The following is a 144179-nucleotide window of genomic DNA, read 5'->3' as shown; positions in this document are numbered from 1 at the left end:
GGCGTCTGCTCCCCCACATACGTGCTTCACCACGGAAGTAAACACGCCGACTCGTCACGTCAAGCCGCGACAGCTCCGACACGGTCTGCATCCTCGTATGCAGACAAATGAAAACCATGGATATGCAAACGATGGAAATGCAACTGCTCAAAAAAAAAAAAAAAAAACAGCTGCTTCGCCGCGAATTGAACCCGCAGCGTTGACCGAGCGGGCGCGTCGCGCAAGACCACTGCGCCACCGCACAAATGCTGTCTTTTTTTCGAAATGGCCGGTGTACTAGATTGGAGGCCCATCCTTCGAGTCGTACGTCGGTGATTGCTAGCTAGTTTACAGAATTCGTGGCTGGTAAACTGAAATTTCTTAAATAGCGCTTGTGCAGCAAGTTTCCGCGAAGCCCCCGCAATAGCTTATCGCCATCAACTCTACTCCTTCGCGATAGCGTTCGCAAAAATAAGTGTGCCGGGCTGCGACTGCGATTTTGCACTGTAGGGATCAATAGTGCTTGCCGTACTTTGGATTTACGTTTTACGATAAAATTCTTGGTCGATATCGATCTCTTATTACCCAAATTATCCTGATTGATTGATTGTAGGGTTTAACGCGCCGACGCAACGCAGGTGATGAGGCGCGCCGTAGTGGAGGGCTCCGGATTAATTTTGACCACCTGGGGATCTTTATCGTGCGCCGAAATCTCGTACACACGGGCGTTTTTGCTTTTCGCCTCCATCAGAAAAGCGGCCGCCGCGGCCGGGACCAAATTATCCTACTTAACTCTTCTTCTGCACGAAACTCACCTTATATTTTCTACAGGCGAGCCGATCACACACGCATATGCAGTTTGCAGCTCCGGGGTAGCGGCGTCGGCGAAGAGCACGGCCGAAGCGTCGAACGCAAAAATACGGATCGCATTAGCGCTAGTGTTGCGTTGTATGGGCTTCATGGACCTTACTGAATTTATTACACTCCAGAAATTAATAAATTAGAGCCGCATTCATTACGGCACGAATGTTGTCTGGGCGCAGTTTTCGCTTCTCGGTCGATTCCCAACGACGTGTCGGGCGACCAGTCGGGCGACCGGTTTTGTTGGCGCCTTCGGTTGGCCAGTCAGTCACGCTACGGCGACTTTCCATCGGCCGACGTGTTTGTGTCGCCGTCGGCGTAGTGTGACAACGCGGTCTGGCATTTCGGTAGTTGGCCGTTGGTTTGGCGACTCGTCGGCGTCGCCGTCCTGTCGGCCTAGTGAGTCTGAAACGACCAAGCAACCAGACAAACTGTGGTAACTGGAGTTCACGTTGACGTCACTCGAGTCGCTAACGTGGTATGACGTTATGGTTAGTGGCGCTAGCGATGGGTCCCGATCTCCAGAAAAGCTTTTAGGTACTTTTTAGAAGCGAATTAAAGTATATATTAAGCGCTTGCGGTACCCAGCACTTCGTGTTGAGGGTCCTTGCACACAGAGAAAGCCTACATCAGGCTTTTTAGAGACTTAAAATTTGGTGGCACAACCCCTTTAAGCACTGTACTCTGAAGCAAATCAGTGCATAAATGATAAAGCGGAGAGTTATGAATTCACCGGCAAATAAAGAGCCCGAACCTGCAAAAAATAAAACGAAGTAGGTATGTAAGGAACTATAACCGACACATCTAAATTAATTTCGTGAGTAAATATACATTGTCATGAACACCCAAATACCTCTGTGCGCCGTAAGGGTGTTGTACCGAAAGACCCATCTGCAATAAATTGGTTTTCATCCCGCCCTGGGAAAGTACATGTCCAGAAAACCTGTTATAAACCACCACAAAAGGGGTTGGAAGAACGTACGAAATGTTTGTCGTCGTCTCGGCGGGCTTGTCGCTTGCGCTCGGCTATTGCGAAAAGCAAAAACGCCCGTGTGTACGAGATTTCGGCGCACGTTAACGATCCCCAGGTGGTCAAAATTAATCCGGAGCCCTCCACTACGGTGCGCCTCATCGCCTACGTTGCGTCGGCGCGTTAAACCCCACAATCAATCAATCAATCGGCTATTGCCATTAGATAAGGGTACGGAGTATGGGCACTTTTTTCCCCTGTTGTTCTATGCCTCCGCAGTGATCATTGGTCAGTTCGCATTACGTGACATTTGTTTATCCAGCTACGGTTCATGGCTGCCGCCATTTTGTTCTTTATGTGTTTTAGTCGGTCAACCCTGGTAGGTTTAGCTTGTGCTCCCTGCTCTGCGGCTGCGCGCGACTGACATCGTCCCGAATGCGGGTCAACAATAACGAGTGCAACATCATTTCAGCAGCAGAACTGTGTCCAAAGATGCCGTTTCGCTGTGCCTTAGGTAGCGTTGTTAGCAAACGACGCCGTCGAAGTTAACGGCGAGGCCGGTGCGGCAATCTCGCAACACTGATAAACGCAAAACGGCCGCCGTTCCTGCCCTGCTTGCCTATGTGGAGGTACTCTAATACCTTATCTAGTGACACTACGTTTGGCTTCTATGGCGGCAAATGCTGGGTCTTGCCTAGCCTGACGCATGCGCTGGGCGTCTTGGGCATGAACTGCTCTATTTAGTGACGCTATTTCTGCCTAGCCTTCAAAGATAACCTGCAAACATAATCTTAACCAGGAACACAGGGGGTGAGAGGGTCCCATTGTTCACAGGCGCCTTATCATTCATAATGTGGTTTTGATGCTTGTTTTGTGGTTTCCTTAAATAAATACTGAGGTCTATTGTGTATGCCTGATTAGCTTGGCGCATGCGCTCATCGTCTCAGGCCTTGGCACCATGGATTTTTTGCCCCCGGAGATGAAACCGTTGGGAGGTATAGGTATGCAGCTTTGCTGTAAAACGTCCGTGCTTAAAGCTGTCTGTAGACCGAAAGGTCCTCGTTCCGAACAATTCGTACTGAAACTCCCTGTGACCAAATGTCCCTTATTTCAAAAAGACCTCAGCCGCCACGCTGGAGAAGTAGGAGCGTTGGGGGTAGAGGGGGTTCCTTTCAACGAGGCACCCTCTTAATCCACGCGTGCGTAGGCTTAAAACATCCCTCGCAATTTCGTGGCAGGCATTGCTTGTGGTCCTCTTAATCCACGTGTGCGCAGGCTTAAAACAGCACTCGCCACTTCGTCACACGCCTTGCTTGTGGTCCTCTTAATCCACGTGTGCGTAGGCTTAAAACAGCCCTCGCCATTTCGTCGCATGCCTTGCTTGTGGTCCTCTTAATCCACGTGTGCGTAGGCTTAAAACAGCCCTCGCCACTTCGTCGCATGCCTTGCTTGTGGTCATCTTAATCCACGTGTGCGTAGGCTTAAAACAGCACTCGCCATTTCGTCGCATGCCTTGCTTGTGGTCCTCTTAATCCACGTGTGCGTAGGCTTAAAACAGCACTCGCCATTTCGTCGCATGCCTTGCTTGTGGTCCTCTTAATCCACGTGTGCGTAGGCTTAAAACAGCCCTCGCCATTTCGTCGCATGCCTTGCTTGTGGTCCTCTTAATCCACGTGTGCGCAGGCTTAAAACAGCACTCGCCACTTCGTCGCATGCCTTTCTTGTGGTCCTCTTAATCCACTTAAACACTGCACTTAAACATCCCGGGAATAAAAAAGAAAGCGGACCTTCCACCTAGCGGTCTTCAACAGCTATCCCTACTCTTTCTACATGAGGCATACAGAGACCGGGTCCATGTCTACACGGATGGGTCGGTCACCACGTCCAGTTCTGCCGGCGCTGTTATGATACCACAGAAGTCGACCGAAGTTCATTTTAAGCTTTCAAACTCGACGACGTCAACCGCTTCTGAATTGGCAGCTATTCGGGAGGCCCTTCTATTCATCCAGCGGGAATCGCCAGAAAAATGGGTTGTGCTATGCGACTCGAGGTCCGCTCTTCAGTGCATCCAATCTGCCCTCCGCCGCGGCCCATACGAACAACTTGTGGCTGAAATCCGATGCTTATATGACACATTAATCAGGCATAGACATGATATCGTTTTCCAGTGGCTCCCAAGCCACTGCGGCATTACTGGGAACGAACAGGCGGATAGAGCGGCTCATGGCGCCCACACAAGTGCAAGATTGACCCGCATTCCTCTATCACGCACTGATGCAGCAAGGTCGCTGCGGTCCATTGCCCGGGAAGTCACTCTCGCCAAGTGGAATACACCCGAGTTCTCCAACGCTCGTCTTTACTCGCTCGACCCAGATTTGCAGCGCCACCTACCTAATAATGTGCCACGCTCGGACGTCACCTTACTTTTTCGCCTGTGGCTAGGTGTTGCCTTCACCGGTGCTTACTCCTACACCATTGGAATGGCCAACAGCCCTGCTTGTGATGCGTGCGCCACCGACGAGACGATTGAACACCTTCTGTGCCATTGTGACCGCTTCATAACGCCGAGGCAACAGCTCTCCACCACACTTCGCCGACTCGACGACCTCCCCTTTACAGCGCAGACAATTTTGTGCCATAGGCGTTGTCCGACACAGGCCGAAAAGGCTATAAAAGCCCTACTGCTCTTTTTGAAGGACACGGGCCTGTCTCAACGATTGTAAGGACATTACTATAGTGCAGTGCCCTTAGTTCACCGATTTTATCAGTGGACCGTATTAGTTTTGTGCATTTTCTGGTTGTGTGCGTTGTTTGTACCGCCTTTATAGTTGCCTGGTCACGCCTTGTGTTTTTTCTACTTTTCTTTCTCTCATTTGCTCCTTTAATATGTACCGCTGTTCTTTCTTTCCCTTTCATTTCCCATATCCCCTCCCCCCTGAGTAGGGTAGCCAACCGGACAGTATTCTGGTTAACCTCCCTGCCTTTCCTATACTATTCCTTCCTTCCTTCCTTCATCTTAATCCACGTGTGCGTAGGCTTAAAACAGCCCTCGCCATTTCGTCGCATGCCTTGCTTGTGGTCCTCTTAATCCGCATGTGCGTAGGCTTACAACAGCCCTCGCCGTTTCGTCGCATGCCTTGCTTGTGGTCATTAGTGATCGCTGCATGAGGTCGCCTGAGTGCCCTGAACTCGTTAGGACTCACCCTCCGAGACATGTCGCTGTAGTCGACATTTATTGCTATAAGTCTTGTGTGCTATACACGCAGAGAACTTTACGGAGTCCAATCTTTACCACCGTTAATTTTGTAGTTTCAGTCTATATAAACTATCCAGTGCGCGATACAACTGCGCAGTGACCGAAGCAGAACTGCACACAGAAGAGAACTTTTAATGTTCTTTTTCTTTAACCGGGGTTGGGAAAGAGAGCGATCATATGCTCGTAAGTTTCTATGAAGCTGGGGTGTATCGCTGAAAGGGCCCTGAATGCGATGTAATGAATAAAAGAACTAAACAGTACCGAAGCCGTCTCTTAAGCACGAGAGAGGAAAAAAAGCGTGCGACGAAGGGTCTTCCGGGTCAAAATCTCTGGGTCTCCTAGGCATTTTATTCTGTTAATATAAGATGGCGTAAATATCTTTGAGAAGTTGAATGCAACAGATTTGATTTTAAAGTTCCCGCAACCATTAAACGCAATTACCATAGAAATACAAGCTTTAACAAAAAACAAAAGAAACGCTTGCATAAGACCATAATGTAGAGGTCATGCGAAGTTCAGGTGATATCTGACTTATTTTTTGTGGGTAATTCTTTTTCTGTCTCTATCTGTTATCCCTCTTGCAACATATCGAGGAATTCCTGTGGACAGGGACAACAAAGCACTCTGTAGGCCATCGGTAACAAACACACAGCACACGAAAAAGGAACACAGCAATCTAGTGGCTTCCGGAAACAAAGGCGGAGAAGAGTAAGAAGGGACACGGAACGAACACACTCTCCCTCACAGCCGAGAACGAAAAGGAAAAGGATAACCCGCTCTAGGAATAGAGCGCGTTAGGTGGACGCGTAGAACAACCACCCCAAAGTACAATAAACGAAAAGACGCTAACGCAAGCAGCTACCGCGATACTCAGGAAGGCGGTCACAGAGGAAGCGAAGACCAAGTCAAAGGTCAAGCATAACACAGGGAAAGCGAGAGCGAAGATGAAGAGTGAGCAGGGGGTGAGACGCGGTGACACCGATTGCGTCCGTTTTTGACCTCGCGGCTTCTTAAGGTACCGTCCTTCCAGGAAAGGCATCCGAAGGAGGGGGCCGCGGGACGCTCTGATGCGGCTGCTGCATCTCAGGAACGACCGGCCGTGGGCTTGGCTGCAGCGAGAGACATATGGGAATGTGTCGCGCGCGGACGGTCTACGACGGCGCGCGCCCCTGGTGCTGCTTCTACTAGCGGGGCTGTGGCATGCGGCGCCACTACTCTTCTTTTCCTTCCAAGTAGCGCAGATACACGGGGGTGCCGTTCCTGGAATTACGCCCATCCGCGCATCTGTACGGCACCAAGCTGCAGGCGGAGGAAGCGGGGTGGCAGCGTTATAACTACATCATTCCCAAGCGTCCCCTTCGTTGCCCAGCTGGGCTGCACCGGCTCGTGGATCGCCTGGGCGAGAAGGAAACGAACTCCACTCTGCGCGTGTTTGACTTGGCTTCGTTTTCCATGAGTTCTCTCTCATTGACAGGGAGGTCAACTTGCCGTTAACATTAACAGACGAACGGTACCGGCTGTAAAGTTTGTAACTGTTTCGGAACCTTTTCTTTGGTCCTCCTGACAGAGACAGAAGTCGAAGGTAACGAATCACTAAAACCAAGCTGATTGTCTTGTTTCGGCACAAAGACCGCACCCTTTTTTGCAGCTCTGTCAGCTTTAGGTGACTGAAACAGTTTTTCTTGCTTACAAGTAACCCAACAAACAGCATTTCTGACCCGCTCTTGTTTCCGGTACATTCTTGTTTTGTGAGGTACAGTATGATGTCACACGGCGCAGCTACGTACCTGCGAATATAAAAGCAATCTGCCAAAAGCATTTTCACGCTTTGGCAAGATCCAGTGCGAACATTCTTTACTGAAGGCACTTGGAACACTGCGAACATTCACCTTGAGGATTAGTTACAATACAAAGCGCCGACGGAGGGCGGAACGGTGGCAGCCCTGTTTACCGGTGCCTATTCTTCATTTTTTTTGCTGTTAAAGGAAATTTGACATTAATGGTGGCTGCGGCGTAGTTGTAAAACGGGCCCGGAAATTAAGCGATTCAAATTTTTTTTTCAATTTACTACCCCTTTATTATTGCTACACATTTTTGGAAAACTTACCTTCTATTCAAGTAAGATACTTTACACACTAGCCATCTCTCTTCATTCAATTCGCGATGCAGATATGGGCCTTACTTCGGATGCTCCCCCAGTGCCCACCAGCAAAACATGGAAACTTTGAAAATCAGCAAGGATCACCCGTAGCACGCACATATGTTGGTGCTATTTATTTTAATCATATGTCTGTTCCTTGGTACGAAGGAAATTAGCGCTCACAGAATATTTTTGTTTTCTTATAAATTGTCCCAAAGTAAATGCACCTGAAAATTTCAATGTTAATTTTTGCTCCTGTTTCCTTAGAATACAAGTAGTTCCCCTTGATTATACAGAAATCCCCGTACAAACTTGTCTTCGTATGCGACTCTTTCGTTTTGTATCTACTAATAGATGTATTCCCATGCTCACTGTAACGTCTGAACTGTTTCCCAAATTTTCTTGTCCCATACTTTTTCGTGCATTTTACTTTTAGGTTTTGCTTACGCCAGGACGATAACTAACTTGGAGAAGTTGATGGTCGTGCTTATATGCGCTTATCCCAGGCCCGGCCCGTAGCCAGAGGGGGGGCCCTAGGGGCCCGGCCCCCCCCCCCCCCCCCGAAATTTTTATGAGGAGAGGGGGGTGTTTTTCAGCAGCAGGGCTTTTGGCACCCCGCTGCGGCAAGAAATTTGTCTACAGCAGATGAGCATGTGCAAAACTGAGCATATATTTCCGTGCCCCTGTCCTACGCCGCGTAAACAACCCGGAGCATCAGAAAAGAGCACAGGAACCCGCACGCGACAGTCGGCGCCCGATAAACACAGTAGGGCGGCTGCGCTACTGACTTTGCCGCCACTGCGGCTCTTCCGCCCGGACCACCCACACCATCAATTTCACCCCCAAACATGCCCTGTCTGCGGCGCCCTCGACGAGCACTTCACTCTCTGTGCGAGGGTGCAGCAGACCCCTTTCCTCCCAACAACTGGCAACAGGCGCTGCATGACCGGGAGGTACGATGACCGGAGGCATCGTGATGTTGCGAAAGCCGTCTTCGCCGTCCTGGGGTCGACCACCCAAGCCTGCCGTCGACCGAGTGCCCCCTCCCCTCACTCCCCTCATCGACGAGGAACATCCCGTCATCTACACAATGACGCGTCGACGACCCGTGCCGCTGCTGCTGGACATAATCCGCTTTCGGCGGCACTCTCGGCCACCCAAGCGCCCCGAATGCCGCCTTAATGACCGGAAACGTTCCGAAGAGGTGGTGACAAAGGCGCCTCACTTTTGGCGGCAGGCTTGAGGTTCCTGTCTGCTTCTTTGGGGATGTGCCGCGCATCGTTCTCCTGCACTTTGCGGTGTGGCTGATGACTCTGGAAAGGCCGTTGTTCAACGAGCCGCCAACGCCAGAATACCAGAAGGGATCCCAGATGTCGTCCCGACGCTTCAACATCGGTGGTTCGAGGGGCTTCGACCTTAGGCAGATTGCCTCACCGGAGTCAACCCGACCTTCACGTGTGCGAGAGGGAAACGTGCCCTCTCTGTGTGAGAGTGTGGGCGAGAGTATGAGCGCCATAGATTTTTGTTGGGTGCGTTCTTGATAACAGCGGGAGAAAGTGGATGGAACTACGGCACTGCCTGTTCACGCTGGTCAAGAATGTAAATGCTTTTACATAAAGTTTTCTTTCTCCCTCAACTTGGTCCTCATGGGTGCTCCGGCACGACACCAACCGCGGTCCACTTCGTCCATGCTACCCCGGTTCTCAACATTGACCACCCAGGCCCTGGCAATCGTGGCGGCCTTCTGGCCCGCCCCTCCCCGTTCCCCTGATCCCTGAGCTTAAACAATGTTGTTCTCTCTCTCTCTCTCTCTCTCTCTCTCTCTCTCTCTCTCTCTCTCTCTCTCTCCGCTCCCCCGCCAAGCAAAATATGCGACACGGTGCGACACAGGGCGCCACCGGCTCAAATTCAGTGGCGAGGTCCTTTGCAGTGGAGGCCAAGACGCACCACCGTTCAGCCCGTGTTTGGGCCGTAATATATCGCGTGTTTGCCTTCTTGTGTGTGGTGTTCTCTGCGTTCGTCATTATGAGCACAAAAAAGAAGCGGCAAGGTTCAACACTGATGAACTACTTCAACAAGCTTCCGAAGGTAAGCTTTCTAGATTTGTGCAATTTCCCTTAAGTGCGAGAACGTAATAGAGCGCGTATACAATGCATCGGCATTTCTTATGCCGAGTTTACTGCCGGAATTAGCAGACAGTTTAGGTTTTAGACGTATAATTTGAGGAGGACTTGAGCAGCTTACTTGTTACTTACGAACGGTAATATTTTTTAGCATGCAGTGCCTGGGCGGTCGCACGAAGAGGACGAGATGGGTGCCAATCCGACAGCTGCGGTAGTCCACGACGAGAAAGTCGCTGAATCGTCGTCTTTAGAAAGACTTCCTGTGAAGCTGAATGAACCGCCTAAAGAAAATGATATTGGAATATACGTAGGCTGCTCGACCCTTCCCGAAGACACAAAAGAACGTGTCTACACGAGCACGTGGACACCTTGTTCTAAACACGATTTCGAGGTTTCCGTGTCAAAGGACGGGAAAAGACGAAAATTCCAGTTGAACTGGTTGCAACGTTTCCAGTGGCTCGCTTACTCAGACGTCCAAAAAGGCGCCTTCTGCAAGGTCTGCGTCCTATTTTCCATGAAATCCGGAACAGGAAAAGGTTCCCATGAAACTGCACGGAGCCTCGTGACTTCACCCTTCACGAAGTGGAAAAATGCCCTTGAAGTATTCGAAAACAGAGAAGAAGGACCTGGCCGCTTCTTCGCAGAGCCGGCCTCAAGACCGCCACACCTCAAAAAAGTGGACACCGGTCCCCGTTTTCCTCCACCTCAAACCACTTTATTTCTGCTGCAGTGGTTTTAACCTGTTATATTCAGAAATAAAAACGTAAAAAAATATTTCGCCTATTCGTCCTTTTATTTTTGGGCCTGAGTAACGTAGTTTTATTTTTATAAGCGGAATTTGTTGAGAGACATATTGTCCGTATAAAAATATTGTACTATTTGGAAGATTACTTTCAAACTAAAGATATAAAAGAGCCGAATAGCCCTTAAAAACTCAAATAATTTACATACTGCGTTTTTTACCAAAAATAATCACTGAAAATGGGTACTTTCTCCAAATAGTCAAGGTCTACAGCGAGTCGGCCCCCCCCCGAAAAAAATTCCTGGCTACGGGCCTGGCTTATCCCTACCCTTCGACTGACGCATAATTGCCTTGGCTAAGCTTTAGTGCGAAGAAAAGAGCAGTATAGCCGTCAAACGCACAGAAAAATGAAATTACCATTGTTTTACGCCCCACAGAGACCACGTTGGGGACTCTGTGGATGAACTCCGACTCCGTCACAGTTCATCTTCTACTCATCGCTTGCCACTCGCCACTCATCGTATCGTGACGCCTTCTCACGTATCCTTCGCTCTCCAATAACGGTATTCCCTAATTCTATTTTATTATTTGTAATTTTTTTCATCCCGCAGTGTTGAAATATCTGTACATTTAAATTGTGTATCTACCTTAATCACTGTTATTCCTTCCATGTGCTTGCAGATCGAAATGTGCCTTTTACTACGTTGAAAACCTTCCTACCTTGGATTCCAAATAGCCGCTCGCAGTCTTGAACAAAGTAAATGAACCAATACGTGTTCACGGTGTCCCTGTTTTAGTCGGTGGTCCCTTGACATGAAAAGGGGGATTCTCATTGCCGTGGCGCATCGACTTGCAAGCGGGCCCCGCAGCCATCCGCACTTCCTCCCATTCCCTCCGAAAGTGCTCCCAATTAATTAGGGCGTACACACGAACCGAGGAAGCGTAGTACATACTCCTCAGGCCTGCTTTTGCGCCGACAAGGGTAGATGGGAGAGTAGAACCGAGTAAGTCCCGCAGCTCCTTTTATGTGCTGCGTATCTGGCTCGTCTTCAGCCCACGGCCAAAGCCCCAAGGACAACCAAGGAGGGCGCCCAAACATTAGGACTCGAGCGCTTTGAAGCCCGCATGCTCCTGCCGCAAGCAAGTTGTAGGAGCAGAGGAGCCCGGATTCATCATGAACGCCACTAGGAGCTGCCTGGAATGAGCGGATTTTGGACTCCTCCGCCACTCTTTTTGCCCCTTTCCTTTTAATTCTCTCTCTCTCTCCCCCCCCTCTCTCTCTCTCTCTCTCTCTCTCTCTCTCTCTGTCTCTCTCTGCCTCTCTCTGGGACTGTAGCTCACAGGAGATGGGATGGCTGATACGGGAACCTTATAGTTCTCTCAAATTTTTCATTATTAGGCTGAGTCTACGCTCAGCTTAAGCCCACCCCTGTCAGCTAAAGCTCATGACGATCCGTGCCACAGGCGGTGGATAGAATTAAAAAATCACGGCTCAATAGAAGGAACTGTGGTGGGGGTGATACAATAGCCGTGCCTCAGTGGCCTGGATGACGACAACTGAGGGCAGAGGCGATCTCCTATTAAAAGATTCTGTTGAGTACGAGTTCTAGAGTGATGAGAGCACCCCGGCTTGCTATATGCGGGGCGACAAGAACGATTGGAAAGCGCAGAATAATAGGTGGCATTATTATTATTCATTACTAGTAGTAGTTGCGGATGTCTAATACCATCTTCCTTCACCGTTTTACAAGCCTTTTTTCCAAGCGAAATGCTTTTCTGCTACACGTACAGCAAGTTCATGCGTACGAAATATAAAAACAGGGTAAATTTTTCTCAACAACCCTGGATTTCAGTTTCGCCTCTGTTCGAAACAAAAGTCTGACCACTGCGCAAAAGTCTTCGTTGAACGTAATTCACAGATGCTAATTTGTGCTAAGTAAATAGTGTAGAGCTATTTGACAGCACCAGGTAATTCATTCTGGCTACCATCTACGCAAATTGAAAAAAAAAATGTTGGCTCGAAATTGCGGCAATCGTTCAGATATGCGCTCGCTACGTTTTCACCGGTGTGCTGTTTCCTCTACTGTCGCTACAAACATACTCGTATTTACGACAAATATAATCATCATCATCATCATCATCATCATCATCATCATCATCATCATCATCATCAACAGCAACAACAATAACAACAACATACTATTTGTGTTCTCTCTGATGGATAAATGACTCTCCGAAACCCTCCACATAGACTCTCATGACCATCAATCAAGACTATCACTGTAATCGGTTATATTTGCGTGAAACCACTATACTGGGAGCAAATGAGCGGTTTGAGACTATTGGCCTCCTGTTTACGGGACATATTCAGGAAAAAAAAAAAACACCTTAGAAGATGTAATTTTTCCTAGTGATTCACTAATTTTTTGGGAGGCTCAGTTCCATAGCTAGCATACACTCTAAGGCAATCCTATGATTCAGCTCCTCCTCTGCACACTCACTTAACAAATCGTCCAGACAACAATAAAACTTCGGTGAATGACGATGTCGAGAATGTGGTTTGATCAAAAGTTTGCTGTGCGCTCTGGCATCACACAATGCAAGCATGACTTTCTGTACTGCGTAGTGCCACAGCGATGATCTCATTTTCGAGTCAAATGGGATGTACGCTGCTGTCATTTGCCGTATTTGCTTTGTTTGCACATGGATTGGTCAATCGAGTGCATTGTGGGGAAGCAATGTAACACGACTGCCTTAGTGTGTAGGTAACAATGACAGGGAGTATCCTGGAAAGAAAATCTAATTTCTTTCATAGATACAATGATAACGAAGAAAACCGGGGCATAGTAAATACATTCCTTATCAGCTTCTTCTTTCCCTCCTCTTCATCTTGAGAGCTGCGCTGTAAAGTCACTAAGACGCGTGTGGATACGTTTACCTACAAACCATATACTTCATGCCCTTCTATACCCGGAGTGACAAAAAAAAAAATATTGCACCCTCCTCTCCTTCCAGGCCCATTATTTCTCCGCTACGAGTAGCACCAGTCCAGCGCAGTATGTTCGACCCAGCGCCCGGTGGCCGAGCGCGGCCCCGAGGAACACGCAAGTGCACTCGGCGCAATGCCAACACCGCCCAACAGCGCGAGCAGCGAAGCTATGTACGTTGGCGTGAAGGCGCGAGATGCTCACCTCAGCGCCCCTCCAGAGAGTGTCAGCGAATAAGCCCACACAGTCCGAGCTCCGAGTATCCTCGGCTTGAGGGTGTAGTTTGTCGTCTCTAATGCTTTTAATCTCCCTTGACAGGTTGTTAGGACAGTGAGCCGGCGGTTGTTTATGAGAAGCCTAGAATGGTAGGAAGATAAGGGCTAGCAGATAGCCGGATGCTATTCCTAATTCTTGAGCCTGACAGGCAGACACGGGGCCCGCCGTAGTAACGTGATAAGTTGTAGATATGAGAACTTTAGGCACAAAAACATCGTTTTAGGCGCCTGTAATAGGCACTGCAAAGTGCCGTTTAGGCAAATATAGGTACCAACTACTGCCTTTTAGGCACATATGGGCTCAATTCGTATTTACTTAAGCAGCGTAGTTTACGACAGATTTTTGACTTGCGGTAGAAACAGCGGACAAGTCTTGTGCTTTGTGAGAGCGATTTTTTTTTCTTCGGGAAAATAAGCACCACAAGTGTTTCTATTCTCACAGATTTACGTGAAATGCAGGGTGATTCAATAACAACAGAAAGGCTTAAAAGCTATGACAAACCAGACTAATCACAATGTTTTGCTGCTTGAACTTGTCTCCTTTCAGTCGATAATTCTGCGCAAAAAAAAAAAAAAAAAGCTCAAGGTCTACTGAATCTGGGGGAGTGTGCTTGTACTTCGGGACGTTATACATGACCGGATACCATCTGGAATTGCAGAATGTTGGCTGCTCAGAACCTTTGACAGTTCTTTTAGCACAGGGAAACCAGAAATTTAATGTCAGACATAATGACAGAACGTCAGACAGGCATGGCTTTATCAGCAACCGGTCCTTCGGGGATGGTGGCGGATCTGTCCTGGCCCTTCGAAATGAGCTCAGTGTTTTTAATCACAGTGGCACCCAATCTCTCAGCTGCGGAAATGCTTTTTGCTAAAAGGATGAAATAAGCACACAAATGTGCCATGTAACGTTAGTTTTCGAGCCGTGTAGAATAGTGTAGGCTGCGACGCTTTTGTCGACTGCAGAGCTGCTAATACCACCGGCGAGTGTTTCTGCAGTAGTTTTCCGCCATTAGCCGAGTTCTTTAACGCGTAACAAGGGGCTCTGGTAGAAGAGGCACAATCGGTCACGGCTGCATGAAGACAACCCTGCGCCTCAAAGAAAGGTCTTATTGCCGGTATTTATTCGTTGACAGAGCGCAACGACCTACTCAGCTGTTCGCACACCGATTAATCCCATGGACAGTACAGGGAAGTGCAATATTCCCATACAAATTCCTCAGCAATTCGGTTCTGCAGAAACAGATGACTAGGGAAGCGGCTGGAATAACACCATTCAGTAACTATGCACCACACACGGATTATTAATATTAGACAGCACGCTAGTTTCTCTGCATATAATTCCCTTATTGCTAGGTTTGTAAATACCCTTGGAGGTCACCCGGCACGGCAAATGAGGGCTGTCATGAATAGAGTAGTTGAAAAGTGACGAAATGCTCAGTCCTATGAGCTCCGTTTCTCGTTCCTTCTTCATTCTACACGTTTTTCATCTTGCCGGCCGGCGGTGTACCCTTGATCGGCGGATGAATGTGCATGTGTTCGTGGCGTCACCTAAAAATTTGTTGCCTCAAACTTGGACGTGGTTTTCCTTGACCGTGAGTGGAATGTCCGCGGATGTGTCGTGTTCAGTTTTTTCTTTGCTTGTTTTTTATTACATCGGCAAAAGTTCTCGTCGTTGGTCCGTGGACACAGGACCGCAGAGTGACGTAGATCAAAACAGCTCGTGTGTACAGGACGATGTCCGTGAGGTTTCCTGCGGTGTCACGGGCCTCTGGTGGCTCGGCCGAAGTGGCGTAGTCGAGGTGGCGACGTCAGAGTGGGGGCGGCTCGAGCACGGTTTGCGTTTCTCGGCGGGTTCGGCAGGGCTCACGGATTTTTCTCGCAAACGGCGTGCGAAAACGCCCAGTTGCGGGCTTGTGAAGCGAGAACAGTTGCTGCAGAACATGGACTCAAAAAACCAACGTAGGCATAGAGAGCACAAAAAGGCCTTTTTATTCGCTAAAAAGACCATATAGGCCCATATAACTCAAATAGGCGCTAAATAGCCATGTAGTCAAAATAGGCACTTTTAGGCGCAATAAACTGTAGCCTAAAATTTTCCCCTACCATTAGTTCATGCTTTTAAATTAAATAGGCTTGATACGGGCTTACTGGAAAAATGGGCATTTTACTTAAAGTCCCGGTCTCTAAGAATAACCATGTGTAAATGTAACGCAAAATTATGAGAAAAAAATCGCATTAAAATGTTCGCAATCCTCGTACATGCGACGAGGATGAATTACAGAGCATTTGGGGAAGTTGGCTGTTTTCTCCGGATGCGCCAGTTACTAAAGCAGTATCAGGCACAGTGGCTGATTAATACGTATTCAGTTCCTTTGTTCAAGCAATCTTGTAAAAGGGAGACAACTTTGATGTTCCGTAACAATTCAGGCGGCATACCCGGAAGCACTCAGATTGCGGTTTCTTGTTTCCTTAAACTCAACTGTACCCGTAAAACCGTAAGAGGGTTTGCTGAGAGATAGAGAGAACATCTTTTTAGTGACCATTAAGAGCGGGGAAGGTCCCCATCTGAGTATTTCTTTGTTCACTGGAGCTCATGTGCAGTCCGCGCCGCCCGCGCTCTGGCTCTTTACTGGCCGCCAAGCTTCGGCTGGGGGCCAGAGCGTCTGCCAAGGCAAAATTACGATGTCGTAGAACTGGGAAACTACTCCAACATGTCGCTTACGCTTTAACACCGGTGCGTATGCAACATTAGCTGACGTAAACGATATAGCGCGAAAGGGGCCCACACGTGAGAAAAGCAGCGTTTTAAGTGACCGTGCCCTAAACTTTCATCCACCCAAACTAGAGCAACGCCTACAAGCTCTCTATCCTTAAAGTTTAACCTGCAGCACTTACGATGGACTACTCAGAATGTTTTATGTGGCAAAGTCTATTGTCCCAGCAATCTCATCCCGCAAGAATTATGCAAATCCGTTCACTATCACCGAAACTAGGCGCGGTGAGTAATCGCACATAAATGTTCCCTGCCCACTCGATGGCGGGCAACGCTTCGAAAGCAGCGCGGTGTCTCCCGGGAAAGGGGCCGCCTCCCGGCGTTCTTTTCGGCGGCCTTTGATTATCACAGGCCAGGGAGTTTTCTCCTTTTCTCCGCAACGTGGAGGGGTCTATTTCCGGTCTGGTGCCACAAAAAAGCAGGCATGGCCGCCTGCTCGCAAGCGCGTGCTCAGGCTGGTAGGGCGTTTCTGAAGCAATACACGTTTGTTGTCAAGTGGTCTCGTTGAAAGGGCAGTATTGAGTTCGTCACTAAAACTTCGCGCGAACTCAAAACACCAAAGAAACGCCAAAACTGTGCTTCCAGGTTCGAGCATAGAAGAGGTTGGTACACAGCGCCGACGACTGAGGATCCTCACAGGATATGCGAGAATAATCCGCGAAGTTAACCGGCGACAGCCAAGACGACAGCCGTGCCCGCAATGACGTCATTTAGGCCATGCCAGGTGTGCATAATGAGGAAAATAGAAGAAAGCGCGGTTGGTTTTTCCGCGTCTTTCACAGCAATTTGCGCGCTCACCGTTTCACGTGCACGTGTAATATTTGGCTCAGGTATTCCTGGCAGTGTAATTTAAACGTCGTGCATGTTTACTTGCACTGCTCAAAGAGTGAAGAGTGTTCAGGGCTCTTTAACTGGGCCTCGATTCATGCGGAGGTCAGTCCCTTAAGCCTACTGACGAGATGGCAATCCTCGGCAAGGTCAACCACCTGAAGGCTTTGACGGCGACATCTAAAGTGGACTCACCGCCAGCGAAGGCAGCCCTGTGTATGTGTTGCCGTATATATCCGCATAATGCCTTACCTATCCGTCCACGCTCTGCACCTTCTCCAATCTCGCGCCGGGAAGGACTTGGTGACAAAGCATATTCCGTAGATGCGTACAGCATGCAAGTGCCCAAAATAGCTATGCGGATGCCTGAAACTGAACCATACAGTGTAATTCGTTCAGTGTCATTTATGCCCATTTGAGCAACTCGGAGACACCCGTCAGCATTCGCTACACTGAAAGCGATTTCAGATGATTTGACGATATAACTGTGTAGACCACAACAAAATCAACCTGTCTGGGTTTTCACGACCTCATTGAAGGCCATTCGGAACCTAGAATGCATCAAAAGATAGACTGTGCTTTTTATGATGTTCCCAATTTCACCATGTCGGGATGTTACAGTGGTTTGCAATAGGCCGAATAATGGAGTTAAAATTGCGTCATGTAACTATCATTCGGGACTGTAGTATTCTCTTTAGGGGAAGAACTCTTATCGCACCCGTTTTTTTACCGCGAACTTGGAAAAGCGCCAATTCCACATAGTGGCACCCGTCGTTTCTTCCCTGGAGCCGGATGACACACGCCAACACCCACGGACGCACGCACGCATACACGCACGCATGCACGCACGCATGCACGATCGAGAAGACTGCGTTTTGTGGCCTCCTAACCAAAGCCGATCCAACAAAATATTTGAGGGGAAAATATGCCGACACTTTTGCACTTAACCGCTGGCAAAACGTGGGCGCGGCACAATTGTTACTGAATTGTCGGCAGAAATACGTTGGAGTCGCTAGTTGCCGCCATTTAATTCTTTGCGGAAAAAGCCGCCGGACCTCACAGGTGAGGTAACGGTACAAAAGCCAATGCCACGAAGGAGAACTAGCAGAGCTCTGCTTCAGCTGTTGCATTTTTCTATCCTTGTCTTCGTTCCAGTTCTGGCTACGGCTAACGAGGTGTGGCCTCGGTCGGAGCGGTACCGCAGGGCCCGCGTTCGATGGAGCGTCTCCTGTAGATTTGCGCACTCCGCGCACCCCCAGCCACCGATAGAGCACCCCCTCCCAACTCCATTTTCCACCCAACCTTTAAGGGCTCTCTGGCCGTTTTGCACTTTGGTTGTGGTCGAATTCCGTTGCCTCGGCCTCGCCCCTTTGTTTCTCGACTTCCGACCAACTGAGTCAAAAGCATCGAGTCCGGAAGGAAGGTCGGTAATTCTGGCTGGAGTGCCACTCTGCAAAAATAGGTCAATCAGGCAGGAGCGCCTACGTTCCTTCTCTTGCGGAAAACACTTTTTTGGGCCAGGACTGTTAAAATGGTCGCGGAAATAGTAAATTCTCAAGAAATTCTGTGCCATTAGTCAAACGCTCGCAATTACTTTGCCGGACATTTTTCAATTTCGGAAAAATTAGCAAGATGTTCAGTGCTTGTCTGAGCTAACTGGGCTACTGTAATTCGATCCAAATTTGTCCAACCAAATCACGCACTCATCCGCAAGGGCCGCAAAGCGTCCTATCGCAATCCTGGTGTCCCACGGTAACGTGCGGCGCTTTGCCGTCACTTCTAACTCCTTCGCATAGAGTCAACATCCCGTTCCCTTGACAGAGCAGATAGCGGGCTCGCTTGATGAGCAAAAGGTCCATGTTTCATACCCTGCAAAGGGACGGGAATATTTTGTTCAATAATTCCAGATCGCCGTTGAACGGAGGAGTTAGCGTACGTCACCACATGTATCAACGCATACATCATAATTAGGTAAATATTTCGTTATAAATTAGCGACCAATCTATACACGAGGATCTACTCCGTCTCGTGCGTGGTGTTGGAGCTAGTTGGTAATCATGGAGGACCGAACTTCAGAAGACACGTAGGAGGAAGAAAAGTCAGGTACCTAATGTTCTTATCACCTTAAGGAAACTTTGTGTAGGCAATCTTCTGAGTCTATTGTGATAGCGTCAGATATGCTTTTTTTTCATAAGAGATTTGCTTTCAAAAGTGTCATTCCCTTTGCACCTCAGTCTCCGCCAATGTTGAGACGTCAGCTGTGACGACACGGTATACCGGATCCGCAGGGAGGATTTTCTATGGTTACGGGCACGTTTTCCCTGTGTAAATTGTGCTTGAACAAACCAGTCGTAGTGACATATTAAAAATTCTGAATTCCGAAGACCTGGACAAGGTCAAACCAGTTGGTAAACAAATGTCACTGCGGAGGTGGTATGGGAGGTGGCTGCGGTAAGCGGGCGGTATTCTTTATACTCCAGGGACTAATCATTAAAATAAAGCTCTTCACATTCATTAAACGGGAAAATGAAGGGTTTGGTCAGTTTAACAAGAGAGTGCAGCTACAAGGAGACTAGTCGACTTGTGTCTGTGTAACTATCTTCACATAAAATGCTGCAGGCACGAACGATACACCTAAATGACATCGTGAATGAATGTCCTATACCGCCCCTAAATACTGGCCGTGGATCCTTCATCTAACGCGGTATCGGAGCCCGCCCCTCACCCTTGAAGAGATTCTAAAACACTTCCGATAAACGCCTTCATCCTTGCCTGCGCGTCCGTAAGCATTGTGGAAGCTGTAGCTATATCGCCAGCACGGAGCGGCACTGCGTGAGTGAGTTAGTGAATAAACTTTTTTTTTCAACGATTATTGAAATGTAGAAAAAACATACGAGCTTCAGGCGCTGATGGTTGGGCGCCCGCCCGGTGGGGGAACTCCTCTAGTGCGGGAAGCCCTGGTCCGCGCTGGCTGCCCTGGCCCTCTTCACCAGGCTACGCTGGACTGAGAGGTCGGAGCTGGCCAGCTGGCCCGCCCACTGCTCGTGCGTTGGGCGAAGATTGCGGTAAGGGACAGGGTTTTCTGACACTCCCATACCATGTGGTGCAGGGTGACAGGTTGGGAACAGAAATTACACGTAGCGTAGTCGAGGGTGAGGGATCCGCCTTACGTTTGTGCTTGGCTGTTTTGACTTGCTTTTCAAAGTGGCTATTGAATGCGTTCATTGCTGCAACTGAAGGAAAGCCGGCCAATAGCCGCTACACCGCTGCAATGACGTCATTCGAGCCGTAAAAGAACGCCAATGCCAGGAAAGAGAGAAAAAATCTTCTGAGCAAGTTTCTAAGTTATCTGATGGACACAGAGCAGCAATTTTTGGCTGAGGTACTTTGCGACACCCTAACTTAAGTACTGTACGTGTTGGTTGACCCCGTTGTGCAAGCACTTAAAATTTTTAAAAAAGGTAAAGGAGTGGTGTAGGGTTCCTTGGAATCTTCACAGCACAAAGAACTTCGTTAACAGCACCCAAGAAATAGAAGTGTGGAAGACCTTGCCCTGTATACGTAGAATTCACACCTGTACTCTTCGTTCGTTTAAAAGCGGGAACACAACCTCCTGCAGAAGAATCGTTTTGCGATCATTTACGGCCACTACACGGCCCTCAAGGTGGTGCCAAACTTACATTGAAAGCACGCCAATGTGAGTGCACTGCTTTACATCTCACCAGCTTGTTAATCTGCGGTCCCTAGCTTAGCTGCCCTTAAATGTTCAGCTTGTTCCAGCCTGCGATTTAATTACCCGGTGCCCTGTAACTATTTTCAGGAATTCTAACCACCTAGACTAATTTACAATCTACGCTGAAAGGCCATCAATCGGGTCGTGTTGTTAGAGTTCGGGTGGTCACCTCACCGCTAAAAGATTTAGCCCGTTGCATCAGTTCACTACAGCAGTGACTCTTCCACTTGTATGGCAAATCACGGCGTCATATATGCTGCTGACATACTCGACCGGGTCAGGAGAAGACCAGTACAGATTGCTTGTGTAGCGAGGGAGTATCGCGTGTTGCATGAACATGGCTCAAACCACGGTCGTATACATCCCGTCATGCAGTTCGCGGTAGCCCCATGCTTTGTCAGAACTACCCACAGACCCCTCAGAAAAGCGCAGTGATCAGGCGTACGACACAAATGAATGCATAGGTGCTGTACAAAATTTGTATTCCGGGCATCGTCTATGCAATGTAGACAACGCGTGGCAAACAGCGCTCTGGACGGTAGAACGTCAAGCGCGTACCACGAGAAACACCGCGGAAAACGAGTTGAAGGAAGCAAGTAAATAAAAGAAAACATCCGCCTCGACAGCGAACAAACGCAAGCGATGAAAAACACCCGGCGCTAAGCAAACAGCGACAGTGAATGACTGCGTAATGGCGTGGTCACCCGTCTGACCTACTTGCCTCGGCGTCCTCTTGGGTAAGCAGGATGCGAGACATTTTCCGCCGTTTCTCAACGAGGCCTTGACAAATCCCGAAAGCAGCCACCATCAAAGGCAAGAGGAACGGAATGGCGGGAGGGGCGCCCGAAAAGGTCAGCGGAAACGCCGCCCGTCCAAAGCAGGCGCGGCAGTAAAGGACCGGTAGTGAACCCTAGTCCTTTAAAGCAAGCAGGAAAGAATAAACGAAGCTTAATCGGGACTCGGGGAAACGATCAGCGGTTATATGAGCCGTGTGCACTTCTTCGCAATTCGAAGACAAAAGGAATAGGCAAGAAGAAAAACGGAAAGGCGAGGGGGGGGGGGGCGGAGAGACAGGAAGGGCGTACAGAAGTAAATGTCCAGCTCATTTTTCATCATCATGCTCATCATTTTTCATCATCATGATCAGCACCATTATCAACAACAACAACAACTTTATTGAGAAAGAGACGGGAAAGGTTGGGGAGACAAACTAAAGAGGAGTCTCCTTTCAGAGTAACAAAAGCCATTTGAGAACAATGCGCCAGAATGCATCTATACGAGTAAATCAACTTCTCATTTTAATGCGCCTCCGCAGTGAAAGACGCGTTCATAGCGTGAATTCTTCGCCTCAGCCCGTTCCACATGAACACCGCTGCTTCTTACTCAGTTGAAATGAAATTTGATCTTAGCGCAGGAAGAGTGGACGGCGGAAAAGGTAGTGACAGCAGATCAAAGGTACAGTCACCAATAAAAGCAACATGCGGACAAGTTATTGTACAAGCGCGTTAGCTAATGTGTCAATCTTTCACCCCCCCCCCCCCCCCCCCTCCCACACACACACACCTATATTCTTCGCTGCTTCTTTTCCGGTACAAGAAAGAGAGCCACCCCGGCAAAGACAATGCGGCCGAGTAGTAGGGAGATAGAGGGAGAACGCCGCTCGAGTAGCACTGGAGCCACGGAGCTAAAAAGCCATCCAGGCACCAGCGACGCCGATGTCGACTAGGATAGGGCTCATTAACTTCAACCGGAGGAAACGAGGAAGAGGGCGCGGTCCCCCGGGGCAGACTCCCGAGAAGAGCGAGCGCCCGCCTTGCAACAGCAGCAGGAGCAGCGGCGGCTCGTGTGCCGAGACGTCGTCGCGAGGTGATTAGCCTAGAGAGCCGCCGTGTAGAAGCTGAGCCCTTTCCTAGTTCTCGCTGTCTTTTTTAAACATTTGATTCATTTATTTTCCCTTTGTTCTTTTCTAGATTTTCCGCGCCTTTCATTTGCTCCTCCACATCCACACATCCGATGCCGCTGAGCCCATTCGATTGTAAAGAGGTAATGGTCCGCTACGCTCTGGTTATAAAGCGTTGCAAACGTTGTAAGTTCTAACTTGTAACGCCATGGTATAAGGTCACGTTGGATGCAGGGGTATGCAGTTGCAGTGCAATACGGTGAGGAAGTGAAATCGCGTTTATTTCTTTTTGTTGTGCGCGGGGAGGGGGGGGGGGATGCTGCTATATATAAGCGTAGGGCTGGTAGAGGGGATTAGAAAAAAAAAAAAAGCGGGGAGGGATAATTTCGCATCCATTTTGATGATTTAGCAGCACGGAGACAGCAATGTGGTCGCTTGGAGTCGCAAGTCTCCTCTACATCGACGCATACCCAATTAGCGACGGCTCGCGGGGTTCTGGAGGAATAGCGGCAGGGCTCGCAACAAAATAGCAGCGTACCAAGGAGGCGCTTTGCGTTGTGGATAGGACCAGGACTGGAGATGTGGGCGCCAGACTTCTCGCTATTCCGATGACGGTCTGTAATGTCGGACAAGTCATTAAAGGGACACTGAAGGGTGTAAACAAGTTGGCCTGTATCGGTGGATTAAGGTGCCGAGAATCTAAATACACCATTCGCACAACTAGCAATTGTTTAATAAGTTAGAAAATGCCCGAAACGTGAAAACTGGCGACGACGCCCCGTACGCTTTTGGGTACTTCGGTTTGTGGCGTAACAAAAGTGGTGAATGGCGACACGTCATTAGAGAAGAACAGTTTGTAGGTGGCTGCGCACGTGAAGTAAGCGTAAATCAAAGCTTTCCATGAGCTCATCGTGTCTAAAAACTACAGACAGCAGCTTTTGAAGCGGGCTGCTTCCCTCACTTTCAGTCAGCCATTTTTGAAAACGCATTGGCCCGCAAATAGCGAAATTAATAACCTACGACGGTGAGCGCCCGAGCAAAAACATGCCCGGCAGGAAGCAGTTAAAGTTTCTTCATTATAATCGATAAAAGGAACAAAATGCAATGCAGGTGGTTAAGCGAGCCGCCCGAGCTTCTAATCTCCCGTTTTCCGCGCGCGGAGGTAGAGTATAGAGTAGGGGGAAGGAGTAACGCTTTATTTAAAATGTTGCTATCGGTAAAGCACGCCCGGTTCGAGCGCATTCGCCAGTGAAATGAACTTACTGCGAATGGTTTGCTGAACGACCCGCCCGTTCGCCTCGAGTCACCCTTGATAATCCGTAATGTGTGTTGTAAAGCGTTCGTCGCTCTGCCCTTGTTATGTTTGAGCCATGGGGAGCGCGGGGAACGATGACTGTCGATACGGCTGCAGTGAAGAGTTTACTTTGCACTAAGGTCGCGCCACGCGAGAGAAGAAAATATGAGATGGCTGTGATCGCCAGACTAGGTGAACTGAAAACGCCCTCCTGGACGGCACAAGCCGTGAGCCCGGGACGTGGCGCTTGATTTTGGAAACGGGCGCTTGGAACTTCAAAACCAGCTTCGCCGCAGACCTCCATGCTCACAGCCGGCTCGATTAGGTCTGAGACGCACGAAATGGCGGTAACAGCGGAAGCTCGAGCATCTAAACGCGTTTCTCATGCTGTCGGCGAAAAGTCATAAAATTCCAGTCCAGCCTCCCCGACCAGAGCAACGTTACCGTAGTCGGTCATGGCTTGGAGACATAAAAGCTGCATATTCCAGCGTTTGCGGCCTAGAACGCCCCGGGGCTCCGCTCCTATTTTGTGACGCAATGGCTACGTCACGAAAAAATGAGAAGCTAGTGAGGGAAACGCTGGCTTTATTTACTTATCTCTCGGCAAATAACGCATCCTTGCACGTCGATCAAAAGCCCATAGAGCTACGGAACGTATGTTCTTTTCATTAAAACAAAATTTCATTCAGCCTTTAGTGTCCTTTTAATGCCCGATATTATAATCGACAATTCCGCGAAAATCAACTAGCTTCCATTACGGCGTCGCTATGCCTCCTCCGCAGCCTGTCCTCCAGTGCTCTATAGCGAATCTTCTCTGTAGGCTCCATCGCGCCTGGAAAAATGGGCACGTAAGAAGACTTCAGAACGCCGGTCGCTGCACCCTGTACTGCGATTGCAGGAGACGCTGAATCACTGACTGCAGCCAGATGCGTTTGCGGGAAACCATGCGCTCCGGGCTGAGACTGCCCGAGCCACATACTGAACTTGCAGTGAAGCCTGTGCGCCGTGCTCAGAAATGCCATTGCTTCGAAGAGCGGCTAGTGTTAGGCTTATGCAATAAGCACGGCCGAACCACGTATACACTCTCAGATCGTGCAGAACAGAACGTATCTCACACCTTCTTGCTCCAGAAAGGGTTCTGCTATTGGCGATCCCGAGGGCGTAAGTTTAGCTGCGGCTCTTGGCGTAGTCTCGGTTTTCGCAGAGTGAAAGCTCTTGTAGGTCCCATGATCGAGCATGCTCATGTGCAGCTTTCCCGCTCATGGCAGTCCTTTCAACAGTGATTACTCTACAATTTTTTAGCGAAATGAAAAGTTCTTTTGCACAGCTAATACTTGGGGTGAATACTTGCTTTGTGCACAGTTTCAAGTTGCGCACGTTGCGCGACTGGGTTCCTGAGCCATGGGAACTATCGCATAGAAATGCATGGGGAGTTAAATTTGATAGCGAATTACACAAACAAATAGTCAGAAACCTGAAATGTTCTTTTAGCGTTTTAATCTTCGCGTGGGCTTATAGCTTTATGCCAAATATTATTTTCCTAAAGTAGTTTTTCTAGGTTGCCGAGAGGTTGTAAGTTTGAGCGAGAAAGCTGGGTATGCGCCCACTCTGGCCGCTTAGCGGCAGTACTGACACAATAATTAACGCCCCCTCGCAAAAGCTCGTTGCTTAATGCAGAAACAACACGCCGCCCGGAGCTATGGAACGCGAAAAGAGATACAACGTTTAAAAAGTGCTGCCTCTAAACCGGGAAAGGCCAAGAAAGTGAAACACTGAAGCAAAAGCACAATGCTGTCCTGAAACTCCTGACCCGACATGCGTGAGCCTACCTATACCTAGCTGACACGCAGATCATGAAATTTAGCGGGTCAAACACCTCATTCGGGAGCCTTTGTTGTAAGCTGCATCCTCGGGTTCATTGCATAAATGCAAGAGGGATCAGCGGTGCAGGTACTAGCGCAAGCGAGAGACACGCGACGAGGAACCGCGTCTTCCCCACCCCGCCAACGCAAACCCGGAGCTGTGCTAGAGCGAGCTGTCACGGAGCAGCCAAATCCGATTAGCGTCGCTTTGTTTACCCTACCGAGAACGAAGCAGCAACCCGTACCCTGCTGGAGCGCTAATCCCGGCTGCGACAAAGTGTTATAGCTGCGCAGGGCTGCCAAAATGGAGGTGACGACACCTGTACGCGACAGGAATTGCGCCCCATCAGAACCTTCGTCAAACCGGCACTTGCGCGCTTAAAAGACGCTAAGTCCGGGTTGAGATGGTTGCCGCAAGTGTCGTAATAACATTAAAGAATTACGTCATTTCACGTCTCAGCCAACCGAACTGCGTGACACACCGTTTTTTGAAGTCCACAGCTCATGATACGGCTGTTACGTCGGTAGTCTGAACATAGCCTAATGGGCGTTCACGCCATTCGTACGGACTCTTGACCAGTTCATTGCGCTGTAACGTAGCCAAATCTATTATTGCCATCACTGCTATAAAACCTGCTCACTTGAACAAGTCTGGACTGATAGGATAGTTACTGAAATAATAGAATAGTGAACCAGCTGGGTTCTTTGTGAGGGAGTGAGATAGTATGCATGAAAAGTGCGGGCATCATTATTAAGCGGAAAATGAAAATGGAGAGGAGTGTGTTGAGGCCGCTGGATGGTCAGTGCACTCTAAGAAAAAATAGTGTAATAGTTTCTCCCCTAAGAGTGACACAAGAATGTATGGGCCGTGAACAATATATTGCTCCCTAAGAGGTAGAAAGTTTCTCCCTTCAAAAGGGAGGAGAGCGTTTGTTCCCTAGGAGGGGAGGAAAATTTCCTCCTTTCGTGAGCTAATGGAGGAGCATTCCTCCCCTGGCGGCGCTACCTAAGAAGTCTTGTTGGCGAGAAAGGCCTAGCGAGCTGATCGGTTTGAGGATCGAGGAAGTAGAAATAGGCCTCCTGCGCTAGAGTTTTGGCGACATGCAGCGCCTTTAGTGGCCGACGCCTCTGGGTAGTACAAAAGCAGACGACCCTCGCCGCCCTCCATGCGTTTTCAATTACTAGGCAGACTGAAACTTGGTTGTACTTAGTTTAATCGCTTTGTGGCGCGTTTAAATGACTGCATACTGCATGAAATAGACCTTAGAGTAGTTGTAGAGGCTAAACAAAATAATATCCGCTCGAACAAGCCGATTTATCGGCTTCCTTTTCAGCGAGCTGTCGCGGTCGTCACGGACTGTATCGCCAGGTCGGGTGGTCTAACGTCCTGACGACGATTACCGTTCTTTCTTCTTGCGTGCGTTCGACAAAGGAAAGTTCACGAGTAGCATAAACACGGAGCGCTGCTCATCCTATAGCCTGAGGTAACTGCAAAACGTTGCTTCAGCGGGAGCGTGCAAGCGAACCTAAAAATTGCGCAGCCTACTCAGCTGACACTGCTGGCCTGGCACCGCCATGAAAACGAGTAAAAATTTTGTTTTGTATTTTCGCATACTAAATGATCCTTGCGTAGCGTTTTACGCCGCACGATTTACTAACGGCAGGGTACATGTATACTACCGAGTAGGTGAGGCAATTGGTCAAATAAACAAATTCAGCGCTATCAAAGGACACAGAACAATCACCAAATCGCACACCCGCTGCCTGCAGAAATGTGTACTTATATATTTGCATAACATAACTTAACGCAGCCCATGCACGGCGCGCGGCACCGAATATTTACATGCGATCATCACTGACTCTATTGGTTATCTTCGTCGCTAACAATGTGAACGCCAACTTGCTAGTTGTGTCCTCAAATGGAGTTAGACAGCGAGACAAGAACAGAAAATTGGTCGCTTTCACTTGAATTGTATCCCATCTTCACACTTCGCCAGAATATTGCCGAATATTATTGGCGATTCGCTTAATTTGCCTTCAAAGCCCCCCTCCTCCTCCCAACCGATTTGCATCCAGCCCTCCGCCATATCGGCTGCACAAAACTCGGCCCTACACTTCAAGACGTTGCTAATCCTCATTCTAGCCTATGAAGTGCGAACTGGGAATATATGATGCAAGAGCGTAATTAAGTAAAGTGAGAGCAAACAAGGAAAGTGAGCGGCCTCTCAGTTCGCCCGACCACTTTGTTTTACGGCCAGTAATTTCGGAATCGCAATACAGATTTCACGCTTCTGACGCTTGCTAAATTTTGTCACTGAGACACGCAACAAAACGGCAAGCTACCGCTGCACCATGTATTCGTAACGGCGACGCAAACGAGCCCTGTTTAATGAAACTGCACGCATAGTGCGCAGGGGTATCCCACTCACATACACACATATACTATAACACTACAGACTCTCCCGTAGGGCACTTCCTCCGCCAGACGCGCAACTCACCCGTGAGGGAGCCGCTGCATGGCGCCAGCTACAAACTAACACGTTTCCTAGCCTCTCGCTCCGGCACACAGTCTACCCTACCATGTACCCAAACAGATGCCCATCCTGCGGAGGACACCCGAACCTGTACCACTCCACATGGGAATGCCCCAAACCCCCGACCCAATTGCCTCCTCCGGATGGGAAGCCGCTCTTTCCAGCTCAGCCTTGGACGACCAGCGCGGACTGATCGACCGGGCAAGACGGATCGCAGCAGCAAATGGGGCCTTGGACTAAGGGCACCACCCTCTGAGAGCTCAATATACTGAATTTCTAATGAAGTTTTCTACTAGTACTACTACTACAGACGAGCCAGCGACCCTCTGAGAGCTCAATATACTGAATTTCTAATGAAGTTTTCTACTACTACTGCTACAGACGAGCCAGCGGTCCGCCGGACTCGCTGGCTTTTAAAGCGCCATCATCGCCGATTGCGTCACTCTTCTTTCTTGATCGGCTGTTTTTGAAAAGTCCTTGTCACCTAGAGTAGTAAGTAGTTTAGACTAGAAGTTTCACTTCAAATTTCACTTCATACGACCATCGATCGGTAAACCAGCGAGTGGCAGAGCGCCGTCACCGCCACGGCACTTTCGTCGGCGCTGTAAACGTATTTAGCGCTGCAAAGCTTTTTCCCCTAATGCCAAGTTGATCGCCAGAAGAGTTCGGACTCGTCGGGGATGGGCTGGTGACCATCTCGCAAAACAATCGGTAGCATCGAGCTCATTTTGCTTCCGTCAACATGGGATCCTATGGGACCCGCGCAGCTTTGTACTACCCGGAAGATCTGCCCGGAAGCCTCTTGAGCAGCGCCCCCTGGGCAGCGCAGGAGGCCTATAGGTGCTATAGGTAGGTTACTTTGGCTGCGTGCGCTTAATATGCCCTAAAATAAACACGATGTCATCTACCGAGCACCAGAAATGCGGATATCAAGGCATTGCGCCATCCGTATGCGCAACGTCTTCCATTCCTCCAGAAAAGAGCCCGGCCTTTTGTTTCAACGCCAACGCGTCCCCGTTCTTAGACCAAGTCACAACGATTGTATCCAGAGGGCCGCCTTTATTTCCCACAGGCTTGTAACCATGCCTTTCCTCAACGCACGAGATCGCAAGCATCTAATTCGGCCGTCTGAGAACAAATAGTTTTTGCTAGTACCTTCACCTTGATACAACCCATGCATCGACACGAAGCTGGTCTGCAATCGGGCATATCAGAGCATTGGCGGCTCAGGCAGCACGAAAAGCGAATCTGTCGCATCCGTCGGAGCGAAGACGCCGCAACACAAAAGAATGCGAAGGTGACACCGCTCGCCATCTGGTGAGCTCGAAGTAAACAAATAGTACGGGTATGAAAATGACCGATAGATGACGCCAAAAAAGTGTGTGTGTGTGTGTTGGGAGGGGGGAGGCGGGGCATCCCAGTCAGTGGGCGCTTACATGAAGGCGTTTTCTCTATGGCTAACATAGGTAACATCAAACAGGCCGCAGGTTAGTGGACACAGATCAGGAAGAAACATAGCACTACACCCCAGCAGACACATCATTGAAGGCATTGCCCACGCACAATAAACGCAAAAGACAACAGCGCAATCATAATACACGTATATACAAACTCATTTCACCACACATAGCACACTCTTCGCAGTTCTATAACATTCGCGCGATCAGAAAGCACAACTGAACTTAAAACAGCTGTAAACATCTATAACATTGATCGCAGTGCATGCAAGTAGGAACAATAAGCTTGTTTATTTTGATAACCCACCGCAATGCGTGAGCCTCACCTGAGTTTTGTCATTTTATCAGTGTAACCTGTGTAAGTCCTACATTTTATTGCTTTCAGGTTTTGTAAAATACACTAGAACAGTTCAAAGAACAATAGAAGGTGTAGAGAAACAATACGGCGCGTATGTTTGAGCAATAGCACTGATTACTTTGCCTTCACTATTTTAGCGAAGAGAACACTCCTCGTCAGGCAACCATTCAGGTACGCCAGCGGGAGTCCTACCGAATGGGGCCCTTTTTGTGGTTGTTAACTAATGCATGAATATGCTACGTTCTGTGCTAGTTGAAGAAGAAAGGGGCAGTTTAGTATCATCGCTGCCCTCTTCTACCCCTGGGCGTCAGTAGAAAGCGTCCAGAAACGCGGTGGTAACGTTGAACAGGTGCAGGCGAATCGAGTCGCACGCAGCAAGCATGCAGCGGCGCCCACAGAATGTGCGCCAAACACACGGCTGGCGAGCCATGAGTAGGCATGGCAAGCACAGGGTGGCGAAAAAAAAGACAGAGAGAGGGCAAGGAAGCAGCACACTTCAGGGGCGGTGTTGCACGAAGTCATCGTGCTTGCCCGATTGGCGGAAGCCACTGTGCAACCAAGAACGGTTTCGTTGTCCGCGCCGGCACATATGCAGGAGGCGATGGTCGGCAGCATCGCACATAAGGGAGAATGTGTACTCCCCGTTTCGCTGTTCGGTTGAGGCCGTACAGAGGGCACTACGTGTAATGAGCTAAAGGGAGAGACTCGCTGGGCTGGGGGAGAAAACCCTAGGTTTTCTGCCTTTTTCTACCATTTTCAACAGCGAGTTATTCCGAAATCGTAATATTTTGTGTCCGCAGTTAAAAATACCAAGAAATAGCCTAACGTGGCGACTGCTGGGCACTTAACAAAACCAAGAAAATTCTTTGCGCTCATTTGTGCGTGCCTCCCGACGACCGCCCAGCGTACCCTGCGCCCGTTTGTCAAGCCAAGCATACCCACCCAGGGGGACTGCCAAGACTGGCCAAAAAAAGGTCCAGTGTTACCGCAATCGTGGCAACACTTGCTCGGAACGATAAGGACACGTCGTAGAGGGCTCCCCTTTAAGGTGATGTTCAATGACTATCACTTCAAAAAAAAAAAAAAAAGAAGGAAGCTAACACTTATAGCAACAGTGATGAAGTAAACGTCGTTGCGGCAGCGAATAAGGAGCGCATCGGCTGCAATCGTGGACTTAAGACCTCGTGATGGTCGCGAAGGTTGCGCACAGCTTCACTACCTTCAAGACTTACGCTGTATTGCTAGCTTCCTTCATTTTTTTCTTAGAGTTTAGACACCGGGTTCATGGCGCCGCTTTGTTTGCATACTGCGATGACATCACATGTTCGAACGAAGTACACGGACGATTACTTCGCAGCGGAAACACATACCAACCAAGGCAGAGTTCCGATATCGTTGCGTGTAACATAATTTTGCACGGGACGTTAAACTGCAAGTAGTTAAAACTATATCCTCAGACAGGGCCGTACCCAGAAATTTTTTTCGGGGGGGGGTTATGAATTTTGGGAAGGGGGTAGTTTTGCTGAAAGCAAGAGTAAGTATTGTTTACGTGCTGCCTGGAAAAGATTTCGGGAGGGGTTTGAACCCCCAAACCCCCCCTCTGGGTACGGCCCTGATGAGGACAGTCAAGTTGGTGCTGGTAAAACTCAAACAAATCTTTAATCAAAAATGTAGTCAACACAACAGTCTATCATACTCGATATACGGGGCATGCCGGTAACTTCCACTGGCCCACCTACGTTGCGCCACGTGGTTAGCGTAGTACGATTGCGCAGAAGAACGTGGCCTAAGATGATTAGCCGCAGGGACCTAAATCGAGAAATACTAAGACCCCCTACTAAACTCGCGTACCGAAGGTGACTGCAAGGAATGCTAATCGCTCTTAATGCTAATGTCACATAATATTCCGTGGTTTGGGCAGCCAAACCGTCTGTCACCTTTTTTATCACTTGCCAAGTGCTGCTCATGAGTGCTGCAGCCGGAAGAGTAGACTGCGTGCTCGCGGGGAAGGAAGATAGACATAAAGCTTGCAAGGCTGCTCCGCGTGTCCAAATTGAGATTTTTTTATAACCAACACTCAAACAATTCGGATCCTAACCAGACGTTGGAATGGGGCTAGTTGGTTTTAACTTGAACAATTGCTTGCGCTAAGCGAAACATGGACGAAGAAATGTACAAGCGAGTGAAGCGCACACTACCAACTGTTTTTTTTTTAAATCACAACATAGCTTATACGGAAACATTCATATGACTTGGAGGGAAAGGTTAATCATTCTCGAAGAATAAAGCAAAGGATCCTCAGACAATGCATGAGTGTAGTCTAGATGTGTGGGCTTTCTGGATGCCCGTTCCCACGGAGTTACTAGAAAAAGCAGCAAGTACCTGATCATTGTCTTCTCCATGCAGTTATTCATCTCTGGCGAATACTCGGGGTTAATGGGGACGCGGTGTACGAAATATTTTTGTTTTTTAAAGGGGCAAAGAACACAAAACCGAAGTCTAGTTGATTAAAAGACTACCTTCTCTCGATAACAAGTATACTGATGTAATCGCAACCTTGTTGATGTTGAGGAAAACAGATGAAGCGGTGCGACAAGCCAGCCACTTCCCGGCGACGTCTCTATCATAACGTTTCATACAATAACCACTAGAGAGGAATCTCGCGTTGCGATCGTCCACCGCGATGGGCGTGATGGGTAGTTCAGGATTCGGATTGGCCCTCGATGGCTTGCTGAAGTTATTATTAAATTGGGCTGCCAGTTTCGTTTACCTTTTTTGACTTGCATATGTTAAAAGAAGCGTTCAAAAATACGTTTCTTCTTCAACTGAATGCCGCACGCGCACTGATGCCGCTCTGAGTGGAAATGTTTTATAACCATAGTTGCGAATCGGGCGCGTAATCAATTCACTGCCTATCAACTAGCATGAAAACACAAATGACGGCGCTGTATGCGGCGAAGTTGCGTGCGAATTAGGAGTTGCGGCGCTGCTCATTCGGGAGAGCAATGTATTTTCTAAGCTGACGACGGTTGCGAACTGCTTGGAACAGCCGCACTTTTTGTGCGAACGCCGGCTCCTATACGACGTAGACCAGCAGTACCTACGGCTGATAGGAACGCAGCTTGACGAATGCCACTAATTCAAGCTAGAATAACTTCTCCAAAGGTAATCAATTTCTCTTTTTTAGGAGCACAAAACTTTTTTTAAATATTGAAACCTAATGGCGCCGAAACTTTTAAGAATACTTTTTAAAGAAGTCCGCGTCCCGCTGTAGTTGGCGGCAAATGGCAAACCTATTCCGAAAACTTCCTCGACTCCGCGTCTGCTTTTTCTTTAAACGCGTCATTTAAATTCGTACAAAACCAGTCTTTGGTCAATAGCATTCTTGGTGGCCACGTAATTTGTAAACAGCGAACCGGGCAATAAGATTTTATTTGTCAAAAAACAGGATCTGCGCAGCCCTAGGCCCGTTTCGATCCTACGCGATCCGGTTCCAGAGCTGCCCATCATTCCCATCGAAGCGTAAGCGCCCCCACAGTGTTCGCGTTCACACTAGCGTTAGTTTCCCCTCTAGTTACTATTGTATGAAACTCTATGGTCTCTATGATGACACAGAATCTTATTTGTGCAATCAACTGCTGCCACCGCTAGCCTTTGGTGGTGATTGTAGTATAGGGCTCAATTCTGTTTGATCGTATCTCTAGAAGGCTTGCGTGCAGTTGACACATTAATAACAATATTCTTAGTGCTGACCTCTACTGAGCCACTCCTGCCTATAATACGCCTCGGTAGCGCAAAACATGAATGTCTTCCAATATGTCTAGCGTTTTTTAGTTTAAAAATGTCTTTAATTGCTGGAATAGCTCAGTGAATAACCCAAAGCTAGTTCTTTCTAAATGAAGAAAGTTTTATTTTGTCTTAATGGGCAGCTAATTTAAAGGTTACATAAATATGATGGTGTAAACTTGGACAAGGATAATTATTTATTTGGAAACGTACTTTCAAAGTGTCAATATGAAGGAAACGTTAGAATAATGGCGGTCAGCTTCATCCCAAAGCATGGAAACACGGGTGCTGCTGGCTCTGCAGCTGGTATTCCCGTTCTTTTTCCTCAGCGACCTAAAGATGCGTTCACAATCCTTTGATTGTGAACACATCACCAATCGGCAGCGAGCCAATTCACACCAATCACCAATTCACACCAATCGGCAGCGAGCCCCCAATAACTCGTCTACATATATACACCTCTAAATAACAGAAGAACAAGGAGAGAGAAAGAAGACAGGTTCAGCTGCTGCGATTGTTTTCCTCGATTACCCCGACTACGAACAATCTCACAGCACCACAAAGATAAAGCAAGCAGCTCAAACATAACATACCAGCCTGATCCTTAAAGACGCAGCCTAGGAACATCAAGAGGCGTTCACCGAGATAAGACAGTAGCACGACAGGAGCTTTCTTTGGCAGGATATGCAGAGGTCATAAATACTCAATATCTAGAGGTCCGCCCTGATCTTCCTTTCCTTTTTCTGCAGCCGTTTTCTTTTTAGTGTTGCAGTTTTGACATCGAACATTTTGAGGTCTACGATCGTCCGGCTTAAACGTTCGCGCAGCCCCGTCCACCCTCTTCCCGGCCGCTTCTGAAAGGGTGGACCAAAAAAGAAATGAAAGTGGGGATAGGTTGAGGTGGAGTTGGGGGGGAGGTACAGCCCAAAGAAACAAAAATTGTACCCCTTATCGGTTGCAAAATATGGGAAATTGAAGCTTGTCTTTTTTATGTTGCGGAAATTTCTAGGCGCTGGTCGGATAATTCTAGGTGCCTGCGCGTGGGTGTGCGAAACCGTCTCGTGAGGGTATTTCTCCCGATTATCCCCATCCTTCTCATTATATTCCTTTTGCTCTTAATTCTGCTCCTCCCCAACATGAGGAGCAAGATGACCAGCCTCCGTTTCCCCTGGGGTGCCGCATCGGGATTGCATTTGGTGATAAGGGATGCTCACGATGATGAGGATGACGACGATGCATTGTGGCGTACTTACTTATGCATGGAAATCCCCCCCCCCCTTCCCCTGAAGCCTGGCATACGAAGTATCATGTGGTAAAAAAAGGCTCGGTTCGTTCGTACCTGACTCTATGAAGAGCTGACAGTCAATAAAAAGTGAAAAATAAGCGTAGGCATGTGCCGGTAAAAATTAAATCTCTTTGCGGCCTCAGGGGCACAAAATATGTGGCAGTAAGGAACACGGCCTTCTTCGTTGAGGTGGCAACAACCCAAGGTTAATTTAAACACCTGCGGAATAATTACGAAGATGTTTTTAAATCATTTATTTATTGTTATAGTGATATTAATTTCGGACATCTTTATTGTTCATATTGTCGCATACATTTTTCTTTTTGGTTTATGAAATCTGTTGGAACAGTTGCGCACGTTCGTTGAGTAAAATCGTCGGCTCATTAATTTGCACACTCCCCTTGGCACAAGAGAATCGCACTGCAAAATACATACTTTCAATACAAGCTGAGTAGTGGCTTTCATTATGTCGGTTGATGAATGTGAAAGTATCAGCAAGAGAACGCAATCATAGTTATTGCAAGCTAGGGAAAGAGAAAAGGATCTGCAACGAGACTGCCGTTGTTAGCCGAGAAAAGACACCTTTGTTTCACCAGATGTAGACAAGATCAAGATGACACTTACCTTCAACAATACTAATGTATATGACGACGACAACAACGATCTTGAGGACGTACATGCATTTACAAAGTTTCTTAGTGAGTCTGGTTCAAGCCTGTGCTTCCTAGTACAATAGCAGAGATTTCGCCATTTGTAAGGCACGTCTAAGATGTAACCAAGACCCTAGTACGTCCCTCAGTGGTCTTCTTAGGTGAAGCCGAAAGCCCAAAGAAGCCGTGAAGAGGGAAAAAGCGCACATCTACAAGTAAATTTTCTTTGTGTGTACAATAAGGTTTTTGTGTACATCTCAAACTGCGAATGGTTGTGAGGGAGCTTGGCTTAGCTTGAAACGGAAGTTCCGACTGTAGGTAACTTTGATCTGTATATGATACAGCTGCGCCTAGTTATACAGCGTGTATCTAGGGGCCTCAGGGAGGATAGATACTGTGAAGGGGTGTGTAGTGATGCGACGTGACAACAAGGGTGTACAGCTGAATAATCTACGCCACACTAAATGCAAAACCTGAAGCATCTCTCTTGGCTAATGGAATTAGTACTCGTGTCACACGTAAGTGACGCGCCATCGATGGCGTAGTGCCCGCCTTGAAGTTACCAGTTCTTCCACCATGAGCAGGGAGCCAGTGAAATTCTTTGCAAAAGTCACTGACAGCCTCGTCATGAAGGAGGAAAGCGTTCCAAAGACAAAGGTCATGTTACACGACGATATTCCACGCGGAGCCACTCGCACTACCATCGTGCCTTATAAAAGAAACAACCCAATAACCGGAAAATATTCTTAAAAGTTTTAGTCAGCGAACTATATAGCGAACTATATGGGCAGAATTTTTTTTTGTAAATGCTTGTGTGGATATCCTTATTGAAAACTCGCAGCGATGCTACCATTTTCATGCAAGAGCTCTTGAAGGCAGCATGTGTATGAGTCTCCTACGTCCCTGTTTTTCACGTCTGCGATAAAAGAAAACGCCATGGGAATTTCTTCAATTCTCTTACATGCACTAACCATATCTAAGCATAGTGTCTGGAAGGGGAGTGCCCCAAAGAACAGCTTAGCGCCGATACGAGGAGATTGGGTCAGTGCACAAGTCGATGCGCACGCACGGACGCACACACAAATGGTGATATATAAACCAGTACACGCCGCTTTCATGAGAACTGAGACGGAAAAGAAACAAGAAGCTCCCTTTTTGCTGCAGTATAATATAATAATATACTCATTATTTCTCACAACGTCGTCGTAGTTTCTCTTTATCTTCTTTTGCTAAAAAAGGCATGGCCTTTTGGTAGCAATCTCAACAAGTTGCCTCTTCACGCACACACTTAAACGATGTGCGGAATGTGCCCGTGTCAGGAAACGGCATAAGATTGATTGATTGATTGATTGAAGTTTTAACGCGCCGACGCAACGCAGGCGATGAGGCGCGCCGTAGTGGAGGGCTCCGGGTTAATTTTGACCACCTGGGGATCTTTAACGTGCGCCGAAATCTCGTACACACGGGCGTTTTTGCTTTTCGCCTCCATCATAAAAGCGGCCGCCACGGCCGGGAATCGCACACGCGACCTCGTGCTCAGCAGCTCAACGCCTTAGCCACTGAGCCACCGCGGCGGGTGGACATGGCAAAAGAGGCGGCGGGAACAGGAAGGGGCGAAGAGCGGGAACCGTGGAAGCTAAGAGCGTAGTAATATATGGTGAATACAAAAGGAGGTTTTCATAAACCGGGTAATAAGGGAGGTAAAGTTGGAGACAGAAAAGCCTTTCGATTACCAGAACATGTGTTCCACCACCGAGCTGCGGCTTTCATGATGTCAAATATATATCCTCTGAGCAGCTGACACGCAGGTCACTCGTGGGTCAAAGGCAGGACAGCCGCGGCCGAAAAGCTGAGAACAAATTTCTAGAAACTACGCAGACACGCGATGGGCACAAAATTAAAGAAAAACAAGGTAGAAGAGAACGTCACGGAGTTGCACCGATGGGGCGCTACGCTTCTCTCTCTGCCGAAGAGGCCCAACTTTGGTGATGAAATAACAAGAGAACGAATTGCGGAGCAGCTTCTTTTCTGTGGTACACGTCCGACAGCTCTTGAGAGCGGCGCTTAATTGGCTAGCGGGGAACGACACGGCGGCCAGCACGCAATCTCGGGAGGAAGTTTTCTTGCGATGTCTTGTAGGATTGGCGAGTGCGGCCCCTGCTGCGCGCTTGACCCCGCTTCGCGCTCTGGGGCGTTGATACAAGGCTGAGGGGCCGAGTTCTCCGGATTGCAGGAATGCGCTCAGAACCCAGTTATTTTGTCCTGTCGCTTACGCCGCTAGGAACTGAATTGTCACAGATATCCCTAGTCAACAGAAATCCTACGAACTGAATTTTCCCAGTTATCCCTAGTCAACAGAAATAGAGGGAGCACATAAATGGCGGATAAAAAATTTATTAGTCGCCTGGGAGTTTGCCGCAGCGAGGCTCCAAAATGGGCAAAATCACGCGCACGCACACTTCACACTTCACACATACACACACACGCACACGCACTTTACATACATACATACATACATACATACATACATACATACATACATACATACATACATACATGTATGTATTTATTGTACTTAGGAAAAGGAAAATCCACCAACAGGCGTAAATTGTCTCGCCTAGGGGGCGGACACCGGAACGCCTGCTGGTGTAGGGGGGAAAGGGGAGGATAGGGAGAAAAGAATACATAGGAATAGGAGGATAGGGGAGAAGGTTGACATTACAATGTATGTAACACGCACAAGGGTGAATATAACACACAAAAGAGAAAAAAAGGAAAATGGGGAATAAGGGTTAATATAAAACACAAAAGAGAAAAAAAAGAAAAAGGGGTAGAAGAGAAAAAAAAAGGAGTTACACATTGAGAAAATTAACATTAAAGAGAAACACTACAGATATAGACAACACATGAATCTACAAAGGACAAAGCACACATGTAAAAGGGGTCACACACGCACACACACAAGTACAGAAGCTGCCTCAGCAGCAGCACTCCACCACAATCTGGGCAGCTAGGCAGAGTTGTAGTGGAGTGCGCTGTGCAGCCCCGAGGCCCGCAGGTATGTACCCAGGGCCTGGAGCACTTTGTCTCGCTCCCTAGCACTGCCCGGGGGCGAAAGCAGATCCTCAAGTGGCCGCGCTCCGTGAAGTACGACCAGCAGCTCTGCCCGCCCTGCCGCAAACTTGGGGCACTCGTATAGTACGTGCGGCAGGGACTGCACGGGCGCTCGGCAGTGGGTGCAGGCGGGGCTGGTCGCCCGCCCCAGACGGTGCTTCCTCTCCGCCGTCCACACGTCCCCCACGCGGAGGCGCAGGATGGCCGAGAGCAGTCGTCGAGGCAGGCGTGACGCCCGCACAGGCGGCAGGCCCCCTCCGACACGCAGCCGCGGGTCCGGATGCCTGGTCCGGATGTGTCGCTGGATGAGCAGGCGGGCGTCGTCCGCTACCGCCTGAGCCACCATGTCCGACGGAGGCAGCGCGTGTGCCCCGGCGGCCAGCTCGTCCGCCCGCTCGTTGCCATCCAGACCAATGTGGGCGGGGACCCACTGCAGGCACAGTTGAGTGCCCCGGTCCGCCAGCTGTGCCGCCTTCTCCCGGATGCCACGCACCAACAGGGAGTGCGAGTCTCCGTCCTGAAGACGCATCAGAGCCACTCGGGAGTCGCACAGCAGGGCGCAGCGCTCGGGCAAGGGCTCCATCTCCAGCAGCAGGTCCAGGCCCAGTCCGACCCCCACCAGCTGAGCCGTGGCCGAAGAAGAGGCATAGGACAGCCGCACCTGCCGGATGGCCTCTCCCAGCACGGCGAGGGCATGAAAAAGAACACGTACAAAGAAGACATGAATAGGCGATACATATATATCTGTGCTTGTGAACTGAGCACCATTCGACAGCTGTGTTAGACCACGGCCCAGTTTTTGGTTTGGTGGTTCATGCCCAACTAATGATTTTAGCTGGTCTGTTCTGAGCTATCATAAAAAAAAATTGATCGAAGATAACACTCTGGAGTGATGCCCTTTAGTTTAACACATTGTTTAGCGTGGTTAATGCCGGAGCGTGCAGTACGTGAACGTGCATTAAAACCCACCACTCGCGTGGCCCGGATGACACTTGCTATTGCTTTGCTGAAACATGGATTCTCCCGCAGTGAAGAGGGTGGTCGCTCGTTGGTGAGCTCAATCGAGCTTGACGGCTTGGCAGTTCCCGAGTTTTCACTTTTGGTGTGGTGGAATCAAAGAAGCAAGAAAAGGAGAGCGCATGACCAAACGTTTCTCGGCGACGTGTCGTTACCGTGCGTTCTGGTGGCGGCAACGGCCAGATACACCATTTGACACTGCTTCCCTTGCTTACAGTTGGTCGTGCATGCCCGCCGAACAAATCGGTTCTTGCGCTGCTGTTCTTCCCCCCTTCTGATCGTTAGGTGTCGCCCCCTGTCAGCACCACTTGGAATCGATGACTGCAGAGGGGCCTCTTTCGCCTGCATGGCATGAAACAGCGGTTCTTTTCGCAAAATCAGTGCAGCCCTGGCCAATTCTGAGTTCAGTGGGAAAGCATAGAATTTATTTTATACCTACCATTGACGTGCTGCAGCATATAAGCGAAATGAGAACTGCCAAAAAGGATGGGCGCGCCTTCCTGCATTAAAATGTTACTGCGACAACGGGCATGGATTTATTGTCTGTTCGATTGCGTAACCTTTATATTTTGCACGCTTCTTTCGCAACTTTTAAGGTTTGTCGATACGGTACGACGGGTTATGCAAAGAATGTCGGGGTTACTTCGATTTACACGACTTATCCGGCGCCAATAAGCCTCGGGGCATCACACCGCACGGGGCACCTTGAGTAATTTTGGTGACGGTGAGTGGCGACACCGCTACCGCGCACTTCCACACTTCTGCTACTGCCTACCCTGTTGAGAAGTTTAAAGGTGAAGGGTTAGAAGCCGCGATCGGTGGCCGTGGGAGTCTTGGTCAAGCTCCGGTGTACGGGCTCCCTGTCTGCTTATCAGGCAGGGGCTCCGGCCCCTTGCTGATCGTGAGGGTAGCCTCAGTGGACTGAATACCCCCTACCATCGTTTATACTGTGCTGTATGGTATTTTTCTAATGTCCCCTTTCAAGTGATCGGGCTCCGAAAAGGTCCCGCACAGAACCAATCTTCAAACCCCTCTGCAACCTTGCCTTCAAACCCCTTTCAAACCCTGTCTTCACCAACCCGGACAACTTCCCCCGTTTCGTAGTCATGCAGACCATCGACAAAGTAACCTCAGTAACTTCGGTATCTGTTTTCTAATCGCCAATTTCGTTGAAAATGTGGTCGGAAAAAACTATGACCCAAAGAAACTTGTATCTGGTAACATGCTTTGTGAAGTAAGAAGTAAAGAGCAGTCTACTAATCTTCTCAAGCAAACAAACAAGCATAGGGGACCTACAAATCACTAAAACACCTCACCCAACCCTAAACAGCTGCCAAGGTGACATCCGAGAAGCTGAACTAATAAATGAAACTGAAGCGGATATTCTTGAAGGCTTGAGCGAGCAAGGCGTGAATGCCGTAAGACGCATCACAAGAAGGCGGGACGGAAATGAAATCAAAACCGAACATATCATCTTGACTTTTGATCGTAGAACGCTCCCAGAAACAGTCAAAGCAGGCTTCCTGCATTGTCAGGTAACGCAGTGCATCCCAAACCTGCGACGTTGTTCCAAATGTCAAAGGTACGGGCATAGTTGCAACGACTGCCGAGGGAAGAAACCTGGGAGAAATCCTAAAAGCACGACTGTCAGACAGGTGAGTGCAACACCACGCAATTCAGGTTTTGCAACTGCTATCGGCCGCACCCTGCTTAGTCCCGTTCCTGTGAAAAATTAACCATGAGCACGAAATTATCAACATTAAAGTTCCGCAACACTTCTCATATCCGCGAACTCGGAAACAGCATACAGTGCCTCCCTCAAGAAGCTATGCTGACGTTGCTCGGAAGTGGGTGGGGCGGCGTCAGGTTTTTGTGGCGACCGAATGCAGCGACGGTCACCTAATCGCATACCCGCACCCCCCCCCCCCCCCCCCCCCCATCGGTTTGCTTCGGCTGCGCAGAACGTTGTCCCACAGCTGTGGACTCCACATCAGCTGAGATGGCAAAAAACGGCGTTGTTGGAGATGACTAGCCTTCTTCTCCGGCTGCACTGGTCCCCAGTAACAGTAAGCATGGGGCACTGGAACACAGTAACCATGGAAATGGAGGACTCTACGCCAACTGCCACACCAACACTGCCGTTGTAGTCGCCACTGTTGCCGTCAGACGAAGAGATAGCCCTAACGCCCACGTGTGCTCGGTCAGCTTTTCAGCCAATCGAACAGCGTGGCAACGCGGCCGTGGTAAGAAACCAGCTCTACGTTTCACTGGCCCTAGCAAAGTCTTAGTGACATAGATAAAACCACACATACACACGCGTGCGCGCGCATGCACGCATGCACGCACACAAACACACACAAACACACACGCACACACGCACACACACGCACACACACACACACACGCACGCACGCACACGCACGTGCACACACACAGACACACGTACGGGCTGTAGTTTACCTTTAAGCACCTATGGCAATACAAAGCATTACACAATGGAACTGGGGGGGGGGGGGGGGCCCAATGAAAAACCTATACACGAAATTCTCCATAAAACCCGACCAGCAATCTTCGGTCCCCAGGAAACACACTTGCATTCAGTAGAAACAAACAATCTCTACTATGTGTTTAGAAAATATAGAGATATCTGTTCTCACCCCTCTAGTGGTGCAGCAATAGTTGTACAGCAGTCTATTTCCTGCCAATTTTCTCCTTTGCAACAGCCCTTGAAGTGGTTGCTGTACGGGTAATAATCTCCAGCAGGTTAGTAAGAATAGGTGAAATGTATATTCCCCCCGATTTTCGCCTGTCGAGTTCTGAATTCCCATCATTAATTACCAGCTACCACATGCATTCATACTAATCGGCGAGTTTAACATCCACAGTAAAATTTGGAGCTCCGAACGCGAAGTGCGTGACTTTGAACCTTCACACCCTTGAGAAGGTCCTGATGATTCTTGTGTGTTCACGAGGAGCCCTGCTAGCCATCACACTCCGAGGTTCCAGTCGATGTCACGCCTCAACCACAATCCTCTTTTATTCGTCATTATGAGCATATTCCTGTTTTAGTCTACGGGCCATCTACATCCATATACACAGTTATATTTTTTAGTCAGTAGCATACTCATCTCATACGTATTTCATGCCTGAACCTGACATATAAAGACCACCTCAGAGTCTTGGCGCTCAGTGGTCGTAGATACCCTTGCGGCAAAGAACACGTACTCCTACTATACTCTGCGCACTTACGGGACCCTGCAACACTTTTTTCAACTTTTTCTGAAATCTGAAATGCTTGCGGAACGTAGTCACAAGCACATCCAGTACTTAGACTGGGGGTCGCAAAGTACATTAGCCGAAAATCGCTGCTCTATGCCCATCAGAGGACTCAGAAACTCGCTCGAAATATTGTTAATGAGTAACATTCTTTGCCCAGCACCCCCAAGCCAGGACCATGTAACGCCCTGCATTTCTAGAAAAATACAGATATAGCAAAAGTTCCACTTGTGATCGTTATAATAGCGCAAATTGGGATAATTGATCGAACAGAATTTATAAAAACCAAAAAATAAGAAAAACAAAAATAGCAAAAATTGGCGAACCGGGTAACCTCTGGTAACCTCCTGCATTTCCACAAAAATACAGATTTTTGTATTTTGGTGGAAGTTCCAACTCTCTAACAGCTATACAGTTAAACCTGGACATAACGAAGTTGACAAAAATTCGAATTTTTTTGTTACATCCGGGTTTTCTTCACATGCAGGTTTCAAGTGAAAGCCCGCGAAAATGAAGCACAAATAAAACCAATACGCTAGGCATCAGTGATGCTAAACTCACCCTTACTCAAGGATATATTTCACACTGAAAAACTGCGTGATTTGCGCTTGCTGCTACTGCACGGCCGCCGAATTCGCAAAAAGTAACTAAGTATCACTTTTGCTTTTTGATACTTTTCGGTGCCTTAACACGTTTAAAGAACCAAACTTAAGCCGAAAGGGCGCCTTTTTGCGAACTCCATGCTCTTTTCTACAGTCAAAATTGTTGAAGGGATGCTAGCTGGGGCACTGTACCGGGCGGTGACGTTCCTCTTTTTCGCCAATGGAGACTGCATTTAAAATTTCGAGCTTGTCCTTAAAAGACAAATCTTTTCCTATTCAGGCAGCAGAATTCATCCCCGAATCCATACCACTGATATCCGGGGACACACGCGACTACAGGCAGACAGGCAGGCCTAGCACCTAACCGCCACCGCAGAAACGCACGAGAGATTGCGGTGCGGGCGAAATTCGCTAAATTAGTGCATTTGGCCAGCCGATTTTCAGAAAAAGGGCAAGAAACCTTGACTCATCAGCGATGCGAGTTCGTTACATCGAAGTTAACCGTCGCAACACTCTTAATGCATGGGCTTCAATGAAGGTGGAAAGGGGGAATTAAAAAACTTCGTTAAATCCAGGGATTCGTTACATAGAGGTTCGTTACATCCATGTTTAACTCTAACAGCGTATATGGAGGTAATCGGTCGAACAGAATTTTTAAAAGCTAAAGAACAAGAAAAATAGAAAAATAGCGAGAAATGGCGAAAATTGTACGCCTTTCTTTTACCCAAAAATGCAGATTTGGCGGAAGTTCCAACTGTAATCGTTATAATAGCATAAAGGGAGATAATTGGTCGAACAGAATCTTGAAACACCAAAAGTAAGAAAAATAGAAAAAAATAACAAGCAGTGGCTTACCGTGTAGAGGTGTGCATCCCCACAAAAATCAGGATTTTGCGGAAGTTCCAACTCTTATCGTTATAATAGAGTAAATGGAGATAATTTGTAGAACAGAATTTTGAAAAGTCAAAAAATAAGAAGAAATAGAAAGAAATGGCGGAAAGGAGCGAACCGTAATGCCCAGCATGTCCACAGAAACGCAGATTTGGTGGAAGCGCCACCTGTAGTTCTTTTAATAGCATAAATGGAGGTAACTTGTCCAACAAATTTTGAAAAGCTGAAAAAAAAACTACGGGAAAGGACGAGTCGTGTAGCACTGTCTATTTCCACAAAAATGCATATATTGCGGAAGTTACCCCGGTAATTGTTATAATAGCGTAAATGATGATGATGATGGTTTGATGTTTATGGCGCAAGGCCAACTGGGGCAAAGAGCGCCAAAACAATAGTCGTATATGAGAGGTGATACCTTAAACACTAAGTAAAATCAGCAAAAACAAAAGTAAAATCACAAAACGACAATGAGCATGGCTGGTGTATAGGGCCAGATTTCATGATGCGTGATAGGAAATGAGGTTTAAAAACTTGACTTTTGACAAATACTCAAACACACGTTTCACGGAAACAATGGCTTCGTCACCTAGAAAAAACGATGGATGTAGGGGAATATGTTGTCTGTAGAGTTCTCTGAAGTGTTTGTGTCGTGTTGTGTGAAGTGCGTTGCATGTGATTAGTATGTGCACTACGGATAGGGCCTCTCCGCACCTGCTGCACTGGGGTCTAGAAGATCCCGTCAGCAGATACGAGTGCGTCGCATGCGTGTGCCCTATCCGCAGCCTACCCAAGGCGACTTCCGTGTGTCTGTTGTGTGAGTCAGATGTGTACCGTCCCAAGTGTGGCTTTATTACATGTAGTTTGTTGTCTGTCTGTTCGTCACAGTGTGTTTGCCATTTCCTACGAAGGTATTGTCGAATTTGTGGCTTAAGGTCACTCTGTGGTAGTATGGTTATATCTACGGTGTTCCTGAGTGCAGCAAATGCGGCCTTCTGATCCGCAACCTCATTGCCAGCAATTCCCGCATGGCCTGGAACCCAGCACAACACCAGAACAAGTTTTTGGGCATATATAGACATGATAGTGTTGAAAACCATATGAACAATTCTGTTTTTGCATGGCTTGTATGATGCCAATGCGCGCACAACGCTCAAGGAATCTGTGTATATGATGGACTTCGAGATTTTGTGTTCAAGAATGTGTTGTACAATGAGTAAGATGCCATATGCTTCAGCTGAGTAAATTGTGGTGTATGTGCTCATGGTTCTGCATGCATCAAAGTTTGGTCCATGAGCAGCGCAAGACACTATGGTTCCAGTTTTTGATGCGTCACTATAAAACTCTGCAAATTGATACTTGTACTGCAGGGAGAAGAAGTGCTGCAAAATTGCAGTTTGTGGTACCCTGGTTTTATCAATATTTATGAAAGACAAGTCACAACACACAGGTTGAAGCTGCCAGGGTGGTAAAACATCAGTAAAGGAAGATGTGTAAATGTCTGAAAAGGAGATGTTGAAATCCGAAGCTTCCTGTCTCACTCTAAGTGAGAATGGCACAGGAACGGACGGTCGATTTACAAACACTAGTGATGTGGATGCATCATTAAAAACAGGTTTAAAAGGATGGTTATTCATCGATGAAATTTTGAAAGCGTAGAGCAAGTCCATGTACGTTCGTTGGTCCTCAAGGCACCATTTGTTACATTCAACGTATAGACTCTTTGCCGGGCTAGTGCGAAACGCACCCGACGCAAGGCGGAGGCCCAAGTGGAGTACTGGGTCAAGCATTTTTAGTGCGGTTTTTGATGCCGACCCATACACGACGCTGCCGTAGTCTAACCGGGACCCGACTAAGGCGGTAAAGACCCGGAGAAGTAGCTCCTTGTCTGCACCATAGGATTGGTGGGAGAGCACCTTGAGAATGTTTAGTGTTTTTAGGCATTTATGTTTCAGTGCTTTGACGTGAGGTATGAACGTGAGCTTGTTATCAAATATGACACCTAAAAACTTGTGCTCCCTTTTAACAGGAATAGATGCACGGCCAAGAGCAATCTCAGGGTCCGCACTAAGCCCGCGCTTGCGGGAGAACAGAACACAAGTACTTTTGCCCGGGTTCAGTTTAAAACCGTTAAGGTCCGCCCATCCAGCAAGCTTCTTAACACCGAGCTGTACTTGACGTTCGCAAATTGACAGGTTACAGGATTTAAAAGATATTTGAACATCGTCTACATAGATGGAACAGGAAATGGTTGGTGGCAATGCCTTTCGGAGGGAGTTCATCTTAACTATAAACAATGTGCAGCTTAAAACTCCACCTTGCGGCACACCATTTTCCTGCACATGTATCCCGGACAGGGATGACCCAACCTTAACACGAAATGTCCTCGTGGACATGTAGCTAGAAATGGTATTTAACATGTTACCTGACACACCAAAGGACTTCAGGTCACTAAGGATGCCGTATCGCCAGGCTGTGTCGTAAGCCTTTTCAAGATCAAAGAATACTGTAAGGCAGAACTGCTTATGAGCAAATGCATCTTTTATGAAGGATTCCAACGCAACAAGATGATCGTTGGTGGATCGCCCCACCCTAAAGCCTGCCTGGCAGCTCTCGAGAAGACCGTTGTACTCAAGGAAGTACACGAGCCTGCGATTTATCATCTTCTCGAGCAGCTTGCACAGGCAGCTTGCCAGGGCGATGGGACGATAACTGGCGGGAGAGGAAGGGTCCTTCCCTTCCTTCAGGAACGCCACTACTATGGCCTCCCTCCAAGAGTGTGGAATCTGCCCCGAAAGCCATATTTTATTGAATAGGTGTAGGAGTGTTTCAAGAGTGTCTGGGTGTAGGTGTTGTATCATGGTGTACGTAATCTTATCTGCCCCTGGAGCTGAAGGTTTACATGTGCTCAGGGCAACCCTCAACTCATAGAGTATAAATTCAGAATTGTAACCAGATTTGGACCTGTTAGTTTCATGTAGGGACTTTTTTTCACACGCTGTTTTATGTTTCAGGAAAGTGTTTGTGTAGTGTGCAGAGCTGGAAACGTGTTGGAAGTGTTGTGCAAGTGTGTTAGCCTGGTCTTCTAGTGTCTCCCCTGTTGTACTGACCAGGGGCAGGCTGTGTGTCTGTTGTCCTTTAAGGTTACGTATTCGTGTCCAGACTTTGTAAGTGTCGGTGTATGAGTTGATGGAAGTGAGGAAGGTGCGCCAACTCTCCCTTTTCGCCTCACGACGCACACGCTTCCCAAGAGCCTTTGCCCGTTTAAAGGAAATGAGATTATCTGGCGTGGGGTACCGGCGAAGGACGCCCCACGCCTTGTTCTGGGCCTCTCGCGCCCGCCTACAGTCCTCGTTCCACCAGGGCCTCCTTGGGTTGCGGGACGCACTGGAGGCCTGGGGCATGGACTTTTCGGCGGCGTCGAGTATGTGTGCCGTGACGAGTTGGGCTGCTTCCTCCACGTGTAGGTGTTTTATGGTTGTGTGGTGTAGTTTAGATGTTTCTGTGAATGTACTCCAGTTTGCGTTTGATTCATTAAACCTGTTATGGGAAGATGGACTGCATGGGCCTTTACCTATGTAAGTTAGGGAAGTGGGGAAGTGGTCACTACCATATGGGTCCGTGCCCACGCCCCACTCAAGACATGGAAAGAGAATTGCGGAACCAATAGCCAAGTCAAGATGCGAGTATGTATTGTGTCCTAAGTTATGGTATGTAGGCTGTTTTTTGTTGAAAAGGCATGCTCCTGAAGATGTAAGGAATTGCGACTTCGGGCATCCGTTCTGGTGGAGCCCCAAAGAGAGTTGTGCGCATTCAGGTCGCCTGTTAGAATATATGGTTCGGGCAGCTGGTCGACCAGCGCCTCGAAATCAGAGCTCAGAAGTGCAAAATCAGGAGGAATGTAAATGGAGCATACCGTTACCAACCTATTAAATATTATTGTACGGATTGCTACAGCCTCGAGGATAGTGTTTAAAGTGACAGGATGGCAGGCTAATGATTTCCGGGCGACAATTGCCACACCTCCTGAAGAGTGTGTGCAGCCAACCCTGTCCTTTCTGAATACCATGTACCTATTTAAGAAATTTGTTTGTTTAGAATTGAGGTGGGTTTCCTGGAGACACATGGTACTTGGCTGACTGGCATGCAGAATCTCATATACATCGTCAAGATTTTTAAGGAGGCCTCTGCAGTTCCATTGGATGATGTTTTCTGTTCCCATTATTTAAGTTTAAGAATAACTGGAGTGTGTGTTTGTTCATGTGTCGTCTTTCGGGGCTGTTATTCTAGGATTTTTAGGCTTTTCTGTCGGCTTGGACATCGGAGGCCGCTCCTTGCGCTGCGTAGCAGGCAGGAACGGCGTGACATCCATCTCCTCGTCGGATGCCAGAAGGGTGCCCGGCGGACCAGGCCCCCCGGACTTGGCCCCCTTTCGGGAGCCCTTCGTTTGAGCTGCCACCGCCGAGGGCGTCCGGGGCACCAGAGGTGGCACGGGAGGGGCGGTGGCGGCAGGAGCCGATGCGGGGCCCCCGGTGTCCATCCGGTCGGCAACCTCCAACGCACTGGAGGACGGGGAGGCAGAGGCGGGAGCGGCACCGGTCCCCACAGAAGAAGTTGTCACCACAACCGCTGCTCCCTCAGCAAGCGGCGTGGCAACGGATTGGGATGCCTGAGGCACCCCAGGGGGGGGGGGGCAGGGGAGGGACCAGATCAGACTCGCTGAACTGGGTCCCTGTGGACACCAGACGCCGCTCCGCCCCCCGGCGAGCCGCGTCGGCGTACCTCCCCAGGGGGAAAGAGGCGAACCTCTTTCGCGCCTCTGGGAAGGTGATGTTTTCAGTGACTTTGATGTTGATGATTTTTTTTTCTAGTTGAAACTTTTCACATTTTCGAGAGTAGGCGGCATGGGGTCCCTGGCAGTTGGCGCAGGTGAGGGTTGATGATGGACAATTGTCCGATGGGTGATCGTGCTGGGAGCACTTTGCGCAGGTCAGACGGCCGCGGCAAGAGTTGGTGCTGTGCCCGAACCGCTGGCACTTAAAGCAGCGGCGGGGGTTAGGAATGTATGGCCGAACCGAACATCCAATGTATCCTGCGTTAATGAATTCTGGTAATGTTGATCGATCAAATGTTGAGATGTTTAGTAGGAATTTCTTTGTCTTCTCTGCGTATCGTTATGCGCCTCACTGCTGTTACGCCCTGACTTTTCAGGCCCTCCAGCAGATCGGTTTCAGTTTCAGTCATGAGGTCAGGATCTGAGATCACGCCCTGTGAGCTGTTAAGGCTTCGGTGGGGCGTGACCGTGATGTCAAGATCTGCAATGCGTGTCTGGCTCAGGAGATTTGTTGCCTGCTGCTGGTTATTGACTTCGACCGACAGTTCTCCCGTTCTCTGTTTCTTTGCTTTGTAGGATTTTCCAATTATACCTTCTATGAACTTTGTGACCAAGAAGACGGACAGAGAGGCAACAGGCTTTTCTTTTTCAATGGATTGAATGATCAGGAAGCGGGGATAGTTGGCTGGCTTTGGGGTTGAGATCGTTGGTAAGGACGGAAATGACACTTCGGTGCGGCCCCTTTTCAGGGACCGATCACGTTTGGAGGGGGGGGGGGGGTTTGATAATACCATACAGCATGTATAGAAGCAGGGGACGGGGGTACTTTCTTCCACAACCTTACCCTGATAGCTGAGGAGGTCCCGGAGCTCCCTGCCTGGTAAACAGACAGGGAGCCCATCCGCCGGAGCTTGACCTGGGCTCCGACGGCCACCGTTCGTGGTTTCTAACCCTCCACCTATAAACACATTGCCACGGTTGGATCCAGCGTATGTTTGGGGGCTCGGGGTCCGCGGTATCGCCAGTACCGTCACCAAGATTGCTCAAGGTGCCCCGTGCGGGGCATAATAGCGTAAATGGAGATAATTAGTCGAACAGAATTTTAGAACTGAAAAAGCATAAAAAATGCGGCAAATGTAGAATCGTGTAACGCCCTGCATTTTCCCAACAATGCAGAATTAGCGGAAGTTCCACTTGCAATCGTTGTAGTAGAGCAAATGTAGGTAATTAGGCTAACAGAATTTTGTAAAAAAAAAAACTAAGAAAACAATAAAATATAAGATTTACGGAATATGGGGAAAAGTGTAGCGCACTCCATTTACAAGACCTGCATATTTGGGGCAAGTAACACCTGTAATCGTTACAATAGCGTAAATCGAGATAATTGGTCGGACAGAATTAAAAAAAAACACGAAACGTGGCTGTAGAAAGCTCAGAGTCAAGACCAGCGGCATAAGAATGCTACGCATTAGTACACAATTTTCTGGATTTCTGCAGATTTTTAACTGCAGAGCTGTTGAAGCCGAGCGCTATCCGTACGAGGAAACCTCGCGAAGCGATGACAGCACCTTGCGTTGCCTTGCAACCGCTAGCGCAGCTGCGCGTAGCTGCGCGCTAGCTACGCTAGCCTATAGGCATGGCTCCGCCAAACCTCATCGACGCCCGTGAGGGTGTGAAGTCACTGCGCAATGGGTGGTATAAAGGCTTGTGTACAGCGCCGTCCTCCAGAGCTGGGCCACCAGCTCTGCTGTTTCTCCAGCCTTGCACCACTCGTGCCAGCTGCGCCATTTTTTTCTATTAGCTGTCGTACTGGGTGGCACGGCGGTCAAATAATTATTTCTCTGTGCCCTAGTCAAGTTTTTGAGATCTTATGATGATGTCAGAGCAGTTAACAAAGCTCGTTGCGTTTCGCTTGTGTCGTTTAGCACGACCAAGGTGTTCACAGAGCGGGTGGCTGAAAGTTTTAGTATCTTTGTATTTTCGGGTGATTCAGTTTGAAATGTATTGGAGGCACTAGCATCCATTGTCGCTGTTAGCAAAAAGGTGACCGTACGAATGTAGATCTTCCCGGTTCCTCAGTGCAACAACCATTGAGGCGCATTACCCTCAGAAGTTGAATGGTAGTGCTTCGCTCCTTTGCAAGCGCTGTGCTTATAGGAGAGCAGGTACATGCTTTATTATATGTATAGCACGCAACAAGAACGATAACATGAAAAGAAATACCTTTTTAGTTGCCAACCCAAAAAACTATACACAAAGTATACCGGGGTGTGCTGGCAGGGTGTCCATGGGTTCGATTACTAATTGACGTGGCAACATTAATCAAGGCAAAACAAAGACAAATGAGGATAAATTAGCGTGTAGCTCAGATCCCATCAAAGAGCTGAGGAGCGCCGGGCACAGTTGAGGCCCTTTATATTTAAGTCCTTGTAATAGCCCCCGTGTTCTACCTCAGCTCAAATTTAACATCATTATTGTGCACAGACTACTGCCATTCCGTGAAGGGCTATGTATGATGCGGAGGGCCATTTGAGCATCGAATGTCTATGTATTCAATCTCCTGATCAGATCGCTCACCGTCGCAGCTTCATAATACTGCACGGAATTACTAAAACCTAGAAGACCCGTTGGATTCACTGCCTCGCAGTCATGGGTCAGTCGGGCACTCGGTCGAGTCGTCAGCGACATCGCTATCATGCAACGTTATTCGATCGTTGCTGACCGGCCGGCTACCAGAGCTAGACGCCATTATGGTCGTTAGCTTTGGGCCATTAGTTAACCGTTCTTGGGCGTGCCCGAATCACGAAACTAGACAGAGGCATGTCTGCATTTGACTCCAGCCCTAAATTTACCATTCTGCGACGTATTTCTCGCATAAGAAAGACAAACCCTGAAATATATCGACGTGCCTTACTGAAGGTTGCTGGCCGCTCTGAAGAAAAAACGTCACGCTTCATGGTCGATGCAGGTTGTTTGGGATGTCTGTTAAGAGTTCTTCGGTTGCCTGTAAGTAGCCTGTCGAATCTATTTACCACAGCGAGCTGTCAGTGCAGTAATGAGAATCCAAAGCTGAACAATGCTGTCGAGAACGGTGTATTTCTGTACCAGTCTTTCGGGTATCATGGTTGTCCAATCACGCTGTGACACTCGCTAGCTTATCAACTCGCTTTTCGTGGTCTCAATAAAATATATTCCACTTTTTTCTTTCTATCCAGCACAATTTATGACACAATTGGCTTAATCGGAACATTCCATCCCCGATGATTCATATCGGTGATTCCCATTTTTCCTTATTCGTTGCCCTTGAGTGTGTGCCCCACTGTGGGCTAATTGACGTTAATAGCCTCTAGGACATAAGCAAGCCTGCAATGACTCCACACGTCGCATGTCAGCTGAAGATTTCATTTCACACGATGCATGTTTCATGAGGTAGCCTAAAAAAGCAACAAATCTGCTCAATACCATCGCTTACTAGTGTTTTATGGCAAAAGCCAAAAAATGAGCTCTCGTATTAATGAAAAAGTTTCCGCGCTCGTAATATCTAAGTTTGTTTCCTGATATATAACTTTTTTGTTTTATATTTAATCATTTATTTTTTTTGTTAATATTCTTACTTTATTTCTGGTAATTTTTTTGCTTTGGCTATATGTGGCCCACGCTAGAATAGGACGCGGACGTTGAGATAGGCGAAAACGATAATGACCTACACGCATTCCTATCGATGATCTTTTTGGTGGCCTCGAAGGTATATGCTCGAATCAGTTATTGGGAAGCTCATACTGCTGCTATTGACAAGTCACGCACATCTTTAGCGTTAAAATAAGGCCTCCAAAGACATATTACCTTCTCTAGCAGTGCATACAAGAAAGCTGTGCTGCTGCTAACAAACCAGTGATTGACCCAAAATAGCTACACGGCGTCAGTTCCATCTCGAGGCCTCAAAGCGGGGCCTCGGGATGCTCATGTCATGAGGCAGTCGAGTTGCTCAGCAAGCGCGCAACTCCTTCCAGTTACACTTTAAAAGATGGTGCAGCGTAAAGCAGCAGTGATTCTGCTCGAATCTCAGCTGTTGAGCGCGTTTCCACAGGATCGGGAATTATGCTTAAGCTTTCACAGGGCTGAAAATAATGTCTCCCTTTCGAAATTTAACCTTTGCTAAAAAACGCCCGTGCCGTGCACATTGGAGAAGACCCGCTAGTCTTAATTACTACCACGTCGGCTGCTGCGTTACGTTTGTCTTCTTTGCCACTCGTTGACAACGCCGCATAATCGTCCCACAAAGGTAATTTACGCGTGCCTTCTGAATGTCTTTAACAATGTCTGAAAGCTTGTTTGTTTAGGTCCGTGGTAAAAAGTTGTCTTCAGCGTCACTCTCCTGAAACAATGCGAAAAGACCTCAATTTTTGTCTCCCAGTGGCTCTACCGAGATGTATAGTCGTGCTCTGACATTAGTGCTGCTCTACAGCATTTCGATTCCGACTTTAATATATAAATACATATCTCGTAGTTACAGATGTAGCAGAGCTTTGAGAAGGTTAGGAGCCATCTCTGCAATGTGATATCGACCCTGATAATCAATTCAAATGCGCAGAGTCTCTTTTCGGAAAGTACTGCGATTCAAGAGGACGGCGAGAACCGCATGAATACGGCTAGTCTACATTTATTGGCTATCTGGCTGAAATACTTGAGCTCGCTTCCCGGACATATGCCCGCGCTTCTGGGTCTTTGGTCTTTGGCTTCACCTTCTTTTTCTACATCCTCCAGAACTATTGTACCATTCGACGCTTGATCCGTTTCTATGGCTAGCTTGAAAGCTAAACGGCAGCTTCATAAGCTGTGTGTGTGTGTGGCGGGGGGGGGGGGGGGCACCCCAGCAGAAGTAGAACGTTACACCGGCCATAGATAACGAACACGCTGTCCTGCAGCGACAAATCCCTTGCCAGCCAAAACTATGGTTGGGCTAGTCGGGATACGTTTATCTTGAACATCATGTTCCACCCTTTTTTATGCTGAGCAGTATGTTTGCGAGGTGTAGGAGAACTCGCTGTTTTTGACATGAAGGGTAGGTCGCCATTGCCTCTCCATTCGACTTAACACGAGTTTTCGTGCACTGATATAGGCCCGCGTTTTGTGGATTTTCCTCGGTGCATTTAAAAGCGCCTCTATTTTTAGTGAATCTTGATGCGTCACCATCACTGCTCGTCGCATGACGCAACTACTGTACAGAAGTGGTAGCCATGGGTTCCCCTTCTCCCTCCGCCTCGGGCGCACCCTGCTGCAATGGCCGTGACAGAACCCGACCAAATTGCTGTTCCTGCTGCCTCAGTTCTGCTAACCTCTCACTCATCGCTTTGGACAGACTGAACATAAAACCGGATGTGTATGCGTCACTGACTCTGATTGTAGGGTTCAAGAACACCGAGAGTATCAGGTACTGTATTTCCCTGGCGTGTGCATTTCATGAGGACAAGCTTGAGTACCTCATATTTGCGTACATACGGGACAGTTTGAGGATGGATGATGAAGCTTTGCTCGAGCTTATCCGTATCCCATAGAAATATGGGCACGCGCAAGGGTGCCAAAATAAACTCAAGAAAAATGCTGCAAACTTTTTTCTCTTCGACCATTCATGGGCTACATATCTGGGTCCGCTACTCCCTACTGATTTGGTGCCGATTATATTGTCATGCGGACAATATAACCTGCTGTCTACATTTGCTTAAACTAGCACGAAATAATGCCCCTGAAAAAAAGGGAGTGACATAAAAAACACGCCCATATTTCTGATATGGCAAGCAGTATTATAGAAATCGCTGACTTCGAACACAAATCACAGGTTCAGGAACAGCAGTTTTTTTTGGTCTTCTTAACTGAGTTAAACTGACACAACGGATGTCCCGAGCCTACCGCGTGAATGCGTCAACACGGGGAACAAGCGTTGGGCGCCCTTTCCTTCTGTATAGACTGCCGGCATGCAGCAATAATTGGAGCAACTAGAGCTGCAATGTGCCAGTCGAATATAGCTGGTATTCAACTGGCACCTCTATGCCCAGAGCAAAGTCGACCTCACTTTGCTTTCCAGCCGAATTTTGCTCCCTATTTCTTTTCTGAGCTGTGCTAGCACCTGACGACTAGCGGTTAACTGGAGGTCCAGCTTCTTTGGACGTCCAAAGTGTAGAGCGTGCGATCGTCCCATAGATCCCTGGAGTGAGGGACCATTCTCACAAAACAGCTTAATAAATGCTTCTACCACCGCTGCGCCCCCCCTCCCCCTCAGTTTGCAAACTAAATGTGTCTGTGGCCTCCTGCCCCTATTCAACTTTTTATTCCTCTTTCGCTAACTTAAAGGGACCCTGCAGTGATTTTTTTTCAACTTTTTTCTATGTCGGAAATAACACCAGACCTTTGTCAATACGCGCACCCAGTTGTTTGAACAGGGGGTCACCAAGTACCCCAACAAAAAATTACTGATGTACTACCATCAGAGAACTTAAAAACTGGTTCAATTTTTTTATCCTTCTCCCGATGCAGACATTGTTTGTGCGATCCAATTACGTCATTTGAGCGGCGTCCCGGCTATTGGCCGGCGTAATTACCGTTGTAGCCACAGAATCACATGATAACAACTTAAAAGGAAATCGCGACAAAAGAAAAGCAGAAGCTGGAAGTAGTATATTCTGCGACGAGTAGCCACTGCGGGGCATCTGTGACTCTGCAACACTGCAGATGAACGCTTTCTCTCTTTCATTCATGCCTGTAAGCACTGCGAAAGCGATAGTGGTACCAGAACAGAATGGCACTGCGGTATTGTCTTAGATTAGATCCGCCTTCCGTTTTAGGGGCGAAGCCATTTTGGGGATCGTGGTGTCGGCGTTTCATGTCGTCGTCATCTCATGTCATCGTCATCTCATGTCGTCGTAGCATCATGTAGTCACGGTACTAAAACATCGGGGCATTCATTTTCCAACGCCTCGCGTTACAACGTTTCATCTCCGTGGGAAAAACTCGTACTAAAACCACACGCTAGAACACTTCGGGCTTCAAAGACACGAGACTGACAGCAAAGATGCATACATATACCCCCCACCCCTTCATCATGGTTTCATCTCAGTCGGCAAAAAAATTCCCCCGCATTTCCCCGAGGGGGAGAATGTGAAAGTGCGAATGCACGGTTGTCGGCCCGCTTGCGGCGCTTGCGCTCGGCCCCCGCAGCCCACCGCCTCGCCGCCTTCTCTTCCATCTCTTCCGTCGGGTTTGTAGTATCACGTGTACACCACGCAGTTATCAAGCCGCTATAACGCCGCTGAGTCGCCAACGCACGCCGCTGACGACGTAGTTTGAATGCGTTAAGATATAAGGCGCGTCACTACCAGTGATATCAGCGTCGCCTCCGTGGCTTGGTCGGTAGAGCGTCGCGCTAAGGCCGCAAAGTCCTCGGATCGAAACCTGGCGCCGGATGCTGTTTCTTTTTTAAATATAGAGGAGCACTGCGGACGCCAACGCCGCCGCCGCCGCCGCCGGCGGTGGATGGTTTGGGGTCGCTTATAAAGTGCATTCGCACTTAAAACGCCACGGCGCCAAGAATACACTTACACACTGCATGCTTCACCCCTCCCCTGGTTTCACGTTAGTGGAGATAGCCTGGGATTTTTTACTGTGTGTCTTCTTACGGTTTTTTAGAGCGGTTTTTGAGTGCGTTCATTGCCGAAGATAAAAGGAAGCCAACCAATAGCCGCTACATCACTGTAATGACGTAATTCAAGCGCTCCACGAACGCCAAGACCAGGAAAGAGAGAAAAATATTTTGAGCAAGTTTCATCTGCTGGACATACAGCAGTAATTTTTATCTGAGGTTCTCTCTGACCGCCCCCCCCTCCCCCTTTCTACGTATTGAATGAGTTTGTTGGCTACGTTTTGAAAGCCTTAAAGGTATACAAAAAAGTTGTAAAAAGCATTGCAGGGTCCCTTCAACGAAACACTTTCAGAAAATATTCTATATTGCGTGAGCATTCTAGCTGCAGCCATCGCAATTACGTAGGGTCCTCCTGGGCCTTATTACGTGGCTCTTTACTGTTGTAAAATTTCACGTGAGTGTTCTTTTATATTCTGTTTTGATCCGCTTTTATCGCGCCTCTCGCTGACATCGCTTTTAATCCGCAGAATCTTTTTTTTTTAGATAAGCTTCAGTGCATTACATCAGGGCATTGCTAGAAAGTCAACTTTACGAACGCCAGGTGAATTCACCCTGGCCTTTACGAAGGCCAGGGTGAATTATTTCACGCCTCGACTCTGAAGTATTTAAAAGTGCTTTATTGATTCATTATGAGCAATAACGCGCCGACGCCACACAGACGATGAGGCGCGCTCTAGTGGAGAGCTGCGACTAAATTTTGACCACCTGAAGATTTTTAACGTGCGCCGAAATCTCGAACACATGGGAGTTTTCGCTTTTAGCCTCTATCGAAACAGCGGCCGCCGCTGCCGGGAATAAAACCCGCGTCGTTGGACTCAGCAGCACAACGCCTTAGCCACTGAGCTACCGGGGTGGGTCCCCTTTAAAACTATCTTCACTGCTATACGCATATGCCTTGCATGGAAGGTATACTTTTACACGAAGCGCAAATAGTGTTTCGTCAATATACGAATCCTTTAGGATCTTTTATGACTATAAGCACGGCGCGATATGTCACGGACGGACGCACGATTTACTGGGGCAAGCAGCCGTGCAATCGTTACACATTAGAGGAAAAACGAGACACAACCACGCGAATTCAAGTTCGGAACAGATGGACAAAGACGGCCATCCATGGCCGTCGGAGAGGCCTGAGAGAGTGGCCGCGCTACCTTGCAGGCTGCCCGAGGAGGCGTCCGTCATTTGTCACCACCGCCGTGATGCACGGCCGCCCCTAATGGAGCCAGGATCTGGAGCAGCACCTTGTGCACGTGCGTTTCTGTGTGTACGCGTTTGATGCTTGTGTGCGTGTACGGTGAAGAGTGATGACCACCGGGCGCGCTGCAGTATAGCCGTGATTCGTGGGAAAATTCCCCCAACTCTAAACGCCCGAGGCCCAGAAGCCGACTGCACGCTGCGAGGATTTTTTGGGCCCCTGGGGACGTCAGAGCTTAGCCAGAGCTTCTTTGGTCTGCGGAATTCTAGCCCCGCGAAAGTTTATCCAGCGGTTATCGCAGATTGTTCATGATGCGAGCAGCTCGTTGCTGAGCATATAAAGCTATGAGGAGCCAATAAAGCCGAACGCAGCATTGTCAACGCTAACGGGAGCGAAGACAGGCTCGACCGCATATTATTTTATATTATATTATTATTAACGCGTATTATTATATTATATTATCCAAGTGTTAGTAATTTCTTTTCGATGTTTTCAACTATTTTTTCTTTAATATGAACTAGTGCCATTTGAGTGCCCTTGTTTTTTTGGAAACCATATTGAGCGTTGTTTATAATTTGTTGCTTTTCGAAGAAGTTAGTGAGCCTGTCATTGATGACCCTTTCAAATATTTTAGAAAACATAGGTAGAACTGAGATAGGTCGATAGTTATTGATTTCTGTTTCACCACCTCCTTTGTAGACAGGGGTGATTCTAGCGATTTTAAGTTCGTCTCGGAAGTATCCTGTTTCGAACATCTTGTTTATTATGTGCGTTACTATTGAACTCATTATATGTGCAGTATACTTGAGAGGTAGGGCTTTCACTTCATCGTATCTTGCTGCCGCCTGGTTACATAAATCCTGGATTATTTTAAATATTTCACCCGGTGATGTAGGTGCAAACATTATGGATGGCGACAGGCTACACTGCAGGGTAGAAGAATCTACGCCGTCAGTTTCTTCTGGACTATTACCAATATTAACAAAGTGGCGGTTCATTTCGTTTGCAAGTTCCTGAGCAGTGACAAGGCGGTTGTTAATCAAAACTTCTTTTACATTGCTGTCTAAAGGTTTTCTGTTCATTGCATTTTAAGGTTGTACTCCAGAGCATATGACTCACGAGCTTGCGTACCAAATCTTTGTGGGGAGATGTTCACTATTCTTGGGCATCCTTCGCAGTTTTTCTAGAACGGAAATTATGTAACTAAAATGTTGTTCTACAGATGCGATACACTAAGCTGAAAAGAAGCGATCAACTGTTGAGAGAAATAAAAAAAAAGCGATGATGCGCAGCTGTTCTCAATTGTGATGCTGGTGGTGAACGTGGCTCGCCACTCCAGTGTTTGCGTGTGTTTATAGGCACGGCCTCCGCGATCAGCAGCAATGTAAGAGAAGAGGTGCAGCCGCCACGATGGCTTAGTAGCGAAGGCATTGTGCTTTCCGCCATGCTTGGCCGCGGCGGCCGTTTTTCTGATGGGCGCAGAAAGCAAAAACACCCGCGGGTCGAGGTTTAGGTGTACATTAAAGATCACCAGGTGGTGGAAATTAATGCGGAACTCCTTACCCGGCGCTCCTCATAGGTCTGGTGTAGTGTCGGTGCGTGAAAATCCTAAAATTTGAAGGAAGAGGCGCCGCGCCGATACAAAAAAAAAAAAAAGAAAAAAAAAGACTCCTTCCACTCTGTGAAGAAGAACGACCAGCAAAGCTGGGTGCAGTGGAAGGAGTGCACAAAGCAAAAATCGTTTGTCGATAATTTGCTATTGAGCACACTCCTGGGAGGACTCGAGGTTTATTCTAGCTGGGCAGACGTCTGTTTTCCTGCAGCGTCATAGGCATCTTACTATCTCTGTAACATACGAACCCAAACCGCTCGACCACGGATGATAGCAGCCAGTCGCAGTGGGCCGTGAGACACCCACGTTAACATCTTTCAGCAGCTCAACGAGCATTTCATCGGTGAGGGCATGAAGCCTATAGCTGCACGTGCACGGCCACCCCCTCCCGCCACACCCCACCCGTGCTCGTTTAAACCGACAACCGACGATGCGCACGTGGTTAGGCGGGAAAGACACCGGCAAAAATGTCCCTCCGAAAGGCCTTCAAGCTGAACAAGAATATTATACCCTTATGTCGGCGTTCCAATCAGGCAAGTTGTTCGTCACCCGGGAGGGATTGGGAGCTACTCGGCAAGGTGAAACTTCGGGCGGTAGCGGCGGCGGCTGCATGTTCTGCAGCAGTGCCTTTCGGCTGCCTCCGCGTCAACTCGTCCATCCGTGCGCGCCGACGCAACTTGAATTCCCTCTGAGCCAGCCGCCTTCACCGGAATTAAAACCCAGGAGAGGGGGGGGGGGTGTAGCCACATACAGCTTCGCTGTAAAAAGGGGGGTATGCGCAGAAAGCAAACAGTGGAGATGAAGAGTACGCCTACTCTTCATTTTGCACGTTTCGCACGGAAAATCAATTATCGCACGTTTAGTGACGCAAGAAACAAAATTAGGCGTGCTTGCGCGCTTAGAACGAATCTGCATCATATCTTCCTGCAATATTTAAGGGGGCCATGGCAGACACAACACAAGTTTGGTATGTACATTCGAAAGATCATTTCATTGGAATCATAGTCACACCAATTCTAACGTACACTTCGCTCAAATAAGCTATTGATTAGGAAAAAAGGGAATCGCCATGCAACCCACTACCTAATTTCCTGCACCTATGATGTCATATGCCGAGCTGGGCTACTGGCTGAGACCCGCTAAAGCAAACGCAAATTAGGCAGGGCTGATAAGCTTGACGAACGAGCTATTTGCGCTGAAATCTAATGCATATTCATTTTACAGCAGTTACATGGGGGGGGGGGGGGGGTAAACAATGAAAGTTATGGAAATACGCGTAAAACATAGAAGTACCGATGCGCACTGCTGTTGGTACTTGGCAGAATAAGCTTGTTTTAGCTGCACTCAAGTCCACCGCTTTGGATTTGTCTTTAAGACAACTCCGAAGCTCCGACACTGGCCGATTGGCGCAAGTTACGTTGTCTTATGTGACAGTGTTTGTCGAGAATACCCCATGTTTCACGAAACGAGTACTTTCTACCGTAACAAAAACAAGCCAGGTGCAAATACAGTCAAAAAACGGCGGAACGCCATCTTGGAGGACGGACGGTAAGCTAGGCTGCAGAGCCACGGCCAGGCTGGAGGAGCGGCGGGCGCGCAGCGCTCGCCGCTCCTCCAGTCCGGCCGTGGCGGAGCCTAATGACGCACTTGAAGTTCGTTTGAATACCCGTCCTCGTGTCTTCACGGAAGACATCATAAAAACAAACTATTTCGCGGGATAATCAAAATTTTAACCTAAATTGATTTATTTTTCAGTGAATACGCCATCCTTTGCTGCCGCACACGCGCTGGGGGCACTATAAATCCCAAAATATTTCGAATAAGACAAACTTGTATTTTGTATGCATGGCTGGTTTAAAGCAGTCTAAAGCCAAGGCTTCACTCAAGGCGGCTGCAGCTTTGCAGTTCTTTTTGTCTACTAATGCTTATAGCATATTTCATAATGACGGCCATAAACTGTACTCTTGAGACATTCATGTGAAGTACTTTTTGTCCTGTCACCTCGGTGAGTGTGTCGCTGCATTAAGTTAAACACATGGACGAGCACGTTAACTAGTCAGTTGAGCACCTGCTTCGGGCATAACTATAAGAAGGGTACGGCGTAAGTGCGAGTACTCCCTGCGGGTTACTTTGCATGGCGGGCGTGAGACAAAGTATATACTCCTCCTCTGGGGAGTAACACGTGATGGCTCTTCAAGTATGCTCGCCGTTTCCTTGCTTTTCTAGTCTGCGTCAAATTATTTAGTAGGGTTAAGGGGTTCAGTCGGTCTTGTGGACTTTGGCTGTGACCTTTTGTTGTAGTTTTCGTTTTTTTCCTCTTTCATCCAGATTAAAACATAAAAAAGAAATCTGCTGATGAGACTACGTTCTACTATTTTGTAGTTCTTATTCTTACATCAAAGCTGTTTGTGAAAAAAAAAAAAAAATGCGGCTCAACACGTTTCATCAACAGGAAACACGCGTTTGCTTTTCTACGCACTCCTCTTTTCGCAGTCGGGCCGCTTCGCCTAAGGAAAAGTTTGGAATGTCACCCTTGGCGGCAGCATTACGACCAGCCCCAAGGAGCATATATTTTCCATTTCTCCAACCACGCATAGATCGTAATCCGCGCCAGCTGCAGGCTGCCACCCACAGGTGCCGAGAAAGTGCTTAGAACAAAAAAAAAAGGCGTTGGTATCTACGCGGTTTGGTAGGAAACATTTGCGTAAAATACATAAAAAAATAAAGCGCTAGGGAAGTGGACGAGGCGGACTGTATACTACAGTGTCCTCCCTCGTCTGGCCAACAAGGACGAGTATAGCCCGCGCTGCGTACGTCATCCCATTCGAGATATACACAGCAAAAACACATACTTCATCTTTTCCCGCTTCTCCGGGGGTGACTTCGCTCTTCCAAGGTCTCGAGGCTTATAGCGCAGCGGAAGACTCTAGTGCAGATATGTGTAATCTGAGTTCACACGAAGAAAGAGACTGTATATATACAGAGCGTAAACAAACAGGGAATTACAGACACCAATACCAGATCATTACTAAAGAGGCTTTTTAGCTTCGTGCTACATGTGACATGATATTGTTACACGACAGGAATAATTCAGTATTGGGGCGGCGTTGTAGGCAATATGAGCTACTTGACAGGCAAATATTCCCCGCCAGCAGCCCGGACGACGAAGAGAAGAACGAAGCGCTTTTGACATATTTTAAGGAACAACAACAACCGCAGCAACAACAACCACAATACTGGAGGCTCGCATTTTACGCTCGCCGGTGAACCGCAGTCAAGGCTTGTGAATAAATCCTGCGTCGGCTCAGTCGCTTGACCATCACCGTAACCATATATGTCAAAAGGAAATGGTCGCTGCAGCTCGATTTTTTATTGTCCCACGAGAGAGGTTCGCCACAATAGGAAACACGCGCGTTCGGCATGTTTTATAGGCCGAACATGTTTTATAGGCCGAACATGCCGAGCATGTTTTATAGGCCGGCATGTTTTATTCAAATAAAAAATGAATTTACAAGATAGCAATTAAGCCACCAGGGAAAGTGCAACGTCTCCCACGTAATAGCAAAATGATTACTTATTTAACTCAGTGTGTCGTAAATCCGGAGTTTCTGGAACAAACAATGGGCGACGGCTCTAAAAGTAAAAAAAAACAGGCAAAAGAATGGTTCGGTTTAGCTAAATGTTCACTGAAGCTCCCGTAGACAAAGTAATTGCGTTAGAAATAGCTAAATTTGATTTCGGGTGGTATTCGAACGAAGGGCTTCGTAAGGCGAGACGAATATCCACTCCCGCCACACCACAGCTCGGTGACTCCACCAGGCTGGAAGTAGACCTAGTGAATGGTTTGTGACCTTCGACTTAGAAACGCGTGCTTCTAAGGCTGCATGAGTAATTCGAGCATGCCAATTACAGAAGTACGCGCTGCAGTGGCTAGTGGCTAAGACGTTCGGCTGCTGAGTTCAAGGACGCAGGATCGATCCCTGCCGCGGTGGCTTCTGTTCGGGTGGACGCGAAAAGCAAGAACTCCTGTTTGTCGAGCTTTCAGTGCACGTTAAAGATCCCCACGTGGTCAAAATTAATACGCAGCCCTCAACTAAGGCGCTCCTCAAAGCCCAGGAGTAGCTTCGACGCTTTAAACCCCACAATCTATCAACCAATTACAGAAGTACCCATCAGGCGAGTAGTAAAGCACGTTTGAGCTTGACGTCGTCCTGTGTGCTTGGAGATACGAACGGGTGTATGAACCGAGCCACAGTAACATATAGAAGAAGAAAATGCGCAAATAGAGAAGGCTGACGAGAATGGTGAGAAAACACGTTCGGCAATTGCACACTGAAGCTGTCGCAATCGCCATGCAATAAGAACTTCACGGTGACTTGTAGTCCTGTTCCTTTGCCAGCTATCTCGGTAACAGCTTATATTGATTTGCTGTAGGGATCCTCACCCCCCGCACCTAGTCACACATTCCTCCTACCTGGACCATGGGGACCCCTGTTTCCCATTAAAAGGGCTAGTACTACTACTTGTTCAACGCAGTGCAGCCAAATGAACATTCATTGGTTGCGGGACTACCCCGTATGGAGTACCTAGTATGAAGCAACCGGTATTTTATTTTGTCTTTTCACTCTCCCTTTGTTAGCAAGCTACTGGGTAAGCAATCAGAAGTCTGAAGATGACCCATCATCAAATAACGAACACCAGCTAATCTATTGGGTTTCATAAATGCGTAAGAATATATCCCGCCGAATTCTAATGGTGCCGGCGGCTGTCAAGTGTGGCTGCGCCGCAGTGGATCACACTTGCTTAGCAACTTCGATTTAAATGGTGTATCTGGCGTATGAAGGTGGCACCCCACCACCAGTTACCCAACGCCTGCACACTCTTTTTGCGCTCCCCAACAACCTCGTTGCATGTTGAACGTTCTACGTCCCCGTCACTTTTCCCGGTTATTTCACCATTACTCCTCCCCATACTAAGTTTGTTGGGGAATGGGCGTACATTTGGTTGCGGTGAAACCGATGCATCCGGATATATATCCCCGCCGAATCTGATGACTGTGTCATAACCAAATCGATGGACCGCTCGCCGAAGCCGTTATGTGCCATCTCCGTCGTTACTCGGCCGCAAGTCGCCAGCCGCGCGAGACGACAGGCAGCCTTATATCGTGGCCATCCAGGGTGCCGCAAAAGGTGGGCTTATATGCAGGAAAAACGGCTGATAAACTCGTATACATATGGTCTAGAATAGTGGCTCATAGAAAGTGAAGTAACAAGACTTCTTCTTCACGCCCAAACAGCGACGTTTTTGTAAGCACGTATAGGGGAAGAAAATGCGCGCCCATAACCTCGCCACCGTAAACTGGGCTTTCTCGGCCGTTCAGACCGCTGAAGTTCCGTAGAGACGACGCGCGACTTAGCAACATGAATGGCACAAAAACGGAAGAAGCAGCCTGCGAGCGAAGTACAAACCACGCGATAAAGAACGCTTCTTGGCCTGTCCTACTACTTGTAACCACTACTTCTTGGTATCCCTGCGAACTGGCAAACTAGCATTTATCTTTCTTGCAGGGTAGTACTCATGGCTTTGTGCATCCTGTGCTGCTCTCGCTACTTTACGAGAACGCTGTCCTCTGCCGTCTAAAGGCACAAAGGCCCTCCCATATGCTTACCCTGCTCCGCGGTAGATGCTGTGTGAAACTCTTTGTTGGGATGTCCTCGGGGCACAGGCGTCGACACGGCGTTACCATTCAGTTTTTTTTCCAAGAGAGAGAGAGAGAGAGAGAGAGAGAGAATTTCAGGATTGAAGTCCGCATATTTGTGGTCGGGGTCTTCAGTCCAAGACCCCGCTAATGCCGGGAGGCACCACCATGGCGTGAGTGCGCACGTGGTACGATCTTCAAGTGCGGATCGCTGATCGATAAGGAACGGTTAACGCCAGTTTGCCCCTTGCTGAAGGCAGCAAACTGTCGATGCCTGTTACTGGATCTGTGACATATACAGTGCAGTGTACTGACGTATCGCTCGTGGCTTGGTGCTGAAAAAAATTATAAGTGTTCATAAGGAATTCACTGACCGAGCGAGCGATCAATATCCACTCAAAACTGCCGTTCTAGGTACCTGCACTTTTGGAAGTGCATTCCTTACTTGGAGTAGGTGGTGAATTAAAACAAGGCAACATTTCCTTGTTGTCTTGTTTTAAGTGGATTTTCGCGAATTCCTGATAATCTCACATGCCCGTTAAGGCATCGAACATAACAGTGCGTCGTACGGACTGTTGGTACACGGGTCCGCCAGGGCAGTCTAAAGCAAATGTATTAATCCGCGCTTTTCGTCTACAAAACAAGGCTGCGACACAATGCGTTCAATGGCAGCCGTCTAAATGGTGCATGACAAACTCCCTGCTACCACAGCTTCTTGCACGATATTGCTGGATAGAAGCGTTTCTTTTTTAGACATAAAATGACTTTAGCAGTACAAATTCCATCATCCGATTCTCATCTGCATGCTCGAACAATTTTCTTTCGCGACTTTGACACTGGAACGTATTTTGACTTATTGGGTTCGGCTCCTGGGCTCCGGAAACGGAATCAAACCAACCCTTGGCGGAAAAGACGCCTGCGCGACATAAAATGGTACGCGCATGAAGTTACACCTCTACATTGCACTAGCCAAGATGTTCAACGCCCCCGTTGAAACTGACGCAGAAGTGAGTAATGTCACTTACGCCTCCGGGGTTATGCTTCCCTAGCTGTCGCCACAGTTTGGGTTACTACCCCTCCTGCTAGACAAGCGTCTTCCAGTATACTCAACGTCGTCTATCCATCTTGCGTCTTCGCGTCGGCCGAAGCAGGGGCACTAGGCCGGAACGCCGCTGCCCGCTTGTAGCTTTACTTAATCGACAGCTGCATTACGCAGCGGTCGTTTCGCAAAGCTATGGGAAGATGTGATCGAACGAGACAGGCACTGTCGGCCCAGGTCCTGTGAGTAAATCGCGTCGCGCCATGGAAATGTCATCTGACGCGGTGCTTAGAACGGTATTAAAGGAAGACAAGGTCGGCAGCGGTTACTGAGCACGCAGGGAAAAATACAGCGCTTAGGAAGCAGAGCAATATACATGGATATTGGCGTATTCATGGGAGGTATTCATGCTAGGGTTTCGACTCGGTCGAAACCCTAGCAGTCACTCAGACATTACGGAACCAGGGGGTAGATGAGCATTATGTAAGAATACTAGAGGATATCTACAACGGGTCTACAGCTACCATCATCCTCCATAGGGAGAGCAGTAAAATACCTATAAGGAAGGGTGTCAGACAAGGAGCCACAAACTCTCCAATGTTATTCACAGCATGCTTACAAGAAGTATTCAGAACGTTGGATTGGGAACAGGTGGGAGTAAGGGTTAATAGAGAATACCTCAGTAACCTCAGATTTGCTGATGACGTTGCCTTGCTAAGTAACTCGGGGGACGAATTGCAAAGCATGCTTTCCGCATTAGGCGAACAGAGTTTAACCGTGGGCCTGAAAATTAATATGCAGAAAACTAAAGTAATGATCAACAACCTCGGGACAGCACAGCAGTTTGAGATAGGTGGCGAGGCAGTGGAAGTGGTAAGCGAATATAACTACTTAGGCCAAGTTGTGACCCCAGATCCCAACCATGAGGCAGAGATAATTAGAAGGATCAGAATGGGGTGGTGTGCATATGGCAGACATTCTCAGATAATGAATAGCAGCCTACCATTGTCGCTGAAGAAGAAAGTGTATGACAGCTGCATCTTACCGGTACTCACCTACGGGGCAGAAACTTGGAGGCTCACTAAGAGGGTTCAACTTAAATTGAGAACGACTCAGCGGGCAATGGAGCGGAAGATGATAGGTGTAACATTAAGGGACAAGAAGAGAGCGGAGTGGGTCAGGGAGCAAACTGGTGTTAAAGACATATTAGTAGAAATTAAGAAGAAGAAATGGACGTGGGCAGGGCATGTAATGCGAAGGCAAGATAACCGCTGGTCATTAAGGGTAACAGAGTGGATCCCTAGAGAAGGCAAGCGCTGCAGGGGGCGGCAGAAAGTTAGATGGGCAGATGAGATCAAGAAGTTTGCGGGGATAAATTGGTCACAGTTGGCACAGGACCAAGGTAATTGGAGAATAATGGGAGAGGCCTTTGCCCTGCAGTGGGCGTAGATAGGCTGGTGATGATGTTGATGATGATGATACATGGATAATCGACGATAGGGGGGGGGGAGGGAATGGAACAGGACTATTGCGTCACTAATCGAAGTCACCGACATTGCCAGCCTATTTTCCGATTGATTGAATTGATTACAATGTTTAACGCACTGAAACTACAGAGGCTATGAGGCGCGCCGTATTGAAGGGTAGCGAATTATTTTGACCATCTGGGGATCTTTAACGTGCGCCGAAATGCCGAACACACGTGAGTTTTTGCTCTTGACCTACACCAGAAAAGCGGCAGCCGCTGCCGGGAATCGAACCCGCGTTCTTAGGCTGAGCAGCACAGCGCATTAGCCACGGAGCCACCGCGCCGGGTAGCCGCTTTTCTGAGTTCAAGCGTATGCTCGAATTATAACGCACAAAAAGCGAGTTCTGAGGCTGCTGTCGCGCTGGTGAATAGAAAGGTCAAAGTATTGCGACAGCAGCGTTATGCTATCACACAGAGAGGTAAGGGAGAATAGCGACAGCCAGTGCATGGCAGAACTGTATCCCTGGGACGGAATTCTGAATTATGTCAGTTTCACGCCCATTTTCACTGAGACGTTGCCCAACCTGCGAAACCTCTGAACAATTGCATGCGAAAAAACCGACACCCCGCCTTACTTGTGCTGCTTCACGTACAGGTCACGTGCCTCAGGCAATCAGAGCTTGTTCTAAAATGACACTTTGAAAGGAACACGAAGTGGACAAACTGAGAATTCTACCCCTGATACACGCAGTTCGATGTAATTCGGTGTTTCGGGAAATTATGATGAGGCTCAACAATGTGAATTTACAGTTACGCATTAATAGGGAGTGAGGCCACCTTTCCATCGCGTGTGCACTGGGAATAAGACGGGAGTGCTGGGATCGTCGTCATCCTGCTGGGAAGCAGAAGACGCGAAATATATAGGAGGTAAGCCTGTCAACTTTTGTTGAAGTTCCGGCCCCTATCGTTATTTATTGCTATCCAAAACGAAAAGTAATGGTATGGTAGGGATAAATAAAGCCTTAAGATTGTTTCTAAATGGCAATTCAAATGCGCGCACTCGTTTGTGTTAGCAACAGTAGTCAGATATTTAGACTAAATTAGCAAGAAATGAGCCCATTGTCAGATTTCATCCTTGTTATGAACTGTGCCTTGCATTTCAGATTCCGATTCCGTTCATGTGATGTACTCTATGTTTAAGGTATTTTATGCCAGTCAAAATGAAATCTGAGGATCAATCCACATTTTCTCGGACTGCACATGAGGCAGACAGAACTGGAGGTCCTGCTTATACACGGAGAGAAATGGAAGATGTCCTTGTTATAGATAAGACGAAGGAGAATCATTACTTAAAGGGCAGACTTGTGTGAAGTGCACCTTAGTTTAAAATAAGAAAGCAATACATACTGCTGCAAGGCACACGCACAGGATTAAACATGTGTACAAGACCCATGTAGTACCATTGCTGGTATATTATTAGAGGATAACAGCTGAGAGAGATAACCACGTCGAGGGAGGAACTAAGGCGTTTTGGGGTAAAGGTATGATTCGACTAATGCAGTATAAGAGAGCCGGAAAGTCGCGGTGGGATACCTTTGTCTAGCTGATAAACAATCTCATGATGGTGACGATGATAGTGAAAAGGTAATGTCCTAGAAAGTGCTTCGAATCCTTAACTCTTCGGTAGTTTTCCATTTGAAGTTACTATTGGCGCTGGTATCAAGACAAGTTTTTTTTCTTGCCGAGGTATTCGAGCAATTGATCACTATTCAAATACAAAATGTCCAACACTGCGAAAGTTAAGCTAATACCTTTACCAGGGAAGGACTTTCAACCTCCGTGTTCGGGGAACGCCGGGGAAGCAGGATTTAGAAGAACACAAAAGGAACAACAACAACAACGATGTATGAAGCGTCAATTTCGTCTTTTGTGTTGGTGCTGGCGTTTCAGCCAGATCAATGTTCCTTGTACTGACATTCATTTTTTGTTTGCTTATTCCAGTGGCCAGTACAGGCTTTCATGCGCAGACGAAACAGCGTCGAAATGTGGTTTTGTCGTTAACGCCTTAATGCAAATGACTAACGCAAAATTCCTGAATCACCCTGGTGCGAGGCTACTGGAATTCATGAAAAAAGAGCTCCCCTTTTTTACGACAGGCAAGGCGCACTCTACTTGGATACGTAATACATCGAGGAGCTAGTAGTGTCCGTGCAGTTCGCATGAGAGTCAATCGCCTGGCACGCGGTACTTGGCGCTCAGAGCGAAGTCCTACGTTAATTATGCAGCCTGTCGAGTACGGACAAGGCACAGCGAGAGATTTTTCTGGTATTGTTCACGTCCAGCCTGCTGCAGGAGCAATTTTTACATTTAAAGCATCACCAGGGCAGGGTGGCTAGCATGGCGTCGACTTCTCCTGCTCTGCCTGCATGCTGATCTCTCTTCTTCGGCGCGTTTACTGAAAGCTACAGCTGCACTGATATATGGAAGTCCACTCCACATCCTGTCTCACGGTCTCTTACCTTTTTGGCAAGCACAGTTTTTTTGCATGACCTTCCCGGTATTACCAGGGCCCACTTGCCCATACGCACGTTTTTGCGACAATTTACCGGGTAGTTTACGATAATTTACACTTTCCATGGTCACTAGGTATACGTTTGGAAAAATTCGTAACACAATATTCGTTTTTAAACAGCACATAACAATGTAAAATGCATATTTTTATTTGGAGGAAGAGGAGAGGGGGTACTCAGATACGCTATGACTTCTAAGAAGCTCCGGGCCTTCGCAGAAATGAACTATTGAATTTACTAGGATACATACCATTATCCGTCTAGTATTTGTCCATACAATTGTAAGGACAAATACTATTTGTCCTTATTATTCGGTTCTCGCTCTACACACGGCTGACGCACTTGTGAATGCTTTAGCTAGGAGGTGGTCCCTCGTTTGAATACGGATCAGGACAAATTTATTTTTAATTGGCGAAATTTCTGGGAAGCCAAGTTCTTTTGCATCTGCACTGCTGCATTTTATATTTATGACAGATATCGAATACTGCTTTGTCGGAACCTACTCTGTCGAGTTTGGGGGCTTGCCCTGAACTGGTCGTCTATGGTACTATTTCATATCAAATGTGTGTTTTACACATTCGGTAGCAAACAGTCGCAGTTTCGTGATTTAGTATTCCCAACAAATAAAGCCATCCAGCAAACCATCAGTTACCCTCACGAAATTCTTCGAGCTTAACTATTTTTCTATGATCCATATTAAAATGAGGTGAAGTTTTATTGGTTGATAGGTTCTCATCGCGAAGACAAGAGTACCTGCCTTCAAATAATCGTCAAGACAAAAGAAGTATTCTCACAGAAGTCTTGTGCCATGCGGAAATGCGTGTAGGACGCTGGAATTGGTTAAACGCCGCCGCAGTGGGAACCGCAATAGAGTTTTTTAAGTTCATATAGAAGGCATAAAGAGGCACGTGCTCTATACGCGAACTAGTCGCATTAAGGTGGGTTCACACTTGCGATTCGAGCGGCAAAAGTTACGCGATTTCTGTCGCACTAGTCGCCCGGCATCGTTCAAGTCACTCTTGTGGATTGGTCTCGACCATTTGTGCCGCCACGACAAGAGGACTTGAGTGATGCAGGGCGACTAAGCAACAGAAATCACGTCACTATCGTCGTTGCAGTAGCAAGTGCGAACGGGCCTTTACTCCGGCCCCTGTCATTTCTACCTACAGACTACCTCATTAAACTCATGCAAACTGGAGGAACAGAAAAATCGTAAAGTAACAGAGCAGCGAAATTCAAGAAACGGAGTTGTGTAGACGTGTGGGACAACAACAACAACATAAAAAAAAAAACACGACCAACGCAACCTCTGGTTGCAAAGCAATATATCCCAAGTAGAATAACAACAACATTGGAAACGCGGGGCGACACGTTTGAGGCCCAATCAGGGCTAGAAATGGCTTAAAGCACCCCTGTTCGGAGCAGGCCTAAATGCTATGTATGAGTAGCGCAACATGCAGGATCCGAAAAGAACGTCCGGTGGCGGCTATCATGCGATCTGGCGGTATCCGACAAGGAGCCACGCATCCGGTAGGGCTTCCGTTGTCAGGAAGGAAGGGGCCCAACGGTGCCGGCAGGGTGTACAAAAAACAAAGAACCGAATAAAGCGAGCAACACAGGGAAGCGCCAGTGAAGCGATCGGAGGACGTCGGAACAGGTAGACAATAGGGGCTGCGGAACAAACGCATTCTTCCACTTCGTTCCATCGATTATGTGGGAGAACCAGCGGAGGTCTGCACTACGTAAAAGGGGACAGTGGCAAAAGGCAAGCGCAAAGCAGGCCGAACGCTCGAAAGTCAACATCGTATGCATTTAGAAGTCATTTTGTTCTCATGGTGACGACAAATACGGTGAATAATCCTGTTGTCTTGCTCATTTCATTGCTTCCGTCATGCGCACGTGCCTTTTCTGAAGAAAGATAGATAGATAGAAACTTTATTATTTACGGGATCGTGTGGGAAAATCAGCCGCATCGGTCCAGGAAGCCGCTGAGGGCCCTGATGATGTGGGCTACCAGTTCCCGTTGTTCTTGGAGATTTACCGCAAAAGCCGGCCGCTGCCTGGTGTACCGTGTAAGTGGAAATATAGGTCCGCCTTTTTTACCAAAAAGTAGCCGAAAAGTCGTACCTGGACCTATATACCCGTCATTGGCTTAATATTAGCCGTCATCTGTTAACCAGGCAGTCCACCGGGCGCACCCAAACCTCAAAGGCACCATTGCCACCGACGTCAATCACATGCGTTGCCATCTATTTTTTGCGTCTTCTGTGGCTGTCAGTGTACGTGGTATTTTGTTCTTGCTCATGATAAGTTCAGGCTCTTCACCACAGCATTTAAAAGAATTATTACAAATTACGCCCAAGCCAGCGGAAGCATATCCAACTAGCACCACTTCGGTGTTGAGTGATTGTACGGTTTAACGCGCCGACACAACGCAGGCGATGAGGCGCGCCGTAGTGAAGGGCTCCGGATACCAGTTCAGTGTTACCGAAAACAGTGTACACTACTGGCGTATGCTGAAGGGTATGCAACGCTCGGTAGACCTCGTTTTGTGAGTGCAGCGCTACCCACCAGGAATTGAAGGACAAAGTGGAGACTCGTCCGCGATGATCGTGTAACGTCTCTACTAAGAGAGGGCCGGCGACAACAGCCCGACGCCTGCTGGCTGCATGTAAGACCGTCTCTTGCGACGGTCCGCCCACGGGTGACCCATGCTTTGCACTGGGTTCCTGATGGCCTGATTCTTTGAGCGTTTAGGAAGTGCTCTATAACCGATTTCCCGTACTGCAATGAGAGATAGTTGATGTGTAGGATACAAAACAAGTGCTTATAGCCTCAATAAAATGATTCTCTGTACCTAATGCTTTTTTCCATTTCTCGACCGCAAGTTAAAAGGTTCACCCATATTCCGACTCGACCTATGTTCCGACTTATGCTGTAATTGTATGGATGTGTAGGGTAGTGGGGGCACTCCCACAGAATGTGGTCCTGGGCAGGTGGAATAAGACACGGAGGGCAGAGTGCGACAGCGGTGTATGAAGTGCGTTGGAATAGATGGAGTCGAGTGGGTGTGTGCAGCGTATATGTTTGTGCCTGCCGCATGAGTACTTGCTCGCGACTGGTAAGCCCAGAGTGGAGAGGAAAGAAGATGTGACGGTTGCTGAGAAGGTCTGCTAAGGTGAGGAGCGGAGGGGAGGGGAGGATAAGGATTTCTGTCGCGGGCCTCTACAGGGGCCCGGAGGAGAGCTTCTCGGGCAAAGTGATGAGCGCGTTCGTTGCCTGCACCGCCCGTGTGACCAGGCATCAAGTGCACGTGAATAGGCCCTTCCACGTTGTTGAGAAAGGAGAGTGAGGAGGAGAAGGCGAGGTCCTGAACAAGGCGGTAGCATGCTGACTTGGAATATGTGTAGACATGGGTCGTGCGGACGGGGGATGTGTTGTCAGCAGCGCCAAAAGCGATGACGAGAAGTTCGGCTTCTCCTGCGGGGGTGCAACGTCGAGTGATGGAGTAGTGAGTACCCCCTGAAGGGATGAAGGCGACCACACCGAGGTTATCTTGAACTGCCGCATCTGTAAATACGGGGCAGCTGTCGGTATCGCGGTTTATTTTCTTGGTGTAATATGCGGCACGATCAAGACAGCGTTTGAAATTGCTTTCCTTTTCCATGTGGCGGGGGATGGGGCTACGGTAACTGTTAAAGCATTTTGCTTTATAGAAGAGTCGTTTCAGGTTGGGAGTTAGGGGACGGGTTTACTAATGTGCCCAAGAGGCGACGACCTGTTCTGAGTGGCGTTGACGTTGGTGGCTGCGATGGATGTCAATGATATTGGAAACCGTAGGGAGAACACCAAGTTGCGCAAGCAGGGTGGTGCTAGTGGTGCTCGTAACACCCAGTCTGCGGCCGTTTAGCGCGATGTCAGCTAAAACCGCCACGCCGCGACATCATTGCTAAGACCAGTTACAGAGATCTCGACGCTGCTGCTTATACTGCCGCCGATGATGCCTGCATTAGCCTGTCGTGGCAACGTTATAAAGTGCTTGAATGCTGGCTTGAACGTTGCGTGTTGCTACGCAATTAAAGGGGCGAAACATTTGCACCAACTGGCACATTTCTGCGAACACACCCCCTTCTCCTATTTCTCTGACCAGTGATATGAACCGAAACGAGGCTTCATATCATGTGAAAATCCATTTTCAGCGGGTTTAACACGCCATGTCCAGTTTTTTGTTGCTTGGTGATTAGAGGCATATTATTCCTAAGCTGTGTAGAGATCAAGATATCGCGCATCAGCTCGGTGTTCAATAATTGTTTTGCTTCGCAAAAGCTACGACTACCCATGTTTTTCCCTTTAGCAGGCCGATACACTGAGTGTTAGGTATATTCCTCGAAACTAACAATTAAGATAAATGTTTTGAGTGCAGACATGCGGTCTATCGTTTGCATGTTTCCAACGTGGCCACCGACAAAAGCCGAGAATTTCGGTGCGATGAAGAAACTTCTCTTTATTATACTGCTGAAGTTTGCTAAATTAACGATATTTCCCAGCAAAGAAAAAAATTAGGCAATGAAGCGGAACGGTACCACCATTACAGCTCTTGATTCCTACGAACCCCACAAGGGGCTTCCGCGCTGTGCAAAAGAGTCAACCAACAAGTCGAGGACGGGTGCTGCCCTTACTGAGGATTTACGTGCTAAAGAGCGCGTGGCGTGACCCTGCAAAGCAAGACGAAAAGGGCCGTCACGCAGCCACCGTGACGTGCTGAACGCGCGATGCTGCCCAGCTGTGCGGTATCTACTCTGGTATTTCCCCGAAGGCAGCAAGCACATCATTTCTCTGGGAGAGTTCGTGTGCGAGGCAAACCTGACTGGCCGACTGTGACGGCCATCTTTCTCCCTTTTCCTGTTTCCCTCTTACCCGACTAGGCTAAACATGCCACAGTTTTCGAATTAAGAAGTTTAAATAATTAATTAATTATTTAATCTGAAACATCATGCCATTCCTTCGCACTGCAATGTTACCCAAAACTGTCCCCACTTACGCGACAACTTGTTGCCTTCTTATGTCCGGTCGAGTGGCCAAGCGTTGCTCTGATTGTTCAACATCACTATACTTTCAGTGACGGCATAGGAAGTCTGACGCAGTCTGGTGCAAAACAGTAGTAGTAATGGTTGTGCTGTAAGTCTTGTTCGAATTTCCCGCGGAAAAGTCACGTGGTTCCGATGAGTCACGCAGCGGAGAGGACGACGTACATTCAGCACGCTGCGCACGCAGGGATTTCTGCTTTTCGAACTAAAAAGAACAAGACGCTTGCTTTCATGGATACCTTGTTTTGCGCCTCCTCCCTTGGGCGCTACCAGAAGGCGAGGCGCGGTTCCCCCACGGGAGCTCGAGCGCCCTGGGGAGAAAGTAAAGTGCAGGGGAGGGTATAACACCTCAGTATTCACAAGTTTCCATAAAATTCAGGGAATCTTGCACAAATGCGGAAGACGTGAATGGGAAAGCTGTTGTAGGGTAGTATTACCGGAGGCATAGTTAAGTTTCAGTACCATTGTTTATTTTTAAGGTTGCGGTGCTGGTAATCGTCGCCATATGCATCGAAGAGCTCGTCGTGTTCTTCGTAACTAGTGGTGGATGCAAAGTCACCCTAAGCATTGTAGACGTCCACTAGCTCTTCGTCATCGACTCGAGGAAGGGGTGCCGGGATCTGCAAGTCATATTAGGAAGGAATTTCACACTCGTGCCCATGTTTCCAGTTATCCATAATGGCTTCTCGAGAATGTGGCAGCCCCGGTGACCTCTCCCAAGTAGGGTGTCTTTTCACTTTTAGCATCAGCGCTGGAGTCTTTTTTTTTATATATGCACGGTAGCGCTTGACGACAGTGCGCGAGTCTTTTTCTTTCTGCAATAGGCATGCGCTCACAAGCGCTAGACGTTTTCTTGCTACTAATGGTTTTTGCCTGTATTTTTTTTTTGCTAAAGCCACTGCGCGTGCCGGAGGTGCTGAGCGGTCACCGAGGGGCACGCGCTCATGAGCGTTCGCATTTACTTAGTATTTTTTCCTGCAACGCCGAACTTACGGCTTGTGCAACAGCTCCGCTGTTACAAGATCACTGTTCAAATCCAAGTCCACTCAGCACTGGCAGCTTCACATGGTTTCTCGTAAGGAGCTGCAGCAACCATGGGGCAAGTCCGTAGACGAGTTAGTATAGACCATTGGCTAAGGCGTGTTCGGTTGTCTCTTCAAGAAAGTTAGGCGCGCTTCTTACTCGCCGCAGTTGTGCTGCTTCCGATGCGAATGGCAAGGAATTGCGTAGGAATCGCACGCGGCTATCGTTGAAATTAGTGCATTTCTAAAATAAATGTAACAAATTAGGAGGGAGACGGTGTTGCATGAAATGAACGACACTTGTTCATTACGCCGAAAGCGTGTTCGGTGAGAAGTGGCGGGAGGAATGGCTAGCTACATCACGCGTGACACTAGCGTGTTATAAGGCGCTGCTTCGATTCACTGATTGTAGGGTTTAACCCACCGATGCTAGACAGACGGTGATGCGCGCCGTTGTGGAGGACTCCGGATTAATTCTGACGGGCTGGGGATCTGTAACGTGGGCCGAAATATCGAACACACGGGCGTTTTCGCTTTCAGCCTCCATCAGAAAAGCGGCCGCCGATGCCGGGAATCAAACCAGCGTTATAGGATTATCCGCACAACGGCGTAGCCACTGAGCCACCTCGGCTGTTATTGTGCCCTGCTTCCTTCAGCGCCATCAGTCATAAATGGAGAAAGCTTTGCCGCTTACCTTTACGATATGCCTGCTGTTAAAATAAGGAGCCTCACTCTCTCCCGCTTTCTATTATTTCAGCCAAGCAGAGCATTCTAGACAGCCTTTCATAAATTAGAAAATACTGGACGCATAACTGAGCGCGAACTTACCCTGCGTTTTTTTTTTTTTTAAATTAGGGGATAGTAAGGAACCGATTACTTGGGGAAGTAAGTAGCATAAACAAACAGCCCAAGCACCCATCAGCGTAGGCGACTATACGAGCGCCCGTTACAGTGAGCACTCATACGCCTTTGTGGACGGCTGCTTTAATTTCTTTCTCTTCGAGCTCGTACAGGTAAAGTAAAGCGGCCGGCATGCATACGCGATGAAAGAGTCTTTCGTGCTCAGTAGACCGCCCAGAATTCTCTGCCGGGACACGGGAACAAATGCGCAGTATCATCTGTACGAAAAAAGGTGGAAAGAAAGAGGAAATATTTAAAAATCAGAAAGAGGAGGAAGGCAATGGTAGAGGAGTGCGTGGAGCACAAATCCAAGCGCATTAAAAGCAAACGTCATTCATTAGTCTGTAGTAGCAGTTCGGGAGCATTTCGTCCGCACTTGAAGGAGCGCTGCGCTTTTCGTAAAAGCCGTAAGAGCTCGCTGAGAAACAAGACAATGGCAATGCGAACCAACTCCATCGCCACCTGAAGAGAAGAACAAATTTGTGCGAGTGAGTAAGCCAGTCAGTGAGTGAGTGAGTGAGTGAGTGATTGAAAAAAAAAGTTAATGAAGGCACAGAAAAAAGCGTTCAATTTTGTTCTCCTCTAGTACACACTAGACGTCAGATACTCTGAGTAGCGGACACATTTTTCCTAAAGAACGACCGATATTTCTTTTACACTGAATAATGTGGATACGTATGACCCATGGCTGCACTTTTAGTTGTTTGTAATCTTATATAAATTGCGGTAGTACGACCTTTGGCATAATTTTAAAAGTACTAAAGCTACAAGTTCGCATCCGTATCCCGGAGGAGGTCTAGAAGAGAGCAGTGGTGGGGCCCCTACTACCATCGCTGTAAATCGAGGCCAGGTGTAGGCCTGTGTCGCAAGGCTGTCGTGATCTCGGTGGTGTCAGGAAAAGCACGTAGATGGATGAGTGAGGCTCGGTGGTGCGGAAGGATCAGTTTCCATTAGAATTCCGCCCCACCGAGCCTCACCCCCCCCCCCCCCCCCCCGGCCCGCAAAACGTCCGTCTACGAAGGATTCTGTGCGACGCGTTAGGCGATGTCCACTTACGCGAGAACGTCGCAAACGTCCTCACCCTCGGACGTAAGTTTGTCGTCGCACCTCGTAAGTCCAAGCCTGAGCTTCTTTCCCTTGTTAGGCACGTTTTAAACTTTACCCCAGACTCTGAGAAGGACAGATGCATATCAGAAGGTGTTGACGCGTTGCGTAACTGTAAACCGTGAGCCAAGAATCTCTCGTTGTGCAAGCCAAGGGCCTTTCTTAAAGATAAATGCTCTTCTGTGTTGCCGGCAGACAAGGAAGGTGGTTTCGTGGTTTTGCCAAAAGTGTTATACCCTGCAAAAGCCGCAGTAGCGTTGGATTCGGTGCTTTAGCGGCGTGACAATGTTGTACTAAGGTCAAATCTGAGGCTTGGAAGTTATGCAACGCAAGTGGACTTGACAAACTTGCCCGTTCCTTAGAAAAACCTAAGAAGCCTAACCTTGATGCCTTTTTTAGCGGCAAAACGCACAAACTAGACCAGCCGTTCCGAGCGATCGTTTCAGAAATCGGCACTTGGCAAAAACTGGTAGCCAGATACCTACAAGATAAACTGGCCATTTTGACTGTAGACGAACCGTTTCGGATTCAAAACTCTAACCCCATTACTGACTACCTTTAATAAAATTAGGACCGGAGCTTTGCCGCTTGCTCAAAATATATAAAAGACTTTTTATACTCTCTATCCCATTACGAACTGCTCATTTCCGTACAGGAATGTATTGACAAACGTGGTGCTGCGTTCTTAAACAACGCAGGCACGTCTGCCGGTAGGTTTTTGGAGCTCCTATCCGTGTACCTTAGTTCCACTTATGTGTGTTTTGACGATAAGAATTTCATTCAGAGAAACGGCATATGCGTTAGGTAATGTACAGCGCCAGTACTTAGCGACTTCTACCTCGCGAAACCGGACAGAAAATTAACGAACATCTGGATGATTCGAAAGCGGTGAAAGTGTTCGATATGCGTCGATGATTACCTTGTTGTAGACTCTGTGGCCCAGAGCCTGATAGCCCCCGCAGAGCGTGTCATCTCGCTTTTTAGTGAGCCCCTGTAGCCTTCGCTTATTACTAGCGAGTTACCTTACGAAGCCCACATCAGGTTTTGAGAACTAGACCTACATTTCACAAGCAAACATGTCTCCTGGTCTTACGCTCCTAGGGCGAACAAACCACTTCTTCCGTTTAGATCTTCCCACTCCAAGCTGGTCAAGAGAGCCATTGCTAACCTTCGCGTCAGGAATGCCTTATCAAAATCATGCCCGCACATGATGACGGCTAGCGTGGCTCAGCAAGCTGACCGATTATTGAGTTCCGGCTACCCCACACACCTGGTTGTGTGAGTAGCCGAAAAGGTGTTTAAAGAGGCTAAGCTGGCAGGGCGAGACACGACGTGGCCAGCAGGTGACGTGAATCCCGAGGACAAACAAAAAATCGCGATGATTCCTTGCATTTACCAGCTGAGCCACAACCTCAAGCGTATCGCTCGACGTGCAGGACTGAATGTGATTTTTTCTGCACCCGACAAGCTCGCAAAGCTTTGTCGCCAGGTCAACTGCATTCAAAAAGAACAGAATGGGTTCCGCACGAAGCACAAAGTTAAGTTCGCCGCCTGCACGGAGGGAGTGGTTTACTTCGTTCCATTGCCCTGCAAAAACGTATACAGCGTGCAAACTGGCAGATGTATTATGATAGACAAGAACGCGATAAGCGGGCATCTTGGCATTCATTGCTGTGATTGTAAGTGTGCTCCATTAGAAAAAAAATAAACTAAGGTGCTCGCTAGGAGCCGTGACTCGCTCACGCGGGAAATAAGACAGGTGCGTGAAATCGTGCGCGCGGGTGATGTTTGCATTAGTGTTGCTTCACTATCGCTGTTGGGCAAAGAAATCGCGTTTATTAATGGGGTCTAATCTGTTGGAGATGGCATGTGTGGCATGGTAAAAGTGTGCTGTTATTTATTTATTTATTTATTGTTTTGTGATTTCAATTTTGTATTTTAAAATTCTCTTGGTTCCACGTGTCTACTTGATAGTAGTATATATGATCGTGGAAATCAACTCAGTTTGTTAGTCTGCACTGTGTCGTCCCGTCCTTTTAGCGCAATTTTATTTCCATCATGTCAGACCAGTAGGCCGTCAGGATGCCCTGGTACACACGACGGACCTCGCGAAGTAGCCACTTCAACCTGCTTGCGCTGGGTCTACAGCTGCAAGAGCCGGGGGTCAGGCTTAAGCCGAGACTCATCTAACGACGTCCTTTGAGAGGCGCTGCTCAGGGTTGGGTCCGGGCGGGGCGCCGTCATGGTTGCATTGATGTTGCACGGGACCTCATCCCAGAGTGATAGTGTATAGCTCCGCCGAAGCCAACGCGTCGAGTTGGGGGCAATGGCAGGCCTGATAGGGTGATATCATTGCCCCAACAGCAGGCCCCTCGCTGCCAAGATACCACATAACTCCCAAGCCACTAGGTTACGTTGAATAAGTAGGGCGCCATCCTGGCATGAGAGCATCGGTGCTTAAGACATAATATATCGTTTAGTAGTGCGATGTGAGCATCACTCAAGTGTTTAAGTAGCATACGCCCACGTTTAGTTGAGGTAGGGTATGAATGGGGTGCATGGAAGTCGCCAGTTACAAGTATGAAAGAGGCAGCGTTCGAACAGCGCAAAGATGTTAGCCAGACCAACCGTAGCCGGTGTGAACTTCCGCTGTGTGACCGCGCATAGCACGATACAAGGATTTTGCGCACCGGGGCAGTTGTACTTTTACCTCCACCGCTTATTTCCAATCCATGCAGTATGCTTCTAATGAAATGGTAGTTTGTGGATAAACAATGCGCACATAAATTGCGGTTTTGACGTGTGAAGACGTAGTGGAGCCGCAACGCCGATCAGCTACGGAAAGTGTAGCGTAGGCTCTAAGTTTGGGAGGAATAGGTAGGCCGTTCTTCTCTTGGAAAGCCCAAGCTCGAAGTTTGTCTAGGCGAAGACGTCCACGAAGCTCACCAAACTTTGTTATGAGCCCACGACAGTTCCACAGCCCTATATATTGTGGGCAGGCATAGTGACATAAGATCTAAGGAAACTGGGATGCTAACACAGGTACTAAGTTCTGTAGCTGTTGCACCACAAACTGTAGGAGCTCTTCGTGGGTAAGGATGGAAGGACTAACTTTTGCTATGGCGCTGGGTGAGCTTGGTGACATCAGCTTGCAGCACAGCCAACTGATGGTGCGCCTCCACTAGCTCGTCCGAAACCGGAGATACAGTTTTAGTTTGGTTGTGCTTGTTCTGGCGGCGGAGGGAGCTACGGAACAAATCACGATGCGAGGGCTAAGTTTAATCTGCAGGCTCTGGAGCGACTTTTTCCATTGCGTCTTCGTTATCCCCTGCCAAACACTCGAAGCAGTTGGACGTATGCATTCCGTTGAGCCCAGACCAGCGTCACAACGAGCGTCGTTTAGCACGGGCAGCTTTGCGTTTCGTCGGACATTTGTCCGTGTTTTCATGGTCATCCGTACGCCACAGATGGTATTGCCTCATACTTCGCGTTAAGGACTTCTTTCAATTTTCTTCTTTTTTTTGCCGGACTGTTGAATAGCGTGACAGACTGAAACGCAGAGCAAAAACTTTCCACGTTTATGTAGCCGAGGGAAGAATATCGTCTTGCAAATCTGCACGAGGAGAGAGCGATGGACATGGTTGTATCGCGCATTAAACTAACTCAATTCATAAACCAACCCCACTTCCTGAATACCCCATGAAGTCGTCCAAGCGGTACTGGAACTATGCGGACGCGCCAGTCGGAGTGCACCCATTAAAATCGAAGTGGGAAGACAGAGATGTGGGAGAGCTGGATGGGTTGGTGGGGGAGCTCCGCACGCAGCAGGATAGGGGTATTTACACAGTTTGGCGGAAAAGTCGGAGACACGCGGCACACCGCACACAGCATAGTTGGCGGCGCTACGCCATGCCAATTATGCATCAGTTCGAAACTTTTCCCTCTCCTCCTCCCCCGGGGAGGGCTTGAAGTATTACGAGAACGGACGAGCAAACGACATAGGAGTAGTAAATGCTACGCTTACCTTCTCTCTAGATGCAAACGAATGCATGAGCCCGGCATGAGGGAGTGCTGCCCAGTCTTATAGATGCGGCGCGCTCTAGTGAGTCAAGGAAATGTACTGTACACATGCTGGGACAAGCAAACTTTACAGGAAATCGCGAACAACTGTATATGGTGGTGCTGACGGCAATTATAGGATGAGAGGCCGTCCTCAAGCGATTTTTAGGAAGTGCAAGTAGGGATCATGTTGGTAGCAAACTATGTGATCGAGGGCTACGGTATGCGGAAGAATAGAAGCTAGCTCATGCGTTGGGCAAGGAACAGCTTCGGTTGCGCTAGATGCCGAAAATAAGCACTTGCTCGTTTCATATTACAACTCAATTTCACCGCCTTGCGCAAAAGGGGCGCTGTGGACGAAAAGAAAAAAAAATTGGCCGCGTATCTGCTCCTTTCGTTGCAAATGTCGTCAAAAGACGATATTCTTTGTAGACATTTGCCAAGGAAATGCCCCCCTTTGCTTTCCCGCTCAGCTCTCATGCTGTTCCTGTACCGTCGCGCTCATTCCAAGCTAAACACACTAAAGGTTTGCGCAAGGCGATTTGAATTTACCGCGTTCCACTGCCACTGGCCGGGTTCCTCGACGCCAGCGCTGCAGTACGGCGGAGACGCGCGTGAATGGAGGCGGCCGACTAGAAGGTTTATAGAGCCGCGTGGCCGTGCTCCACGTGCGTTCCAAGCAGAACATGGAACCTAGCTAGTGGAACCTTTCGTTACTGTTGCCGCGTGATTTTCCATATGCCGCCAGGAAGCGGCGGTTTCCTGCAGTAGATGTAGAATATCATTCGCTATCGAAAAACCAATTATCCATGAATTTTTTAATAAAGGAACACTGTAAATATCCCTTGTGTACTAATTTCCTGTCTTATATTTGCGTAATGTCTTGTTCTTGTTCGACAAAGTTCACAAGTACGAACATATAAACCGGGCTTAGACGTTTACATGTGGCTGTGAGTATATAAGATTATTGCGTAATGTCAATTTTACTTTGGCCGGGTGGCTGAATCGAGTCACAGACAGACAGACGGACAGACAGACCAAAATTTATGGGTTTAAGTAGCCCAAGAAAGACTATGGTCTCTGAAAGACTTGGGGCCGTGGCGCACATTTGGTGGCCGTGACCGCGAGCAGACATCCTGGTACCAAGAAACTCGTTTCGCGACCATTTAGGGGAAACCCCCAAAATGGAAAGAGGTTCAGTGAAGGAAATGTTGACATCCCACCAGAAATTCAGCCGTACTTTCAATTGCTCGTCAATTCCCTTTCGCGCTACAAGCGCCTATAGCCTCCTGGTTAGCCAGTTGGCTGCCTAGATAGGCGGTGGTGCAGGGTTCGAATCCTGGACCAGGACACATTTTTATTCAACTGCGAAGTTTCTAAGAAACTCGTATAGCTATTGTTTGTACCCGCAAGGGCTGCATTTTAGCTGAATGTCAGTTTTTTCTTCGTTAAAGGCGTTTTCCGCAAGTTGTTCAAATAATAACAGCTTCATGCAAACGGTATGGCGAGCGCACACATTAAAAGGGGGCGGTCCGACTAGGGACACAATATTAGAAGACAAACGTTGGAGACAATGTCTCAAAAAATAAGGTGCGACATTCTTGGATCCACCCAACATGATGATAGAGCTTTTAAACATGTGCAATTTTTTTTTTTGCTTACAGGCGAAGACCCCGCTAAACGCCGCTCGCTGTCATGTCGCCATATCAGGGTGAATTTTGTTAATCACACTTAGTAAAGATTTAGTCCACTGTACGATCTGTAGTACTTTAAAATACTTGGTAAAACACTCACTCAAAATATCATAGCTTGCCTTTCAATTATATGCATCCAGAAATGGATAAGCAAGCCAGAGCGATGTGTTAAAGTAGTAGTAGCTAAAGCTACGTGCTGCTAACCACGAGGACAGGGGTACATCCGTTTTGCTGATGGAACTGTTTTAATGCGTAGCATACTTTGCAAAGCACCCCTACCACTAGGACCGTGCAACGCCCCGCCTTTCCGCAAAAATACAGATTTGGCGGAAGTAACACCTGTAATCGTTGTAATAGCGCAACTGGGGATAATTGGTCGGACGGGATGTGTGAAAAACTACAAAAAATGTCATTCTCACAAAAACGTTCTGACAAAATAAAAATATATCTTATACATCTCCCCGAAAACCGAAGAATAAACTGGAAAATCTACAAAAAAAAACGTTCAATATACGTATACAATAAAAATAGCCAGAAATGGCAAGCCGTGTAACGCCCTGCATTACCACAAAAATCCACATTTGGCGGGAGCAAGTTAGCCAGTCAGTCAGTCAGTAAACTTTATTGATGGGAAAGGGGAGGAGGGAAGGGGAAAGTGGGGCTAGAGAAGTGAGTGGAGCCCTCTTTCCAGGGACCCAGTTTCAGCTGGCCCGATCTTCGCTCTCCGGATCAGCTCTCGCTGAGTCCCGAGGGCGGAGTGGGCCAGGGCTGCCTCCCATGTCTCTAGTGTGTTGGGTTCGTGGGCGTTTTCCGGGGGCCATATCACGGGGCATTCCCAGGATGCGTGGAAGAGATTTGCCACCTCTCCACATTTTTTGCAGTGTTCGTTTGTGGAGTTCGGGAACATTAGAGCAAGTCTAGACTTGTGTATGAAGGTGTTTGTTTGAATTTTCCTTAGTGTTTGGCTTTCATAGGTGTTAAGGCCTTTGTGTGGAGGGGGAAACTTGCGGGAAAGGGGAAAACTTGCGGGAAGCCGGCTATCCTTTACATGTGTTGCAGGCTTCGTGTGAGAGGCTGCTAAGAAAGCTGAAACACGTACAGGAAGTTAGACCTGAAGAATGCGCGCAACGATCCAAAGTGACCGTTATTCCGTATGTACATGGCCTTTCGCACCGTTTAAAAAAGGTGGCAGAGAACTATGATGTTAACGTGGTTTTCTCGGCAAAAAACAAAATAGGAAGTGTGTGTTCAAGGGTAAAACAGAAATATGAAGGAAAAGACAAATACAACCATGTATGCAATGTCAAACACAAGCTTCGATTTGTTGAATGTATAACAAACGTGGTTTATAGGATACCCTTGCTATGTGGGCACGTGTATGTTGGACAAACCGGAAGGTGCCTGAATATAAGATTAAGAGAACATGCTTCAAGTTTAAAAGGAAGGCCTTACACACACTTGGCCACGCATTGTAAAAAATGTAAAAGAAGTGATTGTGCACCTATCTTAGAGGAAACTTCGGTGTTGTTTTCGCATCCTAAGCAAAATTCAAGAGAGATTGTGGAAGCGTTTTTAATCTCACAGCACAAAGACAAGTGCATCAGCCACCCTTATGTGGCCTTGTTAGAAAAGGAATTGACGCTGCTGTCGCCTTTTTTGTAGACGCTGATCTACGTATGTGATGTGTGTGCGCTGTAAAGCTTTTACTGAGATGTTGTACGCAGGCCTGTGGGGTATATATGTCTTTCTTCCAAGAAATTAAACCAGTTGTTAGAGTGCGCTCGTCCTTGTCGTTCCTTCCTCGTCCCGGTTTGTTTTGCGCAAGTACAATCATGAAGGGAAACTTCTGCCTGCTGAGACGAAGCCTGGCGAGGAGTTCTTGGTGGATTTCAGGAGGGGGAAGATTGTACGGGGCTAGACGGAAACGAGATGGCCGATGAGGTAGCGAGGTTCCTAACGTACCGCGCCGAGTCAGGGCGGGAGCAACAACGGTGATGATTATAATAGCGTAAATGGAAATGACTGGTCAGACAGAATTTCGAAAAGCGAAGAAATTATTAAAATAAAAAAAATGATATTTTCGCAAAAGTGATGTGACAAAACCAAATATATGCATCTCATACGTCTCCCTCCAGACCCAAGAATAAAAAAACTCTGCAAAAAAAAGTATGTTCAAAATACGAATAAAAATAGTGAAAATGGCGAAAAAGGGAAAATGGCAAACCGTGTAGTGGCCTGCATTTCCACAACAACGCACATTTTGCCGAAGCACCACCTCTAATCTTTATATATGAAATAGGGACAATGGCGAAAAAGCGAAAATGGAAAACCATGGCCACAGCAATGCATATTTTGCGGAAGTAGCACCTGTAATCTTTATAACAGCGTTAATGGAGATAATTCGTAAAACAAAATTTTCAAAAAAAAGTAGCTCCCTTCCCAAACCGTCGAATATACAAAAAAGTCCGCAGAAAAACTTTGAAAATACCAATAAAAAATGCGAACATGGCGAACCGCGTACCCCTCTGAATCCCCCCAAAAATGCAGATTTTGTAAAATAATTTACACCTATAATCGTTATAATAACGTAAATAAAGATGACTGGTCGAACAGAATTTTGAAAACGAATGTTAAAAAATAAAATGAATAAAATGTTTCACAAGCATGACCTGAAAATATAAAAAAGTAGCCAAATATTTCAGACTATTTTTTGACAAAATGCGACAGAACTTTGGAAATACGAAGCAAGCAATCATGCACCCATCCGTCCAACGATGGCGATAGTTGAACGCGAAACTTTCTCTGATTTTGTTGGTCGGTCAATCCCACAATGCGGTATGTGCTATTCTAGAGGCACGCACTACTTTTCTAGAATACCCACAGCAACTAGCGGGTGTGCACTCCGTAGGCCTAACGTTTGGGTTTGGAGTGTGCGGCGCGCATCGGTACCTGCTGCTTGGAGTTCTCTTCGACCATGTTGAAATGAAGCAATCGGATACACGCCAGCTTCATATTGCGAGGGGCCCAGGCTTGACTCCGGCCAGGGGAAACGTTCTTTCCTTTCACTTCCTCCCCCCCCCCCCCCATCCGATCATTCATATCACCGTCAGAGAAAGTTTTCCTGCAGCGTCAATGGGCCTACAACGCCATCAGTGAGGACACTAAAGCTTTGCTAATAATCCATCGTCTTTCTCTACTCTTCGCCATTTTTGGCTGTAAACCACTCACAGTCAAGACAGGCGGCATAAGAATGCGACGCATTAGAAAATTTGGTTGCTGTCATTTTTCCTAAAGGCCATTGGATCACAGGGAGAGACATTTTGGCCCGATCTTCCAGTGTTAAAAGGGACACAAGCGTAAGTGACTCGTGGTGATTTCCCGCGCATAGCTGCAAAAAGGTGTGGAACAGGGGAGCAATCGCCCACATACCACGCAAGGCTAGGTCCATCCGTTAATAAACATCATTACCACCACCACCCGACAACTCCCATTTACCGACATTCCGCGCCCGTTGAAAACTCGGGCCGCCACCGCCAAGAACTGGTTACCGGTCGGGCCCTCGACGACACCGCGGACCTCTGGGCCACCGCCATGAAGGCCACCGCCTTTCCGCCACCCACCTTACCAAAGTTACAAACCAGATTTAAAAATTACAAAACAAAGTAACAAATTAGGTCGATTCTCTCTCTCTCTCTCTCTCTCTCTCTCTCTCTCTCTCTCTCTCTCTCTCTCTCTCTCTCTTGAACAATAAGGTTGTCTTAATTCTCAGTCCTCCAGGACGGTGCATCTCCATTTCCCACGTGGATCTTCGTCTCTCACCTCTTCGTCTTCGTCTCCCCTCAAGAAATAAAGTGTTCGTCTCCCCTCAAGAAATAAAGTGTTCCTGATATTGATTGGTTGGTTGATTAATAGATCGATAGATCGATCAATCAAATGATTGATTGACTGATTGTAGGGTTTAACTCTATCTCTTATCACCCCCTTTATCCTCTCCTATCTTTCATCCCCCTCCTCCCACTCTCACCCGCACTGGGTTGTATGCAGGTGAGCCCCCAGATGGGCTCAAAATATCCCCAGTGCACTTCCTTTCCTTTTCACCGGAATCACCATCTCTCTCTCTCTCTCTCTCTCTCTCGCCAAAGTTACCGGGGCTACGAGGCGCGTCGTAACGGACATATCAGGATTAATTTTGACCTCCTAGGGACCTCGAACATGCGTCAAAATCTCCACACACGGTCGTTTCGGCTTTTCGCCTCCATCTGAAATGTAGCCATGGCCGCCGGAATTGCAGCCGCGCCCATGGCTCAGCAGCAAAACACCTTCGCGACTGCGCCTTTATTGATATCATGCACACTGCTATTAAATGCTATGGGCCTAGCTGTCCGAATAGAAATTTTGAATGGGCCCATGTGGGTGCCGCGAACTTTAGTGAAAGTTATTGAGTTATTGAAGCGTAATTGAAACTGATTGATTGATTACTCTAGTAACACATTGATTTCTAGAAATGGTCGCTGAGTCATTTTATCAAACACTTGTAGAACCTTTCCTGTATACTACTCAATGGGCATGTCTCTACCTCGGGCATGACCTCATCCGTACATCAACTTGGCAAAGACCAGCTACGTCTTGCTTAAGGAATGTTGTAGTCCGGGAGCCAACAGGCGACATTGTAAAAAATACGTAACGGTCCATTCAAAACACCAGTTTCTTGCACACGAAAAAAAATTCACAGCATATCCGCGGGGTGAATGATGATGAGTGGGCGAAGCTCCTGAGGGGAAATCATCGGTAAAACCGTGACTCTTCAGTGAAAGTTCGCCCACTACATCTGTGTCCGAACGTAACGTCTAGAAAGTCTCGCTTAAACCGCGCGTCGGCACCTTGGGGCTGAGCTCGCCTGATGCGTTTTGCAGACGCCTCACGAGCTCTCACTGCATCGGGGTCTGCCTGCCGATGCGCGTGCTTTCTCGCCGCTTCCCATTCTCTGACGTTTTGGAGATCCTCTTCGCGCCGCAGCCGTGCCGCTTCGCGTACGGCAGGGTCCTCGCGCCGTTGCCGTGACGCTTGGGCCTCTCGTTCTCGAACGCTGGGATCTTGGCGGCGTCGTCGCGCAGCCAGACGACACGCTTCGGCCTCCCGCTCTCGTACGGCAGGATCTTGGCGGCGGCGTCGCGCAGCTTCACGGAGCGCTTCTGCCTCGCGGGCTCGCACATCTGCAGCCTTATCCATCGGGCGACTCCGAGCGCGCGCCAACAGCGAACGGATTTTATTACAACGCTCCCCGCCATCTAGTAAACAATCCAAGAACTAAACTAGAGGTAGCCACGCCATCTAGTAAACAATCCAAGCGCATCTTTTCATCATATACAAGTACCGCCATCTAGTAAACAATCCAAGAACTAAACTAGAGGTAGCCACGTCATCTAGTAAACAATCCAAGAACTAAACTAGAGGTGGCTACATACATACGTCGAGGATGGACAGACCCACGCCCTAAGGAGCTTCGCCCCTAAAACAGCCGAGGCCCCCAATGCACCACCAGGAGTGAAGTCGACATTCGTGACCATGATAACGCCCGCGTTTCAATTAAAACTACAACTCATTATTACGTAGATTACGTATTTAAGCTAACTATGGTTGTTACGACCACCAATCAGCCCGTTCTCGTTTTCCCTGGCAATGCTCGAACCTCTTTTTACTTATGTGCACTGCGGTCCAGTTAACGCTTCTGTCAGCGGTATAACTCCCTGCTCGACAAAGGGGGACTTGTCCTGAATTGCGGAGCCCGGCTTGTAAATCTCGAAAGTGACCACGCGGAGTAGCTCACTATATTCATGCGCTGTTCGAGTTGACCTGTTCTCTGACGGCTATAGACTCTGTCCGCTACAGTAAAAAGCGACGCGGGGCAGGAGGAATGGCGGTGTTTCCTCGGCACGTCCCCAACGTAAGCTGGGAGCAGCGCTCGCCTGCGCGCCGAGAGCTTTAATCGAGCGGCTAAATCCGATTAGTGCCGCTATGTTTGCTCTCCCTGTGCAATGAAGAGCACACTTCATCCACGGGGTCGCCTGTAGAGAGCTGCCGACTGCGCACGCTACCGACACGTCGCATCGCGCACCTCTGCTGTGGCGGTGAAGGAGCGGAACGACGGACGCCTTGGGTGAATGCGACGCATAGCCAACGAAAAAAACGGGGGACGCTGGCGCTTTAACCCTGAGAAATGGCAGCAGGGCAAGCACTCAGAAAGGTGTAATTACTTTCCCCAGCTGGAGACGTATCCACAGCTGTGCAAGCATTACGTGAGTTGTAGAATGAGAATGTATTCTAAGGCTACTGCCTTAGTTCTGCCCTTATGTTTCATACAACGCGCTTTGCATCACATAAAACAGGAGTTCTAGCCTGGAGCGCGTGCAGAGAAAGAGAAACAGCAGCTCCGGAGGAGCGTTCCTAGAAAGGGTGGTGGATCACGCTCCGGGAAAGGGAAACTGGAGCGCCGATAAAAGCCATGCCTCTGCTTCACGTGCAATAGGAACAGCCTTGAGAAGGGACAGAGCCAACGGGAGCGAATAGCAGGCCCCTGGCGACGGCGAGAGAGCGGAACGAGCTTTACAGGGGCTCTGTCCAGGGGGTGGTCTCGTGGTGACGGGCGCTGCCGCTCAAGTTCAACAGAGAGATGAAGAAATGATCAACAGAAGGTTAAAGAAAGCGTCCGCCTTCACATTCTTAGAATGTTCAGAGCGTTCCTTCTAATCCCGTATTATTTTGTGTGCAATGTCGTGCTAAAGGGCATTATCTCCTTCCGTGTAGCGTCGCGCCACGGGCTGCATGGTGAGTGCAAATGATCTACTTGAGCCGACATATTCATAGAAATAAATGTTCTGCATATTCTGTGCCGCGCTTGCCGGTATAGTTAGGCCTCTACGTGTACATACGCGGCAGAGGTATGTACACCATGCCGTCAAATTCCCCAAGCATTCTCACACCAGAGACATGCCGACACACGCGCGCATATACACGCGTAATTGTATGGGATAACAGTGGAATAAAGCTAGAATAATGAATTTGAAGGTATGAAAAAACAAGCACGCTATTTCAAGCATTTCATGTTTCCAACGACCGCGCTTGTCAAAATAGGGCTGCAACTATCAGGCTTGATATATGACTGGTCGTCTACTGCAACCAGTGGAACAACTCCTCATAGCGATGCTGATGCTTGGCTATAAATCCGCACCTTTCACAGTGCCTTCTAGGTCGTTGAAGGTGGAAACATTCAGTGCTGCCAGAAAAACAAGGCGGATAAAAACGTTGCATGGCCGCAGGTATGTTTCCAGCTGGAGGTGCCGGTGGGCAATCTTGGAGCCCCATGAAACCAAAGAAAACATTCCCAGCGCCGAGGTTGATAAAGAGGGCAATCAGCGACGGAAACAGCCGGGATACCGAACGGTGAGAAACCGGTGGAAACAGCTTTATTCTTTCAGTGAAGGTGACACTGTGACCATAAATACTGGATATGAAAGACGGTCCAGCATTTGTTCTCGCTAGTTTTATCTCAGACATTTTGGTTTCGACGCCTATAAAAGTTCTCACTTGCCCGTTGTAAATGTTCGCGATGCGTCCGGGAAAACGACCACCGAACCTTCGATTCTTCCTCGAAGATTTGCTCTGGCCGGGCGGCAGTGGAACGCTCGATGTGTCGTGGGAAGTAGTGGCGAGGACTGAGGAACAACGACTAGACCGCACAGAAAGCTTCGGTAGTCCTCGTCATTTGAGGGCCAGCGTCACATTAGTAGTGCTCATGATGAAAACCATAAGCACTTCTAAGCATTCTTTATGATCAGTTTGCCGCACCCGAAAACATTAAGTGAGGCCGAATAAAAAAAATCTTGCCTGGAGACACTCGCGTAAATTAGTCTACCGAATTGCCGAACCCGAAAACATTAAGTGTGGCCAAATAAAAAAATGTTGACTGGAGACACTCGCGTAAATTAATCTACCGAACTACTTGAGAAGGTGGCAGGCTTCGAATATACGTGGCCCTGTTAGGTCGCACTTGGGGCGGTTTGACATCCCGAGCACTTCCCCCAGACGAGTTTGGGACGCTTTCCGTCCTATCTCGCGAAGCGGTACTTTGTTTTCTTGAAAGGGGGGGGGGGGCAGGAAGTAAATGTTGGAAATTGTTCGGGTGGGACGCACTTTAGATAGACGTACCTGTAGCGCCATTGTGTCACATTTTCGCTTGAGAGGGTTGGTAAAATGGATAAGCCATATTTTGCTACAATATTTCGGATTGATGACATTCAGCGGATGTTCACGGAGACAACAATAAACAAAGGGGAATTCCTGTCTTGTTAACGATCTTGTTAAGGCGAGTTCAAAAGTACGACACTGCAATAAATTGCTTTTTGTCCTGTTATCCAAATATATGAAGTATATGCATCGTAAGGTACGATTTAGGGTGATCCGTAAGTCATGGCACGCTACACAGGAGAAATTGTATCGCGCTTGAGACCGCAGTGAACATGATAGCCAATCTTTCCCCAAAATATTATGCCACCCAGTGTAATTGAGATCATCACGCATACCTCAGAGATACCAGGAACATTTCCCGCCGGAAACTCGACACTTAAACTGTAATGCATGTTAGTTTTTTTGGACCAAGGGCAACGAAGGCCAAGGAGCGCCAACACAATGGTTGTCATTTCTGGTACAGCATTTGTGGTTAAGTGTTATGTACGAGATGGGTTCCAAACTGGTTAGTGTAGGGGTGTATAGGGCACCTAATTTAAAACCCAAACTTGAAAGAAAAATGATTATGATGGTGAGAAAACATGAATGTTCTCTTAAACACACCATCCTCTCTGAGGGGCTCTGAGCTCATGTACGCTACGAACTTTTATTTGAAAATTCGATATCTGCAAGGTCAGCTAAAAGACGCTGAAATTCTAAAACCCATGAGCAGAAAAAATAACCGTGTGCCATAATCATAGGGTCACTTATAAACGGGTGCCATAATTATAGGGTCACTTGGGAGGCCATTAGTCACATTTCATATTCTTTCACTTTATTTTTGTGACATGTTACCAGCTCCTACGAGGCGCCATCAACAACATGGCAATGATTGTTTTTGGCTTGGCAGGATCATGCACAGCGTTTTATTCGTGGTAATTGACCCACAGCATTTATTTATCCTATGCAAGATGAATGCGACATATATTATGGCATTTTAATCGGTATAAACAAAACATAAACCTTCATCTGATTTCTTAAACGAACACCCTGGTTATCGGCTATATCACCACATATAGTGCAAATAAAATCAGCGATATCACATTCTCGCACTCTTCTTCTTCCACCTATTCGCAGTTCGAGATTCTTCCAAAAGCTCGCGGATAAAATTAAGGAGCCGTCACATTGGTAAAAGAAATCATCCGAGCGTAACTGCGATTAAGCGATGAGTTTCTCCATGTCATCACCCTTGTGCATGGGGGAAGAAAAATGATCCGTTGACGAAAGCAAATGGCACACAGGAACAAATATGACCTCTGGACCGGATAAGAGAGCAGGCAAGGGGCTGAAGCTAGGTGTTCCGCGGGGCTAGCCCACTCCAGGTGTCAGGTGTGACCACGTTGCACGTGTGTCCCGAGATCATTCGGCCCATGCTCGTTTCTGCTGAGCAGTTGAAAAGGGACGCAAACTCAACCAGGTGTCGCAGGGGCAAGTTGACCCGGTAGTCGGCCGGCAGCCAGTGTCCAGCGTGCTCCTTGTACACCACGTCGCTGGACTCGCAATTGTCCAGCGCGTAGTACACGAAGAACAACGCGTCCGAGGAAAGCTGGGGCAACCGCTGGTACCGGAAGTCCTGCTTCCACGAACGCCGGACCTGATACGCCCGGCGGAATGGGAACAAAAGAAGCGGATTGTCGGCACTCTGAAATGCCCGCTAGCAATGCAGCTGCTATATAACGGATCTAGTCCACAGCCCAGTGCAAGATCTGGCGAAAACGGTAGTACGGAAACAGTTTAAATAGGAACGCGTGTACAATGTCCTTAATCAGTGTAAATGTACGACATCGCGCAGATGTGTGCGCATTCCGAGCAGTGGTTCGACGAGCGAGGTTTTGTTTCTGTGGATATAGAGGTGTCTACCAAGGTTAGTATCAATATCTAAAGTGTGGCGTCGGCTTACTGAAGCTCGACCGTTTGTGAATCCGTTGTAGAGCTTACAGCTATGGACACCGTATGTTACCCTTTATTCGAATGCAGATACACTAATACGACTTGCAGTATTCCATGCAGAAGTGACGAATTTACAACCAAACAAGGCTTCGCCACCCCGATTGCGTTATACGTTATAATGTCCACTTAAAGCAGGCGTTGCTTCTAGCTCCTAAGGGATTAATGTTACAACTTTGGGTCAAGTTCGGTTGTCAAGGGGAGAGCTCTCAGCTGGAAGGAATCACAGCACACACGCCTTTCTTCATAGAAGAGTTAGCGAATTGACTTGACTCCGCTTGCAGATTTTTAAGGCCCTCAAAAATGCTTCGGTAATACAGTTTTAACCTATATTAGTAGTGAAATATTGTTCTGCAGCTAAACGTTTTATGCAAAAATAAAAAATCGTTGGTCGAAGATCAAGACGATGAAAGTGTAAAGTTTAATGAAGGAGCCCTGTCTAAATGAGAAGTAACAACGTGCATCATTGATTAAAGTCGGATTAACTATATAGCCTTTGAGATATTTCGAAGTAGGAGGAGGAGGATAAACTTTATTGGGAGCATCGTAATGTGGTGTGGGGCCCTCATTCCAGGACTCCATTGGAGACCCCTGCCGCTACGGCCCTTTCCACCAGCCTAAGCTGGGAATCGAGACCTAACCGCGATTGCAATGACCTGAAAATCGCCCATCACGTTGTGAGGGCAAGACAGGTGGTGGATGGTGCGAATGCTTTCTTAATTATGTTAGGAGTCTCAGTATTGAATATGGCTAATTAGGTTTAATAAGGGAGCTACAGGTGTACTGTTTGCTGAAAAAAAAAACATAAAAGCGACGAAGGCGCAATAAAGAAAGAAGCAGCAAGACAGCACGAGGATGGTTCATCGCTTCGAGAGGGATCAAAAATGATGGATCACTTCCGAAAGATATTAGCGAATTTTAATTCTATAATAACTATCGAAAAACGGACGTTTGGCGCGCATAATATTTACACTAAAGTAGAAATCTCGCGGGCAGAACAATCAACATTTTGTTTACGCAATATTCCACTGTTCCCCCGCTCTGAATGAGACAGGCCGGTAAGAGCCACGACAAAAAAAAAAAAGGTCTTTTTCTAAACGAATACACTCGCGGAAAACTTTCTGTAGCAATGCAGAGAAAGCTACCGGAAGGGGGAGCTAACCGCTTTGCGTTACTGCGCCAAAGTAGTTGCCGATAAATTGGTTTCGGTTTCAGTTTTGGCGAGACCTACGCATTTTCAACAGTTCGTTTCTTCGCATGAGCTCCGGTTGTTGAGTGGGCTAAACCACTATTTCCGAGCCTGTTGGCATAATGGCGTCCTTCACTACGCTTCATTTCTTTCTAAACATAAGGCAACGCTTTCACTGGAGAACTCGGAAAGACTGAACAAATTATACCGTAGATGATGCCGCGAAACTCTGTTCGTCCAGGAATGATTCCAATTTTGTCAGCGATGCAATTTCGAGGGCACTCACTGATATGCATGGGCGTCACAGGATTTTGTCCTGAGGGGCAAATCCATTGCACTGCGGGGGGAGAGCGACGAGGGGAAAGGGCAATTGTGCTGGTTTGTCATGGGGGGGGGGGGGGGGGGGGCAGGTGCCGCTTTTGCATCTCCTTGCTGACGCCCATGAGCTAAGACTGTAGCACCACGAAAATGTGTGCTTACATAGCGCCGGCGAGGCATACCGAAAGAGCAACACACACACACACAAAGGCGCGTTGTCAAATCCCATTTAGATTGCGTTGAGTGCGTTGAAGTTGAAAGGCGAAACTATAGTACCGCTGTGCTCCCCTCTTTCCAATAAGCTTAGGTGGTCTTCGAGTCGCCAAAAGAAGACTTCAGGATACCACTCACAACATCCGCCTTAGACCTAGCGACAGTGCGCACGCTTACCCCGGCAAGCTGCCTAACCGAACGAAATGCGGAAACCAGGGAGAGTCCCGGTTGCGCCAGTCTCACTTGGGCGGACACCTTGCAGACAACTCGCTTCATTTGTTTGACAGCTTTTGGTTATCAAGCTTCTTCAAAACCCCATGCGGCGAACGAAGTTTCGCGGTACCGGATGGAAAGGGTGCTGCCCTTGATGGGGGCACCATGTTTCTTTTCTCTTTTCTGAGGAGAACCAATGCGACATAGTGGCGACCGCAGCAAACAAAACCGTAAAATGTAATAAATGATGCTCTGTTTCACGTATTATGGCAAATAATTTGGCGTCATTATTAATCCAAGGATAGAAAAACGAGCTATATATTTTTTTTTGAAACGCTGTTAAGTTATATTATAGTTAAGTTAAGTTATAGTGAATTATTTTAGTTGAACTGCGTCGAGCTGCGCAGCGCAACGGCGTGGTTCGGCTCTGCAGCCTTGGAAGCATTATCACAAAAAGTTGTCCCCGAGTGTTGGAAATAAAATGTTAAAAATTAATTTCAAAACTTAATGAGAGTTTTCACGTTTTTGCAACATCCGACGTAAGTCGGGAGGTTCAATTCACGTAGTCGCAGGTCAATGAGACAATAATCTGCCGCAATATACGTAGCTACGTCCATTTCCATAACCGCAAAACCCATGTAGCTGGCATGCTCACACCACGTATTTTCTTGCGTGCAATTTCGAAAGTATTCGGCTTTCTCAAACTACGAAGCGACCTAGCAGTGGCGGTACTCTAAGCATAGCGTAGGCTTACCTCCCAAGCTTTTAGCTTACGTTTAGCTTCAAACGTGCCCAATGTTTAGTGTGCACTTGTTAACCGGAGGGCGTAACCTGCTTATGTGTGTCGCCAATTTCTATGCCTGTTCAACACCTTTAAAAACTATAGGAGACAAATCCCCAAGCTTTGCTTAGGCTTGGGTCCTTCAAAAACTAGAGGAGGAGGCACACCAGGTTGCTTCTAGGTCACTTGAAAACTCGGTATCTATGACGTTTTTTACCATTACTACTACAAAGACAGGTTGATAAGCCTACCTTATACCTCGTGATCGAAATCGCTGTTGTTTCTGGGGTACCTTTTTGCTACTGCAGAGACCCCCCGAATTGAAACGGGCTTCAAAACGCCGACAGGAAATGCGTATTTCGAGAAAATACGCTTCGCACTATTCAATATTCCCGCACGAAGCTATAGCGATACAACTGAGCACGCCACTTCCTATGAAGGGAAATCTGCCACCAGTGTCTAGGAAAGCCGCGCTATAGCGAGCGTGCCGTCATGTGCCGGGCAGGCAGGTTCCACTTGTTCATGCAATCTTTCACGAGAGTGTTGAAAAAGTTCCCTCTTTCTGCAAAAAAGCAAGAATCATATTGTAAAAATACTAGTGTTGTTTAATTGCCATACAAATGTTTACTATAAATTACTATAGCTACTGTAAAAATGAAATAAACAATTTAACACAACATAATGAACGTTACTCAAAAATAAAAGGTCCAAAAAGGTTTCCTTCGTTGGGATTATTTACAAGCCTCATGCAAGCGAACGAAAAAATGTCTCGTTTTTTGTTAATTTCTGCTTCAAGGGCAAACACAAGCCACGTGGCTGGCCAAGCCAAGTACGCGAGGAAGGTCGCTCGTGCCTATGGCGGCGCCTACGACAGCGCACGATTGCAGCGACACGTTTTCCTCTAGCATATATAAGTGTGAAACTATGGGACATGCACCCACGATCAGCCCACCTGCCACAGCTCCTGGAAGGCGCGGAAGGCTAGCTGCAGGGCCACGGTCTGTTGCAAGACGGCGGCCCTGGAAAGCGCCGAGTCCGGCGCCACTTGACCCCTAAGGCGCGCCGGTAGCAGGCGCAGATCCTCTTCAAAGCACTCGAGAAGACCCTCAAGCCTTCGGCGGGGCGCGTCACCTCCCCAGTACCCTGGGTCGAGGTCGACCAGGAACATCGAGTCCAAAAGGGCATGGTAGAATCGCACCGCGTACCGGGCCAACTGCAGCGAGAAACCAACGCTGTTCACCGGAACAGAGGTGTTGAACAGTGCCGCCGGAACGAGGACCCGATGAAGTAAGCGGTCGTACGATGCCCGTACAGAGGAAGGTCTAAAGTTGGACCCACTTTCCGTGACAGCAGCACGACCTGCACAGGTCCGTGTTGTATGTGAGGTGTTAATGCTTGTGTGGGAGATGATATGCGACTTTTGGTACAGTACGTGCGCGCAGAACGTTGCTGTATACACGCTAGCTCATTGTATTTCGTGTATTTCGCGTTACAAATAGTATTTCGCGTTACATTTCGCGTGTATTTCGCGTCACAAATAGCGGTGGCATATTCTTTTTTGGCTGTTTTGTATTTGCCAAGCGTAAGATGTTTCTTTTGCTTTTTCTGCGTGAAAAAGGCGCTTTTTTCTATTCGCCCATCTCTTCAGTTTGTTTGTAAACCATGGTTTGTGCGGCGTGCTGCGGAATGATATTATTGGGATAAATGTGCCAGTTAATTCATGTTACTTTTAAAAATCTAACAGTTATCGTGCACAGATCGGGTATGAAAGCTATGTTCGAAGACTAGAAAGAAGCTTTCAAGCTCGTCGTTTATGGCTTCATAATTACCTTTATCGTATAAGGTAATTGTTTTCTTGAGTTTACCGCGTCGCTCAAGAGGGAAGGAAAAATCTTTAGTACTTTGTGGTCACTAACTTCGTGCAGGTATGAAATTGACGATAAGGAATCCGGATGGTCGGTTAGTATTAAATCTAGGATGTTAGCTCAACTGCCTGCTGTACGCATGGGCTTTGACACTAGTTTAGCTAAGTTAAAATTCAAACAAACGTCTTTAAAATCTTTTTTCCACATCGTATGGCGACGAGGGTGTAGGGTTATGCCAATCAATTTTCGTAAAATTAAAGTCACCAAATGTAAGATGCGAGCTTTAGGGAAGGCGGTTGTGAGTGTGCTCATTATATTGTTTAAATCACGTAAAAAAACCTGTATTGGTGTTCGGGGGCCAGTAGCAAACCCCAAGTAGGACTGTTTGAGGCGAAGCTTGACAAATCAGCCATAAAATTTCAAGGTCATATTTTACGTCGACACCCAAACAGGGTATTTGTGGGCCAACAGCGATTAGCACACCACGCCGACGGCCGCGTTTGCGGTCCGTGTAGAATAACTGAAAATCTGGCAAATCTGAGAACATTTTGCACCGATTAGCCTAGTTGAGAAACATGCGTTGTTCTACACGAAAAATAACTAAAACCCTAGCAATATAATCTTCGTATAAAACCCCTTGGACTACATCTGGACGCAGTAATGCCTCAGGACATGAATCCGTTCCCCTGAATGCAACTGTCATTATTACAAACGTTTGTAGAGACTTAATGTGCGGCCAGTTTAGGGCTAGTAGCTTCGGTGGACTTCTCAAAGAGTTATCTCTGCTTGTAACTACATGACCATTTCAGTTTATGGGTTTTTTAACGAGGCCGTACCGTTTTTCCGACATTTCATGGAATATCGTATCACTGAGGGTTTTTTCTAGAGTACGACGAAACTGAAATGCCACTGATACGTACGTGAGTCATAGTGAGAATGAAAGGGATGCCCATGCATCTTCCCCCCGGTTGCAAGTTGCAAGTACACATCGCAAGTACCCAGTACAATCACATTTGCAAGTACTAAAGGAGTGTAATGGGCGGCTTTTGCACTGCCACTTACCACTGAGAGCACGCTGAAGTCTGCTTCGCTGCTGTTGTCTGGAAACGCTGTGGTAGTAGTGGACGGGGCTGCCCATTGTTGGCGGACGTTGCGAGTGCGGGCACGATGAATTATAGCCGGCGGCTGCTGCAGGGCCAAACTGCGAAGCGCGGCCGCGCTTGATTCTGTATCGTTTCAGGAGCGCCAGTTCGTCATTCATCCAGGCGAGGTGACGAATGTTGCGAGCGAACGCCTTCTCCAGCTGGGATAGTTTCTCCGGCACGTGGAGGTCATACTCCAAATCTTTAAATATGTTCATGGACAGCTTGCTGAAACAAGTGGGAACCGCTCGCTCCACCGCTATCATGCACAGAGCTGATGAGTTAGTAACGTGCGGGAGGGTTCTGCCGAGAAAGCTTTTCGCGAAGAGCTGTCGCAGGTTCACTTGCTGCTCAGGCAGGAAGGGCGAAAAATGCACGATGACAAGAAAGCCGATGTAGTTCAAAAGCGCACGCGGAACAACCTCCCGCATCGCTTTGGCCAGAAAATCGCGAACATATTTCACAGGCTTTATCATTAAAACTCTTTCGGGGTTAAGTATGGTGGCGTTATCAAATGAAATATAAAGAAAGTCTTTAATATCGACATCTAGTTCTGATTGATTCACGGTCGCTGCGACGAGGCCCGGAAATTTGTCAACGTCAATTTCGGTGGATCCGAGCTCTAGAGGGGCAGAACTGAACCGAATGAAGACCTGCATTACTTCACCCAAAATTTCAGCTTTGGTAGCCTGAGTAAACTCTGAAGCCGCATCACGCAGCGCTAGCTGGAAGAGAGTTTTCACCGAGGACCTGTAGACGTCGTTCCCTGCAAAGAGTAGTGAGGGCTTTCTCAGCTCTATAAATGTGTGGTCGGGGTTTTCGAGGCTCGCGACGACCTCCAATTCAATCAGAGAAACCAGGCCGAGATCCCGCAAAAGCTCTCCCGCAAACACCCAGACGTCCTTTATGGTGCCAGGGGCGTCGCGGGGCCATTGACCGATCCGCCACCGCTTTAAGAGTTCTTTAATATCGCGAGTCGCAGCATAGGCTTTCTTTCGGTCCGTACAGGCGTTAAAAAGAGGAACTGCCACACTAATGTCCTCTGCCCTGTTCGATGGCAAAAATGACGCCAACATGTGGACAAGTCTGTCTTGAATGATTGTGTCGCTGGAGACAGCTGCTCCTGTTCCGATTGAACCACCTGCAGGATGGGATTGTGACCAAGCAGTGCAGACATACTCATAAAAGTTTTCGCATGCGTCCGTGCCTCTGGCCCCAAGAAGTGACTTGATATATTCGGCCTCGCGGTCACAAAACTCAGAAGAGCAATAGACGATGGCAGAAGCTGCAGGGGGCGAAGGTATGGGCTGCGTCTCTGAAGGAGGCGTCACTGTCGCCTGCAGGTAAGTAAGAGCTATAAGAAGAGCTAGAACAACTGCGACCAAAAACAAAGTGCTTGCAATCAGGACAGACGGGGTATCTTCATCGCGTAGAGCTGCCTCGGCGTGACCTTCTCCCGAGGTTTCAAGGTTTGCCTGAACGTATCTACTTGTCACTCGAGGTAATTGTAACGGCTCTCCTTCACTCCCTTCTGGCGGTGCATTGTTCCCAACGTCCTTAACTTTGTGCTTCTTGGCTTTCTTCCGCTTCTCAAAAACACTGCTGGCTAAGCTGGGCGGGTCGCAGTCTGGGGGTTGGTCTGATTCAGTGCAGGGCGCTAACTGGAAAATTTCAGTCGGCGTTCCCAAGCCTTCCCTGACAGATACCGCTGGAGGACTTGACGGTGAAACTGTAAATACTAATTGACTGGTTGCGTCCCCTTCGGACTCAGTGTCATTTAGTTGTGCCAAGCCCAGTGATCGTCTGAAGGGGCCCATTGCAACTATACCCACAGGAGACTCACCACCTCCACCGGCCATATGAAGAGCGCTATATTTATCCTGAGTTAAAAAGACAGGGTATGCCGCCGCTCGGTTAGAAGACTTAGTTTCTTGGAACGATCGCTTCTGCTTATGGGGTTCACTTTTCTTATTCTCCGCTGAGGTTGCCGAGGTCGTCTTGCGTGCATTTTTTTTCACTGCCGTAGCAGCCAGTGCTTTAGCTGAGCGTGCGGACACGTCCCTTGTTCGAGTGATGGAGTTCTTTCTCGCTTGCGAATTCAGGGTTGACGAATCGGATGGCTTCCGTCCTAGAGACATACGCTCAGATACTTCATGGCGAGTAGGAGCTGTTGAAAATACTTCCTGCTGTCTTTTGTCGATGATTTCCTTCGAATGAGATGTTGGCTTTTTGGTGAGGGGCGATTCGACCTCAAGAAGGATCTTATTCCGGCAGAGTTTTCTAGCTCCTGCGAGAACCAGTTGGTACTTAGGTAGTTCGGCTGTTTTGAAGGAGGTACTGTCTTTACCACCACCCACGTCAATTTGAGAGTTTTGCAGATTAGGCTTTTCACTGCTCGACGCAGAGAAGGAAGACGCTATCCTCGGCGCCGCTGCCGAAGCCTGGTTTGCCGAGGTAATGCTTGGTAATTTCGAGAACCTCCGTTTAATCAAACTGGCTGACGTTTGTTTTGTATTTGAATTAAAAAGTTCACTTTTTTCATATTGAATGTCAGATGTCCTGGCGCTGATTTTGCGATTCTCGCCAGTCAGACTGGACTCACGCCTATGTGCTCGCCCTACAGAGGTACCTTTAACAGCTGTAATGTTAGAAGTGGCGTGCTTAGAGGTACTTGTTTTTAATCTATCTGTATTCATCTTGAATTTGCTGGCCTGAGAGATATTAGAAAGCCGCCTTTCACCTTTCGCTGTTCCGGGTTTGAGTTTCAGTGAGAGATTGGACCCTTGTGCAGAAGGAGGTGCCTGAACGACCAAACTGATCTTCCCTTTTGGTCGTTTTTTGCACCACGCGAGAAGTGGCTGCACTCCAACCTGTGCTTTTCCGTCATCCAACTCTTCTCGCTGCTCTTTAAAGGTTTCTACAGCGTGTGATGTGGCTAACCTCAACTTACTCTCTTCTGAGCCACTGGCGGCGGCTGCATCAGGGGTATCGCCTGGCCTCATATGGAGTGTGGTTGAGCGCAAGTCCGCGGCAGACGGTCTTTTGCTGACTACAGTTCTACTAATAGCTGTTACAGGACCACTAACAGGTGTCGGAGCAACTGTTGCAGCACCTTCCTTTGCTGGCAGCGGAGGTTCGGCTGCTCCAGCTGTACTCGAACTTGTCGCGGATGCCCGTTTGACTACTGTAGGTACCGTAACAGATGCCCCAGCCACCATTGAAGCCCTTTCTTTTGCTTGGACAGGGGGTTTGGCTGCTTCGGTAGTTTTCAAACTTGTAACGGATGGCCGTTTCTCTACTATAGGTCCACTAAAAGCTGTCGGAGCGACCATTGCCGCCCTTCCTTTTGCTGGTAGTGGAGGCTTGGCTGCTTGAGCTGTACTGAAACTTGTCGTCGATGCCCGTTTGACAATTGTAGGCACAGTAACCGCTGCCCCAGCCACCGTTGGAGCCACTTCTTTTGATTGGACTGGAGGTTTAGCTGCTTCGGCTGTTTTCAAGCTTGTAACGGATGGCCGTTTGCCGACTTCAGGTCCACTAACAGGTGTCGGAGCTACTGTTGCATCAACTGCCTTTGCGGGTGCCGGAGGTTTGGCTGCTTGGGCTGTAATCAAACTTGTGGATGCCTGTTTGACAACTGTAGGTGCAGTAACAGCTGCCCCAGCCACCACTGGGGCCAGTCTTGTTTGCACCGGAGGTTTGGCTGCTTGGGCTTTTTTCAAGCTTGCAGGAGATAGCCTTTTGCTGACTGTAGGTCCCGTAACAGCTTTCGGAGCGACCGTTGCAGCCCCTGCCTTTGCAGGTGGTAGATGCTTGGTTGCTTGGGCTTTAATCAACATTTTCGTGGATGCCTCTTTCACAACTGTCGGTACAGTAACAGCTGCCCCAGCCACTGTTGGAGCGACTTCTTTCGTTTGAACAGGAGGTTTGGCTGCTTCGGGTGTTTTCAAACTTTTCACGGATGGCCGTTTGCTTACTGCAGGTCCACTTACAGGTGTCGGAGCGACTGTTGCAGCCCTTGCCTTTGCTGGTGGCGGAGGTGCGGCTGCTTGGACTGTAGTCAAACGTGTTGTGGATGCCTGTTTAACAACTGTAGGCGCAGTCACAGCTGCCCCAGCTGCAGTTGGAGCAACTTTTGTTTGGACAGGAGGTTTCGCTGCTTCGGCGGTTGTCAAGCTTGTTACGGATGGCCGTTTACCGACTGCAGGTCCACTTACAGGTGTTGGAGCGACTGTTGTGGCCATTGCCTTTGCTGTAGGCAGAGGTGTGGCTGCTTGGACTGTAGTGAAACTTGTTGTGGATGCCTGTTTGACAACTGTAGGTGCAGTAACAGCTGCCCCGGCCGCCGTTGGAGGCACTTTTGTTTGGACCGGAGGTTTGGCTACTTCGGGGGTTTTCAAGCTTGTCATAGATGGCCGTTTGCTGACTGCAGGTCCACTTACAGGTGTCGGAACGACTGTTGCAGCCCCTGCCTTTGCTGGTATCGCAGGTGGGGCTGCTTGGGCTGTAGTCAAACTTGTTGTGGATGCCTGTTTGACAACTATAGGCGCAGTAACAGCTCCCCCAGCAACCGTTGGAGCCAATTTTGTTTGGACCAGAGGTTTGGCCGCTTCGGCGGTTTTCAAGCTTGTCACGGATGGCCGTTTCCCAACTGCAGGTCCACTTACAGGTGTCGTAGCGACAGTTGCAGCCCCTGCCTTTGCTGGTATCGGAGGTGGGGCTGCTTGGACTGTAGTCAAACTTGTTGTGGATGCCTGTTTGACAACTGTAGGTGCAGTAACAGCTGCCCCAAGATAAGTTGGAGCCACTTTTGTTTGGACCGGAGGTTTGGCTGCTTCGGCGGTTTTCAAGCTTGTCACAGATGGCTGTTTGCTGACTGCAGGTCCACTTACAGGTGTCGGAGTGACTGTTGCAGCCCCAGCCTTTGCTGGTGGCGGAGGTGTGGCTGGTTGGACGGGAGTCAAACTTGTTGTGGATGCCTGTTTAACAACTGTAGGTGCAGTAACAGCTGCCCCTCCAACCGTTGGAGCCACTTTTGTTTGGACCGCAGGTTTGGCTGCTTCGGCGGTTTTCAAGCTTGTCACAGATGGCCGTTTGCTGACTGCAGGTCCACTTACAGGTGTCGGAGTGACTGTTGCAGCCCCTGCCTTTGCTGGTGGCGGAGGCGTGGCTGCTTGGACTGGAGTCAAACTTGTTGTGGATGCCTGTTTGACAACTGTAGGTGCAGTAACAGCTGCCCCTGCAACCGTTGGAGCCACTTTTGTTTGGACCGCAGGTTTGGCTGCTTCGGCGGTTTTCAAGCTTGTCACAGATGGCCGTTTGCTGACTGCAGGTCCACTTACAGGTGTCGGAGTGACTGTTGCAGCCCCTGCCTTTGCTGGTGGCGGAGGCGTGGCTGCTTGGACTGGAGTCAAACTTGTTGTGGATGCCTGTTTAACAACTGTAGGTGCAGTAACAGCTGCCCCTGCAACCGTTGGAGCCACTTTTGTTTGGACCGCAGGTTTGGCTGCGTCGGCGGTTTTCAAGCTTGTCACAGATGGCCGTTTGCTGACTGCAGGTCCACTTACAGGTGTCGGAGTGACTGTTGCAGCACCTGCCTTTGCTGGTGGCAGATGTGTGGCTGGTTGGACAACTGTAGGTGCAGTAACAGCTGCCCCAGCAACCGTTGGAGCCAATTTTGTTTGGACCGCAGGTTTGGCTGTTTCGGCGGTTTTCAAGCTTGTGACAGATGGCCGTTTGCTGACTGCAGGTCCACTTACAGGTGTCGGAGTGGCTGTTGCAGCCCCTGCCTTTGCTGGTGGCGGAGGTGGGGCTTGTTGGACTGGAGTCAAACTTGTGGATGCCTGTTTGACAAATGTAGGTGCAGTAACAGCTGCCCCTGCAACCGTTGGAGCCACTTTTGTTTGGACCGCAGGTTTGGCTGCTTCGGCGGTTTTGAAGCATGTCACAGATGGCTGTTTGCTGACTGCAGGTCCACTTACAGGTGTCGCAGTGACTGTTGCAACCCCTGCCTTTGCTGGTGGCGGAGGTGCGGCTGGTTGGACAACAGTAGGTGCAGTAACTGCTGCCCCAGCAACCGTTGGAGCCACTTTTGTTTGGACCGCAGGTTTGGCTGTTTCGGCGGTTTTCAAGCTTGTCACAGATGGCCGTTTGCTGACTGCAGGTCCACTTACAGGTGTCGGAGTGACTGCTGCAGCCCCTGCCTTTGCTGGTGGCGGAGGTGTGGCTGGTTGGACTTTAGTCAAACTTGTTTTGGACGCCTGTTTGACAACCGTAGGTGCAGTGACAGCTGCCCCAGGAACCGCTGGAGCCACTTTTGTTTGGACTGGAGGTTTGGCTGCTTCGCCGGTTTTCAAGCTTGTCACAGATGGCCGTTTGCTGACTGCAGGTCCACTAACAGGTGTCGGAGTGTCTGTTGCAGCCCCTGCCTTTGCTGGTGGCGGAGGTGTGGCTGGTTGGACTTTAGTCAAACTTGTTGTGGACGCCTGTTTGACAACTGTAGGTGCAGTGACAGCTGCCCCAGGAACCGCTGGAGCCACTTTTGTTTGGACCGGAGGTTTGGCTGCTTCGGCGGTTTTCAAGCTTGTCACAGATGGCCGTTTGCTGACTGCAGGTCCACTTACAGGTGTCGGAGTGACTGTTGCAGCCCCTGCCTTTGCTGGTGGTGGAGGTGTGGCTCGTTGGACTGTAGTCAAACTTGTTGTGGACGCCTGTTTGACAACTGTAGGTGCAGTACCAACTGCCCCAGGAACCCCTGGAGCCACTTTTGTTTGGACCGGAGGTTTGGCTGCTTCGGCGGTTTTCAAGCTTGTCACAGATGGCCGTTTGCTGACTGCAGGTCCACTTACAGGTGTCGGAGTGGCTGTTGCAGCACCTGCCTTTGCTGGTGGCGGAGGTGTAGCTGCTTGGACTGGAGTCAAACATGTTGTGGATGCCTGTTTCACAACTGTAGGTGCAGTAACAGCTGCGCCAGGAACCGCTGGAGCCACTTTTGTTTGGACCGGAGGTTTCGCTGCTTCGGCGGTTGTAAAGCTTGTTACGGATGGCCGTTTACCGACTGCAGGTCCACTTAAAGGTGTCGGAGCGACTGTTGCGGCCATTGCCTTTGCTGGTGGCGGAGGTGTGGCTGCTTGGACTGTAGTGAAACTTGTTGTGGATGCCTGTTTGACAACTGTAGGTGCAGTAACAGCTGCCCCGGCCGCCGTTGGAGGCACTTTTGTTTGGACCAGAGGTTTCGCTGCTTCGGGGGTTTTCAAGCTTGTCACAGATGGCCGTTTGCTGACTGCAGGTCCACTTACAGGTGTTGGAGCGACTGTTGCAGCCCCTGCCTTTGCTCGTATCGGAGGTGGGGCTGCTCGGACTGTAGTCAAACTTGCTGTGGATGCCTGTTTGACAACTGTAGGTGCAGTAACAGCTGCCCCTGCAACCGTTGGAGCCACTTTTGTTTGGACCGCAGGTTTGGCTGCTTCGGCGGTTTTCAAGCTTGTCACAGATGGCCGTTTGCTGACTGCAGGTGTCGTAGCGACTGTCACAGCCCCTGCCTTTGCTGGTGGCGGAGGTGGGGCTGCTTGGACTGTGGTCAAACTTGTTGTGGATGCCTGTTTGACAACTGTAGGTACAGTAACAGCTGCCCCAGCAACCGTTGGAGCCACTTTTGTTTGGACCGTAGGTTTGGCTGCTTCGGCGGTTTTCAAGCTTGTCACGGATGGCCGTTTGTCGACTGCAGGTCCACTAACAGGTGTTGGAGCTAGTGTTGCAGCCCCTGCCTTTGTTGGTGGCGGGGTTTTGGCTGCTTGGACTGTAGTCAAACTTGTTGTAGATGCCTGTTTGACAACTGTAGGTACAGTAACAGCTGCCCCAGCCACTGTTGGAGCAACTTTTGTTTGGACTGGCGGTTTGGCTGCTTCGGCGGTTTTCAAACTTGTCACGGATGGCCGTTTGCTGACTGTAGGTACACTAACAGGTGTCGGAGTGACCGTTGCAGTCCCTGCCTTTACTGGTGGCGGAGGTTTAGCTGCTTGGGCTGTACTTAAACTTGTTGTGGATGCCTGTTTGACAACTGTAGGTACAGTAACAGGTGCCCCAGCAACCGTTGGAGCCACTTTTGTTTGGACCGTAGGTTTGGCTGCTTCGGCGGTTTTCAAGCTTGTCACAGATGGTCGTTTGCTGACTGCAGGTCCACTTACAGGTGTCGGAGTGGCTGTTGCAGCCGCTGCCTTTCCTGGTATCGGAGGTGGGGCTGCTTGGAGTGTAGTCAAACTTGTTGTGGATGCCTGTTTGACAACTGTAGGTGCAGTAACAGCTGCCCCTGCAACCGTTGGGGCCACTTTTGTTTGGACCGCAGGTTTGGCTGCTTCGGCGGCTTTCAAGCTTGTCACAGATGGCCGTTTGCTGACTGCAGGTGTCGTAGCGACTGTCACAGCCCCTGCCTTTGCTGGTGGCGAAGGTGGGGCTGCTTGGACTGTGGTCAAACGTGTTGTGGATGCCTGTTTGACAACTGTTGGTACAGTAACAGCTGCCCCAGCAACCGTTGGAGCCACTTTTGTTTGTACCGTAGGTTTGGCTGCTTCGGCGGTTTTCAAGCTTGTCACAGATGGCCGTTGGCTGACTGCAGGTCCACTTACAGGTGTCGGAGTGGCTGTTGCAGCCCCTGCCTTTGCTGGTGGTAGAGGTGTGGCTGGTTGGACTCTAGTCAAAGTTGTTGTGGATGCCTGTTTGACAACTGTATGTGCAGTAACAGCTGCCCCAGGAACCCTTGGAACCACTTTTGTTTGGACCGGAGGTTTGGCTGCTTCGGCGGTTTTCAAGCTTGTCACGGATGGCCGTTTGTCGACTGCAGGTCCACTAACAGGTGTCGGAGCTACTATTGCAGCCCCTGCCTTTGTTGGTGGCGGGGTTTTGGCTGCTTGGACTGTAGTCAAACTTGTTGTAGATGCCTGTTTGACAACTGTAGGTACAGTAACAGCTGCCCCAGCCACTGTTGGAGCAACTTTTGTTTGGACCGGCGGTTTGGCTGCTTCGGCGGTTTTCAAACTTGTCACGGATGGCCGTTTGCTGACTGTAGGTACACTAACAGGTGTCGGAGTGACCGTTGCAGTCCCTGCCTTTACTGGTGGCGGAGGTTTAGCTGCTTGGGCTGTACTTAAACTTGTTGTGGATGCCTGTTTGACAACTGTAGGTACAGTAACAGCTGCCCCAGCCACTGTTGGAGCAGCTTTTGTTTGGACCGGCGGTTTGACTGCTTCGGCGGTTTTCAAACTTGTCACGGATGGCCGTTTGCTGACTGTAGGTACACTAACAGGTGTCGGAGTGACCGTTGCAGTCCCTGCCTTTACTGGTGGCGGAGGTTTAGCTGCTTGGGCTGTACTTAAACTTGTTGTGGATGCCTGTCTGACAACTGTAGGTACAGTTACAGCTGCGCCAGCCACTGTTGGAGCCACTTTTATTTGGACTGGAGGTTGGGCTGCTTCGGCGGTTTTCAAACTTGTCACGGATGGCCGTTTGCAGACTCCAGGTCTACTAACAGGTGTCGGAGCGACTGTTGCAGCTTCTGCTTTTGCTGGTGGCAAGGGTTTGGCTGCTTGTGCTGTACTCAAACTTGTTGTGGATGCCTGTTTGACAACTGTAGGTAGACTAACAGCTGCCCCAGCAACGTTTGGAGCCAGTTTTGTTTGGACCGGAAGCTTGGCTGCTTCTGCTGTATTCGAAGTTGTCGTTGATGGACGTCTGCCAATTGTGGGTCCACTAACAGCTTTCCCTACCACCGTTGAAACTACTTCCTTTGTTGTAGCTTGAGGTTTGGCTGCTTTCGCGGTAGCCAATGTTGTCGTGGATGGTCTTTTACCCATAGTAGGTCCCGTGACAGCTTTCCCAGCCACCACTGAAGCCACTGCATTTGTTGGGACTGGTGGTTTGGCTGCTTCTGCTGTAATCATAGTCGTCGTGGGTGGCTTTTTGTCGACTGTAGGTGCAATTACAGCTGTTGCGGCCACTCTTGGAGCCATGCCCTTGGTTGTGGCCTGAGGTTTGTCTACCGTTGTTGTTACAGCTGACCGCTTAGGTGCCTCCGTGAGTGCTGCAAGCGCTATCGGAGCCTGCCCATTTTGAAATGAATCTTCGGCAACCTGGTGATGTGGTTCAGTTTTAGCATCTACACTTCCTATGATACTACTTGATGCAAATGTAAACGGCGCTGAAGGTATGGTTACTGTTGACCAAGTCAATCGAGTGTAACTAGTTGAAAACAAGCTATCTGGCTGCCTCTGTGCAGTCTCTGTTTCGGGGGTGGTATCATCCGCAGGTTGGAGTTCACCTGCTGCTGTGTGTGTATCAAGTGCCTCGGGCGAAAGTGGCATGTTCCATGAACTCTGCTGTCTGATGTATGCTCCAGGGAAAGCAGCAACTTGGCGTGCGGTTGCCATCTTTGACGATCCAAAAACTGCTGCAGAAGGTGCAGCAGGTGTTGGAGCAACAGCGGATGGCGACACTCCGGGTCTGGCGCCAGCACCGGGAAACCTCCAGTTACTAGGATCTTCACGATATCCAGGGAACCCCCTGCCCGCTGAATAGCCATAATCAGGTACAGGTGACACCACGGGGCCATGCAACCCTTCCTTTGTTTGTGGTGATCTTACCCCGGCTACGCTATCTTCGGCTTTTTTTTCTGGCTGAAGAGCTCCGGCAGACGAAGCACTCGGAATCTCTGGTCCATTATCTGGCGCATTTATCACCATAGGTGAAGGGGGTAGAGGGGCTACTGAAGAAACGCCCGGTGTTAACGGAGGAGATACAGTAGGGATTGGTGTGGGTGGTTCTGTTGCAGCCTGCGCAAAGCTGAGCACTTTACACGTAGATGACCTTCGACGAGTCCCTAATAAAATAGGGGGTACGACTTGCTCCGATAGTGTGTTTGGCGTGCTCGGCACCAATTTTGGGCCACCTTGCATTACTGCACAGGTTGACGGGTGGCGATCAAGTGATGAGGTACTCAAAGGCGGTTCTGAAGACGTATTCACCATGTCGGGGGTGGCCTGCTGATCCGGAATTAGCCTTGCTGAGGGTCCTTTTTCCTGTACTGATGTTTTCGACTTCTGGGTCGCGGATCGTGGCGCAGAAATAGGCACCGTTAAACTTGGCTTTCTAATAGGCGGCGCTGACAGAGTTTCCACGGCGGGCGCACTGTCTCTAGAAGGCACACGTGCCTCAGCAGCTTCTGGCGCGATTCCTGCTGCGGGTGTAACAGGAATGCCTTCATTCGATTTGGCTGTCGTGTATGGAGCATTCGCTATACTTACTTGCGGCTTTGGTACAACAGCCATTGACACAGGTACTTGTGACTCGGCAACTGGCACCCCGGCGGCTGTAGATACAGGCTTCCCTGTTTGTAAATCCGGTTCTAGCCTGACCAATGAAGCTGTCTCTGGACCTGTCGCTGTCACAGCTGGAACACCTAGAACTTTGGAAGCAGGTGTTGCAACCATGGTCAGAGCACTTGATTCCCGACTAAGAGAAGTAATTTTCGGAGGAGCAGCACTAGCAGCCGAAGCCCCCGGAACGTCAGCACCATGTTTCGGCGGGGTTTTCACAATAGCATAAGTAGGAGGTGGGAATATTGGAGAAGCGGCTGTAGCAGTTCCAGGGAGGGCTGACGTAGTATTTTCTGGCTCCCCTGATAAACGTTCCTGTGGGCTTGTTGATGAAACAGCTGGGACCCCTGGAACTTCGGTGGCAGGTGTAGCAGCCATTAACCGACCACTTGACTCTTGAATAATAGAGGTCAGCTTTGGAGAAGCCGTACTAGCAGTCGAAGCCCCAGGAAACTCGTCTTCATGTTTTGACGTCGTCATCCCCATAGCAGACACATGAGGCGGGGCTATTGCAGAAACCTCTGGACTTAACGTAGCAGTTTCAACTGGTTTCAATGATTCCGAAGCATGCCCGTGAATCATAGCTACAGGCCCTGCTTTACCCGGACCTGTGACTGTCTGCGAAGTTTCCACTGTGGGAGCTGAAGCATCTGCGACAGCCGCTGCAGTGTGGCTATGTGTGCTAAGGATCTCAACACCCCCTGTCTCTGCAGTCGAAACGGGCTGCGTTTCTGTCGCCGTAACTCTAGAAGCCGATGTACTATGAATTGCTACCGGTGCATGGATCAGGTCAGCAGCTGCTGCCGGTGTCGGGACAGCCATCCCAAGAGGTAACGTATGACGTGCCACCTCATGACGTGTCGTTCTTCGGTATGTCGCCTCTACGCTCAGGTCGCGCTTCTGACTAGGACGAAACGCTGTACTGATGGCGGCCCGAACCGAAGAGGTAATGCGGCCCCCATCACGGGAAGTCTTGTCCTCGACAGATACCTTTGCGCGTGTTGGAGCTTCTGACTCGGAGGACTCGTCTATGCTTCGCGTGGCTTCAAATGTTTCATCGCTCGGAATTTCGATTGTCGACACCCTTCCGCTTATTGATCGGTCGCCTGTCGATGGTGCTGTGGCGGTGTTTGCCCGACTCGCGCTTGAAAAATCAGCCTTCACTCGCACGTCAACGCTGTGGGTCCGCAATTCCAACGAGCTCGCGTTTTGCACAGGTCCATTACGTAAACCCCTGCTTGTCTTCCTTGGAGTGGAGGATGACCGATCCGCGGCTGCTACTCCGGACAGGAGGCATATAGTGTCGCCGTGGAGAGCGGCTGCCAGAGTCTGGGAATTGAAACATGGGTCGAGTTTATGGGTTGCATAGTTACCGCAGCACATTGTCCCTTCCCACAGTAAAACCTACGAAGAGGTAAACTGGGCTAGCATTATAGCGCTACAGAGGCGTTGCTCGCTCGACGCCAGGTTGCATCTTTGTAAATACATAATACTATGTTGTGCTTATTGGACTATCCCAAATCAGTGCATTCCAGGGATTTTAGAAGTTATCAGTTAAGCCTTCTCCATTGGGGCGTCGATGTCATCTCTGAGCACTGCTAGCCCCCTAGATTTAAAACTCGTGTCGGACATGAAAACGAATGAGCTAAACACTGTACGTTTATGGCTCACAGGCTGATGGATGTACTAAGGACGAGCGCAGAAAGGGACAAGGAGTGTTTTTTCTCCGTCCCACTTTCTTCAAAGCCGTGTTCCTGTGTCAGAGGAGCATCCGCCTATTGTCTGCGTGTGACCAAAATTTGTGAAGATATGATTACGCACCCTCCTATAAAATTGAGTAAAGTTTCATCTCCTTTGCATTAGTTAAATTGATCTCTTTTCCCAACTTGCTTTCCCTCCAAAGCAGAATTACAAAGTGAACCATAATATGCTCTAGTGTAACGCAGTTATGTCTTGTCCGTCCACATGGGTGCGGCTTAGTCTACCCGCAACTAGAAAACATTTCGTACGCACACGCATCCCCGAAAATCGACCTAATGCGGTCCGCCCTACGCTCACTAGCACTCTGCGGTAGAGACGGAGAAGCACTAAGGAAGTAATGCCCAGATGATCTGTCTGGTTGTTCAGGCACGTCAAGCGCGTAAGTGTTGGTAATTTCATGGCATGCAATAAAGATAGTTTTCTGCAGCGTAACTTATGCAAATGAGAACAAACACCTTCCGCCGTAGTTCTGTATATGGTACCAAATTTTGTCAATAATGTTCGGGAAGTCGTGATGCAAAGTAGTAGCCAATTTTCTTTGGCCAAGTTCGCGGCCACTGAAATGATTAATTCTAAGTGCCTTTAAAAACCGGTGCAATTTCTTGCAGTTGTGCGAGCATAGTGAGGAAGAATAACACTGTTGTAAAGAGACCCAAGGATGAAACTGTACATTGCTGGTTTGCAACCTTTGCCGTCCATAGACGCGCTTCTCGGTACGAGGCGAAACTAGCTTTACTCGAGCTTGGTTGGGCACGCAAGAAGGGCTATCACGAACTCATCCAGTTAATCCCCAAGAGGGTCCTGTACAGGCTTCATTGGAATATTTCGAATACAACAGTTGAAGTTTCCCAAGACGCAGCTTATCTTGTAGGCTGGAATGGTCTACCTTCTATAGTCATAGTGCATTTCGCGGTCTAAGTATGCTTGCTTTTGCTCTCGGCCAGATATGTGGCGCTAAATAAGGAAGAACGGCGATTATCTATGTAACAAGAAATCTCCTCTTATGGAACGCTACTAGCGACAGCGAGGGCCCTTTACCATGTCAGAAGTAGTACAGTCATTTCGCGAGTAACCCAGGAACCAGGGGCGTCTTTGCTAGAGATGTGAAATGTCGATGAAAACACACAGATGAGTTGAAAGTAGAGTTGCGAGGAGGTAGATGGGAACATGGTCACGGGCAATTATCCCAGTTTAGTTTGTCAACACAAAGCTATCTCTTGATAGGAGTTGCACTTCCAGCGCACTCTTTGACCCCCCCCCCCCCCCCCGAAGTTGTGGAATTATCATACACATTTTTACGCAAGCTTATCTTCAGGTCAAACCCAGAAAATGGCTCGTTGCTTGTAACTTGAATTTGGACTTCAATATCAGCCAAGGTTAAGCAGGCGTTTCGACTGTTGCGCAGTGAAAACGTGAAATCGCTCGCTTGTTCCGGGGAGAGGTGCGGAGAGGGAAATAGGGGGAAAGTTTAAGGGCGCGTACCGTCAGAAAAACTGTGCAAGAAGACGTTGGTTACATCCAAGTTAGCTACGCCTTTCGAGCCTTCATGGGCGACTGCGCCCAGCAGCATCTGTGTTTCTTTTTTTTTGCGGTGGCATCGTGTGCGTGTTTAAATGGACTCTGCAACGCTGCCGACAAACGCTTTCACTCTTTCCATCTTGTCTGGCTGGAACCATTGCTAAAGCTACAGTTAGCGCCGGCCCGCAGCGGCACTGCGTGATTTACTCATCGCATCACATGCGCCTTCCCTTTAAAGTTGCTACCAAATGCGGTTATTCCTGCAACTGAAAGGAAGTCAGCCAATGGGCGCTACATTGCTCGAAGGACGTAATTCAAGCGCTCGCCGAACGCCAGAACTGGGCGAGAGAAAGAATTCTTTTGAGCAAGTTCTTAAGTTATCTCATGGGGAGAGAGCAGTACTTTTTGGCTGAGTTAGTTTGTGGCCACTTATTCTTTGTACTGAGTGGGCTTGTTGACTACGCTCTGAGAGCATTTAGGACATGAAACAAATGCGCGCTATCCACGCGAAAACGGAGATACCTTCCACAAATTTTCTTTATCGATATTTATCTCCGCTCACGAACCATAGCACTTTTTACGATTTTATGCATATATTATGTCTGTGACGCACAGCTGTTTGTTATGGATGACCGCCGTTATTGCACTAGACCAATAAAACGTGTGGATATCTATCTCCTAGGTTCCCTGTCATCTCTATCTCATGGGATGCAAACTTTCCTCGTTACACACCTTCACAGAGTGCGACATCTATTTTTTAGTACTGGCGTTGGTATTGCAGACAACGGTAGGTTACCTGGGCATCAAGATGCGATGTTATCAGCTTTGAGAGGCTGCACTTCGGGTCATCAGGTGACATGGATCTCGGTTGGCGAGCGCTGTTCTCCATCGGAAGGGGGTGTTGGCCAAAAAAGTTGGGGAGCTCTTCTAAGGACACAAGACAAAGCCGGAGATGGTGTTCGTTCAAGCACATGTCTAGGAAATTTTTCGATGACATTGACAATGTGTTAGAGAGGCTTCAATACAAAAATGTAAAGTAGGTAGTAAAACTGAACCCGACATGACCGATGTTGTACGGCATACGGGATAAATTTTCACGGTTTTGCGGTCGTTGGTGTCTCGTGTTCTTTTCGCACAACTAATAACGAGTTCCCAAGAAGTCCTCATTGGTTTTCAAAAGTCCCCAGTTGGCTTTCTTAGCTCAAAATTTACATTTTGACGTAGCATGGTCAACGTCAGTGCATTTTGATAAGCCCTTAACAAATGGTTTGCCGAATCATGCTCGCCGTAATTGTTATGCTCTGTTCAAGTATTTAGGCAAGAACGATATTTCATCGCGCCACGAAACGCATTACCACAAGCAGACCCAAGATGAAATGGGCTAGACACTACACTCAAAACTGAAAGATTTGTCTTCTCTTCACCGTTTACACTTCGCCCCTTCGGCCTTCCGTGCGGAAGTACATTTATCTATGAAGAGAGCAGGCCGACCGATCACCCCGCCGACCCATTCTCGCCCTGACAGAATTGCTGCATCTAGAGACAATACCCATTTCCGGAGCACATTCTTATTATGGAGTTGGGACTTGCTAAGACTGGGTTTTCTGAAATTACACTGCTGTAAAAGGGTGGTCGAAATTGTGCTTTCGCACACTGCTCACTATCCTCCCCGCCCGTTAAAATATTGAACTGGTTGGTGCAAGCAGAAGTAACCAATGAAATCGACTTAAAGGTAGTTTACAGTTTTCTACTTAACCATCGAATATGGATTTGGGTGCAACAGGTGACATCATCACCGAGCCAAACTGCCGACCCTAGGCGCCTAAAGTTTTTAGAGAACAGTTATCATTGCGTAGGAGCTGAATATGGCTGGATGGTTTTTTTTTATTTTACAACCATAATTGTCTGAGTACAGCGAAAACGTTTTTTCGCCAAGAAACTTCTGGTTATTCCGCAGCCCCACCTATAGACAACCCATATAACACTTAAGAACTTTTAAAAGCGTTCCGCCAGACCAACCTCGAATGCGGCTTTTCTGAATTTGGGGTGAATTGCGTGATTTGATGGATTCCTAAATATGTGTAATTCTACCCGTTATATGTTATACCCAGTCTTTTTTTTTTTTTTGCAGCGAAGCTGTTAATTGCTAGGATCAAGCCGATTATTTCCGTCAACACAGATGCAGACAAGAAGCGCAGACTTGCTGCGCCCACCCAAATCAAGGGGATCGTATAACTGCCACACCTTCAGCGTGTGAAAAAACTTTATAAAAATAAAATAGGTGGACTTTGGGCTAATTGGGTACTGATTTATGGAAAAACAGCGCGGAAAACTGGGGCCAAGAGAACGACACTTACAAGCGCTGTGGTTGTCGTTTATTTCGTCCCCAGTTTTCCGTGCTGTTTTTCTAGCAGAAAAAAAGGTGCTAGCCCACTACCGCTGTGGTTGTCCTTTACTTCATCCGAGTTTTCCGCGCTGTTTCTCTGGCAGCAATAAAGGTCCTAGGGCCTTAATATTTTGATATAACAGGGCTTTAATTGTCCTTGGAGCTATGTTCTACCAGCAATGCCCTTGCTTTTAGATGCGAAGTGGACTTTCAGATTATCTGTGTAAGCTTGGCCTTTGTGAAGCTGGCGTCCTCACATTACCCGTTACGCAGTGAAACATGACCATCTACGCAGGGAGCACGATTACTGGAAATGGCTCTAACTCGAGTCTATCATTAGGCAAAGTTTAATATACTTGTCACAATTATATCACAGTGAAGTTGTGAAAGTTACAGAATTACTGCCGGCTGCAAAAACATATATTTGGGGAGTATATTTAAAAAAAACGGCGGTAACTTGTTTTACACGAGCTATATAGAAACAAATTATATCGCAATTAGCCGCCAAGACGTCTCTAACATTAGGTGCCACAGTTTGGCTGTTAATCTATCTTCACGGAGTGGAAGGGCACTGTTTTTTACAAATATTACCCATGCACCCCCCCCCCCAAAAAAAATACAATTTGACGCTTTAATGATAAAAAAATGCAAATGATAAGAAAATGCAAACGGGTGAACATGCTTTTCAAATTACGCCCTCAACAAAGAAAATAGCTGGGATATGGTATCACCGTCCAGCCAGCAGTGGGAAGAAAGATTAAATGTCGTGAGTATTGATTCCTATGAGAACGCAGCTCCATTGATTAATTCAATTTATCGACATTCCCAAGGGTAGCAAAAAGGTGAAATGTTGTTTATCGTGAATTCTTGATTATCTCGCAACCAAATGGGACAAATTTAAGTTGGCAGTGAAATAATGCGTTCTTCCGGATTTTTAAATATTACGTAGTATTACTTGCCGAGCACCCCCCCCCCCCAATCCCAAACCGTGTAGCGCGCTGCATTTACACCACAAAATGAATAATTTCTGGGCATAAGACATTTAACCGTAGGAAATGACAGAATTGGTAGGGCACAATTTAAATAAAAAACAGAAACATACAAAATGATAAGTATAAAAGTGGGCTTAGAAATGAAAAAATCTATGCTGAATATGCTTACAGCTTCCTATTAATCTGATGGCGAGAGCCTAGTTGGATCTTCTGCTGATCTGCCGTCGAACTTGCGTGTTGAACTTTGTGACTGTACCCGTTACCCCTTCACCAGCACCGAGGCAAGCACTGTCCGAAGCTCGTTCGGCTCACTAGAGAACACCAGGAGCATCTTCTCCCCGTCGGTACGTTCACCTCTGGAGGTCTCTCATTTCAGCGCGGTACTTTACCACATTCACCCCTCCCTGAACTCTTCACCTAATTTTCCCGCTAGTGGTGTCTGCGCCACAGCAGCTCCTCCATGTGGGGTGCCCTACTGAGTGCGCAGAAGCTCTGACCCGGAAGTTCCTGGCCTCCCTCGTTGCTAGAGCCGCTATCATTGCCGACAGGCGTACGCCAGCGGACTACCGTGATCCTAACCCTTTCTGTCAACAAAAGTCTCTCTCTCTCTCCCTCACTTTCAAGGTGGCTCGTACTGAACGTGCGCCCGCGGCCCACCCTGCTCCCACTCTGTTGTTTGCCTTATGGGGCACACGCTGCATGACCCTTTCTCAGAAGCCTACACCGAGTTTCTTGCTGCACTGTTGTACCTCTTCTCTGGCGCACGATTCCCAGCTCGGGCCTCGCGCTGGGATATCCCCAGCGGGTATGTGCCCCGAAGAAAACTGTGGTTGATTCCTCTGCCATAGGAGTCGGTAAAACACTATAGTGGAATATGCAGCGAAATCTGCAGTTGATCATGATTAGCGGGTCGTCGGCTGTCTTATGGGTGTGCTTGACGAGCAACGTTTTGCTGGCGGGTCGCTTCGGCAAAGGTGTGCTGGTGTCAGTTCCGTGACTGATATGACCTCAGTGACATGTTGGTGTATCCCAGCATGAAACACTTTCGTGTAAAAATCTAAATCCCGAAAAGGAAGAACGCTAAGTATAACGTACTCTTTAGTTCTATAGGTTGCTTCCCCGCAAGAAGACCATGTGTGCAGGGGTGCACCCTTTACAGGCCGCTTGCTTCGTTGTACTGGCGTCATCTTGATGACGGATATAAGGTCATTAAAATGTTTGTGTATGCCGGAATAAAACAATTTCGTGTTAAAAAATAACACCAACACAATTTTTGTTCCAACGCTAGCAACGTGCGGAGATAGCACAGGGATTGAGCATTGGTGTGCTAGTGTCGAGACCCGGGTTCAAACACCTTAGGATCACACGTGTTTTTTATTTACTTTTTACAGCGGCGACCATTTTCTTGACCAGACAAAAATAACAGCAACAACGACGACGAAGAAGAAGAGAACGGGTTTCCGTAAAATGGGGCGGGCACTCAAGGCTTTCACCTTAAAAATCGTAAAAACAGGGCAACCGTGTAACGCCATGCATTGCACAAGAATGCATAATTCACGATGTTAACACATTTTATCAGTATAATAGAGGGATGTAATGGTCGAACGTAATTTTAAGAAAACGGCATACAAAGAGAATTTTAAATGTAAGCTCACAAAATAAAAAATAAGTATCCTATAAACCTCCCAACAAAAGGAGGAGAAAAGTGAAGTCCTTGATGAAGCACGAAGAAAAAAATCGTGCACTAAAATGCTATAAGTTTAATCGGTAAAACATCGTAAGTTGGGATAACTAATTCGTCCAACGAAATTAAAAAAAAACACAAATACAGAAATACAAATGTAAAGATTTTATAATCGTACAATAACAAAATAAACAATCAGTACGCTTTCCCTACGTCAAGATTGACCAGCGAAGCTGGGGTATGTTAGAGTTATAATGCGCAGAATTATTTACTGAGTAACCCAAAACCAGGACCGTGAACGTCAATACATTATAATCGTTATATTAGCGTAACTGGAGATAATCGGTCGAACACAATTTTAGAAACCGAAAATTAAGAAAAACTGGAAAAATAAAAATTTTCAAAAAACGGATAGGCCAAATCAGAAATATGCACCCTATACACCTCCCCCCAGACCCAAGAATAAATAAGGTAAGTAGGCAAGAAACGCTAAAAATTCGAACAACAAAATGCGAAAAACGCGAGAAACCGTCTAACGCCCTGAATTTCGACAAAAATACCGATATGGCAGAAAAACACCTGCGGTCGTTATAATAGCATAGTGGAGATAACAGGTGGAACAAAATTTTGAAAAACCAAAACACAAGAAAAATGCAAAAATAAAACTTTTACAAAAATGATCAGACGAAGCTAAAATGAAACGACTAAGACATCTCCCCCCCCCCCCCCAAACCGAAGAATAAATGAAAAAAGTCCGTAAAAGAATGTTAGGAATACGCATAAAACTAAATGGGCCAAGTCTGCGTACCCCTTGCTTCTTATTATCGAAGTAAATGCACTAAGTTGCTATAATTGTATATATTGACATCATTGGCGAAAAAAAAGACAACTTTAAAAATTAAAGGAAGCTCACACTAACGCGTACGACTTGCAGGGAGCGAAGCTGTACTCAACCTTCATGACCATCACGAAGTTTTAATACCATGATTGCAGCCCATTTGCTTCTTCGCTGCCGCAGCGACCTTTACTCCATCATTGTTGCTATAAGTGCGAGCTTCCTCCATTTTGCTGGAAGTGATGATCATTGTACATCACCTTGAAGGGGCGTACTCTATGACATGTCAGCCGTTCCGAGCAAGTGTTGCCACGACTACGGCGAACGCTTCAGTTTTTGGCCAATCTTGGGCCAGTCTTCCCAAGTGTTTATGCTTGGCTTGAGAAACGTGCGCTGGGGACGCTGGGCGGTCATCGCTAGGAACGCGCACACGAGTGCTAGCATTTTCTTGGTTTTGTTAACTGCGGGTAGGTCGCCTCGAGGCCCGTGCTCAGGTGCGTGCGCTCGGCAATTTCTTGATATTTTTAATGCGGGCACAAAAAATTGCGATTTGCTTGACAGATGCGCTGTTAAAAGAATAAAATCCAGCACCTTTCGCAATTAATAGGCATATTTGACGGTACAGAACTCTAACTCTAGACAAGCGTCCTAAGAAAGCTATGCATTAGTTGACAATTGTCTTAATTTCTGAAGATTAAATGAATAAAATAATCCAACGTATTTCGCGATTGATGGCCATAATTGGGTGCAAAGAACTCACACCCTAGACAAGCGGCCTAAGAATGCTACGCATTAGTAGACAATTGTTCGAAATTCGGCAAATATTTTGTTTCCAGATGGTTTGGATGGACAACAGTTACAGCCGTTTTTTTTATAATCGTATTCTTTCAGTAGGTGGCGATGTATTGACAGCAGACAGTAATTCTGTCACTTCTACAACTTCACTGGGAACTTACTAATTAGGAGAGGTAAGTAGAACACGGCGTAATTGTAGAGTGACGGGCTAATTGACATATAATTTGTGTCAGGATAATTTTGATGACACAAGAGTTAGGCCCGTTTTCTGTAATCATACTCCCTTCGTAGATGGCCGCACTTCTTTTTGCAATACACAACACCAAGTGCACACCGATCTTTTAAAGTCGGCTTCACGTCTAAACACAGAGGCATTGCTGGAAAGACATTTTTTTCACGGGCAATAACAGCAGTTATATATGAAAATAGGAATGCCTGAGGACCCGTTTTATTAGATGCAGAGCATCTGATTCACTCGCCTTGTCCCTCCGGCGTCGTCGTCGGCGGCGGCGTTGTCCGCCCCTCCCCCATTTTCCTCGCCGCGCCAGCTGCGCTCTCCGCCGCTCACCCCCTCTCCTCTCCGATAGCAAACACTCTCTCGCGAGGGGCATTGGATTGAATTCGATTGTATTGGATTGGATTGGCTTGGCTTGGCTTGGATTTGATTGCATTAAAGTGGATTGTGTTGGATTGTGTTGCGTCATAGCCGCGGCAGGGGGTTCACGGCACGTTTCACGCGATGGGAGAATCAATCTAACGGAAACAACAACGGAACCCCCTATGCGTCGCATCTACACAAGGGTTCCCGCTAGGGGAGGTGGGAGTTTTTTTTTTTCACGGTTTTTTAAAGTAAAACTTTTTACCCCTACCAGCCAACTGTTCTTTCGCAGCGTGCGGGACAATCAAATCCGAACGTGGCGGAGGGGGTGGCGGGGGGTGGGGGCTGGGCGGGGGCGGAGAGTTTCACTTACGGAGCACGCTGTAGATAGCGCGGCGAATTTATCCAGCGCTCCTTGCGTGGAGGTGCCTGCTCGCCGGCTAGCGGGTCGGTGGTACGACTTTGCCGTCTGCTTTAGCGACAGTTGTTTTTTTCGGGGCCTGTTTTGGCGCAGCTTCCCGTCCATTGCGCGCTTCCTTCGCACGGCTTGATTAACTTGTTCGACAACACCTGGGTAACCCGGGCCCGGCGGATTTAAGTGGTCATACGGCAAAGATACGCTCAGGATTGGTTTGCAGTGTGGGAAGACAAAACGTAGAGGCAACGTACAGACATCTGGCCGCTAGAGAAAAGCTACCTTTTGCGCACTGCTTGCCACGAATGGGACTCCGTTTTATAAATTCAAATCAAATCAAAGGAAGTTTATTATTTCAACAAAAGAATACAGGGGGTTATGTTTTGAAGACAAGGGTCCCAAAGTCCAGGAACTGCGACGGGACCTCGATAAGTAAATGCAACGAATGTAGTCAATATGCAGGGTAGTAGCACAGGTGAATGCAAAAAATAAAACACTTTTTAAATGTAATTTATACAAAAATTCGTAAATAACAATTCGGTTGTGTTTTAAGAGGTATTAAAAAGACGAAAGAAGCAACTGGTTCTGGTAAATAGCGATTATACAAGTTCCCTCAGCTTTCTCGCAATTCTCAAACTTACTAAACTAACTAGTTTAAATCGGTATAAATCGGAATTACTAAGCTCACATGCCAAATTGTTTCGGTGTCTGCGCTTGTGTCGCGCGGCGGCGTAGCCCCGAGCTAGCACATCAGGATGGCTAGGTTGCGCTGTCTCACCCTTCGAAAAGACGCTCCTTTCCGTTTTCTTTCCGCCTACTCACGGCCGGGCTGCAGTTGCGGCACCCGCCTGTCTAGTCCGGCCGTGGCCGACGCTGCTGCTTTCGGGAATCCGCCCCCGCGAATCCCAGATAACGGCTGGCAGAATATCTTGCTGGCTACACCCTTCCGCGCGTCGTGGTATACCGATGGTGCCCCCTCTCGAGGAATCGCTCTTCGCGTTCGGTCGCCCCTTTGGCAATTAACTATTCAAGTCGCGCATATCGTGGACACCCCAGACATATCTCGCTTTCTTCCAATATAACAAAGAAAAAATTGAATAGGCTGGCTTGACAAAAGTTGGGACAGTCGTCTTCAAGTGACACCCCTCTCTCTCTACCAAGAGGGCTGCTAGCCCACGGTGCTCAGCCCTCCCTCCCCTCCCCCTTTAGTAACGCCACTGCATGTCGGATCGTTGGTGAGTTTTTAAGTGGAACCGACGCCGAATGCAACGAAGACGAGATTGATAGAGAATATAATAAAAGGGAGTGCACATGCGCTTAAAACTCCTCGTTTCTTTTCTTTTTGTTCTTCACGGCGGTTTGGCGGGGAGGGGGGGGGGGGGGGGGGGAGGAAAGATAGGAATGGATTAAAAGCAGCAGCGTCTTGCAGCGTCGGGTGAAGGAAAATCAAAGCGCTTGGGTAACAATTATGGTAATTAGGGTTGTTCACATGAATTTTAAAATAAAAAAAAGTTTGAACGGAACCCTGTTTAGGGCACTTTAAGGATTACACGGTTTGTCTGGGCGTGAAACAGATCAAACCCGCCGCGGTGGCTCCGTCATTAAGGCGTTGCGCTGCTGAGCACGAGGTCGCGGGTTCGATTCCAGGCCACGGTGGCCGCTTTTCTGATGGAGGCGAAAACCAAAAACGCACGTGTGTATGAGATTTCGGCGCTCGTTAAAGATCCCCAGGGGGTCAAAATTAATCCGGAGCCCTCGACTACGGCGCACCTCATCGCCTGCGTTTCGTCAGCACGTTAAACACTACAATCAATCAATTCCCCTGAGCTACGAAACGTGCCTTAGTGGAAGGCTCCGGAATAGTTTTGAACCTTTTGGGATCTTTAACGCGTACCCAAATCTCAGCATGAGGGTGTTTCAGCTTTCTGCTTCCAGCACAAAAATGGCCGCCACTGCCGGGAATCGAACCAGCGCATTGGGCTCAGCAGAAGAATGCCTTCCCCACAGAGTCACCTCGGCATGTTTTCCACTGGAACTGATGCTGGCACAAACATACGGCCACCTAACTAAAACAGGGGGTAAAGGATTAACGCCAACCTCTCCGAAATCAAAGTGGGCATAGATTGTGCGCACAAATAAACTAAAATAAAACCCAACCACCATCATCACCAGCAGCAGCCTGTTTGTTACCATTGTAGGATGAAAATATCTCCCGAAGATCTCCAGCCAAGTTTATCGTGTGCTAGTTGAGTCCGTCCGCCTTTTACCACAAATCCCTCCCCCCTTTCCACCCTTCCCCACTCGCCCCTTCCCCCCGCTAATAGACTGTAGACACAGCAGGGGTCGTCCAAGGACTGGTTGGAGGAATGAATTATGAAAATCCAGTATATAGGGTCTAATCACGTGAAATTTCGAACTTTACAATTTTAGAACTTTACAATTTCCTCGTGGTTCTCTCTCCGCTCCAAGCTGCGTTTCGCAAACGACCGACGGCGCCACGCTACCAAGTTAACAATTACCATAAGGGGTCCTGAAAGGCTTTTAGAGCACACTAAATGAACAAACGCTCTCCTAGGTTGTGGGGTTAACGTCGTCTGTGAAAACGGTATAACATTTATACGTGCAGCGGGGACGTCACACTTTCGTTGAAAAGTTTGTTCTGCACTCGCACCCTTTCCTGCGTCTTTGTGGGCTCCGCCATCTTCCGGCATGTACGTAATTGAATCTACTTGCGTCACCAAGGAGAAATCTTGCGATTGGGCGGTTTTTTTATCGCACTTCCGGCGAAGAGAAGCGTCGTCTGCTCAGAGTCGACGCGTCGCGCCGCTGAGCAGCGTCGCGCCGCTGAGCAGACGACGCGTTAAGCCGCGTTGGCTAGGCCGACACGACGACGACACGACGGCGAAGCCGAGTTCCGAGTTGGCAGACCGCATTGCCACACGACGCCGACGGCGACACGAACACGTCGGCCCATCGAAGGCCGCGTGGTGTTGGCAGCTCGCTGACCGAAGACGCCGACAAATACCGATCCGCCGAGCGGTCGTCGGGAATTGATCGTGAAGCGGAAACTGCGCCCAGTCATCATTCGTGCCGTAATGAATGAGGTTGTGTTCTGTTAGTTCCTGGAGTGTAATAAACATAGTAAGGTCCATGAAGTTCATACAACTACAGTACCGCTAATCCGATCCGTATTTCGGCTTCCGACGCTTCGGTAGCTCGCTTTGGCGACAATTCGTTTCCCGTAGTTGCAAACTGCATATTCGTGAGCGACCAGTAAGGCATGTAGAAAATATAATATCAGTTAGGACCAGCAGAGGAGTTACGGAATGTTTAATACGCAATAAGGAATCAATCACCAACGTTTTCAGCCTAAATTGTAAAATAAACGCACGGCGAGCACTATTCCTGCAGGGCGAAATCGCAGTCGCAACCGAAACAGTGCTGTTGCTGCAGATCAGCTATAGTGCGGTTCATAAAACCTTGCTGCGCAATCGTTATTCAAGATAGGTTCAGTTAACCAGCCGGGAATCCTCGCAATGAAGCAGAAAACATTGATGTGACACGCAGGGTGGGTCTTGATCTAGTATGGAGGATTTGGCGCAGTGAGCTAAAGCTTCACGCTCATTTAAGCAATGTCGCGGGTTCAAATCTCGGCAGGGCGTTTTCTTTTTGTTGCTTTTTGCGGGGTTGTGTAAGTTCCGAGGTTTACGTATTCTATTCACGAATACAAACCAAAAGTTGTAGGTTGAACTGTGGTACTACCATACCAAACGTCGATGCATCGCCTCATCCATTGGCATGATTTGTTGATTTGAAACCTGTGCTTCGTATATTGTTAGGATTCTGCGCTCCGCCACCCTGTTCGCGCGTCCTGCAAGTTGCGAGTGCAAGCCTGACTCAGAAAGATCACAACATGCCACAAAACGGCAAAATAGCGGGCGCCTCGATGTCGGCGTGATTGAAACTTCAGCGACTGCAGTTGCAGCAAGTTGAGATTTGCCTGAAGGACGCGGACGCAGCAATGGAGAACTCCTCTCTCCTCTCTGAGACTCACCGTACGAAAATATGCATCTTATACATCGCCCTACAAAGCCGCTGAATATACAAAAGAGTCCGTACAGAAAGATTCAAAATACCAAAAATAGCAAACTGGCGAACCGCTTGCGCCCTGCATTCCCACAAAAATGCAGATATTGCAAAAGTAACACTTGTAATCGTTATAAGACCGTAAATAGAGAATTTGGTTTAAGAGCGTTGATATAGAAATTGGTCGTACAGAATTTTGATAAACCAAAAAATAAAAAATACGGATAATAAAATTTTCCGGAAAATGATCTCACAAAATAAAAAATATGCTTCTTATGCAACTCACTGTAAACTCAAGAATAAACAACAAAAGTCCGCAAAAAACGTTCAAAATACGAATAAAAAATAGGCAAAATGGCGAGCCCTGTAGTGCCCTGCATTTCCGCAAAAATACAGATTTCACGCCAAAAATACGGAAACAGTTTTGCACACATGTCGTCGTCCGAATGTTTGTGGACTTTAGGGAGCATAGGGTTGCTTGACTTTTTCGCTGCCCTGCCAAAAGGTCACCGGGTTGGCGGAGCGCAGGATAAGCACATTTTCGGCTTTGAATAGTGCTAAAAAGGCGAGGTACGATGCGACTACATCTTCATCCGCCTCTTTGGCCGCCTGAGCTTCAAAATAGCCGTTATTTCGTAGCTATACACTTGAGCACAGCAGGGGCTTACTTTTCCAACGGCCAGTCGTGTCAGTAAGCGAGCGTCTCACCTAATTCCTTCAGAACCGCGCGTATAAAAAAACAGACAACGCTGGTTCAGTATCAATGCAGGCGTAGGCAACGTCATCCGCGGAAAACTCTCTCTCTCTCTCTCTCTCTCTCTCTCTCTCTCTCTCTCTCTCTCTCTCTCTCTCTCTCTCTCTCTATCTATCTATCTATCTATCTCTCTCTCTCTCTCGCTCTCTCTCTCTCGCTGTCCTCTCTGTTTCGTCTGGCTCTGAGCACAACATTGCCATGCAGGTATGGAGTGCTGCCTGCTCCGGAAGTAACCATCATCACGGATACTTAATTGGCTACAAAAGGAAGGTACAGCCACGCTAGGAAGGTTCTTGAGGACACGAACAGCACTCCCTCAGCAGAGAAAGATTTCGCCACCCTGGCGTAGTAGTTGGCCGCCACCTCCCATGAACACACCAACTGTTGGCCCTCTGTCCACAGCAGCTGTAGAACACCCGTCCGCGGCGGCCGTCAGAACAGCGATACAGGCGAGGGTGGTATCAGATTCTCTGGTGTCTCGACAGGCCGTCTTTGGAACTTGACTCGGGCAATGTTCAATGCACGCAACCCTGTCTAGCGAGGGAACCTTTGCTGTACTACTAGAGGAGCATTAATAGATTGAAACATAGGGTTAAGCGAAGTTAAAAGGGCAAGAGAAGGCTTTATGGAGCTCACTAGCGGGAATATTTTGTGCTACAGTGGACCCCAAGAGAACAGAGAACACGGGGTGGGTTTTTAATCGACAGAGAAATAGCAGGAAACGTGGAGGCTTTTTTCAGCATTAGAGAGAGAGAGAGTCAAGGCTGTTGTGATCAGGCTAAACAAGCGATGCAGGTTAAAGATAGTACAGGCATAGGCGCCAACAACCAGCTATTATGATGAAGCGGTAGACAGCTTCTACGAAGACATCGAATCAGCAATGAAGAGGGCAACAACACAGTTCATGATTGTGATCGAAGACTTTAACGAAAATGTCGGTACGAAGCAAATGGGATAAAGGTCAGCGGAAACTTCAGGTAACCGGAACAGTCGCGGAGATACGCTGGTGGGATTTGCAGAGAAGTGACCTGAGGTTGATGAACACCACCTTTTAAAAACAAAAGAATAGGAAATTAACATAGAAAAGCCCCGATGGCACAACAAAAAACGAAATTGAATCCATTTAAGTGAGAACCCAGGTATTGTGCAAGACGTAGAACTGGAGTAGCGATGATAAGACGGTTGAATCTCATAAGAAAGGAGGAACCTCGTGAAAACAGACTCCGCATGTCAGTGAGGGCCAGATCGCAGGAGTTTAAAATAGCCATTCGAAACAAATTCGTGCTTCTAGACGACCAGAAAGAGGTCATTGTACACAGGCTAATTGACAACCTAACATCGGCAATCAATGAATGAGCAGCAGCTGTGGAAGAAGCAACAAGTAGGGAACAAGCTGAAAAAACTAACTAAGGAAACGAAGGAACTGATTGTCAAACGTAAAAACGTGAAAGCGCCAAGAACTGCATACCATATTGAGCCGAGCCGTCGAAAATAATTAACAGAAGTAATACAAAACGACATTCATGCATATAACATGGCAGTCATCGAGGAAACGCGCCAATAGGGGGAAGCCTGAAAGCAACCAAGAGAAAGTTGGCCATGAGCAAAGACGCACAGAGGCACAAATTACGCACAGAGGCGACAAGGGTAACATTACGCCCAAGTTGGAAGAAATAATAACGGTAGCAAAACGATTTAACGCTAAGCTGTATGCCAGCGACGTTAGGCCAGGGGAAACTACTGAGAGTACAAGCTCAACTTGCGATGTCCCGCCCGTAACTAAAAAAGACGGTAGGAAAGGCTCAAAGCCATGAAAAGAGGAAAAGCTGCAGGTGACCAGGGCATAATTGTGGATCTTTTGAAGGAGGGAGGATATAGTCTACTGGAAAAGCTTGCTGTACTTTTTTTGGAATCCTTGAAGACTCGAAAACTGCCTATAGCCTGGAAAAACGCCAACATTATTCTCATTCATAACAAGGGAGGTCCCAAGGGCCTCATGAATTAGACCCATCAGCCTACTCACAGTTGTTTACAAGCTGATACCAAAGTTATATTTCGCGGCATAGGTGAAAGCCTGGATTTACAACAACGCACCGAGCAGGCTGGATTAAGGAAAGGGTACTCAAGCATGGATCACATAGATTCTGTCAATCAAGTGATAGAAAAATCCGCAGAATACACTGAGATCCTTTACATTGCAGTTATAGACAATGAGAAAGCGTTTGATTCCATACTCACCCCAGCCGTGCTAGAGGCACTAAAAGACCAAGGAATAGAGGACACTTACATAAGACTTCTAGAAGGCATAAATGAAGAACACGCGGACAGGATAACCCTACAAAAACAAAGCGATAAAGTCGCGATCCGAAAAGGAGTAAGACAGGGAGACATTAACGCGCCAAAATTATTGTTAGCATGCATGGAGCGGGTATTTAAAAAAGTTGGACTGGGAAAACAAAGGATTAAGGATAAACGGGGAATACATGAGCCATTTGAGGTTTGAGGACGACATAGTCTTGCTGAGTGAGACGGCAGAAGACCTGAAAACCATGCTTGAGAATTTGAGGAACAATAATCAGAAAGGACGTCCGTGGAGATAAAAATAACTGTGAATAGATCTAAAGTAAAGACAGATGGTTAGGGCTGACCCCAGCCACGAGAGAAAAAATTGGCCGCATATCTGCTCATTTCGTTGCAAATGTCGTCAAAAGACGATAGTCTTTGTAGACATTTACCAAGGAAATGCCCCTCTTTGCTTTCCCGCTCACCTCCCATGCTGTTCCTGTTCTGTCACGCTCATCCCAAGGTAAACACACCAAAGGTTTGCTCAAGGCGATTTGAATTTACCGCGTTCCACTGCTACTGGCCGGGTTCCTCGATGCCAGCGCTGCAGTACGGCGGAGACGCGCGTTAATCAAGGCGGCCGACTTCAAGGTTTATAGAACCGCGTCGCGTGCTCCACGTGCATTCCAAGCAGAACGTGGAACCGAGCTAGTGAAACCTTTCGTTGCTGTTGCCGCGTGATTTCTCATATACCGCCAGGAGGTGGCGCGGGCAACAGCAGGCGGCGGTTTTCTGCAGTAGATGTAGATTATCATTTGCTATCGAAAAACCATGCATCCATTAATTTTTTTTAATTTAAATAAAGGAACACTGTAAATATCTCTTGTGTATCAATTTTCGGTCCTATATTTGCGTAATGTCTTGTTCAAGTTCGGCAAAGTTGACAAGTATGATCATATAAACCGGGCTTAGACGCTCACATTTGGCTGTGAGTATATGAAACTATTGCGCAGTATGCATTTTACTTTGGCCGGGTGGCTGAATCGAGTCACAGACAGACAGGCGGACAGACAGACAGACAGACAGACACAGACCCACATACAGAGAGATAGACCAAAATTTCTCGGTTTAAGTAGCCCAAGAAAGACTATCGTCTTTAAAATCCGGTGCAAAATAGGTGTGGGCTGGGGAGCACTTGGCAAGCACTCCCAAACAAAGAACAGTAGCTACCTCTGTCACTAAAAAGAAAAATTCCCAAGCATTTCCCAAGTGAGAGGGAACATGTCAAAGTGCGAATGCCCGAGTTTGCCCGAAGTTCCCCGAAGTTACCCGATTTGATACGGAGGGGCACTAAGTGAAATAAGAGGCGAATGCCAACAGAGTTCAACATAGCGCCCCCTCCGTATCAAATCGGGTAGCTTCGGATAACTTCGGGCAAACTCGGCCATTCGCACATTGACATGTTCCCTCTCACTTGGGAAATGCTTGGGAATTTTTTGTGTTGTCGTTGTACTTGATTGCTAGAGCGGATCTCAGCTTTGAAATTTCGTGTCAGTACTCCTTTAAGCGGGTGCATTAACCCTTCTCACGCCCGCTTCCTGGCCAATCCCCCACGTGGGTATGTGCCATGTCAGCGGCCAGGTAGCGCGCGCCCATCTCCCCCCGTTGCCAAGGAAGACGAGGAGATTCCTGGCCAATCCCCCACGTGGGTATGCTATGCGGACATCGCCGGTGGACGCAGGTTCAGGGTCGCTTAAGAAGTGCATTCGCACTTAAAAATGTACAACCACTGCTTACTGGCGGTTATGAAATAGTGAGCTGAAACGTAGCGCCTTACTAAACTATAAAGCAAACGTAGGTCGGGTAAACGGGCCATGGAACGAATAATGGTAGGAGACAATCAAGGGCAGTAAACGAGCTGCCGGGGTCAGAGAACACACTAGAGCGCGAGATATCATAATTGAAATAAAGAAAAAGAAATAGACTTGGGCTGGCCATCTAGTCAGATAAACCGACATCCGAACCGGTGGTCAATTATTGTAACAGAGTTAATACCAAGTAATATTATTATTATTATTATTATTAAATTATCTTCAATGATTTGCCGGATGAAGCTTTTTCGGCAACATCAAAACAGGCATTAAAAACCTTGGTTTCTTTACTATGACATGATTTCTTTTTTTCACTAGGGTGTATGATAAGTATTCATAATCATGTACACAACGTTGAAGTGCAATTGTATTGGCGTTGATTCATTGTTGCTTTTTTGGTCATTTCTCGTTGATGTTAACTTTCCTATCTTGTTTGACCTTCGTCATTATTTATTTTGTGTTAACATTGATGTAAAATGTTCGGTTGACTTTATGCTGATACTTTCTGTGATATTGCACATCTGCCCGCCGACGTCGCCGGGCCAAGTCCCTCAAGCCACCTAAGGCTTTGACAGGCCCGTCTCATGTATCTGTATTCTTTATGTGCAATAAACGTTATTATTATTATTATTATTATTACGTAAATAAACATGATTGATTGATTGATTATTATTATATTTCCTCAACGCACCGGATAGATGTGCGGGCCAGCCCAAGCCAAAAGAGACCTGTGGCGCCGTGCCCGCGAGGAACACCTCAGTGATGACGAACACCTCTAATCGTTACAATAGTGTAAACGGCGATAATTGGTCGAACGAAATTTTAAAAGCCATAACAGGAAAACACCGAAAAAATATTTTTCCAGAAATGGTCTGACAAAATCAAAAAAATATGCATCTTGTACATTTCTACGAAAACAGAAGAATACGTAAAAAGTCCGCAAAAAGACGTTCATGATACAAATAAAAATAGCGAAAATGGCGAACCGTGTACGCCCTGCATTTTCACAAAAATGCACATTTAAAAGGGCTCCTGAAATACCTTCCGCCGATGCATGGATGTACATGTAACCAAATAAAGCAATGTATTAGCAATCTCCTCCCGCAAGAATTTTGTTAAAGCGATGAGTGTTAGCTGAGAAATCGTAAATCAAAAACCGCGCATTATCATCGCGCCGCGTTTCCTCCTCCTTTCAACTTACTCTCCGCTGTTGACGACGCGGGAGCCTTCCCTCCCATGATGCTGCGCTCCTCAGAGGTGACGTACTTCCGCTATTGCGCTGCTCAGACTGTCGTCTGCTACGGGCAAGCTTTGTTGACGCCATGAATCCCGCACTCCGCTCAAGGCTGGAAAAGCGAACGAAAAACCTGGCCGCATGTGTGCGGCGGCCTGGCTTTGCCCTTTCGCGGTGTACGTTGCTGCAGAACTTTGCTATCGGCGGCACGCGACTTTTTATCGGCGGCGAACTCGCAGCCGCTGGGGCGGATCCTGCGCTCGCTCCCTTGGACGCACAGCGCACTGTTTATCCACAAAGCGCCGTATCAGATGTGGCCCCGCTGCTGCCGGGTCTTATTTTCCGGCGGTGGTAATTCCTGACGGCGGCATGTGAAAAAGACATTTTAAACCGATACAGAACCCGTGCACAAAAAGCTTCAATCATGTGACCAGTTCAGCTTGGGGCGACGCGTGGTGGAGAGCGGCAACGTTGGCAAAACATTCTCCGCCGCGGCTCTGAGCTTTCTAGCGCTGGATCGAGCGCCAATTCTTTGACAATCTGAAACATCGGTTGCCTTGGCAACAAGGCACAAACCGCTTAGAAGTCAGTTACGGTTCCGTGATCCCGGTTCAGCTCGGGGCCCCACCTCACGACATGTGGGTACTGCAGGCGTATCATTCATTCCCATTGGGAAGTGCGAGATGCGTTTGGCATTACAGGAGGCGATGGTGTGTGTGTTGTGGACGCCTTTGTTTCGCGATGAAATGCGACGCTGTGCTTCTGCGCGTGGATAGTGCTTCCCATGGTCTGGATTATCTTTCTCGAGCGACGTACGACGTGCAGAATGCGTGGCTACAAGCCATCTCGGCTTGTGCGCCATAGTTGACTTGCTGTTCGTCCCCGCAAACCGCGCGCGAGGTGAGTGCCGAATTTACGACGGGCAGGAGGAGGCAACCCATCGTCTGTCAATCGCTGTTTAGACTTTCAACGCATGTTGTGACAGTGTGTTCGTTCGAAACGCATCTCTGGATTGTTTTGAAGTTGAATAAAAAGGTGTGCGTCAAACCCGGGCATTTGGCTCAGGGCGTTCTCTGCGATTGCACGAAAGAAGTGCCACGGGGCTTCAACGCTTTCTTTATGGAACGTACTCAGGTAAGAGAATATCCATGTCGTGTTATGGCCGTGTTGCATTCAATACAAACGGTTAAGCGTTTGTTTACACTTGTTTCGTTTGTCGTAAAATGTCCAAGCACTCCGGCACTACGCTGGCAGATCAGCCGGCGAGCCGACGCTGAGCAGACGACTCATTTCTTTGCCGTAAGTGCGTGAAAAAGTCGCCCAATAGCAGGATGTCTAGCTCATGACGAACATCTGGGAATCGATGACGTAGACATGTGAAGATGGCGGCGTCCAAAAACGAAGGGAAGGGTGACAAAAAAGCGACGAACTTTGCAACAAAATTGTGAGCTTTCCGCTGCGCGTAAAAGAGTAATACTTGGCACAGATAACGTTGACGACCCAATCTAACGAGTGCGCTAGTTCATTTAGTGTGCTCAAAACGCCTTTCAGGGCCCCTTTAAAGTAACACCTCTAATTGTTATAATAGCGTAAATGGAGAGAATTGGTCAAACGGAATTTTGAAAAAACCAAAAAAAATAAGACAAATAGAAATAAAATTTTCATAGAAAGGTTCTTACAAAATCAAAAATATGTGTCTCATATATCTCCCCTGGGAAAAGAAGGATAAATAAAAAAGTCCAGAATAAAAACGTCGAAAAAACGTATAAAAATAGCGTAAATGGACAAACTCTGTAGTACGCCTGTGTCTGCGGAAAAAAAATTCGAGAAGTAAAGACGCTTCATCGTTGTAGCAGTATATATTTACATCATTGATGAAAAGAAACAAAAGAGAACTTAAAAAATGAGATAGTGAAATATTTTCCGCTTCTCATAGCGATGTTTTGCTGTAAGGAACTCACTCTAGACAACCACATCAGTGGACAATACTCTTAGTATCAGCAGATTTTATGTATATTCCAGCATCTTGGAGTAATTGATTCATTGCACCCTTTTCCATAGATAATAATTGTGTGTTGGGTTTCTCCTGCAAAATTTACCTGAATTTTTTTATTGCATCAGACCACTTTCTAGCCAAGTTGCTGAGGGCCCAGGTGGTAAATGTTTTGTTATTGCGAAACACCACGATTAAGTAATTTCCTTCTTATTCATCTCCCCCACAAAACAAACACAAAGCCGCACAAAGGGCGAGGTAGACACAAATGAAAAATTGTGAAAATGGACCAACCGCATAACGTCGGTATATATATAAAAAGGCGTAATTAACACACTTATTCTTTAATATAGCGTAATGGTAGATAATTGACCGAGCTGAATACTATAAACAAAAAAATACCAAATAGAAGAAAAATACATAAAAGTACACCAATGAAACGCCCATTTGGTAAACACCTCTTCACAAAACAAGGACAAAACACCCCAAAGAGCGACAGAAACACGAATGAAAAATTGTCAAAATGGGCCCACCATGCACTGCGGCTTCCATTAACACAGATACCCATAAACGGCGATGTCAAGGCCCATAACCGCTGTTAAAGTGCAAATGTACATCGGGGCTTGTATAATGCGAGAAACTATAAACCAAAGTCACGTTTGTGTTCATTCGTAGCCAAGTGTGGCTATGAAATACCGCCAATGAAGACAAGACAAGGTCCCGCGCACGGCTTCGGTCTTGGGACCTCCGTCTGTATTACAACCCATATGTAAATATGTATACATCCCTGAATAAAATTGAATTGAAAAAATTGAATTGAAAAGCGGCGCGAGAGTACTACGCATAAGTACACGATTCTCTAAATTGCTGCGCATTCTTTGTGTATTCTGTTCGCCTTGCGTTAACTTGACCGATCGATCGATCGATAATTGATTGATTCATTGATTGACTGATTACCTGATTTATCAATTCATTGATTGACTTATTGATCGACTAAATAATTATTTGTTTGATTAATTAGTTAATTAATTATCTGTAACTATTAACTATATAAATTACTAATAATTAATTAATTAATTAATTAATTATTTAATTGCTTGGTTGATTGAATGATTGATTGATTGATTGATTGATTGATTGATTGATTGATTGATTGATTGATTGATTGATTGATTGATTGATTGATTGATTGATTGACCGGTTAATCGATCAATCTATCGATTCTTTGACGGTACCCTCCTCGTAACGAGAGGATGACATGCGCCGCCGGGCGGTACTATAAGCGCTCCACCAAATCTATGCCCAACCCGTTTCGCAAAAAAAAAATCCCTCGTCTCACACTACTCCACGTAACGTAACTTAATCTAACCTAGGATAACCTAACTAACAGACAGCAAACGTTTCAAACACAGAAAGCTAGCGTACGATTTGAAAATTGTGATTGAAACTCAAATTGTAAAAATAAAGGAGGCAAGAGCTAGGATGTGACCTCTACACCAAAACGACAGACATTCCGCCCTGTGTCAGCCTAGTCATCAAAACTCCAATGTCGTAGGACCGTACTATGGACACTGAGTTAAAAGAATTGGGGTTTTACGCGACGAAGGTACACCGGGACTACGAGGCCCGCCTTATTCGAGGGCTCCGTGTATTTTTTACCACTTGGGGATATTTCACGTGCTCCGAAGCATCGACACAGTCGATTTCTTCTTCATCTGAAAAGCAGAAACCACGGCTGGGATTGAAGCCACGCCCTAGGGGTCAGCAGCACAACGCGTGAGCCACTTCGCCACCGCGGCGGGTACTTGGGGATCTTAAGAAGTGGCAAAATCTTGACAGAAGGGCTTTTTTCGCCTCCTTCAGAACCACAGCCGTCGGGGCTTGGTTCGAAGCTAATAAGACACACCTTACTTAAAGGTGCGTTTGTAAAGTGTAAACGTAAGGCGTTGTGCTGCTGAGAACTAATGAGAAAATGGAATGTTTTGGGCGTTAAACACACAAAACTATACCATGGCTAAAAGAAGTGTCGTAGTGCAGGGCTTCAAATGGATTTCCACCCCACCGTTTTTTTTTTTTAACGTGTGCCGGACTCTCGAAACACGGACAGATTTTGTTTAACAGTGGAGCTGCGTAACTCGTCCCTGAGTATCCCAATGGGAACAAAGACCTCCACCTAAAAAAAAAACTTCCAGTGGTGGGAATCGAACCTACAACCCTCGCTTATGAAACCGGCGTCTATCCTATTTCATCCGTCATCGCATTCTTTTTCCTCCATTGCCGGTCTTCCATAGAACCTACGATCGCATTCCGGGCGCACAGCATTATTCCCTTTGGGGTTCTCGTAGTGTTGGCTTTGAACAGCCGGGTCTCCGACGAAGGGTTAGGGGCCACCAGCCCTGCTGTTCTCGAGCCTTGCACCACTAGCGTAAGCTGCGGCAACGTAAGCTGCGGCTCACGGACTCGGGATCGAACCAGAGTCCGAGTCCGAGCACACAAAGCAATTAAACGGGCATTCTTAACGCCTATTAAAGTCACCTTGACAAATAGCGACATTAATTTGAATCGTTTATATTTTTTAGCACGCGTAGCTCAAAACCAGTGCCACCTCGCAACTGCGATGCCGTCAGGGCGGCAGAACACGTGAGCTGAATTTTCCTTCAACTTCCATGAAAGCTCCGCGAAACTGCAGTCTTCTAGGTGACGGCGCATAGCTTCTGTGTCTCAGGAAGTGACCGTGTCTTTAGCAAACGCACCACGGCGCGCGCTAGTCTGGCGTTATCCCGTAGCCCATCGCCGAAACCGAGCATATCTCGCGCGCCTTCGGCATACCGCCCTCTCACTCACACCTTCGCCATAATTTCGTCCTCCGCTTTCCTGCCCGCTCCATCTCGTCCATCGACGGTGTCCTCTTCATTCGCTCAACCGAGCGAACGAAGACACCGATGTGACACCGAAGAGAACACCGAGGAGAACGATGCCGACAGCGGGGCGAAGCCGCAGGAGCATTCGCTTAAAAGCTGAGCTCTAAAGAGACCGGCATGGCTTCGCGAATATAGACCTCACAAAACAAATGGCTCTCGACTCACGTTGTTGATCCGCCGGTGGCGACCTCCCATGTATTCGGCTCGGTTCCGAAGGGGTCGCGCCAGGACAGGGGTTCCGGATACCGGGTTGTTCTAGTATATAGCCCGCGGGCTCGCCGCCAGATGAATCGGCAGGCACCGCCTGGGGCACGCCTAGAAGTGGCTGTGGTGTCGCGACGCCGCCGTCTGTGACAGCGTCCATTGCAGTGGGGTCCATGAGGGGCTCCGGGCTCCGGCGTTGGGCCATGGCATCACACGGGCCGTCTTCCTCGTTCTCCGGCACGAGGGCACGCACCGAATAATTCTTCTTTTTGCGCGAGGAAAGGCTGCTGCTCATGCGCCACTGCTTAGAAAAGGTTTGACGAATCGTTGGCTAAAAGTAACTAAAAATTTTGTCATGCCTTCCTTTCGGTAGTCACAAAACGGGCTCATGTGGTATCCATTCATTCTTTTTTTAAGATTCCTGTGGAATGTATTTCTAAATCCTCATTCTCCTAAATTGCCAGAGATTGCCCTACGGCATAACAAGACGTTTTAAAGGCACGACATTGCACCTGATACGATTTGGTGGGTTGTCCGGTGAATTTGCCCGCACGAGACGTACGGGCACGTTTACTGCTAATCTGTGATGCTTACTTTGGCTTTAGTTTGCGCTATGGCGAGAGCGTTGGCCGCTTCTTCCGCTTGTCGTATCCGGGTACGGTTAGCCTGCTGACGTGCTTATTTGTCTGGACAACCACGGCTGTCATTGCCCTTATGCTGCGGTTGGTTCCCTCCCGTAGCGTGTGTGGGTGGCTTTGGCAGCTGTTTCCTAATATTGGGGTCGAGATTTCTCCTTTGAGATGTCTGACGCTGCAGAGGGGATGTGAGCCCAGACGACATAGAAGAGTCGTGCATGTGCTTGTGAGCAGCCTAACCTTACCCGGATGCGGTCCCTTACAAGCGGAAGAAACGACCATCGCTCTCGCCATAACGCAAACTGAAGCCAAAGTAATCATCACAGATTCGTAGTAAGCGTGCCGTAACTTCCCGTGCGGGCGAATTCACCGGAAAACCCAACAGATGATCTGTCAACGCCCACCAGACAGATCCATCATGATCGCATGGGCACCCGCCCACTCCGCCGTCTGGAGAAACGAAACCGCCAACCTGTTGGCCCGAGAGTTATCCCACCGGGCCTCAGGAAGTGAGCAGGAGTGGCCAACCCCGCTGATCACGTATCACGAGATAACACAGCACTTTAAGTTAGGAGCACGTATCACCTTCCCAGCACCGCAAAAACATAAGCGAAAGAGGAGGAGCGGCAGCTCCGTACACTCCAGACGAATACATTTCCCATGCCACTAAATGCCATCTATTGCACCCACCCTATATTTCCGGCTATGGCGCTTCTGCGAAACCCCCGGGACGCTCTTCATTATGGTAGGAGCAACACCCACGTCCACTTCATTCGTGAAATCTTTAGCGCAAAGTTTTTTTTTTTCATTATGTACGTGAACAAACTAGCGCAACAATTCACGCTACTCAAATGATTAGCACACGCAGGTCTTGCGTATCCGTATGAAACGCCCTTCAGGACTGCGGTCAACATTGCACTTTAGACACCGACTAACATTGCCGGTCACGTGACGGCAGTGAAGCAAACTGCCTGTGCTTGCTATTGAAGATAGCGAACAATTCTGAAAGGTTTGACTTTTTTTTGTTCGTTTTTTTGAAACTCTAGATTTATGCAGTCTTACCGCAATAACTTCAGTTTTCGGGCAAAGTTGCAGCTATATCTTGCGAAAAATCTTCACCGCTACACCTAGTAGGGAGAGTGTAACACCCTCTTGTGCCATCCCATCACCTTGTACACCCTTTCCTTCGAAATTGTGAAATGTCGGCACCACCCAAGCCCCGAAAGAAAACCTAGAAATCAGCCCCTCAAAACGCTTGTACGCCTGTACTGCATTAAAAGCCAGTGAGGCGAGTAGTATCTTTATTGCGTCAGCCATTTCAACAGACTTCATCACACATGCCATCTCGCAATTTGCCCAGAAAAACCCGAGGCGTCAGCAGCTGCTATTCAAGGAAGATTGACGGAGTGCAGTTCTATGTATGTGAATGTATGGTACTGTGTGCTGGTGATCAGTTGGCGTGAGTCGAGAACCCTCACGCAGCGAGACTGGCCACTCTTTACAAAGTGACAGTAACTTTTCGCATTTTCTTTATTAACTTCATTTCTTTGTTAGGTAATAAAATCCAATGTGTATCCTCCAAGTCTGGTTCTAATTCGCTGTTTGTACTTTTGGTAACCCCAAAGAGCGCCTTTTTGGTGCTATCCAACCGCAGCCCCCCCCCCTGCTAATGGATGCCCCTCCTTGCAAAAAGTTCTGCGGACGCCCTTGGTTGTAGTTCAGGATGGAGACCGGTTGCGCGAAGGTGCCGCAGGCGAACATCATGCAGTCGCAGTTATTGAAAGACTTTCTTGTGCGCCTGGTGATATGGGAGTGTCCCTCAGTCCAGGAGACCATGGGGAGACCGTGCTGTTTCAGCCATGGACACCAGGAGTTGCTGTGCACCCAAGCCGGCGCTGGTCGTCAGGCTCTCCCACAGCTCAGGGAGGGGAAGGGAAGTGGGTAAAGGTCGGAGGGCTGGGTTGTGTGTGCACCCCAAGATCATGTGTATGAGGGTACATGGGTTAGGGCAGAATTTACATGCGGCAGGGTATGGGGCGGGGTACATGTGATGTAGCCAAGTTGGGTGAGGAAAGGTGTTTGTTTGGAATTAATGAGAACTGAGGAGGATTTATTCTTCGAAGAGACGTTTATTAAAACGGTTGTTGGAATTCTCATTGGCTTCCAAAGTAAATTATTGGCAGAGTCCTGGTCAGGCGATTCAGCGTTCAGTCTCTGTCCCTATAGCCCGCTATGTATTTTGGTCTCTTCAAATAAAGTATGAATGAGTGAACTTTGAATTAATCTGTGGTCATCAGCTTCCTGTGGCACTCTGATCGTGGGCCAGGGCTAGGCACCCAGGGTCGGCTTGGACAGCAGAGCCAGCCAGAGGGATAGAGGGCGTGGTAGGAACACGAGTTTCAGGAGAGCCCAGCACCATGTGTTAGAGTACAGCGAAGCTGTCTATCACTATGATGCGGGATTTTAAGGCATCAGCGCGGGAAAACGCCATGGTTGAAAGCCCGCTCACAAAGAACAATTTTACACCGATAAAGTGCCGGGGCCTTAATACCTTGATACAAAACGAGTTTTATTGCCCCTGGAAAACGTTTTTTTATCAATGCATTTGCGTTAAGGAGCGAAGCCGATTTTATAACGATTGGTGTAGCTTGTTATTCGTAAGATGGCTTTTCCACATTATGTGTCGCGCTGAAGTTTACTCATAATGTAAGCGACGACGAGCACCGACGTCGCAGAAGGCCGAAAAGTGCCTTCGGCACGAAGATGCCGATATGGAACAGTTCAACGGCCCGGGCGGCGAGATCTAAAGAGACTTGCGCGATCGTCAGTTCGGCTCGAGCTGCAACGTGCGCTACAGAAAGTGATTCGATGACAAGCTGAGACATGAAAGTCCAGCAGGAACTCGCCGCGGAAACACCGCATTAACATGCCCCCCCTCTCCCCCCCCCCCCCCCCCCCCCCCTCAACGAACGCAGTTTTGCTGGGCAGCCTTCTTCACGGCATGGAACGGCCGGTGAATTTTCTTAGTACTTTCCCCGCCACTTTTAGTGCGGCCCATATTAAACTGGCTAGCGTTCGGTGGCCCGCTACGTCCACGGGAGGCCAATCACCGGAATTGCAAAACGTATAAAAAAGGCACCGCTTGCGCATGAAGATGAACAAATAACTTCCAAGGTCCCGCTCCTGCAATTGACCTTCAGTGCTATCGCGTCACACAACATAGGATATGCACGTTGATATATTCTGCAGCTTTTGATGGGTGAGGGAGTGTTGCTCAGAAGCTCACCACAAGCATCCCCTCTGTCGCATGGTGTGAAGTGACGTGATTTGGTAACCAAGGGGCAGCGTGCCTCACTGCGTCATTTTAAAGCGAAACTGTCAGCCTCTCATTGATGATGTCCATACGTGAAAATTCACTGCAAGAAAGGCAACTTTGTCTGGTTTTTTTGTTGATGATGACTGCAGGTGAAGTGAAGAAAAACTGAAAATATTTCTGTGGCGGGAATCGAACCTGTGTCCCTCGCGCTAGGAGACCTACGTCTATCCGATTGTGCCATCTCCTTTGTTTTTCTTTATTGCAATATTTCAGTACAAAACAAGCACCATCAAACAAAAAGACTGCAACGATAAAACTGCTAGTCATCACCTTGCCAGCAGAAAAACGATTAAAATTGTTTCAGGTTGGTCAGTGTTTCCATCACAGGCAACCACTCTGGAGGCTCAGGCTGAGCCGTCCACACTTCAATAATCATACGCATTGAGTCACCGAAATATTCTCTTGACCATTTAGCGTCAACGTCCCTATGGCGTATGGCCATGCGGGATTTCCAAATTGCATGTAGGGCCAGGATCATCACGAGGTCGTAAGGTTCTTCGTCACTCTTAATCGGTAAAAACCTAATGCCGTGAGCGTCCAGGGGGAATCTTTTTTGAGGGTCCGCTGAAGCACGTTCCAAAAGAAGACCCCGTCCCAGCAGTCCAAAAACACGTGTTCTACAGTCTCGGGTTTTCTGCACGGGTAGCAGTCCACCCCACCCGGCAAAAACATTTCCTTTTCCTTCTGCCACGTTTTCACATCAAGGACGGCCGAGTGAAGTTTAAAGAAAAACGTCTTAACCCATGGGCCAATCGCCATACGTTTCACACGCTTAAGCACATCCTGTCCTGGCCCCACACGGTACAGCGATCTATACAATGGAAGGGGAAGTATTGAATCAACGAGGTAATTATACAATCTTTTATGCGTCACACTAGATAAGTACTCTAGCATGAAGCGTGCACGCAAAAACATGGTGGCTTGTAGCACCTCACGGAAGTAGCCTTTCGTTGCGCCAAAAAAAAGAAGCTGACGTTACAACAAAATCAGGAAGCGCTCTGGCCAACTTCACCTGACACACAGTGCGCAAAAAGGGGTCCTTCACATCCCAAAGAAACAAAAAACGATTTACCACTTGACGCAAAAACAGATGCGATAATGACAGGCCACCAAGACGCACGCGCCGAAACAGGTTCGTACGGCTGGTTCTCTCCCATGACGACTCCCAAATCAACACAGCAAAAACTCGGTGCAAGGTCTGTACATGTGCCCGCGAACAATGCAACACCTGTAGAACGTACCACAGTTTGCTAATTAAAAACACATTACACACTGAGGCCCTCGCAAATATTGAAAGTCCGCTACCCTTCCATTTCTGGGTCTTTTCACGCAATTCGACTGTTTAACTGCGCCAATAAGGGTCGCTGTCTACATAGCTCTCGAGGGGCACTCCCAAGTACTTCACCGGCGTCGTCTGCCAGCTGATACACTCAAAAACACTAGGCGTACTGTCCCAGTGGCGATGCCAGAAGCCTAGACATTTCTGGCAATTAACACCACTGGGAATGTACTTACAAAAAATTTTCAAGGTGTTTACAGCAATGCTTATGCTTCTCCTATCAACAAAAAAGAGAGCAATGTCGTCAGCGTAAGCGAACACCCGCACTTCACACGACTGAAGTTTAAACCCTTTGACGTCTTCGCTCCTGATTACATTTCAACAAAAAGCTTCAATGTACAAACAAAAAAGCAACGGAGACAATGGGTAACTCTGACGAACCGCACGTTGAACAGGAACGGGTGTGCCGATCGTTTTGTTAATAACAAGCCTAGTAGAACACCCAGTGTACGCCATGCGCACACCATTAAGAATAACAGAACCAACATTCACGTGTTCCAACATATTTACCAAT

This window comes from Haemaphysalis longicornis, unplaced genomic scaffold, assembly GCF_048455015.1.
Source record: "Haemaphysalis longicornis isolate Haplotype H1 unplaced genomic scaffold, Haemaphysalis longicornis Haplotype H1 scaffold_2, whole genome shotgun sequence".
In the NCBI taxonomy this organism is placed as follows: Eukaryota; Metazoa; Arthropoda; class Arachnida; order Ixodida; family Ixodidae; genus Haemaphysalis; species Haemaphysalis longicornis.
The sequence above is the reverse complement of the archived record's forward strand: the minus strand, read 5'-3'. Positions refer to the sequence as shown.